This window comes from Microtus pennsylvanicus, chromosome 18, assembly GCF_037038515.1.
Source record: "Microtus pennsylvanicus isolate mMicPen1 chromosome 18, mMicPen1.hap1, whole genome shotgun sequence".
In the NCBI taxonomy this organism is placed as follows: domain Eukaryota; kingdom Metazoa; phylum Chordata; class Mammalia; order Rodentia; family Cricetidae; genus Microtus; species Microtus pennsylvanicus.
The window spans coordinates 28,999,478-29,141,615 of NC_134596.1; the positions used below are offsets into that span (position 1 = coordinate 28,999,478).

The 142,138-nt window shown below is 46.5% G+C and overlaps 4 protein-coding genes and 2 long non-coding RNA genes across 10 annotated transcripts; 1 reads left to right on the forward strand and 5 right to left on the reverse strand.

Moving 5' to 3' along the window:
- Window positions 1-1,532: 1,532 nt before the first annotated feature.
- Window positions 1,533-28,344, reverse strand: LOC142837751 (uncharacterized). Its single transcript, XR_012908336.1, has 3 exons — window positions 28,054-28,344; window positions 25,856-26,054; window positions 1,533-1,617 (listed from the first exon to the last, which is right to left on the reverse strand). It is a non-coding gene; the product is annotated as an uncharacterized LOC142837751 (long non-coding RNA).
- A 147-nt stretch (window positions 28,345-28,491) lies between these two features.
- Window positions 28,492-48,030, forward strand: Zscan2 (zinc finger and SCAN domain containing 2). Of its 2 annotated transcripts, none has more exons than XM_075952480.1 (3): window positions 28,492-28,631; window positions 30,097-30,599; window positions 43,445-47,249. In XM_075952480.1, exons 2-3 carry the CDS (start codon window positions 30,194-30,196, stop codon window positions 44,884-44,886), a joined length of 1,848 nt encoding a protein of 615 aa, XP_075808595.1. In that variant the 5' UTR covers window positions 28,492-28,631; window positions 30,097-30,193; the 3' UTR covers window positions 44,887-47,249. The 2 variants fall into 2 exon arrangements, with proteins under 2 accessions (XP_075808595.1, XP_075808594.1); XM_075952479.1 differs by having other exon boundaries at window positions 28,495-28,631; window positions 30,094-30,599; window positions 43,445-48,030.
- A 914-nt stretch (window positions 48,031-48,944) lies between these two features.
- On the reverse strand, window positions 48,945-52,449 carry LOC142837419 (uncharacterized). Its single transcript, XR_012908275.1, has 3 exons — window positions 52,035-52,449; window positions 51,614-51,772; window positions 48,945-50,114 (listed from the first exon to the last, which is right to left on the reverse strand). It is a non-coding gene; the product is annotated as an uncharacterized LOC142837419 (long non-coding RNA).
- An 8,927-nt stretch (window positions 52,450-61,376) lies between these two features.
- Wdr73 (WD repeat domain 73) lies at window positions 61,377-69,834 on the reverse strand. 2 transcript variants are annotated; one of them, XM_075952760.1, is made up of 8 exons: window positions 69,737-69,834; window positions 69,198-69,265; window positions 68,924-69,012; window positions 67,566-67,654; window positions 67,050-67,114; window positions 64,309-64,468; window positions 63,675-63,970; window positions 61,377-61,998 (listed from the first exon to the last, which is right to left on the reverse strand). In XM_075952760.1, exons 1-8 carry the CDS (start codon window positions 69,775-69,777, stop codon window positions 61,763-61,765), a joined length of 1,044 nt encoding a protein of 347 aa, XP_075808875.1. In that variant the 5' UTR covers window positions 69,778-69,834; the 3' UTR covers window positions 61,377-61,762. The 2 variants fall into 2 exon arrangements, with proteins under 2 accessions (XP_075808875.1, XP_075808874.1); XM_075952759.1 differs by having other exon boundaries at window positions 61,378-61,998; window positions 63,675-64,040; window positions 64,304-64,468; window positions 69,737-69,832.
- Window positions 69,835-70,828: 994 nt separating this feature from the next.
- Nmb (neuromedin B) lies at window positions 70,829-83,441 on the reverse strand. 2 transcript variants are annotated; one of them, XM_075953146.1, is made up of 3 exons: window positions 73,326-83,441; window positions 72,634-72,806; window positions 70,829-71,091 (listed from the first exon to the last, which is right to left on the reverse strand). In XM_075953146.1, the coding sequence occupies exons 1-3, from the start codon at window positions 73,480-73,482 to the stop codon at window positions 70,933-70,935; spliced, it is 489 nt and encodes a 162-aa protein (XP_075809261.1). In that variant the 5' UTR covers window positions 73,483-83,441; the 3' UTR covers window positions 70,829-70,932. The 2 variants fall into 2 exon arrangements, with proteins under 2 accessions (XP_075809261.1, XP_075809262.1); XM_075953147.1 differs by having other exon boundaries at window positions 70,829-71,096.
- A 74-nt stretch (window positions 83,442-83,515) lies between these two features.
- Window positions 83,516-118,360, reverse strand: Sec11a (SEC11 homolog A, signal peptidase complex subunit). Of its 2 annotated transcripts, XM_075953144.1 has the most exons (7): window positions 117,919-118,360; window positions 104,544-104,653; window positions 95,053-95,202; window positions 91,520-91,639; window positions 90,877-90,914; window positions 84,305-84,362; window positions 83,516-84,020 (listed from the first exon to the last, which is right to left on the reverse strand). In XM_075953144.1, the coding sequence occupies exons 1-6, from the start codon at window positions 117,967-117,969 to the stop codon at window positions 84,337-84,339; spliced, it is 495 nt and encodes a 164-aa protein (XP_075809259.1). In that variant the 5' UTR covers window positions 117,970-118,360; the 3' UTR covers window positions 83,516-84,020; window positions 84,305-84,336. The 2 variants fall into 2 exon arrangements, with proteins under 2 accessions (XP_075809259.1, XP_075809258.1); XM_075953143.1 differs by lacking the exon at window positions 90,877-90,914 and having other exon boundaries at window positions 117,919-118,351.
- Between the last annotated feature and the right edge of the window lie 23,778 nt (window positions 118,361-142,138).

Consider the following 142,138-nt stretch of genomic DNA (forward strand, 5'->3'; position numbering starts at 1 on the left):
TGTCGCATTTCTTTTTGTAATAGAACAGCGATTCTCAACCTGAGGGTTGGTTGCATGACCCCTTGCGGGGGTCAAACGATCTTTTCACAGTGGTTGCCTAAGGTTATTGGAAAACACATATATTTACATTACGATTCATAACAGTAGCCAAATTACAGTTACGAAGTAGCAACGAAAATAATTTTATGATTGCGGGGTCACTGCACCATGAGGAACTGGATTAAAGGGTCATGGATGGCATTAGGAAGGTTGAGAACCTCTGCAATAGAAGAGGTTGTACAGAGAGCAAAGCAGAGTGGAGTAAGCCTGGAATCCCAGCTCTTGGGAAATAGAGGCCGAAGGGTCAGGAGTTCAAGGTCATCGTCTGCTGGACAGAACTTTGGGGGCCCTTCTGGGCTGCAGGAGACACCACTACCACCATGCCATCGCAAAACCAAGAAACAAAGAGAAAGCTTGGGTCTCAGGAGTCGGTGCTCAGGAGTTGGCGCCGCCATTGGCAACGAGCTTACCTTGCTGAGTGTGATGCCACAGAACCCACTTGGAGATGCAGGGCACCAGGGGCTGGCTTTTAGTCACCCCACCCCCATGCCCAGAGTTCATTGATGAGCTCCCGGCCAGCAAAGAGCCTCTCACGGGGACAGACCACTTCCTGAGGATGACAGCTGAGGTTGTCCTTGGCCCGCCACAAACTTGCATGTGTATAGTCTTGTGGGTTTTTGTTCGTTTTGAGACAGGGTGTAGCCCATGCTGGCCTGGTACTCACAATCCTCCTGCCTCAGTTTTGAGTGCTGGGATAACAGGTGTGCGCCTCTAAGGGATTTCTAAGTTTCGTTTGCGTTCTGAGCTGTTTAAAGGGGCAGAGGAGAGCAGCAGGGGTATTGTCTCTGCAGAGGGCGGCCTGGGTTCTCTTCACGGGGTGGCTTTTTTTTTTTTTTTTTTTGGTTTTTAGAGACAGGGTTTCTCTGTGGTTTTGGAGCCTGTCCTGGAACTAGCTCTTGTAGACCAGGCCTCCCAAGTGCTGGGATTAAAGGCGTGCGCCACCACCGCCCGGCTCACCGGGTGGCTTTCACGTGCTCCAAAGTCTTGAGTGATCTGGTTTACAGACACCACAAGAACAAGCAGGATCCACATCTCTCTTCTGCCGAGGCCTTCCCCATGCCAAGATGTGAACCTCTGTAATCCCAGCACTTGGGAGGCAGAGGCAGGCGGTCTACAAGAGCTAGCTCCAGGACAGGGTCCAAAACCACAGAGAAACCCTGTCTTGAAAAACCAAAAAAAAAGATGTGAACCTCTGACTTGGAACTGAAGAAGGTAAAAGCTGATGAGTTCCTATGACATGACCACATGGTGTCAGGTGCCTGTGAGCAGCTCTCCTTCAAAGCCCCTGAGTCCACCCACCTGTGTTTGTGCCAACAAGTACATCGTGAAGAGTTGTGGGAAAAATGGCTTTCACATTCCAATGCGGACGTTCCCTTTTCTCTTTCTACATCAGCAAGATGTCCTGTGTGGGGCTGACAGGCTCCAGCCTGGCCTTCAGAGTGGACAGCCTTTGGGAAGCCCCTGAGCACAGTGGCCAGGGTTTGTATTGGCCAAGTCATCATGTCCATCCTTACCAAGCTGCAGAATAAGGAACATGTGACTGAGACCCTGCCAAGTTCAGGTTCCCCAGCCACAAGATGATCCACATCTTAAAGAAGCGAGGCTTCACCGCGTTTAATGATGATGAATTTGAAGATAACGGCAGGTGAGAGGTGGCTCATTCCTGATGGCTAGAAGTCATTAAATATAAATATTCCCAATCACCCCCGTCATAAATATAAATATTCCCAATCACCCCCGGAGAAATGGTGGGTGTGGCAGTGTGCTGGGTTCTATACCACACCAAATTGTATTCAATTATAAATTTCACATTCGGTTTGGGGGGAAGAAAAAGCAGGGGAGTCAAGAGGGAAGTTTTGGTAGCTGGAAGGCCTGGGAAGCAGAGAGAGGTCCAATATCAGAATAGTCCGCTGTCTGGCCGCTTCCTTCTGCCATCCCACTGACAGCAAAGAACAGAGGCTGGAGTAGCTCTGGCAGGTGACACCATACAAGCCAGAACCTGAGGAAGAGCATTCCTTTTGTACCCAGTCACATGTGGTGGCACTGCCAGGGGGACCACGCCCTGGAGGAGGACTAGGAGGAGGAAGTGGCTGGAGATGGGGGATGGGACGTGGGGGATGTGGTTCTTGCTTAGAGAAATGTGACAGGGCTGGGGATTCCCAGAAGGGGAGAGTTTTTCCCTGTGAGGGAAGGGAAGAAAGACCCTGCAGTCATAGCCAAGGATGTGGTGTTTCTCAAATTTAATGTTACACAAGTGACCAGGTGAGTTTCCTTACAAGCAACAACACAGATAAACCTCACGTTATTCATCCTCCCCTCCCTCAAATATTCGGGACCAAACCCAGGTTTCTTGTGCTTGGCCAAGTGCTGTATTACCGCCAGTCTTGGCTGGACACTTTCACTTTCAGTAATTTCTCTCTCTGTCTCTCTCTCGTCTCTCTCTTTCTTTCTGTCTCTCTGTCTCTCTCTCTCTCGGTTTTGGTTGTCCTGGAACTCGATCTGTAGATGAGGCTGGCCTCGAACTCACAGAGATCCGTCTGGCTCTGCCTCCCAAATCCTGGGATTTAAAGGTGTGGGCTCTTCTCTTTCTTTCTTTTCATGTTTACATTTGTGTGGAAGCACTGTCTGGCCGTGAAGGGCCGCCTTACATCTCGTACCCTCCTCAGTCACTCTGTTAAGGCAGGGTCTCCAGTTGAACCTGGTCTCTCCAGCCAATCCCAGCTGCTCTACCTAGAAAGTTTACCCTCTGCCTCCCAAGGGCTGGGATTACAGGAGGCCGGCAAGCCTGTGCACGGTTTATATGGGTTGCACAGGTTGAAACTTCACCCACACCTTTGCATGTCAAGTGCCTCTCCAGCGAGATATCTTCCCAGTCTGCCTGTCTGGTTTTGGTTTTGTGTGTGTGGATACACATTCATTAGGAGAGCATGAGCAGGAACTGACAGTGGGGGGCTCTAAGGAAGGAATATCCTAGTTCTTGCTATTGTTTGAGAGAGAGTCTCACTCTGTAGCCCCGCTAGCCTGCCTGGTATGTGGACCAGGCTGCCCTTGAACTCACAGAGCTCCTCTTGCCTTCCTCTGCCTCCAGAGTACTGGGATTAAAGATGGGTGCCACCATGCCTGGTCAACAGCAGTATATTTACAAAGAACCTTTTACATTACAGTCATAGGGAATGATTCAAAATAAATTCCCCGGACTTTTGAGTGGGGGAACTGAGAACAATAAAAACCAGATGATATAACCTGGGTGGGGGACTGAGGCCCTTAAATCTCCATTTTGGAGCTTGGAAATTTAAGATATCAAAGTAGACACAAAGCTATAGCATTGGATTAAATATACACATTTGAAAATGAGAGTAACTAGGGAGGCAGAGGCAGGCGGATCTCTGTGAGTTCGAGACCAGCCTGGTCTACAAGAGCTAGTTCCAGGACAGGCTCCAAAGCCACAGAGAAACCCTGTCTTGAAAAACCAAAAAAAAAAAAAATTGAAAATGAGAGTAGACTCATGCTATGAATATTACTTAGTAATTCGCTTCAACAACTTATTTAGGAACATAATGACGGATCCCGACCAGTCTAGACTGGAGCAGCCCGGCTCCTGTGCACAGGCTCTGGGCTCCATCTCTTTTGTCAGGCCCATGTGCTGTTAATCTTTAGCCTTCAGTTCTGCCTTCTCTAAGCCATTAGTCATCGTGAGTACGTGAAAGAACTTTTGTTTCATAGCCCAGACTTGACCTTAGCACACATTTAAAGCAGCAATTCCCGGAAGAAACAATACACTGTCCTGTTAGTTGTAAGAAGTTGCTATAATCAAAATGGGAATTGGATTCTCTGGTTTTTCCTTGTTATGGATCTCCGCCCCCTTCTTATATTTTATTGTTGTTTGTGTGTGCGTGCATGTACTCATATGTGAGTAAATGCCTTCTATGTGCATTCGTGTTTTGCCGGCAGATATGTGTGCATGAGGGTGTTGAATCCTCTGGAGTGGGAGTTAGCTGCCATGTGGTTGCTGGGAATTGAACCTGGGTCCTTTGGAAAAGCAGCAAGTGCTCTTAACTGCTGAGCCACCTCTCCAGCTCCATGAATGCATTTTAACTGAGCATGCCAAAAAATAATTTTAGCACATAAAAGAATTTAAAAAGAACTGAGGGGCTGGAGAGATGGCTCAGTGGTTAAGAGCATTGTCTGCTCTTCCAAAGGTCCTGAGTTCAATTCCCAGCAACCACATGGTGGCTCACAACCATCTGTAATGGGGTCTGGTGCCCTCTTCTGGCCTGCAGACATACACACAGACAGAATATTGTATACATAATAAATAAATATTTAAAAAAATAAAAAGAACTGAAATGGCAATAACGTGTTAAAATCTTTGACATAAACAGCTTATGAAAACAATTCTCTCTAAACAGCTGATGGTGGTGTGGGGAGGGGCTGGTTTTTGTTTTGTTTTGAGAGACACAAACGTTCTTTCCTTCCATCATGTGGGTCTAGGGTTGGTGGCATGTGCCCATACCTGCAGAGCAATCTTGACAGCACTACCTTGTCTTTTTCTCTTTGTGCATGTGCACATTCATGTTCAGGCATGTCTGTACACACATGTTCAGGTGTGTCTGCACATACATGGGTTGATGTCAGGAGTCTTCCTGCATCTCTTCTTCCCTTATTTTTTGAAGCAGGGTTTCTCAATCAGACCCCAAGCTCACTGCTGCCTCTCAGACCCTGGAACAGATGATTGAGGGGCCTATCTATCATATCAAAGCAGACCTGGCTGCCGGGTTCTCCCAGCATCCTTCAGTCCCTATCTGTTACAGGGTCTGACTGGCATACCCCACCAGGAGCTTAGAACGGACGAGTCTAGGTATTAATTTCTGCCACCTCAGCAGCCTGCCTCTGCCGCCAGAGCGTTTATGTCATCGCCTGTCACCTGGTGCCTTTCAACCGTCAGCTACGGGACATGTGTACACCCCTTAAAAGGGCTCGCCAGGCACAGCTCGCTCCTTTTCTCCTCTTCTTCCCTCTCTTGCCTCTATTCCTTTCATCTCTCTGCCTGCCTCTCTCACATCCGCACTCCAACACCACCTATCACGTGGATCACACGTGGTGCATGGCGCTTCTGGGGAACGTCTTTGTAAAACCCGATGCCCTCAATCCTGTACAGTCCAGCAGATAAGATTCTAAAGAGACTCCCGGGTCTCTCCATCTGGCTGACAGGCTGTGGGTGCGCCCTAAGGATAATGGAGTCCCCAGGAATCTCCTCCTGGGAAAAGGAAAGGAGGCCAGCCACAGAGGAAACTTGTCTTTCTGAAAGAGATTTCAGATAGCTGTAGGGACCTCTCAAACCCACCTCACAGGATGAGCCTAAAACCCAGATGATGACGCTGGTGGTATAACTGTCTCTCGACCAGGACTTCTTGGGTGTGCATTCCCTTGACCCTCTATTTAACTTTTCTTACCTCAGGACCCTCAGGTGGACTACAGGGGATTGCTGGACCTTTGTCCCCACTTTCTAGTGTGAACAAACACATTGAATAAATCTTTTTTCCTGCTTTTTACTTTGAATTTGGATTTTGTTTTGTTTTTAATTTTGGCTTGTGTGGAAAGATGTCCAGACCTGACTTGGCACAAGTTGTGACCTCCAAATTACCTGCTAGAATGCAGTCTGGGATACAATTAAAACCAAATCCAACCAAAAAAAAAATCTCTCTTCCCTCAGTTATTGAGAGAGAGATTATTAAAAGAGGGGGAATTAATTACCTTCAGTCTGTGGGACAAACTTCCCCTTTTGATCTCTTGTGTTACTAAATCTTATTCACAGCTTAAAGAAATAGCGATAAGGGAATGGAGAGATGGCATAGAGGTTAAGAGCACTGGCTGCTCTTCCAGAGGCTCTGGTTCAATTCCCAGCAACCACATGATGGCTCACAACCATCTGTAATGAGATCTGGCGCCCTCTTCTGGCCTAAAACATACATGCAGACAGAACACCGTATACATAATAAATAAATAAATCTTAAAAAAAAAATTTAAATCTGATTTTAAGTAGAGTGTGTTGGCACACCCCTTTAATCCCAGCACCTGGGAGGCAGAGGATCTCTGTGAGTTCGAGGTCAGCTTAGTCTACAAACTGAGTCCTTGGGACAGCTAGGACTGTTACACCAGAGAAACTGTATCTCAAAAAGCAACAACAACAAAAAAAGGAAGGAAGGAAGGAGAAAAAGATGATCACTCACTCATCTCTACTGCAAGATATGTTTCTCCTTCTAGACAAATGTCCTCCCTTGAGATACTAAACTCTTTATTCCAAAGAGTAAGAGCATAACTTATGTCTGCGCTCTGAGATACGTCTTGTGTATATATGGGTGTATAGATAAATACAAACATTTTAAATATAGTTTGACCACTACTGCTCTAAAAACAAAAATAAACAAGCAGATTTTTTTCAAGCTCCTTGCTCTAACTAGGACTACATGAGTGAAAATCCTAAGTATTTTCTGGGTTTGCTTGTTTGTTTGTTTTCTGAGACAGAGTTTCTCTGTGTATCCTTGGCTGTCCTGGAACTTGCTCTGTAGACCAGACTGGCCTCAAACTCACAGAAATCTGCTTGCCTCTGAGCGCTGGGGTTAAAAGGCGTGTGCCGTCACTGCCAGGCTACTTTTTATTAGTGTTTTTGAGGCATCAAGGTAGGCTAAAGTGTCTGGAGCAGGATAAAGTTTGGCATTTAAGGCTTTAGTATCATTATAGCTAAAAATAGGGATGAACATTCTTAAAAATATACAATATAGCCGGGCGGTGGTGGCACACGCCTTTAATTCCAGCACTCGGGAGGCAGAGGCAGGCGGATCTCTGTGAATTCGAGGCCAGCCGTCTACAAGAGCTAGTTCTGGGACCAGCACCAAAGCTACAAAGAAACCCTGTCTCGAAAAACCAAAACAAAAAAAACAAAAACAAACAAACAAATAAAAAAACTTAGGGCCTGCCAGGCAGTGTTGGTGCCGCATCCTCCCTGCTCCTACTGATATGGTCCGTTACACAGCGCGTAAAGAATTCCACTGCTTTCCTAACCTGAACTCCCAAGTCCAAATTCCTCCAAACAACAGCATGGTCAGGCCTTTTGCAGCAACACCCCACTTCTGGTACCAACTTCTGACTCAGTTAGGGTTTCTATTGCTGGGCAAAGACACCATGACTCAATTCTTATAAAGGAAAAGCATGTCATTGTGGCGGCTTACATTTTCAGAGGCTTTTGGCCGGGCGGTGGTGGCCTACGCCTTTAATCCCAGTACTTGGGAGGCAGAGGCAGGCGGATCTCTGTGAGTTCGAGACCCACCTGGTTTACAAGAGCTAGTTCCAGGACAGGCTCCAAAACCACAGAGAAACCCTGTCTCAAAAAAAAAAAAAAAACATTTTCAGAGGCTTTGTCCTTGATCATCATGGGTCAACACGGTGGCAGCCTCATCTCTATCAGATCCGAGGAAAGGCTTCCAGCTATGAGGGACCTAAAATATTTAATAAATAATATGCGTTCCCTCATATATACAAAATGTGGATGAAAACTCCCCAAAAAGCTGGGCGGTAGTGGCACACGTCTTTAATCCCTGCACTCAGGAGGCAGAGGCAGGCGGATCTCTGTGAGTTCAAGGCCAGCCTGGTCTACAAGAGCTAGTTCCAGGACAAGCTCCAAAGCTACACAGAGAAACCCTGTCTCAAGAAATAAACAAACAAAATAATAGTTTCTTATTTTTTAAAAAATAAAGAAAAAGAAAGAAAAGAAAAAAGAAAGGAAAAAAGAAAACTCCCAAAGAGAAGCTGCGAAGACTGACTGATAGAACTTCAGTACTGTGGGGAGATTGGGATGTTAATCACCTTAACTTGAGCGAGCTTTAGCCTCAGAACAGCTGTCCCTTGCCCTTACAACACCTGGGGACACCCTGCGCTTGCCACAGTCTTCCGTGTTCTCTTTTCCCTTCACTTCACCGCTGAACTTCAAAGTTTGTTCTTCAGCTTTGCTCCTGCCAGTCGGCCAGATTTCCCTGTTTCCCCTTCTAAGCCACCAGTTTCGTTCTCCAACCAGGGGATTCCCCACCCTCTACTTCTGCAGTTTTCAGGCTGGTTGACAAGCTCTGTGTGCTCAGCCAGAGAGCTGTGACCAGCATAGACAGCTCCATCTAGTTCCTGTCTCTTTCCTCCCCGCTGACTGGCCTGGGGAGTGAGGAGGAGACTTACAGGGGAAGGACGTGCAGGGACCAGTGCCTTAGGATATCCAACCCAAGGCAGATTCTTTTCCTGCCTCTTCCTCCTGGAGACGTGTCCAATGTCCTAATATGTGCATAAGAGTGTCTATGTCACTGGGATATTACTTCCACAGACATCCCGGTTGTTGGTTTGGAACTTAGTGCCTGAACACAGGGAATCTTCCAACTGCACCCTGGCTGCTCAAAAGAGGCTAGGGGAAAGGTGTGTAGGGGGAACAGAATAGAAACTAGAATTCGTGGAAATAGAAAGGCCGCACCTTGTCTAGTTGGAAACTTGGAATGTGTATGACTTTCTTTGTTTTGTGTATCCAGATACTCATGCTTGTGCATGTGCGCATGCACGCACGCACGCACGCTTGCACAGAGGTCAAACGTAAATGTCAGGTGTCTATTGCTCTCCATCTAACTCTTTTTCTTTTCTTTCCTTTTTTTTTTTTCTTCGAGGCAGCGTTTCTCTGTGTAGCTTTTGTAGCTTTGGTGCCTGTCCTGGAACTAGCTCTCTTGTAGACCCAGCTGGCTTCAAACTCACAGAGATTCATTTGCCTCTGTCTCCCAAGTGCTGGGTTAAAGGCACGTGCCACCACCACCCTATCTTTTGAGACAGGGTTTCTCACTGAACCCAGACCTCAAAACTGGTGAGACAGACTGACCAGCAGGTCCCAGGGGTCTGCTTGTCTAGGCTGCATGCCGGGACTGCAGGTGTATCACTATAGCTAGCTTTTAACACAGGTGCTGGATCCCAACTCAGATCCTCGTGCTTGACGGTAAAAATCCAGCCCCTTCTTTCCCAAGGCAATTTTAGCTGTTTGTTTTATTCTGCTGTGAGACAGTGTCTCACAATGTACCTGAGGCTGGCCTGAAACCCAGACTCCTCCTGACTCAGCTTCTGATGGTGTTTATGCCAGAGAAGAAACCGAATTATACATATATGCTTATATGTATAAAGCCAAAAACAGCCCTGCGCTCTGAGTTGTGAGCCTTAGCCTTTAGCGACTGAGGTTTTTCTCTAGCCCAGCGCTAGGGAGGCAGAGGCAGGTGGACCTCTGGTTTGAGTCCAGTCTAGTCTACTTATTGAATGCCAGCCCAGCTAGAACTACATAATGAAACCCTGTCTAAAAAGCAACAACAACAACAAAGGTGACTCCTGGAAGCAAACCAAACAAAACCAAAGTAAATCAGGTCTGTGGAATCATTGGTCTGGTTTGTGCCAAATTCCAAAGCAACCTTCCGGCACAGGCTACTTGGTCCAGAACCTGTTTGATGCTGTACCCCACACGGATTTAAACTAGCAGAAAGTAAATATGTAAACGTAGATGGGGGACCTAAATAAATGAATACATTAGCTGGGTACTGCAGAACTCGCCTCTAATTTAACCACTGAGTAGCGGAGGCAAGAGTATTGATTACGGGCATGAGGTTAGCCTGAATTACAGAGGGTTTAAGGCTAACCTGGGCTACCCGGTGAGACTTTCCTTCTGCCTCAGGCACTGGGATTCTGGCTGTTCCCCCACTGCAGGAAGGTAAGCACCATCCTATAAGCTGTTTGTCTACAACCCTGCAAGCTCTCTAGTGTCGTGCAGCATGCAGAAAAGGACTTACAGGTGGTTTTGACTCAATAATTCCAATACTACTTCTTCCATAGGAAATATTCAGGAAATATGAAGATATGAATAACCTGTAAGAGTCAGGTGTGGAGATATGGGTCTTATTAATCCAATCACTTAGGAGGCTGAGGCAGGAGGATTGAAAGTTTGAAGCCAGTTTGGGCTTCATAATGAGTTTAAGTCCAGCTTGAAGTACAGAATGACATCTTATCTCAAAAACAAAGCCAAACCAAACAAAAGATCAATCTGGCGAGGTAATAGAAATTGATAAAGTAGGACTGGTGTGATGGTTCAGCCGGTAAAGGTTCCTGCTGCCAAGTCCAGTAACCTGAGTTCCATCCCTAGGACCCACGTTGTGGAAGTAAAGAACTCACTTCTGAAAATTGTCCTCTAACTTCTACACACTCTCCATTGCATGTGCGCGCACACACACAGACACATAAACACACAAACACACATGTACACACATACACAAGTACACACATAAGCACACACATACACAGAAACACACATGTACACACACTGACACATACATAAACATAAACACACGCGCACACACAAACACACATGTACACACATACACTTACACACAAACATACACGTACACACAAACACACATGTACACACATACACAAGTACACACATAAGCACACACATACACAGAAACACACATGTACACACACTGACACATATATAAACATAAACACACGCACACACACAAACACACATGTACACACATGTACACACATACACTTACACACAAACATACACATACACACAAACACACATGTACACACATAAGCACACACATACACATAAACACACAAACACACACACACATGTGCACATACAGAATCAGGAGTTGAGTGTTGCTCAGTGGTTAAGTGTATGTCTGGCATTTACAACAACCTAGTCTCAATTGCCTGAACTTTAAAAACAGAAACGAATAAATCAAATCATGATATGGACTTTTGTATGTGATATTTATAGCCATATAAAAATGTATGTTCCCCTTAGCTATTTATAGCTGAAGACATAAACTTTGTGGGTTGTATTTCTACTATTCTACTAGAGCGCCAAAAAAAATAATAAATAATAATAATCTCCTGAGACTGACTCCCACAGGGTCCCAGTCCTCTGGGAAATAAACAGAATTAGCTGTTTGGGGGGGGAGGGGGGCTGTTTCCTTTGTTGGCTGTCAAGTTTATTGTCAGGGAAAGTGGGGACCAGTAACCAATATTTTGTATGGGGGACAAATAAGACAGGGATGCCAACATGGTACTAGAAATCGCGTTTGGACTGAGTGTCGGGCTTGGTGGACAAGAGGATCATTACAAACTGGAAACTAGCCTGGGCTTACAGAGTAAGACTGTCCAAACTCAAAAATAAAATAAGAAATCACGGTGGGGCTTACAGGCTTGGTGACCCACCTACAATCCTCGTTCGCGGGAAGATCAAAACGAAGGTCATCCTCGGGTACATACCCAGGTTCCAGACCATCCTGGGGCACAAGAGACCGTGTCTCAGAAACGGACCAGTCAACCCTTGAGGGTCGTCGAGCTTTGTATTTTGTATCTCTTTGGTCCGGAAGAAAAGCCAAATCGATAAAATTCTATTTGTGGATGGAAAACCTCTGGAAATGAAAGTTGTTCGATGTCTGGACCACGAAAGGGACCCTGGTAGCTGGTAGAAAGTGGGATCTTCTGGGGAGAATTTGCAGGGCCATCAGAGAGTGACACCTAGTGGTGGTCAAAAGTAATGACAGAAACAGTCTGCCGCTTGGAGAGCGGGTTTTCTTTCCTTCAGCAGGTGTGACAGACCCAAGGTCTCTCTGGGGAATTACTTGGGTCCGCGGCTCTAGAAAAACCTGGAGCAGGGACAGCTTTAATAAAGTTAATTGACTAATCCAGTCCTTGAAGGATAAAGTTAGTTTTTCGTTTCACTTATTTTGGATTGGGTGGAGGAGACGGCTCAATTGGCAAAAACCCTTGCCTCCAAGCCTGATGATTGGGAGAAGAAAACCAATTTCTGAAAGACATCCTCTGACCTCCACACGTGTGGTATTGCATGTATCCTCTCACATAGATACATGCTAATAATAATAAATTCAAGGCTACAAGAATGGCCGGATAGAATTCTGGGGTACAAAGTCCAGCTGTATCTTGTAAATACATCTCCATCTAAACCCTTAGACTATTTCAATTCGTTGTTGTTGCGGGTGCTGCTGTGATAAACATTCCCATGCCTGTCTGCATTTTTATGATTCTGAATGTAAGACAGACTCCTAGCAAGAGAAGGGCTAGATCATCTTCTGAGGATTACTGCCGCCACCAACAGGGTGTGGGGGAGTTAGTTCCCACCAATCCTACTAGAAATTATTGTACTTTTTTCTTTTTTGTTTTTTACTTCTGAGCATGGTGGTATGTGTGTAATTAGGATTCTAGCACTTGGGAGATAGAGGCAGTAGGGTCAGCACTCAGGTCCAGCCTGAGCTACATTAGGCCCCTGTTGAGAAAAATAAAGAAGTGGGACTGGCCAGGGGGGAGGGGCACGCCTTTAATCCCTGCACTCAGGAGGCAGAAACTGGTGGATCTCTGCGAGTTCAAGGCCAGCCTGGTCTACAGAGCGAGTGCCAGGACAGCTAGGGCTACACAGAAAAACCCTGTCTCAAAAAACAAACAAAAAAAAAAAGAAGTGGACTGGAGAGATAGTTTAGTGATTATGAGTGGTTTACCACTCTTACAGAGAACTGGGTTCAGCTTTTAGCATCCACGAACTACCAGTAACTCCAATTTCGAAGGCTCTGCTGCCCTCTTCTGGCCTTCTTGGGCTCCTACACACATGTGGTACACATACAAAAGCAAATGAACATACACAGTAAATAAGGGGTTTTGTTTGTTTGTTTGGTTGGTTGGTTGACTTTTGGTTTTTCGAGACAGGGTTTTGCTGTGTAGCCCTGGCTGTCCTGGAACTACCTTTTTAGACCAGGTTGGTCTCAAACTCACAGAAATTCATCTGCCTCTGCCTCCTCAGTGCTGGGATTAAAGACCTGTGCCACCAACACCGATTAGTCCCAATTTCTGAATGTATTACTTTCATTTTTATTAATTTATTTATTTATAGAATCTCATTATGTAACCCCAGGCTGCTGGTCTCCAACTCATAAAGATCTGCCTGCCTTTGCCTTTCAGGTGCTGGATTAAAGAGGTGTGCCACTATGGCTGCCTGCTTTTTTTTTTTTCAAGAAAAATTTCAAGGTGTGTGTGTGTGTGTGTGTGTGTGTGTGTGTATGTGTGTGTGTGTGTGTGTGTAATCAAATACGTAATAGTATAATAGTGAAGTCCATTAAAAGTAATCTTTGGCACCAGACAATTAATTCCCTGAGGCAGTCTCAATTTTCCAAGCTGTTTGACTCAGTAAATTTCCTAGCTAGCTGTGGGACTTGTGATAAGAATGGCTTATGGTTAAGGATCTCACTTGGAAATTGCTTTTGTTTGTGACAAGTTCATTATTTTTGCTGAAGGTTACAAGACTTTCTTTTTCTTTTCAATAGCCAGCCCGCTAGTTTAGAGACACCTTTTTTCTCATAAATTAGACAGCCTCTTTGCCTCTGTGTGTGTTACATTTTTTCTGCTGGGAGCCATGTTGACATAAAACCAGGGCATTACAACTGACATTTGAGATGTCAACCCACCAGAAAATAATTTCTGATGGAGAGAAACTTGTTTTCCAAAGTCTACGAGATACAGTCTCCAGGATACCTGCTGCTTCTGCCTGTGATTTCACACATGCGCCAGACTGAATTCTTCCCCTGGTGGCTCTGGGGAATTTCCCACAGTCTGTATATGTTGTGTGTGTCTTTTATGAATTCATTCCCGATCTACTGGGCATTTTTATCTGTGGATTGTCAAGAAGATGGCCCTTCCTTAGTTTTATTGTCTAACTGATAATAATAATGTTCGCCTAGGCAGAGTTTTCATGCATAAGATAAATACAAAGAGACGCTGCCCATGTTGGAGTCTCCACTAAGAGCTGTCTTCGAGCAGAGTTTAAGTAAACAGCTATAATTTCTCCAGCTGCCAAGATTGCCATATGCTATCAACTGATAGGAAATTTCAAAATAGCCTTAGATCTGTCTAGGGGTCCTACTCATTGATTTCAAGATAAACTACTCACAGAAAAAGACAATATTATTTACAAGGACATGTAGCCAGCTGTGTGGTTTGTTGAGCCAAGGCAAAGAGTGTGAAGAACCTAACTGGGGTGCCAATAATTAACTCTTTGCACAAATTCTAACCTCAGTTTTTTTGTTTGTTTTGGGTTTTTTTTGTTTTGCATTTTTTGTTTGTTTGTTTTTTTGAGACAGAATTTCTTTGTAGCTTTGGAGCTTGACCTGGAACTAGCTCTTGTAGACCAGGCTGGCCTCGAACTCACAGAGATCAGCCTGTCTCTGCCTCCAGAGGGCTAGGATTATAGGCATGTGCCACCACTGCCTGGCTAACCTCAGTTTTAGGCCTTTGTTCAGACACCAAGGGATAAGATTCCTTGGCTGGCCAGGACTAGCTATAAATAAATAAATAAATAAATAAATAAATAAATAAATAAATCACTTCATAGCCCCAAGAAAGAGTCACAAATTCCCCTTTCTATGGTTAAGGGTTACACGCAGGACGGAAAAATATGTTTGTTTTTTTTTTTTTTGGTTTTTTGAGACAGGGTTTCTCTGTGGTTTTGGCGGAAAAATATGTTTTAAGATTGAAAACGCTTTTAATGTCACTGTGCATGGGAGAGTGGGCTGGTCCCTCCTTGTGCTCCGCCCCTGCCTTGCAGCTAGCAAGGCCGGTAGAGGCAGGGGCTCAGCGCAGCTCAGAGCTGCAATCTCTGCTTCGCAAACGAAGTCTTCAGTTCAAGAAAGCCTGACCTTTACGATCACTAACCACAAAATGTTTAAGATGTTTTATACCCTTAAAAGTATAGGATATAGCACACAATTTCCTTATTTCTTTTGGTCTCCTTAACAGTTTAGTTTTTTAAGACTACCTCCGCAGATTAGATAACAGAAGGACTCCCTTTGCAGCTGCGGTTTGCAGCCGTTAATTAGGGCGTTAACGGAAAGAAAGTGGTCCTTTTTGCTATGTGACACTTAACCTGGATTTATTGCTTAGAACTGTCCAGAGGACTCTTTATCATTTACTTAAGAAACGGTATGTAACCTCCAGTAGCAATGGGTGCAAGACTTTGTGGGTTTTTATAAGCTGTGAAGAACATCCTGAGAGAATGAAGAGCGCTACCATCAACAAAAGCATGTGCTTGTCCTTCCCTGTAAATCCCTCAGATGAAGTCCTAAGCTTGCTACTCTGTGGAGTGTTTTTCTCTGAAAGTCCAGAAACAACAGGTTCTTTTTGTTTTGTTTTGTTTTGTTTTTTTGTTTTTTGAGACAGGGTTTCTCTGTAGCTTTGGAGCCTGTCCCGGAACTGCCCATCTGAAATAGGTTCTTTTGGGTTGTAGTATTTTTCCTTCTTTTTATTGCAATTCTATCTTTATAATTAGTGATGCCGGGCGGTGGTGGCGCAGGCCTTTAATCCCAGCACTCAGGAGGCAGAGGCAGGCGGATCTCTGTGAGTTCGAGGCCAGCCTGGTCTAGAAGAGCTAGTTCCAGGACAGGAACTAAAAGCTACGGAGAAACCCTGTCTCGAAAATCAAAAAAAAATTAGTTTGTGATTCCTTAGGGAACATCATAGATTATGGAGATGAATCCCTTCTGAGACACACCCTGCCTAAACTCTCTCTGGTACCACTCAAGTCCCTATGTCTTGGCAAGGACCACCCCACAATGAGGCTGCCTCTGAGTCATTTTGTTCAGTCTAGAGCACTCTCATGGCTTCCCACAAATATCTTTGAATAGAGAAATTCAGAATAGGGCATGGGAACCAGCCAAAGGTTGCAAATCCATTCTCCTCCCCCCTCTTGGCAGGAAAGGACTGGAACAGAGCCTAGACCCCAGTCCCAGAGAAGCCCTGGCCAACTAAGCACAGGACAGCTAAGAGAAAAGCCAGCTTCCCCTGAGGAATAACACAAGGTCCTCAGCGCCCAAACCGCATCACTGTCACACTCAATGCAAAACATAATTAAAAAGCAAGTAAGCATATGACCATAGGGGACAGAAAAGTCCATTTTTGAAAGACCCCCCCAAAATCCTTACAAGTGTTGTAAGGGAGGTGGGTCCCTTTGAGTCCATACGGGACACACCCAGACACTAAATTCTTAGCACAAAGGAGACTTATTACCCCAGAGGGGCAAGGGAGTGGGGGGAGGCTGCAAAGACAGCAGCAACAACAGTAAGTACTAGCAAGCAAGAGAGTAAGAGAGGGTGTCTCCGCAGGAGGGGGTTTTAAGGGGAGGAGGAGCTGTGTCAGGGTGAGTTGGCAAACCCTGATTGGACATATTAGCCAAACAGTGAGTTCTGGTTGCTGGGACTTGGTGTTTTGTCAGTGACTGAAAAGGGACTGGACCTCATGGAGCAGCTTTAGGAATGTAATGGTTTTAGCAAGGGAGAAGAAGGGACAAAACCTGTCTGCAGTGTTTGCCATGTTGGGCCTGCTAGACCGCTTCACGTGTAGACCTGATGTCTGGGAGCAGAGGCAGGAGGCTTGTCACAAGCCGCGAGCCATCCTGGTTTACAAAGTGAGCTCCAGGTAAAGCCAGGCTAGGAAGACCCTGGCTCAAAAACAAACAAACAAAAAACCAAATTGCCTGCTCTAGTTTTCCCTCCATATGTCACGTGATACTAATTTCACAGCTGTGCACTGACACTTCCTTGTTGGGAGGGCCTCACCATAGCCTACCATAGCTTAGCAGCTCCCCCTGGGCTGGGCACAATATGGTGGACTCCCTCTTCTTCCCCCTAATGGGGGCTTCCTGCTCCCTACTTGGCTTTACCTGGAAATGTCTCTAGTCCCAGATGCCTGACTTATCTCAAGGATGACCCTTGACACAGTTCCCCACAGATGCTCTTCCCCTGCTGCCCACATGGGCATAGGCATGAGCTGCCACTCCTCCAGCTCTATGATAGGAGCCTGCCAGCTGCTGCAAATTTGGGTTTGTCCCAGCTACCACCCTGATACTGTATATCTATCCCCTGTACACTGGGATAAAGTTGAGCTGTCTCACTGAAGCTGTCTCCTGGAAGGCTGTTCCCGCCGTGTTCACAAGCTGTCTAAAGTTCTCCGCCCTTTTGTCTTCCTGTACAGGAGGCCAATGGACCTTGGACTAAATCTCACTCTTCCTTTCTTGAGATTAGTATTTCCCCATCCTATCTTCCGGTCCCTTTCTAAGTGTTTTGTTTGGTTTTCTTTCTCCGTGGGCTGGTCTTACTACTTCCTGTACAGTGTGCGTTTAAATGGTCTCTTACTGTTGTGTGATGTTCTACTCTTTTGGCTTTTTGAGGGGCCCACCACCTAGCTCCCAAACAAATCACACAGAAAGACTTATTCTTAGTTATGAATGCCTGGTCTTGGCTTGGCTTGTTTCTTACCAGATTTTCTTAACTTAAATTTCCTGACTACCTTATGTCTCTGGACTTTTATCTTTCTCAATTTCTGTATACCTTTCTTTACTTCTTTCTCTGTGGCTTGCTGTGTAGCTGGATGGTTAGCCCCCAATGTCTTTCTCTCCTTGGTGTCTTGCTCCTTCTCCTTGTTTTCCTTCTATTTATCCTCTCTGTCTGCCAGCCCTATCTGTCTTTGCTCCTGCCTCGCTATTGGCCATTCTATAGACCATCAGGTGTTTTAGACAGGCAACGTAACGCGAGTGCTGGGATTAAAGGCGTGTGCCACCACCGCCCGGCCTCCAGTCTCAGTTCTGTAAGGGTTTTAATCAATTCTTGGTGGAGAAGAGACAGCAAGGCCTTGTCAACAGAAGCAAATATGAAGACACAGCTGTCCTCTGGTGTCGACAATAGCCTGACTTTTTAGCAACCTGGACTCAAGTTAAAACCGGATCCTTCGCTTTGATGCAGAAAATAATTTCAGGATAAGCCAATATGAAGCGGAGTGGCGGTTTATTTGGAGCTGTTTGGGGTCTAACAAAAGTTCCAACTTCCAGCGTTCCTGCCCGCTCCTCTGCAGAAATCTTCACTGGCTTAATCCCTCTATTTACAGATGCTGCCTCTTGCAGGATAAAATCTTACTGTGTCCTATCCTTGCTGTTTTCCTGTTCGGTGTTTTATTTATTGGGATAGCTCTCACTGTGCAGCACGGCTAGTTGTAGAACTAAGTCACCCAGGCTGACCTCGAACTCACAGAGACCTGTCTCGGCCTCTGAATGCTTAGACTGAAAGTGCACACCACCGTGCCTGGCCTTTTCTTTTTCATGTTAAGGTGTGCATTTGTCTGTCTGTCTGTATGTATGTATGTATGTATGCGAACTACCACATGTGTGCCTGGTGCCTTTGGAGCCCAGAGGAGGGTGCCAGGTCCCCTGAAACTAGATGCTTGTGAGCCCCTTGATGAGAGCTGGTAACTGAACCTAGGTTCTCTGCAAGAGTATCAAGTACCCTTAACCACTGAACCATCTCTCCAGTCCTCTCTCTATGTATATGTATGTATTTTATTTGTTTCGTTTTTAGACAGGATCTGTGGTAGTGTGAATGTAACTGGCCCTCCTAAATTCATAGGGAGGTGTGGTTTTGTTGGAAAAGGTGTGGTTTTGTTGGAAGCAGTGTGTCACTGTGGGGGTGGGCTTTGAGGTATCCTTTGCTCAAGCTACACTCAGATCACTTCCTGTCGGCTATAGGATCAAGATGGAGCTCGTTCTCCACTCTCCACTCCTTCTCCAGCACTGTGTCTGCCTGCACACTGCCATGTCCCACCATTATGATAATGGATGAAACCTCTGAATCTGTAAGCCACCCAAACTAAATGTTTTCCTTTATAAGCGTTGCTGTGGACAGCCGGACAATGGCGGTGCAAGTCTTTAATCACAGTTCTTGGGAGGTATAGTCAGGCAGATCTCTGTGAGCTGGAGTACAGCCTGGTCTACAGAAAAACCCTGTCTCCAAAAATCAAAACCAATCCCCCCCCCAAAAAAAATTATTGCTGTGGTCATGTGTCTCTTCATAGCAACAGAAACCCCAACTAAAACAGGATCTCACTGTGTGTAACTCTGGCTGGCCTGGAACTCACCATGTAGATCAGATTGGCCTTAAACTCACAGAGACCCACCTGCCTCTGCCTCCAAGTGCGGAGATTAGAGGCGTGCATCACTGTGCCCATCTCCCTCTATGTTTTTGGTAAGTAATTTATAGGATGGATCTAGAAGTGTCTTGGATGGGATTAGAATCTGATAAGGTTAAACTAGGGCTGCACAAAGGGTTTAGGACATCTCTTCTTCTGCAAAAGGGGTTTCTTGTCTGATGTCTAGAAAATTGGGCACCATTGATTTGGATGTCTCATCCAACAAAGGCGCCTATTGCCAAGCCTAATGTCCTGAGTCTCATCCCTGCGACCTGCCTGGCAGGAGAGAGCCGACTCCTGCAAGTTGTCATCTGACTTCTGCATTTGCACAGTGGCTTACATGAATGTGCAAGCACACATGAACAAGCATGCGCACATGCAAACACACGCACAAGCATGCACACATGCATACACAGAAGATAAACGAACAAAAATGCAATTAAGAAAATACTTCCAGAAAAGTACAGGTATGTGGCTAGGTGAGAAGAAGCCTTAAGCAAATGCAATTGTGTCGGAATTCTTGATTTTCAGCTGGTGAGAGGCTTGAACCAAACTTCTGGGTGAAAGATTCTTTTTCCTTCCCACATACCCATAATTCCCCTGACTATCTCTCCTGCCTCAACCTTTCTGTCCCATGGCGCTCTCAGAGGCTCGCTTAGGCAGCAGGCCCCTTCTCAACAGCATCATTAGGCCAGGAGTTGGCCTCACATGTGGCTTCTTCATTTCACCTGGGAGGGTTGATGTAGGCCAAGACCAGCTTCCCGGAGCCTGAGTCACAGGATTGCCATGATTGGCTATAGGAAATCTCTGACAAACCAGCTCCAGTCTTCTGGTCAGCAGAAGGTTTGGGATGGGAACAAATATAAACAGATTCTCGGGCTTCTGGAAAGTTCCAGCTGTGCACAGTGACTCATGAAATCTTTCCGCTGTGGGAATTTCCACTGGTGGTGAGGATGGACAGACAAAGAGACCAATCTTTGTTGACATAAGGCCATTCCCTGACGCCGTCACTGGCAGTGTTCTTTTTGCTCTCCTCTCCAGTCACACTGGCAGCACCGCAGGAAGAGTGGCGGCTGGCAATCGCATCCAGGAATTTAGTGTAGACTTCTCAGGCTGGCCTGGAGGTGGTGGTGTTTGCACGTGTTCAGTTTAGGGTTACTACGTTAAGATGCTATCAGGGAGGAGCTTTTGGTAATGAGACTCAGCCTCACACCTACTAACAGATCTGAATGGTACTTGGGCATCTTTTTGTTGTTGGGTTTTTTTTATTCTATTATTTTATTTTATTTCGGTTTTTTGAGACAGGATTTCTCTGTAGCTTTGAAGCCTGTCCTGGAACTAGCTCTTGTAGACCAGGCTGGCCTTGAATTCAAAGAGATCCGCCTGCCTCTCGCGCCACCACCTGTTCCCTAATGAGGTCCCTGGGTCCCCTGGACTGGAGTTACAGACAGAGCTCTTAACCGCTGAGTTTGCTCTCCAAACCATCTTTTGTGTTTGGATTGATGAAGTTAGTTAGGGGAAAATGGTGAATTCAAATGATCTTTGGAGTGGTGTGGAGGTCTTTCTAACAAAAAACTCAGAATCTATGAAAAGACAGGATGAGTGAAATTGACTGGATAAAAATTCAGATTTTGGAGGAGCGAGAGGGGGATAGAAGAGTGGTGGAAATGTAAAATGAAACAAAAAATTATTTAAAAAAATAACCAGAAAAATATCAGAATTAAAGAAAGAAAAAAAGACCTGCAGCCAGGCAGAGTGGCACAAGACTTTAATCCCAGCACTGGGGAGGTAGAAGCAGATGGATCTCTTGAGTTCAAGGCCAGCCTGAGTTCTCAGAACGACGCTGTTCAGGTAAAAAGAAATCTCAGACAGATGTGGCAGCTCTCACACCGTAACACAAGGCAGCGTGAGGCAGAACATTGTTGACAGATAGATGGAGGCCATTCTGGGCAAAACAATGAGTGCCAAGCTAACCTTTGGTGGGTGGTGAAATCCCATCTCAAAAAGTTCAAATGCCAGACAAATAGAAGCAAAATTAACAGCTCAGTATTTCTGTACTTGGGTCAACAGATGAATTATTTATTTGTTTATATTTTTCAAGGAACAGATTCTCAGCTGGGCGGTGGTGGTGCACGCCTTTAGTCCCGGCACTCAGGAGGCAGAGGCAAGCGGATCTCTGTGAGTTTGAAGCAAGCATGGTCTACAAGAGCTCGTTCTAGGACAGGCTCCAAAGCTACAGAAAAGCGCTGTCTCGGGGGGGGGGGGAAGGAAAGAAAAAAAAGAAGAAAGGAAGGAAGAAAAAAGAAAGAGACAGATTCTCTGTGTAGCCCCTGTTGTCCTAGAACTCACTCTATAGACCAGGCTAGCCTTGAACTCAGGGATCTGCCTGCTTCTGCCTCTGAAGGGACGGGATTGAAGGTGTGTACCACTTCTGCCTGGCTTTAATGAATACGTTAATCATAGTTATAGTCTAAGTTTTTTCCTGTGCTTATATCTGATCCTACACCATCTAACTCCCAAAGATGTAAGAAGATTAGACTCAGGTGTAGAATCAAATTACTGACTTCATCTGGGAGGGTGTGATTACAAAGGGGCGGGGTCAGTGGAAAGGGCTATAAAGAGAACAGCCAGAGAAGCCCTCAGAGTCTCAGTGGAGCCAAGTTTCCCTGCCTGGATTTGGAGGCCTCTCACCAGTGTCCAAATCAGGATCATTATTCCTGAAAACCAGTCACAATGGGAAGCCAAACCCCACCAACACTCAAGCAGCTAGCGATAGAGAGCCTACTGATGAAGGAGGAGGCCTTGGCCATGTTTGCTGCTGTGGAAGGCCTGCCCCGGTCGCTGATCCCAGAAATGTTTGAGGTGGCCTTCAGGAACAATCAGACCAACATTCTGCGGACCATGGTACCTGCCTGGCCATTCACATGGCTTCCTGTAGGAGCCCTGATGAAGACCCCACACCTGGAGACTTTGAAGGCTCTGCTTGATGGACTGGATGTGCTGATGTCAGAGGAGGCTTGCCCCAGAAGGGGGGAAATCAGAGTGCTGGATTTGACAGATGTGGACTCTGATTTCTGGAGCATATGGGCTGGGACGTATAAAAAGGACTGCTGTCATCACGACATGAGACAGAAGAAGAAGCCAGCGGAGACGTGTCCTTACTCAGGGCTGAAGAACTATTTGAACATAGTAACTGACCTCAAAGTTGTGAACAGCCAGCTCGACGAGAGTGCCATGTACTTGTTGCAATGGGCCCAGCAGAGAAAAGGTTCTGTTCATTTATGCTGTCGAAAGCTTGAGATTTTGGAACCATGTTTGTCCAATGCCATCGACATCTTGCGGTCAGTAGATCTCCACTGTATACGTGAGCTGAACGTAAGAGATTTATGTTTAGAAGACATGGCTCTTTTTGGACCATACCTGGGACAGATGAGAAACCTTCACACACTCATACTGGAAAGCATCGTGAATACTTTTGGGATCGGTGAGGCTGAAGAGCTGGAAGACGAGTTGATGAACTCATTGTTCTCACAGTTCTCCAAATTGCACTGCCTCCAGCATCTCTATGTAGATGATATTTATGTTCTAGTTGGCAGCCTGGAAGAGTGGCTCGGTTGCCTGAAGAAGCCCTTGGAGACCCTGTCTATCACTTTCTGTCACCTCATACAGAGAGACCTGGATTACCTGCCCCAGTGCCCAAACCTTTCTGGGCTCAGGCATCTCACCCTTAGTCACACAATTCTTGGAGAATGGTATGGACCACTTGGAAAGCTCCTCGAGAGAGTCAAAGACACCTTGCAAACTCTGGATTTGGAGAAATGTTGGCTGGAGGATTCTGCATTTAGTGCTTTTATGCCTGCCCTGAGCCAATGCTCCCAGCTCCTCAGGATCAATTTTTCCAATAATAAACTGTCTCTGCCCCTCCTGAAGCAACTCCTTTACCACACAGCCAAACTGAACAAGCTAACGGAGGAGCTATACCCTGTCCCTCTGGAGTGCTATGACAATAGAGGTCTTCAAGAGAGATTTGACGAAATATTTCCTGAGCTTCTGGATATACTCAGGTCTGAAAGACAGCCCAAGGCAGTCAGTTTTAAGTCCGCCATCTGCCCCATATGTTCTCAGTCCTGTGTCTATGCCCTGGAAAACAGACATTGCCTTTGCTGGCAATAAACTGGGGAAGGTTGCTGCTTGGTACCAAGAATCAGATTTTGGACTGGAGAGATGGCTTCGTGTTTACAAAGCAGGCTTGTTCTTGCAGAGGATCCAGGTTTGATTCCCAGCACCCACGTGGGGCCCTTCATATTCTGTGATTCCAGTTCCAGAGGATCCAGTGCCTCTGGCCTCTGTGGGCACCCAAACTCATACACACCCACACAGAGACAAATAATTAAAAATAAAGTAAACCTTTTAAAAAGCCAAATATTTTTCAATCATGATGGAGGAAGGTCATTGGTTAATTATAATAAAGAAACTGCTTGGCCCTCATAGGTTAAAACATAGGTGGGAGGAGTAAACAGAACAGAATGCTGGGAGGAAGAGGAAGTGAGCTCAGAGGCCATGCTCCCCTCTCCAGGGCAGACGCATAGCTCTGCTCTCTGAAGCAGACGCTCGCAATGAAGCAAGCTGCCAGGTCAGACATGCTGAATCTTTCCTGGTAAGACGGGTGCTACACAGTTTATTAGAAATAGGTTGATCGGGATATCAGAATTAGCCGGTAAGGGCTAGAGCTAATGGGCCAAGCAGTGTTTAAAAGAATACAGTTTCCGTGTAATTATTTCGGGTAAAGCTAGCCGTGCGGGCGGCCGGGGTGCTGGGTAAGCAGCCCTGCTGCTATTACAACAGAGTGGTTTGCGACTTACACCTTCACAATCAGAAGCTTTTTTTTTCTTTTCTTTTTTTTGGGCGGGGGGACAGGGTTTCTCTGTGATTTTGGAGCCTGTCCTGGAACTAGCTCTTGTAGACCAGGCTGGTCTCGAACTCACAAAGATCTGCCTGCCTCTGCCTCCCAAGTGCTGGGATTAAAGACGTGCGCCACCACCACCCACCAGCTTTTTTTTTTTAAGCAGTTGATTATAAGTGATTAATGGTCAGAGTCAATTTCTAAAAAAGATGAATACTTTGTATTCAGTATAAATTTTGGTTTATGTAAGGTCAGTTTTGTTATATGTATATTTCTACTTTTGTTTAAGGTATTATGCTTATACAGCTCATTTAAAATGTAATGTATAATATAAAATGACAGGTTAATAGATATAATCTATAATAGTCAAACTGTAGTCAGTTTAGTTAGGTTTTCTAGATATACAGAGATATATTTCAGTTGGATAATCTTCAACACTTCAAAGACCTATGGCATATGACATTTAAAATGTTTTAAGAACTTAGATGTTTCTCAGCAGTGGCTAGTGGGAAAGAGAAAGACTTACTACAAATGAGCCCCATGTTGGATGCTATTTGTAGTGAGTCTTTCTCTTTCCCACCTGCCAACTCCCAAACAATGATATGGAGACTTCTTGTTAATTATGAAAGCTCGACTGATAGCTTAGGCTTGTTTTTCAACTAGCTCTTATAACTTACATTAACCCATTTATATTAATCTACACTCTATCATGTGGGCATTACCTCTGCATCTTGCACCTCCTGTTCCCTTTCCAGGTCTCCTGGCCTCTCCCGTGCATCTAAATTCGCCTCCTCTTCCTTTCTCTCCCTGAAAATCCCACCTATACCCCCTGCCTAGCTTTTCGCCATTCAGCTTTTTATTACACCAGTCACAGCAAATACATCTTCACACAATGTACAAAAACCCTACAACACGGAGGTGCTGCTGTGAACCAAGGGAAACACGGAAAGCTACATCTAATGAGGACACGAGCAAGCCTGTGATATCGTAAGTACCACAATGGAAACTTTATACAGCTGTTAGGGGTAGGGACGATCTAGGCAGGTCATGGTAGTGTGATGGAGAACTCCACGTTTTCCTCTGCTCTCTACACCACCAACAGTCTTGTCTTGTGGTTCCAAAAGAGAAAAATTCAGACATAGGTGTAAAGGACACAGGAGTAAAACAATCAAGAGTTATATTTTTGCACATATTAGTATTTTGCTTGCATGCATGTAATGTAATGTAATGTATGTATGTATGTATGTGTGTATGCTGGGATGGTCAGAAGAGGGCTTTTAGACCCCCTGGAACCAGACCTACACATGTTGTGAACTGCAATGTGGGTGTTGGAGACGGAACTCGGGTCCTCTTTAAGGGCATCAAGTTGTCTTAACTTCTGTGCCATCTTTCCAGCCCTGCAGTAAAGAGTTTTAACTAGAGCAAGGAAGGAAGTGAAAGTAAGCTCTCTGGGAAAAGCAACTGGAGCAGAGAGTAGGAACGGCTGCTTCCTGGCAGACGTGGGGTTTAGATTTGTCCTTTATCTGTTTTCCTCTCCCTGCCCCCCCCAAAGAGGGTGCTTAAAAAAAGTGGCATGTGCCAGGCAAGGTGGCGCTGCTTTAATCCCAGCACTCGGGAGGCAGAGGCAGGTGGATCTCTGTGAATTTAAGGCCAGCCTGGTCTACAGAACTAGTTCCAGGATATTCAGAGCTGTTACACAGGGAAACTTCATGGCATCCGCAAGGTTATGTAGTAAATTAGCTGACATTTAGAAGACCTACTTACCAGAGATTGACACATCTGATGGAGGATAAACTCACATAGGCATGACCCCTGAAAAATACTGCCTTTTGAATGGCCAGCTGTCTCTAACTGCAGATTCTCTTGTGTGATGGCATGCTCCCTGGCAGGGTCTTCCTCTTACGTCGGGCAAAGTTTTCCTGTGTTCTGTTAGGAGGATGACTTTCTCGCCAAACTGTGTATTCTGGCAAATAAAATAAGACAGTCAAACCTTTTGTTCCACACTGCAATAAAAAAACAAAACAATGGGCTGGAGAGATGGCTCAGAGGTTAAGAGCACTGACTGCTCTTCCAGAGGTCCTGAGTTCAATTCCCAGCAACCACATAGTAATCACAGCCATCTGTAACGAGATCTGGTGCCCTCTTCTGGACAGCAAGCATACAGACAGACAGAACACTGTATACATAATAAATAAATAAATAAATAAATAAATAAATAAATAAATAAATCTTTAAAAAAAAACAAAACAACAACAAACTTAGAAGCCTGCTCTCTGTAATGAACTCCCCAACAGGATGGTTTGGCCATATAGAAGTCCTTGCTGGGTGATCACAGGAGGAGCTTTCACAGAACAAACTGCAGGTGTCTGGCTTTGCTAATCTAAGTCCCTCAAAGATTTATGACGAATTAGGGCGGTATTGCAGGTGTCTGTCCTTGTTAGAGCCTAGTCTCTTCAAGAGATCAATAGCACCTGACTAACCATGTCCAGATATTACTAATCACTCTTAAGAAATGTAAAATAGTAGACGTATTCTTCACCTCAGACTAGTTTCTTCCCGTTGTAACCCCTTTAAGAGATGGCCAGGACCTCCTCACTGCAGTGGCTGTGGTTGGCTACAAACTAGCTGGTAAGTGTTGCTAGAGTTCTTCAAAGAATGCCTGTGGCCCTGAGAATTTTCCTTGCAATTTTTTTTTCTTACTAACAAGTCGCTATTATATATTATATATATATGGGAAATATATATATGTATATATATAGGAATTTGTAACAACAGAAGAAATTACTGAAAGAGTGAAGAATGCAGAGGGATAAAGAACGTAGGAAAATAGAAACAGAAGGAGAAGAATGAACATAGAGTAATTAGAACAAGAATGAATTGGAACAGAGATTTGTTACAGAGAATTGGAATTGAGACAGAATTAGAGCTAAGAAATTATAGACAAGCCGGGCGGTGGTGGCGCACGCCTTTAATCCCAGCACTTGGGAGGCAGAGGCAGGCGGATCTCTGTGAGTTCGAGACCAGCCTGGTCTACAAGAGCTAGTTCCAGGACAGGCTCCAAAACCACAGAGAAACTCTGTCTCGAAAAACAAAAACAAACAAACAAAAAAAAAAAAGAAATTATAGACAATTAGGACAAGCAAATCAGAATTAGTGCAGAGCCATAAGGAGGCATGACTGGAACTGAAGCACGTGAGCTCGTTCCATTCCCTCTCAGACGAGAGGAAGTCAGCGGGCTTTGGATAGAAACCCTGTCTTGAACCCCCTCCCCCCAAAAAAAGTGGCTAAGCTCGTTTTTACTCATTCTAAAAATAAACACTTAAGCTATAAGAATATGACTAGAGGTTTGGCCAGGCGGTGGTGGCGCACACCTTTAATCCCAGCACTCGGGAGGTGAATCCCTGTGAGTTCAAGGCCTGCCTGGTCTACAAGAGCTAGTTCCAGGACAGCTAGGACTGTTACACAGGGAAACCCTATCTCTGAAACACCAACAACAACAACAAAAAAAGAATATGTTTAGAGGTTTAAGGACCCTTAACGTTGCAAAGTTCCTAGAGGAAGAGGTAGCAGAACTCTAGGCATGATCCCTTATCCAGAAAGCCCCTGAGGCCAGTTTAAGCTGGGCTAACTAGTAGACCACCACTATCTATTGTTCTTTACATCCTCTTGGGGGGCCCTGGGCTGCCTCTGAAGAGACCACTATCCCCTATTGTTCTTTAGGTCCTGCTTTAGTGAGGTTGGGGGTCATTCCCTCCCCAGAGTTGACCTCCTCCCTTACACTAAGGCAGGCTCCAAGGAGGCGGCTGTGGAAGAGCAGAGCGCCAAAGCAGAGCGAGCAGGGCGGGGCTTTCACGCAGACGCAGGAATATCACGTGTGAAAACAAAGGGGTGTGCTACACCCGTGCCTGTGTGTAGCTGCAAACCGCGGGGAGAACTGCGGGCTTGGGCCTGAGGAACTGTACCTGCGCAGATTTCTTCCCTGCTCAGAGTCGGCCTTTGACAGTCGGAGGCTCAACAATATCATTTGCCACACAATTTTCCGCCGAAAAAGACTTGATAAATCCACCCAGCTTCCATTTTCTTTTATTGACAAACGCACGCAGGCTTTAGAGAATTGAAACTATTTGTCTCAGATAAAAAGCCTTGGGCGACACTAGAAAGCTGACTCTAGTCCGCGGATTTTTCTCTGCCTCCCATCCTGAGGCTTTGCCTACCGCTATCAAACCCTCTGTGAGCTCTGGTACTGTTCGACTTGTATCAGAGAGGACTACGTTTCCCATAATGCCTCGGGCCCAGATTCCCGCCCACTGCCCAGCTGGACGCTGCCTCCACCAGTAGCGGAGCAGAGTTTCCAGGGTCTGTCCTGAGCAGCCAATGGGTGAGGGGGTGGGCGGGCCTCTCCCGTCCATTGTTCTCCGTACCCCTTGGGCTTGAGCTGAGGTGACTCCAGAGGGGCCGGGCAGGACCGAGGGGCGCTTTTGTGCGCGGAGCGACTGAGGGAACAGAATCTGGTCCCTGAAGAGGCCGGCGTGAGAGGCAGGTCTGGAGCCGCGCGCCCCTCGGGGAACAGTCGGAGAGACGCGCGAGTAACGGGCCTGGAGCCAGCTGAGGGCAGCTTGGGGGAGGGGCGTGGGTGTCCTCTCCCGGCGGTTCGGGGCTCAGCTCTGCACCTCGGTTCCTCCAGGCCTGCGGAGTTCTGCTCTCACCGGAGCCCCGCGCACACGCAGCCCAGGAACGCAGCTTTGCACTGGGAAAGGATGCTCGACCACATCCCGCCGAGCCTCCTCCTTGTCCGGATGGGGAAACTGAGGTTCCGAGGGGGCGTGTCGGCTCCCGCTTTAGCGAATGGGCTGTCTAGGGTTCAGTGTGCCGGTGCTGCCAGGGAAGAATTCCGATGTATTTGTTTCTCATGTAGTCGTTTGGACAAATTGACACTAGAAGCACCAGTTTGTTGTTCTTTTATTGCTGTTCGGTTTTTACTTTTGTTATTTTCATGAGGGTGGGAAGGCATGTTATCTGAATCTATGGTGTATAATTTTTCTTTTTTATTCTTTTTTTTTTGGTTTTTTTTTTTTTTTGGTTTTTCGAGGCAGGGTTTCTCTGTGTAACAACCCTAGCTGTCCTGGAACTTGCTCTATAGACCAGGCTGGCCTGGAACTCACAGATCGGCCTAATGTCTGCCTCCTGAGTGCCGGTATTAAAGGCGTGCACCACCACCGCCAGGCTGGTATAATGATTTTTAAAAAAATAAATATCATTGCTTTCATACTATTTAAATAGTTTTTAATTTGGTAACTCCTAGGTGATGGGGCAGTACTCAGGAGGCAGGGCAGGAAAATCAGGAGTTCAAGGCCATCTGGCTGTGTTGTGAGACCTTGCTTCAGAAACAAAAACAATGTCTGAACTGAACCTGTAGGGACTTTTTCTTGTTATTATTCCCGAGCTGTACAGTGTAACAACTGTTTACGTAGTATTTACGCTTGTATATGTTGTCTAGAGATTACTGAAAGTATATAATACACCATTTTCTATAGGGGCTTGAGCATTAACAGATTCCGGAATCCCTGAGATTCCTGGAACCTATTCCCTGACCACTTCCTTTGAAATATAGCAGGAATGCCTTTTGCTCGGGAAGTGGGGAACACATTGACATATGCTCTATTGCTAATCAGTAAGATGTCCCGTGTGATAAGGATGAGTGTTATGACTGACCTCTGTTGACTTCGTCTGAACTGACTTAGGGCCGGATATACCAGTTCTGTTTCCCTCACCCGGAACGTTGCTTTCCTACCTCTCATTCTTTGGCCTTCCGTAAAGAACAGTGCTGTGTTATTATCTGTGTGTATATGTGTATGCGGTATTTCTTTTGCAGCGAGAGTCTCAGTTTTCAGGAGTAAGGTAGCAAGCCTCTGTTGGTTTTGAATGTAAGGCTGCTGCTGTGAGTTAGGGAGGTCGTAGGATAGCGTCCTTTAGTGATTCTGGTTCTCTGTCTTGTTTCTCAGCAGTGTTTTTGGTTGAACGTGGAAAAGGAGTTGCCTTCTCTGAGAGCCTGCCTGGAGACAGGTGTAAGGCTTGAAGCTTGGTCATCCAGGAAGCTGGACAATGGCAGCTGAAGAGCCAGCAGTGACCGCTCCCCTCAGCCCTTTGGTTCAGGTACCTCAAGAAGAGGAAGATGAGCAGGCAGAGGTCACCACCATGATTCTGGAGGATGATTCCTGGGTGCAGGAAGCCGTGCTGCAGGAGGATGGCCCTGAATCTGAGCCCTTTCCCCAGAGTGCTGGAAAGGGCAGCCCTCCGGAGGAGGGTGCATCCGGAGGACCTCAGGGTGCGCTTGTCCGATTTCGGGAGCTCTGTCGGCGCTGGCTGAGGCCAGAGGTACACACTAAGGAGCAGATGCTAACCGTGCTGCCGAGGGAAATTCAGGCCTGGCTGCAGGAGCATCGGCCTGAGAGCAGCGAGGAGGCTGTGGCCCTGGTGGAAGACTTGACCCAGACTTTTCGGAACAGGGGTAAGACGCAGAACCTCATAGGGAGGGGGCGGGAGCCTCCCGAGGTGGAGCGGTGTAATGTTTGAGCGGGCGCAACTGGTCTTCACACAAAGTAGGGGATGGCGCTTGTCTCTCCCTGCTGTCTGTGGCATTCAGCAAGATCTTAGCTTTTTTAAAACCCTCACTGTGTGCAGTGGTAGCTCCAGAATTCAGTATGAGGGGCTTGGAGGGCTGTTCTTGGAGCTTCATTTGCATACTGTCTGTGGCATTCAGCAAGATCTTAGCTTTTTTAAAACCCTCACTGTGTGCAGTGGTAGCTCCAGAATTCAGTATGAGGGGCTTGGAGGGCTGTTCTTGGAGCTTCATTTGCATACTAAGCAGAACTTTGACTTCTTTATGTGGGAGGTTGGGAAGCTGATTGAGATCTTGGGGTGGTCTGGAATAAAGTTCAGTGGTAAACAAAATGCTTGCCTAGAGTGACAGAGGTTATCTGGAAGCTAGTTTTGTGCTTGTGATTTTTAATTTCCCTTGTATAGAGAGAAAGTGGTGGATATTTTTTTTTTGGTTTTTTTTTTTGCTTGTTGTTGTTTTATTTTTAAGATAGGGTCTCATTGTGTATCCCCGTCTGGCCTGAACTCCCTGGGTAGACCAGGCTGGCTTCAGATTTACAGAGATCTGGCCTGCCTATGCCTCAAGAATAAGACATTCTTCCCTTAAGAAGACTAGAAAGTTTCTGTTGGTTTGCAGGTAAGCACAAAAGTGACGTCTGTGATCCACCCCTTGGTCCTTTCAGTTGTCTGTAAGCATTCACATAGTTCCAACAATTAGAAAAAAAATGCAATTTTTTCCAAAGTGGTCATTGAATGAAACCATGATAAACAACAAGTAAACTGTCTGGACTTTCTGTTGTATGATGTTATCGTTAGACCCTTAAAAGTTAGTTTTTGGTCAGGCATGGAGGGGCCCACCTGTTATCCTAGTACTCAGAATTGAGGCAGGAGGATTGCAAGCTAGGTCTCTGTATATAGAATAGATATCATCTGGAGAAAGAAAGAAAGAACAAAAGGTAATTCCAGACAAGGTCTTTACAGGGGTTTCTATATTTGTCTGCTGTGTTAGTAATAAATTCTGGATCCTTCTTCCATTTAGCTATTGTGTTTGCATTTGGCTCTGGGCTGTAAACTGTGCTCATTTGGCTACCCAGTATTTACTTCACTTCTGCCTTTCCCCTAGGACCATGTCAGCACCCGTAGGGTGTGGCTGCTTTGTGCTCGTGAAGTACTTGACTTTAGAAAGGAGTAGGTAGAGGACAGGCCAGATCAGAAGCCATGGACCATGCGTAGGAGGTTGCAGAACAGAGTAGAATTTGGAAAGTCACAGGGCGAGGAGGAAGCTATGACAGCGGAGAGGAGCTGTGTTCAGCCAAGGCTCTGAAGTGGGAGAGCCGAGGAAGGTTTCTTCAGGTGACAGGGAGGCAGGCTTGCTGATTGGAAAGTGTGTTTTTAGGAAGTGGTGGGAGTTTGGGGGAAGGGAAGACAGACGGAGTTTGAATTAAACGTCATTGGCCTTCGCAGGTTCTTGAACCAGGGCCTATGGAACATGAGAGGAAGCTGAGTTTGGCAACAGGATGTAGGTTTGATTAGATTGGGGTGGGCTAGAGAGCAGCCAGGAAGCAGCCTGTTCATGGGATGTGCAAAGATGGAGTGAGGAGGAGGGGGAGAGTGTGGGGTGTGCAGTGATGGGGTCCAGAGGAGGGGGAGAGTGTGGGGTGTACAGTGATGGGGTCCAGAGGAGGGGGAGACTCTGGGGTGTGCCGTGATGGGGTCCAGAGGAGGGGGAGACTGTGGGATGTGCAGTGATGGAGTCAGGAGGAGGGGGAGAGACTGTGGGATGTGCAGTGATGGGGTCAGGAGGAGGAGACTGTGGGGTGTGCAGTGATGGAGTCAGGAGGAGGGGGAGACTGTGGGATGTGCAGTGATGGGGTCAGGAGGAGGGGGAGACTGTGGGATGTGCAGTGATGGGGTCCAGAGGAAGAGACTGTGGGATGTGCAGTGATGGGGTCCAGAGGAGGAGACTGTGGGATATGCAGTGATGGGGTCAGGAGGAGGGGGAGACTGTGGGATATGCAGTGATGGGGTCCAGAGGAGGGGGAGAGTGTGGGGTGTGCAGTGATGGGGTCCAGAGGAAGGGGAGAGTGTGGGGTGTGCAGTGATGGGGTCAGGAGGAGGAGGAGACTGTGGGATATGCAGTGATGGGGTCAGGAGGAGGGGACTGCGGGATATGCAGTGATGGGGTCATGAGGAGGGGGAGACTGTGGGATGTGCAGTGATGGAGTCAGGAGGAGGAGGGGGAGACTGTGGGATGTGCAGTGATGGGGTCAGGAGGAGGGGGAGAGACTGCGGGATATGCAGTGATGGGGTCAGGAGGAGGAGGAGAGACTGCGGGATGTGCAGTGATGGGGTCAGGAGGAGGGGGAGAGACTGCGGGATGTGCAGTGATGGGGTCAGGAGGAGGAGGAGAGACTGCGGGATGTGCAGTGATGGGGTCAGGAGGAGGAGGAGAGACTGCGGGATGTGCAGTGATGGAGTCAGGAGGAAGAGACTATGGGTTGTGCAAGTTTGGGCTGAGGAGGAGGGAGAGACTGTGGGATGTGCAGTGATGGAGTCAGGAGGAGGGGGAGAGACTGTGGGATGTGCAGTGATGGAGTCAGGAGGAGGGGGAGACTGTGGGATGTGCAGTGATGGAGTCAGGAGGAGGGGGAGAGACTGCGGGATATGCAGTGATGGGGTCAGGAGGAGGAGGAGACTGTGGGATGTGCAGTGATGGAGTCAGGAGGAGGGGGAGAGACTGTGGGATATGCAGTGATGGGGTCAGGAGGAGGAGGAGAGACTGCGGGATGTGCAGTGATGGGGTCAGGAGGAGGAGGAGAGACTGCGGGATGTGCAGTGATGGGGTCAGGAGGAGGAGGAGAGACTGCGGGATGTGCAGTGATGGAGTCAGGAGGAGGAGGAGAGACTGCGGGATGTGCAGTGATGGGGTCCAGAGGAAGAGACTGTGGGTTGTGGAACTTTGGGCTGAGAAGGGGTGTGTCTGGGGGTTATTTACCTGGGGACATCACAATTGGTGCCATTTCTCGGCCTGTATCTGACGTGATCGCAGCACTTGCCGTCGACTTCATGGTGTCTTCACTTTTCACTGCTCATCTAGGATGGGGGTTCCCCTTGAGGAAGCAGGGTGTCACCCCTGACTTCTGCCTTAAGATTATCTCTGTTGTGCTCGCCTTTGATCCCAGCACTCCCGAGGCAGAGGCAGGCAGATCTCTATAAATTTGAGGGCAGCCCAGGTTACACAGAGAAACCGTGTCTTGGAAAAAAAAAAGATTGTCTCTGTTGGTCTTCATTTGAGAACATGGAGAACATGTGTGCCCTTCTTCCTCATAGTTGCTCACAGGAATCTTTACACTTTCCTTCATTCCTTCTCGAACATTTGCCCTACCCTGGACCCTGTACCAGCCGGCCTCTATTCTGTTTGTTAAGATGAAGGTCTTAGGGTGTATTTACCCAGGAAAGGGCATTTCAAGGCCTGGTTAGTCATTGTTTAATATTTGACTAAGAGGCACCTCTGGGTGTTCACGGCTAAAGTGTCCTGTAATTCCAGTTAAAGCCATACCTCTAGTAATAGTTTACATGTAAAGCTCGTCTCTGCTTGTCCGTGTCTCCTGTGGGTGTTTTAATCCTGTTCCACTCCTAAATCAGACTTTTGGATTTCTTGGCTGATTTTTTGCAGTCCTCGCCTCTAGACTAAACCTCCTTCTAGCCTCTTACCCCTCACCCAAGCTCCTCCACGTGTCCCAGAGCCGTCTGCTTGAAACTCCCCAGGCTTCCGTCCTCGCCCGCCTAACCAAGTGACCTCCTCCTTCTTCAGGACATTTGCAGTCTCTTTGAATTTTTGTTATTTGCTGGCTTTCTGTTTTGAGATGAGGCCTTGCTGTATCTTGTGTCTAACCAGGGCTGACCTTGAACTCATCATTCTCCTGCCTCAGTCTTGACTTTTTACCAATCTTTTTATTGTTATTATTTATATGCTCTTCTTATTTCTTTTAGGAACTTAACAAAATTCCCAAAGGCCAGTGACCTTGTCCTCTCTTCTTCTTCCTCTTCCTGGTTCCCTCTCACTGTAAGAACTCAGTCAGTATTGTTGGAATGAATATAGGAAACTATTTTTTTTTCCAAGACTGGGTTTCGCCAGGTGGTGGTGGCGCACGCCTTTAATCCCAGCACTCGGGAGGCAGAGGCAGGCGGATCTCTGGGAGTTCAAGGCCAGCCTGGTCTACAAGAGCTAGTTCCAGGACAGGCACCAAAGCTACAGAGAAACCCTGTCTCGAAAAACCAAAAAAAAAAAAAAAAAAAAAAAGACTGGGTTTCTTGGGGGCTGGAGAGATGGCTCAGTGGTTAAGAGCATTGCCTGCTCTTCCAAAAGTTCAATTCCCAGCAACCACATGGTGGCTCACAATCATCTATAATGGGGTCTGGTGCCCTCTTCTGGCCTGCAAGCATACATACAGACAGAATGCGTAATAAATAAATAAATATTAAAAAAAAAAAGACTGGGTTTCTCTTTGTAACCCTGGCTGTCCTGGAATTCACTCTGTAGACCAGGCTGGCCTCAAACTCAGAGATCCACCTGCCTCTGCCTCCTGAGTGCTGGGATTAAAGGTATGCACCACCACCACCTGGTTAAGCTTTGATTATAAAGATGTGTTTTTATTTTCACTTATATATGCAAGTGTTTGTACAGAGGTGTGATAGATGAGAGCAGTTGCCCATGGAGTTACTCTAGAGGAGTTATAGGTGGTTGTGAGCCTCCTGACATGGGTGCTGGGAATCCAATTCAAGTCTACTGTGAGAGCTATCTGAGCTCTTAACCACTGAGCTACCTTTCCAACCCCTAAGCTTCGATTCTGTAAAACAAAATTGGGTCAAGTTCAAGTCTGGCAAAGCATAGCCAGGGATACTTCGGACTCTTCAAAAGAAGATTGGTAGGACATCTGTTAGGGAAATGCTCAGGCCAATGGGCAAGCCAGGCAGCTTAGCTTCATGAAGGAGCTCCCTTAGCCTACAGTGTTTTCATTCCCAGAAGCCCCCTCATTCAGGCTCAGCAAACCCAGTGAGTATGTAACATGTATCAATAAAGATATTTTAAAGCAGCATCTTTATGAGTTTTGGAGTGTTTTTCCCACTTCTCAAATCAGAGAGACTCAAGGACATGGTCCCTATGTGGCCTAAGTATCATTTGTTGGGTCACCCTTTCATCTGGTGCCCTCTAGACCAGACGCAGGTGTGAGACGACATTTCCTTGAGCAGACAAGGTTGGAGTTGGAGAGTTATGGAGAATCCACATTGGTTGGGGAGGACAGTGAAAACCTCTCAAACTGAAGAGCTGGCTGTTGTGGGTTACGGTGTCCCTTGATGGAAAACAAGGCTGAATGATCAAATCTCAGAGTACAAGGCTGAGAAGACTCCCGGCAGTTAAGAGCACTTACTGCTCCTGCAGAGGACCGAGTTTAGTTGCCAACACCCAGATGACAGTTTACGAACATCCATAACTCCAGTTCCCGGGGCTCTGGTACCCTCCTGTCCTCTCTGGGACACAGGTATGCACATGGCGCACATATGCACATGCAGGCAAATGCTCATAACATAAAGGTCACAGGCTGATCATTGCTCCTGGGGGAGACTATCTCTCAAGTGACTTGGGGCTTGCTGAGTGACCACACTGTCCTTGTTTGATGCATGTCTCAGTCTACTGAGGACCTATCCAAAGACCACTTATACAAAGCAGAAGTTAACTTCTCTAACTGGTTACAGATTTTTTTTTAATATTTATTTATTTATTATGTATACAATATTCTGTCTGTATGCCTGAAGGCCGGAAGAGGGCGCCAGACCTCTTTATAGATGGTTGTGAGCCACCATGTGGTTTCTGGGAATTGAACTCAGGACCTTTGGAAGAGCAGGCAATGCTCTTAACCACTGAGCCATCTCTCCAGCCCCTGGTTACAGATTATTGATGTAAAAAACAGAATGTGTTTTGGGGGGGGGTGCTTTTGAGACAGGGTTTCTCTGTGTAGCCCCTGGCTGTCCTGGAACTCTCTGTAGACCAGAGTGGCCTTGAATGTAGTCACCCCAGTGCTGGGATTAAGGCCTGTGCCACCACTGCCTCTGTGTGTTTGTGTTTCCTCCTTCAAAGGCTTTGGTGAATGAGACTCGGGTTTTCCATAAAAAAAAAAAAAAAAAAAAAAACCTGCTTTTAAGATATTTGTCTTAGGGGCTGAAGAGATGGCTCAGTGGTTAAGAGCATTGCCTGCTTTTCCAACGGTCCTGAGTTCAATTCCCAGCAACCACATGGTGGCTCACAACCATCTGTAATGAGGTCTGGTGCCCTCTTCTGGCCTGCAGACATACACACAGACAGAATATTGTATACATAATAAATAAATAAATAGATATTTTTAAAATATTTGTCTTAGCCGGGCACACGCCTTTAATCCCAGCACTTGGGAGGCAGAGGCAGGCGGATCTCTGTGGGTTCGAGACCAGCCTGGTCTACAAGAGCTAGTTCCAGGACAGGCTCCAAAACCACAGAGAAACCCTGTCTCGAAAAAGCAAATAAATAAATAAATAAAATAAAATATTTGTCTTTTGGGGGCTGGAGAGATGGCTCAGTGGTTACGAACACTGACTGCTCTTCCAGAGGACCTGGATTCAGTTCCTAGCACTGGATGGTAGTTCACAACTGTCTATAACTCCAGTTCCAGGGGATATTACATCCTCACACATACATGCAAGCAAAACACTAATGCATGTGAAATAAAAATAAATTAAAAGAAAATAAAAGATCTGTCTTTTGGTTGAAAAGATGTCTCAGTGGTTAAAAGCACTATTGCCCTTGCTAAAGACCTAAGTTTGGTTCCCAGCACCCACATCAGATGGCTCACACCCCTTTGTAACTCCAGTTCTAGGGAGCTAGATTTGGTGGCACACTTCTGAAACCTTAGCATTCAGGCAGAGCAAGGTTTAAGGTTAGAGGTCAGTTTGAACTACATAGGAACTTGGGGTTCTTTGTGGGACCTAGTGTTGGGCCCTAAAGCCCCACCAAGGAGGAGGTCGCCCCAAGAGACATTCACAACTCGGTTGATGCAAAAGCAAGAGGAATTTTTATTCTGCTGCGGCAGAGGTCCCCCAGCCTCAAGAGAAGGATGACTGCTTTGTCTATTACAAGCTCTTTTAAAGGAAAAAACCACAAAATCAGGGAGGGGTAGTACAAAATCAAAGGGAAAGCCCAAAAATCATTTGTCTACTATTTTGACTAGTTCATTTAACGGTCAGCTAACTCTACTTAATCAATGTTGTAACAGTTACAAGAAGGAGCCTTGATCAATGTCATGGTTACAAGGAGGAGCCTTGATCAATGTCATGGTTACAAGGAGGAACCTTGATCAATGTTATGACGGTTACAGGGTCGTCTCACCCCAGTTCCAGGGTCCGGGTCTATAGAAAAAAAGACTACAATGGAGATGGAAAGTACTCAAAGCTCTCGTGCACGCGTGGTTGGTTACTAGGGCTCTGGTTCCCAGGAAGGGGGGTGCAGTAGTGCTAGGGTGCCTTCTAATGCTAAAGGCCTGGTTCCCAGGAAGAGGGGGTGTAGTAGTGCTAAGGTGCCTCTAAGTCTTTCACTAGCACCTAGTCCCCTCCCAAAATTGGCCAAACATTTCACATTCCAATAGTTGGCAGTTAAACTATTCCATGTGGTTTATACCTGAGGTTAGAAGTCATTTATCAAATCTATGGCCCAGTTTTTGGTTCTAATCATTCTTGGTATAAATTGGGAACAGTTTGTCTTTTAACTGCTCTAACTGCTGTCCCAGAATTCACCCATCTTTCTGTGAGATGATGAGACAGAGAAAGACCTGTAGGATCGAGGAGACCAGTGAACTCATGCCATGACTGCATTCCCCACCCAACTCTGGGCCAATGTAGTTGTCTCATCAGATTGGAAGGGGAGATAATCCTCTCTCTCTCTCTCTCTCTCTCTCTCTCTCTCTATTTTTATTTCATGTGCATTCATGCATTCATATTTTGTGTGCATGTATGTCTGTGTGAAGGTGTTGAATCCCTCGAGACTGGAGTTACAGGCAGTTAGAAGCTGCCATATGGGTGCTGGGAATTGAACTTGGGTCCTCTGGAAGAGCACCCAGTGCTCTTGACTGCTGAGCCATCTCTCCAGCCTGAGATAATGCTCTTTTGACAGATGAATTGGCCTCATGGTATCCCATCATCCTAAATCATGCTGATAGATATCACGGGGAAGGAAATGCAAATTATTAGTCTCGAGATTGATACATTCTTGATATTGGTCACACCTGGCAGCACACACCTATAATCCCCACACTGGGGAGGCTGAGATGGGAGGATCACAAATTCAAGGGCAGAGTGGGCTACATACTGAGTTCCAGGCAAGGTCTTCAGACCATCAGTGCCGTGTTTGTCCCCTGGTCCAGCAGTGCCAAACCCGTTAAAAATGTAAATCCCACTCCACAACCAATAAATGAGAAACTTTAAGGGTGGGACTAGCCCTTTGGGGGTCTTACACGCCCTGTGGATGATCCTGACTTTGGCAGATGTTGGAGCCACCTGGGGACATGGAGTCCATGCCAAGGGTACTGGAGATTGGACTCAGAGACTTCCACATGCTAAGCATGTCCTCTACTGCTGAGAGCAGCTGAGTTCCCAGGCAGAGGTTTTGGAGGCTCCATTGGTGTTTCTGTAATGTGCAGTGTAGCTTTTTTACTCAAAGGATAGTTCTTGAATAATGGTGTTAATATCATCAGGGAGCTTGGAAGAAATGCACACAGCCATTCTCACTCCAGCCCCGATGAAGCAAAATATATATTAACCATATCTCTGGTGGCTCCTCTGCACCTTGAAGAAGAAGCAGCCTATCCTGCATTAGTGAGGAACAGGGATTATTGCATTTACTTGTTCCTGTCCAATAGATGAGCCAAAGAATCAGAGCTTAGCTCTCCAGCCATTCTTAGCATCGTCTGATGTTCAGTGGCAACAGCCAAGACATTATCTACTCAAAGTTTGCTGTGTGGCTGTTTCCTCAATGACTATAAGCACATACTTACACATTGCTTCATGTCTGCATGTGTGTGCGCACATATGATGCGCATGTGGAAAGCTTTCAGGAGCTGTTTCTCTCCTACCACATGGGTGGGTTCTGGGCAACAAACTTAGGTCATCAGGCTTGGCAGCAACCCGCGGAGCCATCTTGCTTCCTTCCTTCCTCTTTTAAAGACGGTCTCGCTGCGTCTGTGGCCAAGGATGACCTTGGACTCCTGATCCTTTGACTCCCTCTTGAGTGCTGGCTCAGGTGTGAGCCACCCTGCCAGGATTATAGGAGCGGGAGCTCAGATTCAGGCTTTGTGCCTGCTGGGTAAGAACTCTTCCAAACCTCAGCCAGCTCGTATTCCTCTTTGTTACCTTGGAAGGTACTGAGCACTGCTCCAAGAGCTGGACTGTTACAGCTCAGCTCTTAGGGTTGAAGAGATGGGTTAGCAGTCACAAGGGCATACGGCTCTGCTCCAGAGGACCAGTTTGGGTCAGCACCAGGTATCAAAAACCTGCAACTCTAATTCCAAGAGAATCCCATGCCTCTAGCTAGCTTCCTGGACTCCTGTTCTCACATGTATATCCCCACACAATGCACAAAATTAAAAATATAAAAATCTCAACAAAACAAAATGATTTTGAGTTCACTTGAGTCTTTGAAATATATACCATATGAAACTCTTAAGCAGATCTAACCCTACACGGTGAAATGCATGGTGGTCATTTAAACAGATAACTGAATTCATTGCTGTTTTCAGGCAGCTAGGTTGAGGCAGAACATAGCCAGATGTGGTGGCACATGCCTTTAATCCCAGCACTTGGGAGGCAGAGGCAGGCGGATCTCTGAGTTCGAGGCCAGCCTATCTACATGATAAGTTCCAGGACAGCTAAGGGCTCTGTAGAAAGATCCTACCTCAAAAACCTAAAAAAAGAAAAAAAAAGAAGAAAGAAAGAAAGAAAGAAAGAAAGAAAGAAAGAAAGAAAGAAAGAAAGAAGGAAGAAAAAGTTATTTAGAATTCATGACTTCTCTCCTTGTGACTCCACTCCTCTTTTCCTTCTCTTAGAGGCTCCTGCTGGAGTTGAGTCCAAGGTCTCTTAGCACTAAGTGCTCATTCTCCCACCTCCTATAGACCCTCTGTCTCTTCCCACACTCTCCTTTCTCTTCCTTCCCTGAGCCAGTGCCTTCATTTACTGTTTTTATTGGTAAATGCCACTTTTCTCAGTCTTAAGGCCCTGCTCTGTGTGTGAATGAAAGACTTCTCTGCTTTACAGAAGCGGCTTCATGCTCTGTGTGAACAATTTCCTGCATGATTGTTTTAGCCACACACACACACATGCACACACACATGTATGCACACACATGCATGCACACACATGCATGCACACACATGCATGCACACACATGCACACACACATGTATGCACACACATGTACGCACACATGTATGCACACACATGTATGCACACATGTGCACACACACGGCTTCTCTGCACCAAAGAAGCCAGCCCTGCTTACCCCAGTTCCCAAACACTGCGGCACTGAAGTGAGTCTGAACATTGAGGAGGTGACTTTCTGCCCGAGCTTCCGTAAGTCCCTGTCACCTGCTTCCTTTTAGTCCTGTTCTCACTTCCTCAGGGTGCCCAGTCTCGCAGGTTTTACCCTCACATCTGTTTCCATTGCAATATATGTGGTCACTGTAGTTTTCACCGTGGGTCTTTTTCCTTACTACCCACAAAGAGCTGGCTCCTACCTCAGTATGATCTCCTTAGTGCTAGGGCTTAAGCCTAGAGTTGTGTGTATTAAGCTAATGCCCTATCTCTGAGTTGTGCCCAAGCCACTAACTATTGTCTTTCTAAAAAATACTATAATAGCTGAGCAGTGGTGGCTTACCCCTTTGATCCTGGCACTCTGGAGACGGAGGCAGGTAGATCTCTGTGGGTTTGAGGCCAGCCTGGTCTACAGAGCAAGTTCCAGGACAGCCAAAGCTACATTGAGAAATCCTGTCTTGAAAAACCTAAATAAATCGCTGAACATAGGGAACAATGAGGACTACTGAGAACTCAAGAACAATGGCAGTGGGTTTTTTTTTTTGGTGTTTTTTTTTTTTTTTTTTTGGTTTTTTGAGACAGGGTTTCTCTGTGGTTTTGGAGCCTGTCCTGAAACTAGCTCTGTAGACCAGGCTGGTCTCGAACTCACAGAGATCCGCCTGCCTCTGCCTCCTGAGTGCTGGGATTAAAGGCGTGCGCCACCACCGCCCGGCTGGCAGTGAGTTTTTGATCCTACTGCACGTACTGGCTTTGTGGGAGCCTAGGCAGTTTGGATGCTCACCTTACTAGACCTGGATGGAGGTGGGTGGTCCTTGGACTTCCCACTGGGCAGGGAACCCTGATAGCTCTATGGGCTGACAAGGGAGGGGAACTTGATTGGGGGAGGGGGAGGGAAATGGGAGGAGGTGATGGGGAAGAGACAGAAATCTTTAATAAATAAATAAACGGGGGGAAAAAAGAAAAACCTAAATAAATAAATAAATTAGGGGGCTGAGCTTGGTGCAGGCCTTTAATCCTAGCACTTGGGAGGCAGAGGATCTCTGTGAGTTCAAGGCCAGCCTGGTCTACAGAGGGCATTCAGGAGAGCAAGGGCTACAGAGAAACCCTGTCTCTAAAAACAAGACAAAACAGAAAAGAAAGAAAGAAGTGGCACTGGAGAGATGACTCAGTGATTAAGAGCATTTGCTGCTTTTGTAGAGACTGGGGTTCAATTTCCGCCCCCACATGGCGTGGCTCACAACTCCCTGTAACTCTAGTTTTAGAGGATCTGATACCCTCTTCTGGGCTCCACAGGCACCTCAGTGTACATAGTATGCATAAACTTGTCAGGCACGCACTACATTTACAATTTTTTATTATTTATTTTTATTATTTGTGTATGTTATAACATGTGTGAAGGTCAGAGGACAACTTTGCAGAGTAGACTCTCCCCTCCCTTTACATGGGTACATCTAGACAGACAGACAGACAGATAGATAGGTATAGATTTAGATATAATGCAGGAGGCCCTGGGATTCTATCCCTGGCACTATACAAACCACCAGGCAGATCTATAATCTCCAGCACGTCCGAAGAGGTGGAAGCAGGGAGGTCAGAGTTCAAAGTCATCCTCTGCCTTAGCCCTATCTTGGCCACTTATGGACTTTGTCATCTCAAAAGAACAATAAGAACAACAGAGTAAAATCTTTGCTCTTTCTTCCAGCTTTCTTGGAAAGTGAAATAAAAGCAGGGCTGGAACCCAGATGCCACCTAACAGAGGCATGCCTGAGTGTGGGAATTTGCACATATAGGCTCTCAGGGTTGGTCACCTCACCTTAAGTAGCTGTTTATTAGTCTGAATAATAGAAATGTGGCTAGACCTCACATGGCCATTTTACTACTAACTAAGCCATCTCCCAGTCCTCTTTACTTTCATTTAAAAGGGCGCATGTGTGTTATCTTATGTGTGGAGGCTGGAGGACAACTTACTGGAGTTGGTCCTCCTTCCACGGTGTGGGTCCCAGATATCAAAACTCAGCTCATCAGACGTGGCGGCCAGCACCGTTGAGCCAGTCTGCTGCCCCTGCCCTTTAACTTTCTTCTTTGGCTTCTTTTTCTCATCATCATGGAAAATTGACCGGACATTGTGTGTTTTCCTTTATTTCAGACTTTGAGATACAGAGTGAGAACGGAGAAAACTCAAGTCAAGACATGTTTGAAGATGTGGAATCACAGGGGATGTTCTTGAAAATACCCAGAGGGGAAGGTGGTCAGCAATCCGATGGGGAGAGCGACTTTGAGAGGGACTATGGTTCTGGGGGCGCCCAGGGAAATGCCCCCAGCGAGGACCACAGGAACGTACCTTCCCGAGGAAGGGAAGTTGGCCAGCTCATAGGCCTCCAGGGCACCTACCTGGGTGAGAAGCCTTATGAATGCCCTCAGTGCGGGAAAACTTTCAGCCGGAAATCCCACCTCATCACCCATGAGCGGACCCACACAGGGGAGAAATACTATAAGTGTGAAGAATGCGGAAAGAGCTTCAGCGATGGTTCAAACTTCAGCAGGCACCAAACTACACACACCGGAGAGAAGCCTTACAAATGCAGGGACTGCGGGAAGAGCTTTAGCCGGAGTGCAAACCTGATCACCCACCAGAGGATCCACACGGGCGAGAAGCCTTTCCAGTGTGCCGAGTGTGGCAAGAGCTTCAGCCGGAGCCCCAACCTCATCGCACACCAGCGCACGCACACGGGCGAAAAGCCATACTCGTGCCCCGAGTGTGGGAAGAGCTTTGGCAACCGGTCCAGCCTTAATACTCACCAGGGAATCCACACCGGAGAGAAACCCTATGCGTGTAAGGAGTGCGGTGAAAGCTTCAGTTACAACTCCAACCTGATCCGACACCAGAGAATCCACACCGGAGAGAAACCGTACAAATGCACCGACTGCGGACAGAGGTTCAGCCAGAGCTCCGCGCTCATCACCCACCGGAGAACGCACACAGGAGAAAAACCCTATCGGTGCAGCGAGTGCGGCAAAAGCTTCAGCCGCAGCTCCAACCTGGCCACGCACCGGCGAACGCACATGGTGGAGAAGCCCTACAAGTGCGGGGTGTGTGCGAAGAGCTTCAGCCAGAGCTCCAGCCTGATCGCGCACCAGGGCGTGCACACGGGCGAGAAGCCCTACGAGTGCCTTACGTGCGGGGAGAGCTTCAGCTGGAGTTCCAACCTCATCAAGCACCAGCGCATCCACACCGGGGAGAAGCCCTACAAATGCGGCGACTGCGGGAAGGGCTTCAGCCAGCGCTCGCAGCTGGTGGTGCACCAGCGGACGCACACGGGTGAGAAGCCCTATACGTGCCCCATGTGCGGCAAGCGCTTCAGCCGGGGCTCCATTCTGGTGATGCACCAAAGAGCCCACTTGGGAGATAAGCCGTACAGGTGTCCTGAGTGCGGGAAAGGCTTCAGCTGGAATTCCGTGCTCATTATACACCAGCGAATTCACACCGGAGAGAAGCCCTACAAATGCCCCGACTGTGGCAAGGGCTTCAGCAATAGCTCCAACTTCATTACACACCAGAGGACTCACCTGAAAGAGAAGATTTACTAAAGTGCAGGAAAGTGGAGGAAGATGCTGGAGCTGACTCTGAGCTTTCCCCAGTGCCCCCAATGTTGTCCCTTTAAAAAGCCGCTTTTCCTAAATGCCCGGTGGGAGATCTTGCCAGAACCTTACCGTTTGTCCTCATTTCTAGGTATTTGTTATGTTAGAGTCCTGTGCAGTTCCAGAATGGAGTATGGGGGCGGAAGGTTGTATGTGGGGTCTTTATATTTCATGATTCGATTGCCCCCCTTTACTTTCCTCTGTGCTTCTGTTCCCTTGAAATGGGGAGCTAGTTCTCCATATGGGATGACAGTTTGTCTGCATCCAAGCTGAGCCATGCAGGAAATACTGGACCCTATTGTGTGCTTCTGATTGTTGGCTATCACCTTGTCCGTGTAGGTGCCTTTACCCTAAGCTGCCAGCATTGCAGGCTCCCCTCCCGTGTCAGGCTCCCCTCCTACAGGCTTTGTGTCAGGTCAGGACGATGGCTGTCCAATTCAGAATCCTCTGTGTGCGGGCGTAGTTTCAGAAAGTGTCCTGAACACAGTTTGGGCAAGTATGGCCTGGAACTGATGTTCCAGCGGGTAAGAGGGACAGTGACTGCCAGGAAATGTGTCCACTTAGATTCGTGTGCCTGCTTTTGTGTCTGCACAGTCCTGTCAAGTTGGCTGTGGGCGCACACTCGGACGCTTGGAGTTTGTGTTTGGAGCTTGACACCTGACCTCCGGCTATCTGATAGATGAGCCGGTGCTGTGTGCTGTGACCCACGTAAGCATCTCTGAGTCATTCTGTGTACTTGTCTGCTCCCTGGCCATAGTTTACATACACATACACAAGTTTTTGGAGACAGGGTCCCATTTAGCTCAGGCTGACCTTGAAATTAAGATGTATTTGAGGATGACCTTGATCCTCCTGCTGCCACCTCCTGAGTGCTGGAATTACCAGTGTGTGCCTCCGTGTTCAGTTTATGCATACCAGACCATCACTACTGAGTTACACGCTCAGCCCCTTACAGCTTTCATTGTGTGTGTATGTTGATGTGTGTGCAGGTCCTTGTGAAGACCAGTGGCTAGCCTCCAGTGTCATCCCTAAGAAGCTGTCCACCTTGTTTTTTTTAAGACAGTCTCTCACTAGGATCTGGGACACTGCAGATCCTAGGGCAGGACAACCCCAGGAACTGCCTCCCAGTGCCAGGGTTACAGGCGTGTGAACCACACATGGCTTTCAGCATGTGTGCCGGGATTGAACTGTGGTCCTCATGCTTTCACAACATGTGAAAGCTTTACCACCTGAGCAGTCTCTCCTGCTCCAACATACTTCTGGCTTCATGTATGTGGACTAGAATACGGCCCTGTAGGCTTTGTGTACCAAGGGCATTCTTTTTAAGGAACTGTGTGTTTTGAGGGTATCAGAAATATGGTGGGGCCGACAAGATGTCTCAGTGGTTAAGATCTCCTGCTGCTCTTCCAGAGGACCCTGGTTCAATTCCAGCACCTGCCCAGTGACCCACAACCACGTGACACTCCAGTTCTGGGGGATCTGATGCATCTTCTGACTCCCCATGGACACTGTATGTTCACGGTGCACATACATACGTGCAGGCAAACATCCATACACATAAAAATAAGTCCTTCAAAAAGAGAGAACCCCTGGTGAGGATTGATTATGAATCAGGAGTTTGCCCTGCAATTCACAGTTAGTTCACACTTAAAGCTGCTACCACAGGACTTTATTCTTAGGATCCCAACCTGTGAAAAGTGAGGACAGGGGTGTTAACTGGAGAAGGGAGTTGTGATGAGGAAACAGAGACTGGGTACAGCATTTCTGAGAGATGTGAAGCCAGCACCTCTCTGAGGCATCAAGGGCATTTTTTAAAAGATGGATGTTGATCCAGGCGGTAATGGTGCGGCACTCAGGAGGCAGAGGCAGGCATATCTCTGTGAGTTCAAGGCCAGCCTGGTCTACAAGAGCTAGTTCCAGGACAGGCTCGAAAGCTCCAGAGAAACCCTGTCTCAAAAAAAAAAAAATGCATGTTGCATATTGCCAAGTGGAGTCCCATTCTTTCCCCGACTCCGCCTTTTTTTATTCCTTTAAATAGAGCTGAATTATCTAGTTCAGTCTGACCTAGAACTTGTAAGCCTCCTGCAGTGTCCTCTTGAGTGCTGGGATTACATGCCTGGATTACTATGCCCAGCTCTTGAGTCTTATCTTTTAATGTGTGTTAAAAGCTTGAACTTGACCAGGCATAGTGGTGCAAGCCTTTAGTACCAGCACTCAGGAGGCAGAGGCAGGCAGATCTCTGAGTTCAAGACCAGCCTGATCTACGTAATGAGTTCTAGGACAGCCAGAATTACATAGTGAGACCCAGTTTCAGAAAAAAAGAAAAAGAACTTGACCTCCACTGTTTGCAAACTTGTACCTCACTTCCATATCACACCTATCTCCTGCCCCAGGCTGAAAGTGGCCCGAGACTTTGAGGAAGAAAGAGCTAGCGGTCTCAAAGAACCTACCATTGGATTAGATACCCACCACGGCTATGTGTGAGCCAGACATCATGTTTGTCACCCAAGCCAGGCGCGGTGACTTGATCTTATAAACCCAGCACTTGGAAGGCAGAGGTAGAAAGATCACAAGTTTGAAGCCAGTCTGAGCTATACAGATCCAGGCCAGCCAACTACCTGTCACTCAAGATTTGACCTGCACACTGGGCAGTGAGATGGTCTTGAGACCATCTATTAGGAATCAGACAATGAGGACGTTCTCAGCAGTGATGGTGGTAGACTGAAACCAAGTAGGTTGTAGGAGCCATCAGTGATTCTGTCCCTTTGCCTGTTTGGTAAGCAATCATTGAATGCTATTTACCATCACTGTGCTAGATAGTAGGGGAAACTATAAATTCCTATGAGGTGTCAAATAACAGATACTTGAATCTGTCCAGGGAGGTGCAAGAGCTGCCTGCCAGGAAGGGAGCATTCCCACGTAGCCCATGCTGGTCTTAAACTCCAGGTGTAACCAAGGATGATCTTGAACTTCTGAGCCTCGTGGCTTAATTTCCCAAGTGCTGGCTTACAAGCTTGCACCAACGTAGCCAACCTCAGAGTTTCATTATCAAAGGAATCTGTGACGGTTTTTTTTTCTGTCTTGTTTGTTTTTGTTTTTTTGGGTTTTTTTTTGTTTGGTTGGTTGGTTGGTTTGTTTGTTTTTCTGTTTTTCGAGACAGGGTTTCTCTGTGGCTTTGGAGCCTGTCCTGGAACTAGCTCTGTAGACCAGGCTGGTCTCGAACTCATAGAGATCCGCCTGCCTCTGCCTCCCGAGTGCTGGGATTAAAGGCGTGCGCCACCATCGCCCGGCCTGTCTTGTTTGTTTTTTAGTGTTCATACCTGTCCTAGGATTACAAACTCTTTTCAGGACCCAGCTCAGCGTGCGATACCAACTCTATAACCACTTGGCTCTCTTCATAGAGATATTTGCAAATTCAAGAGGCAGATGGAGCCCCAAATTTAGAAAATGGATTGGGTTCCTTAGATTGTCCTTTGATAAGATGATGACCATGTCAGAGCCGGTCAGTACTTACCTGTATAAATCACACAGCTGACAATATCTGTAGAAATCAACAAACATCCCCGTGAAGTAGCTCATATATTTGAAATGTCACATATAGTCAAAAGTCAGTTGGAAACCAGGTATCTCTTATTTTAAAGGTTTCTTTCTTTTACATTATTTAGTTGTATTTTATGTGTATAAATATTCCCCCTGCATGTACGTCTGTGCACCGTGTTTGTGCAGTGCCCTTAAGAGGCCAGCAGAGAGTTCAGATCTCCTGGACCTGTAGTTATGGACACTTGTGAGCCATCCATATGGCTCACAAACCCAGACCTTCTGAAAGAACAGCAAGGGCTGAGCCATCTCTAGAGCCTCTTTAAGGGTGTGTGTGTGTGTGTGTACCACATATGTGCAGGTGTCTGAGGAGGCCAGAAGAGGGTGTCAGATCCCCTGGAGCTGGAGGTGTTAACAGGTAGTGGTGAGCTGCCCCCGTGCGCATGTTGACAACCAAACTTGGGTCCTCTGGAAGAGAGCAAGCACTCTGCTGCCCACCATCATCTTTATTGAAGCTGATTCTGTAGTTTGAAATCTGGATCCCCCCCCCCTGCTGTCACACTCCTGTTTGGATAAAAAGTGAAACTTAAGAGATTATATATTACTTTCATGCTTATTTTTGGTTTTTTAAAATTTGAGACAGAGGGGTTCTCTAGAGTATCCAGAACTTACCGAGTAAAGCGCTCGATATAAAGGAGATTTATTAGAATGACTTTGAGGCTGTGGTCCGACTAACCCAACAATGCGGCCTATGAGTGGAACGTCCAAGAATCCAGTAGTTGTTCAGTCCAATAGGCTGCATGTCTCAGGTGGTCTTCGGAATGTGCTGGAATCCTGAAGAAGTGGGCTCTAAGGCCAGTGCGGGAATGGACTTGCTGGCAAGGGTGAGAGCGAGCAGGCAAAGAGAGAAGCCGCCTTCCGTGTCTTTTATAGGCTTCCAGCAGAAGCGGTAGTTCCAGTTAGAGCGTCTTCCCACCTCAAAGATCTGGATTAAAAGTACATCTTCCCACCTCAAAGATCCAGGCTAGAAATGGATCTTCCTACATCGTATGATTTAAGCAAAAATCCCTCACAGGTATGCCCAGCCATTTTTGGGTTTTTTAGTTAATTCCAGATATAGTCAAGTCGATAACCAAGAACAGCCCTCACAGAAGGGTCTTGCTGTGCAGCTATGTCTGGCCTCATACTTAACAGTGATCCTCCTGCCTCTGCATCCCAAGTACTGAGACTACAGTTTTTTGTGCCACCGTGCCAAGCCACTCTCACACATTAAGCCAGAATATAATTATATCCTGAGACAGTTCCCTTATTTTGAAGATATTACTGAAATATGGCAGATGAGTACATTAAAGCATATAGCTCATTCCAGTTTCACAAGCTGCACACACCTCTATAGGTGGCACCCACTTATTCCAGTTTCACAAGCTGCACACACCTCTATAGGTGGCACCCACTTATTCCAGTTTCACAAGCTGCACACACCTCTGTAGGTGGCACCCACTTATTCAGTTTCACAAGCTGCACACACCTCTATAGGTGGCACCCACTTATTCCAGTTTCACAGGCTGCACACACCTCTGTACCTGGCACCCAGATCCGGACACAGCGCAGCTGCAGCTCTCCGACGTACCACTCTGCACCTGTGGGTAGAGCGTGGGAAGCTCATCAGACCTGGCTCTAGACAGAGGTTGTATTGCACACTTCTGATTTTACTATTTTACAGTCGAGTCAGTCTGTAATGATGGTTTGAGACATACTATAATATCTTAGCATGAACAAAGGGTGCAGGGCAGTGACAGACTGAGTGTCTGTGTAAGCTCCTACTGATCTCTCGTTCCCTGACAACTTTCTGAGGTAAGTACCTCACTCCAGGACAGTGAAGACTTGGGGTGCCTGGTAAGTCCGTTACTAGCACCTGCTAATCACACCCCTGGGGTAACTTAGCTACCTTGTAATAGTTTCTTGTAAACGTTCATTTTCATTTCTGTTTATATGAGGCAGGGCCTGGGAGAATAGCCCAGGCTAGCCTCAGTTTTGTAGATCTGCCTCATCTTTTCTGGTGCTGGATTACATGCATGGGCAGCCACACTGGGCATTCACATTTATTATGAAGGCCATAAGGAAGGGAATGGTGACTCAAAGCCATGACCTCAGCATTAGGAGATGAAGACCACCCTAGCCACATGCCAACTTTTAGGTTAATCTGTGCTACATGACAGAAATGTCACAGGCAGGGAACGGCTCAGTGGGTAAAGGAGATGGCCACCAAGCCTGACGACCTCACTTCAGCCCCTGAGTCCTACAGAAAAAGGAGAGCGCTGGCTCCCAGAAGCTGTCCTGACTTCTGTTCTGCATCCTTGCACTCATTCCCTGCCCCCCCACAGAATTTTTTTAAGTCTCAAACAAAACAAAGCACAAGACGCACTAAGAATAACGAAGGGATGAAAGAACAGATATCTAATAAAAACACGTTACTTAGCTTTTCCTCTTTCCCCTAGTCAGTAGCAGGGCTGTCGCAATCATAACTGGTTAGTCCTTCCAAGTAGCAAATCATTTGTCCTGGCCCTTTACCCCGTTTGGGGCAGAGGTCTCTACCTCATAACCAGGAAGCTCCCCAGGAACTGCTGCCTTGTTCCACCCTCTGTCTCTCAGATGGCCATGGGAATGTCTACATGGAGGGTTCTATTAAAAAGTTTGTTTTTCATTTTTTCACTCCAGACAAAATCACCCAAAGCCACGGAGGAAATGGATATAAAACTTTGTGAGGGACGGGTGGAGAGACAGAAATCAGTTCCCTTTGGTTTTCCACATTTCATACCCCAGGCAGTGGCCCCAGGGCCCACTTGTCCTTGGAGTCCTAAGCTCTGGGTGTGTAACGCGCGTAACACCTGCTCGAAGCAGCACTGGGAGAAACGCTACTGGGTGAAAGGTCTCACTCCAGTAGACAATTTGCCCAGTCCTTCAGTTTGGTGATGTAAAACCTGTCTAAGGAGACGTGGGCAGTCCAACTGTTTCCTGGCCTAGGCCTTTGTTAAACAGTTCCGGTCCCTAAGGCAACTCTGGAGCTCCTGGACTGGTCCAGGGGATAGTTTGGAAGCTAGCTGTGTGCTGGCCTGGGTTCCTACCTGTCTGTTCTCACCTGTCCACAGCTGACCTTCCCATGCTGAGTCACAGCTTAGCCACCTGGAGTTTTAGAATTTTCACCTGGTAAATAGTGCAAGGGACCAGGAATAAAGCCCAGCGTCAGGGCATGTGATTAACATCGGTCAGGCACTGGGTTTGGTCCTTAACATCAAAACTGAAAAACACAACAATAATTTTTTTATTTTAGAAGCAGGGGCTTACTGGGTAGCCCAGACTGACCAAAAGTCTCCATTCTCCTGCCTCCCCCTGAGTGCTGGGATTACAGATAAGGTACCCATGGCAGCCTCAAAAACCCAAGATAAAAAAATTAAGTGCTAAACGCCTTCCTGCCCCATTTCCTTGAGGCGCCCCACCTTTTCCCTTCTGGGCTCTCGCAGCCTCTCGGTAGTACTCCCACACATTGACTTTGAGCACACCTGCATCGGCACGAGGCTCGCTGCTCTGCGGGGCCTGGGTCGTTCAGAGCAGCATTTTCCACCAGTGCTCGCCCCAGGTAGATTCCCCACAGCTGGCTACTGATGAGTTAGTGTCGAGGATGCTCTTTGAACCAGCCAGGCCTGGGCATGCAGGAAAGAAGGAAGTGGGCCGTGCGATGCAGCTTCGCCTGACAGGAACCAAGTCTGTGGCCGACCACACGTTACGTGGTCGAAAGTGTCACCTGGACTTAGAGCTCCATACTGGTTATTCACTGGTACACTGGACGAGGATAAACACCTCTGCCCCTGGCGTGAGTGACAACTTTGCAAAGGCCCAGGGTGCTCAGCGCCCCGATTTGGCGAGACCCCCTCCCGCCTAAAGGCGGTTTGGCAAGATCCTCCTCCCGCTATAACCGCTCCTCCCTTCGGCACCTTCCCGCCTCAAGGCTGTAGGAAGGTCCCGCCTGTCGCCAATGATTCGCCTCAAGCAAATAGGCGTTGAGGCGTCCTCATACTTTATTGGTCAATGCTGCTGTCAGTCTGGGTGTGGACGCCTTTGGGAAATGTAGTACTTGATGAGTCCTGGGGCTCGTGGCTCGGCTTGCCAGGTTTTCTGGCATTGGTCTGTGCGGTCGAGCTTCCGAGCTCCGCGGGGTTGAGGGTCACGTGAGGATGTACTGTGGTCCCGGAGGAAGAGGCTCCGGGCTGGCCCCGCTCCGCCGGGTGGGCGTGGCCAGGCCGAGTGTCAGGGTCCCGCTGCTCCTGCCCACTCGGCTGGGTGCGTTCTTGGTGATGGAGGCAGGTCTTGTTGTTCACTGGGCCTGGAGAAGATATCCCTGATAGAGTAGCTCCCAACACACTCGGGTCTGCAGGGCCTGCGTTTGCCACCAAAACGTTCCAGAACGCATGGTGTGTGGAGCAGAGTAATCTTCCTCTTCCTGGTCATGAGCCAACCAAGTAACCTGGGGCAAGTCCCCGGGGGTACCTCTGTCATGACCGTCCCTCATGACGCTTCAGTTCCCACAAAGTTGTAATCAGAGTATCCGGCAACTTCCATTACTAACTTTGGTCCTGCGGGTTTTTGTTTTTTTTTTTTTTTTCCGAGACAGGGTTTCTCTGTGGCTTTGGAGCCTGGAACTCGCGCTGTAGACCAGGCTGGTCTCGAACTCACAGAGATCCGCCTGCCTCTGCCTCCCGAGTGCTGGGATTAAAGGCGTGCGCCACCATCGCCCGGTCTGGTCCTGCGTTTTTACTATCTGTTCTTACAGCTTGCAGTCTTAAGAAGTAAAGATCCCCTGTGTGGGTGAGAGTTATTACGTTAGGGCTAAGAATTTATGAACAAGGTTGAGAGTCTATTAGCTTAGCCATGGGAGCACTTAAATCTCAGCTTTGGGTCCCCTTCCACCCAGGTGCTGCTGCTTTTACAATAAAGTCAACTCTGGAACGGACTGACCCACGGACAGGGAAAACAGAACTGGAAAACAGGAGGTGGCCTGGCAGTGGCACACGACTTTAATCCCAGCACTCGGGAGGCAGAGGCAGTTGGATCTCTATGAGTTTGAGGCCAGCCTCGTCTACATAATGGGTTCCGGGCCTATTAAGGCTACACAGTGAGACTCTGTCTCAAGAAACAAAACAAAACGAAAGGAAAGAAAAATAGTAGTTGGTGGTGGTCTCCAGCTGAGTCAGCTCAAACTGGCCTCAGGAAATTGCTTACTGGAGAAGCGAGCATAACAACCTTTTCAACTTTTCAACCCCAATATGTATCCTTAAATTTAGAAAAAAAAGTATTAGCTATTCTTTTTTTAAGACGTTTCCTTTTTTTACATGCTTAATGTTTAAAACCTGCTTGTTTGTATATGCACCACATGCTTGCAGTTACCCTAAAGGCCAGAAGAGGGTGCTAGAATCTCAAATCTCCTGGAACTGGAGTTACAGGCAAGGTTGTGAGCCACTTGTAAGTGTTGGTAACTGACTCTAGTCCTCTGCAAGAGCAGCAAGTGCTGTTATCCACTCTGAGCCATCTCTCCAGCCCCCTTGTACATCTTCTTACACTAAATTCTGGACAAAATAGGCTTCCAAGAAGAATGTAGCCCGGGTGCTGGAGAAATGGCTCTGTGGTTGGGAACACTGGCTGTGCCCTTAGAAGGCCTGGGTTCAATTCTTATCACCCACATGGTGGCTCACAGCTATCTGTAACTCCATTTCCAGATGTTCCACAGCACCAGGCATGCATGTGGTACTAAGATATTTGCATGTAGACAAAATACCCATAGTCATAAAATAAACAGTATTTTTAAAAAATGCACCTTACCTGGAAGTTCTCACCTAGAGGAAGGCATAGGAAAAAGAATTACAGAGGAAAGAGAAATTTAAGCCCTGTGCCTGCCAAGATTGAGGCCTTTGCTGCTTGACTCTTGTTCTTGCATGCTTGCTAAACTTCAATTCTTATATACGTGGCTTATATTTGTGGCTTGCTATATTGCTGTATCCAGTTTGAATTCTCTTTGGGGAGCCCAAGAACAGTGGCCTGCTGGGATGGTGGGGCGCTGGGGGAAACTGAAGAACCTCTCCAAATACAGCTGTCCATAGGACCTCCGATTCATGCTGGGCTTTATTTAAAAATCCCCTGCAGTTATTTGGAACACTAGGGAGCGTGGTCAGGTTCACATATATGAGCTCCACATTGTCCCATATGGATAACTTGGGCTTTCTCAGCTCGGAGTGAATTGCAATGCAAACACAGCTCCAAGCTCCACTTAGCAGTCTTCTGGGGCTGCTGAGAGAGAGAGAGAGAGAGAGAGAGAGAGAGAGAGAGAGAGAGAGAGAGAGAGAGAGAGAACCACACTGCACCAGCCCTGGAGCAGTTAGCGGGGGCAACAGCAGGGTTCTCTTCCCCATTCTGCTGATCGAATGCTTGTGATTTTCACCCATGAGTCCATTATCTAAAGGCATCAGGATGCTTGGGGCCCTGGTGCTCCTGCAGAAGCTGTGTTGCTAGTGGCTAAAACCAAAGCATTTAAAAGAGCAGACCCTAGAGTTGTTTATCTCAGGACAGTTTCCAACCATCCTTCCCTGGGAGATCTAGAACCAGGCAGAGAGCAGCATCCAGAGAGTGGAGAGGCTGGGGCTTTGGAGAGAGGGGCTTGCTGAGGCCTGAAAGACAAAGCCTGCCCCCTGAAGTATGAGGTGCAACTTTGCTTCCCCACGCAGGCTGATTGGAGAAGGGCCAGCTTTGGCTGTCTGAGGTTTGGTCTGCTGCTGGAGTGGACACCAGGGGGCACCGGCGACCTCCCCATAAAATACTGTCGTGCCCATAGCAAAACAGTTGGACTGTTAGGTTTCCTGGTGAAGGGCTCCCCACTGCCACACTCTGCTTTGCCATTGCAGGCTTGCATCGGGTCGCCTTTCTCCTTTGCTTCTGTGTGTCTGAGAGTTTTAACTTCTAGCATCCACCACCTTCAGTCCTTAGAGTCAGGCTATGCAGTCAGAGAAGTGTCCCTCAGAACCAGTACTGAGTTCCCTAAACATCCATTTGCAGCAGAATCAGCGTGTCTGTTCTGGGCAATGATGGAGAGCTGTCAGCTAGATCCAGAGGAGCATTTGAGTAGAGTTCTCATCCCTCCACAGGAACGGTGGGCAGCAGTTTGCGGGAAGAATGGGGTGGGGGGGCGTGTTCTGTTGGGAGGGTATGGGTTGGCCTTCTGAGGAACGTGAGGGAGGGGTTTTCCGCTCCTTCTATCTGAAAGATGCAGCAAGAGAACTGAGGCTGACTTCCTAAGTCTATGACAGCCCAGCTCCTCACTGCGGAGGGGAAAGAGGAGGAGAGGCTGCTGCACTGTAGTGGGCATGTCCTATTTTTTTGTTTGTTTGTTTTTCAAGATGGCATTTCTCTGAGTAGCCCTGGCTGTCCTGGAGCTCACTCTGTAGACTAGGCTGGCCTCAAACTCACAGAGATCCACCTGCCTCTGCCTCCCGAGTGCTGGCATTAAAGAATTGCACTACCACTGCCCGGCCTGGCATGTTCTTAAAATAGCACAAGAAAATTAGCCATATTTCTGGTCCCATATGTTATGATTGGGACAGATTTTAGGCCTGGTTGGTGGGAAGGTATAAGGTAGGGTTAAAGCCAAGAGTAGTAATCTTTAAAACAGCCAAGACCCCCAAACCAACTCAGATGACTCATGTATGTTCTTTCTCCTCCTCCTCCTTCTTGTTTTTTTAAGACAGGGTTTTTCTGTGTCGCAGCCCTGACACAGAAAAGAGAGATCCGCCTGCCTCAGCCTCGTGAGTGCTGGGGATTAAGGGCATGCGCCACCACACCCAGGAAGGCAGCTAGCTATCCTAGACAGCTGCTTTAAATAACATTTGTGGGAACTTCTAAATAGGGCTCTGATGCAGCGAGCAAAGCTGTGGCTGAGGAGCTACGCAGCCGGCTTTCGGCAGTCACGTGACATGATTGTTACGTGCCCAGCTTTTATTTCATGTTTTGAGTGTTTGGTACCCGAAGAGGCTAGAAATGATCTTGGTTCCCCTAGAACTGGAGTTGCAGACAGTGTGAGCCACCGTGAGAGAGCTGGGACCTAAACCCTGGTCTGCAAAGAAAGCACCGAGTGCTTAATCTCTGGGCCAGCCTTCTGGCCCCACACATGCGAACTTTGATTTGACTACAGTCACGTTCTTCCTCAAAACCATTGAGGCTGCAGAAACAGCTCAGCAGAATGGTGTTTGTCCAGTGTGTGCCAGGCCCAGAGTTTGACTGTCAAGGACAAAAATAAATATTTCATTTATTTTAGTTTTTTGAGACAGGGTCTCTCTGTGTAGCCCTGGCTGCCCTGGAACTTGCTAAGGAGACCAGGCCGGCCTTGGTCCCAGTACTCCAGAGAGATTTCCCTACCTCTGCCTCTGGAGTACTGGGATTAAAGGTGTGCACCACCACACCCACCTTAAGAAAATATTTTTAAAATTACATTTTGTTGGGAGCTACAGATCACTGGCCCCTTGGCTTTCTTTGCCTACAGCTGCTCTGAGCACGAGACCTTGGGGCTGAGGAGACCTACAGCTGAGAGATCCTGAGAGCTGGGCGTGGCTAAGGATCCCTACAGAAGCTTCCCTGAGCATAATAAACTGGGCATTGACATTCTCTGTCTGTCTGTCTGTTTTAAGTTTCCAGCTTAGTTCCCGGCTCGTCTTGTCGTGGCACGGGCGCTAAAGGACAGGAACAGGACCTTTGGCTTTTACAACATTTATTTGTGAGATCTCACAAGATGAAAATGATAATGGTGATAATGGTAAATCCAAATAAAACCTTTCTTCTAAGAGAAAGACAGAGAGAGAGAAAGACAGAAAGAGAGACAATGAGACAGAGACAGAGAGAGGGAGAGAAAGGGAGAGACAGAGATAAAGGAGAGAGACAGAGAGATAGAGAGAGGGAGAGAAAGGGAGAGACAGAGATAAAGGAGAGAGACAGAGAGATAGAGAGAGGGAGAGACAGCAGAGAGAGGGAATAGATGAGATTAATTTATTTAACAAATTGCAGCTAGGTGATGGTGGTACAAACCTTTAATCCCAGCACTCCGGAGAGGCAGGTGGATCTCTGTGAGTTCAAGGCCAGCCTGGTCCGCAAAGCAAATTCCATGACAACCAGAGCTCTACAGAGAAACCCTGTCTCAAAAAACAAACTAAAGGACCAAGTTGCTATAAACGCCGGGTGGGTGACAGGCACAAGCCTTCAGGCCCAGGGCTTGGCGGTGAAGGCAGGAGGACGTAGTACAGAGTTACAGAGCTTTCCTTGGCTGCACAGGGATTGCAGTTTGAGGCCAGCCTGTGGCACAGACGTTGTCTCAGGGAAAGAAATGTTAATAATAAATAAAAAGTACACGGATCCAGGACTGGGATGTGGCTCATTGATAGAACACTTGCCTAGCGTTTGTAAGGTTTGATCCGTGTCACTGCCAAAATAAAGAAACCTGCTCTCAGTTAACATGCTCGGGGCCAGGCTTTGTGCTAGGCTCTCTGCTCCGTGGCCTTAGATAACCACTAGCCGCCCAGGAGACTGGACTATGATCATGCCACTTTAGAGAGGAAACTGAGTGCAGGATAAGGACTCGTCCCCTGACCCATGGGACGCCAAGTCTTTCTGAGGCAGGGTCTCACCATGTAGCCCTGGCTGGCTCAGAGCTCACTGTGTAGTCCAGGCTGGCCTTGAATTCATAGAGATCTGTCTGCTTCCATCTCCTGCAGCTGGGATTAAAGTTATATGCACCATCACGCCCGGCCAAGTCTCGGGTCTTTTTTTTTTTTTTTTTTTTTTGGTTTGCGAGACAGGGTTTCTCTGTGGTTTTGGAGCCTGTCCTGGAACTAGCTCTTGTAGACCAGGCTGGTCTCGAACTCACAGAGATCCGCCTGCCTCTGCCTCCCGAGTGACCGCCCGGCCAAATCTTGGGTCTCAACCAATGTTTTCCTTCGCCTCCTAATGTCAGGCTGCTGGAGTTACAGCTCGCGGGAGTGGGGCTCTCCCATCAGGAAACAAGGGTGAGAAGTTAGAGGTTAGCCTGTGAGGGGCAGGTCTTCCTCAGGAGATGCAGAGCCCAGGGATGTGTCCCTGGGAAGAAGCTGGCTGGTCATATAATGGCTATGTCCGTCCTTCCTTTGCTAGACCACATGCACTGTCCCAGGTTCCCATCTGCAAAACAAGGAGGTTCTTGAGCTAAGAGGCCTTGTGCTCCAACCAGATCCCTACCACTCAGAACAGCTCTCCTGGGACTGGAAGAACACCTGCCTACACAGCCTGGCTAAGACTGTGGGCTCGATCCCAGCACCACGAAGAGGGCGAGGACCAAACAACCAAACTCACTTAATCCAGAGACCTGGACGAAGTACACATGGAAAGTCACACACACAGATATGTCCAAGTATTAACAAACTAATACTCGTGAGCCAGACAGGGACTCACTATGTAGAACAGGCTGGCCTCACCCAGAACTGCCTGTCTGTCTCTGCGTCCTGAGTGCTGGGATTAAAGTGTATCCTCTAAGTAGCGCGTGCCAGTATTTCGTTCCTGTTACACGGCTTTGCCACATTTAGTTCATCCACTCCCGGTTGATGGACAATGCTCTTGCAGGCCAAGGTATGGATATACTCATGCTGTACAAGCAAACAAAAAAACCAAACCAGGGGCTGCAGAGATGGCTCAGCGGTTGGGAGAACTGGCTGTTTGCCTAGAGGACCCGAGTTCAATTCCCAGCACCCACATGGCAGCTCACAACTGTTTGTAACTCCAAGATCTGACGCCCTCACATAGACATACATCCACACCAATACACATAAAATAAAAATAAATAAATATTTTAGCCGGGCAGTAGTGGTGCATGCCTTTAATCCTAGTACTTGGGAGGCAAAGGCAGGATCACTGTGAGTTCGAGTACAGCCTGGTCTACAGATCTAGTTCCAGGACAGGCTCCAAAATTAAAGAAACCTCGTCACGAAAAACCAAAAAAACAAAACAAAAACAATCCCAAAACCAACCAACTAAACAAACAAAAAAACGAAACCAAAAAACAAAAAACGAGAAAGACATCTCTGAGAGCCAGGAACAACACCCCCCCCCACCTCCCACCCCCGAGTTACCTACAGACAGCATCCTAACGCTAACGTCCCAGGACTTGGAAGGGAGGTTCTTGCTCCCTTTCAGGCCCCATTATGTCTGCCCTAGGGTCCTGGCTAGCTCTTTCTGCTAATGCTCCCTCCCCACCCCCACCGCCGCCTGTGTTGTGAGGCTGCCATTCCTGACACGGCTCAGCTAAAGGGAAATTTGTATATCTCCATGAACCTTTCTTTTCACTCCGGCCCAGTCTCCTGTCCCTGTACTCTCTGTAGCAGTCGGCCATCTTCTCTGTGGATCTAGAGCCCGGGGCTGCCTCTGCTCACCTAGGCTCTGGCCACACACTGCAACTCCTACCGGGAGGCCTACCGCCTCTACACGCTGCAGTTGTTTGCCTTCCTTGTTTCCTGCGCCATTCAATTCAATTACCCGGGGTGGGTTTGGTCTTCCTGGCCAGCCCCTGCCGGATGCATCTGAGCAAAGCACCTTCTAGATCACACACCGCTCCCCGGTTTTCTAAATTACTCGCGTTGCTTTCACTCGGTGAAATACTATAGCCTAGCTGGTGGCTGCTGGTAACCCTGATCTCTGGGGGGAAACAAGAGCCTTGCTTTGTAACATTTGCCAGTTTCTGAGATGTAAATACTCCCACCACGGCCAATTTCAAGCCATCAATCTGACACCGCTGAGCAGAGTGGAGAGGAGAGCTAGGAAATGCGCTCCGGGAGGGGGCGGGAGTGACTGAGAAAGCTTCAGAAACCGAGTGTGAACATCCTGCCAGGAAGCTGCAGTTCTCAGGGCTCCCCAAACCAATCTCTATCAACATCACTGTAAAAAGAGCCACACGGTTCATCTCCACGCTGGTCCTAGTGTCGTATGTCTGCATCCCAATGCGGCATCCCAGCTACTCGGGACGCTGAGGTAGGAGGGAAGGGCAGAGAACCCACATCTGCTGGGAATGGTCTCTGGGACTGAGGAAGGAGGCCTGCATGTTCAAGGTCAACCTGAGCTTTTACACAATGAGCCCAGGTCTCAAAACAACAAATAAAAATAAAACTTTATATTTATTTTTAGGTTTTTCTTATTCTCAAATATTTCTTAGGTGCTACAGAAGGAGGTGTGTGCCCTTTACCCATTCATATACTGAAGCTGCAACCCCCAGCGTGATATCTGGAGTTGGGGTGTAGGAAGTGCGGTTGAATAAGGTCATAAGGATGGGACCTGTGGTGGTTTCCATTAAAATGGCCTCCACAGACTCTTAGGAAGCGGCATTATTAGGGGTGTAACCCTGTTAGAGGAAGTGTGTCACAGGGGTGGGGCTTTGGGGTCTCAGAAGCTTAAGCCTGCTGCCTGTGGATCCAGATGTAGAACTCTCAGCTACCCCTCCAGCACCATGTAGGCCTGGGTGCCACCATGCTCCCCACCATGACGATAATGGACTATATCTCTGAAACTGTAAGCCAGCCCCAGTTAAATGTTTTCCTTTATAAGAGTTGCCATGGTCATGGAGTCTCTTCACAGCTATGCCCTGACTAAGTCAGGCCCCCAGCCAACAGGGAGGAAGGCGTGCTCACTCCAGTCTGCCAGCATGCACAGAGCTCCTGGCGCACAGACAGCAGGACTCAAAGAGGACTCAGAATGAACCCACCTTGCCAGCGTTTCCTAGTGCCCACACTCACATCAGGAAAAACTCGAAAAATAGGCCCTGTATCAATCCCCTGCCCAACAACTAAATAACAAACGAGTAGCTATTTGTTTGTTACTGTTTTTCTTCAATGTTTATTGGCCCTTAGACATTGTTTCCTTCTGTGAAGAGTTCAGCTCATATCCACACTCTCCTGTTCTCACCATGACACTGTGAAGGAGACAGGAGAACAGCAGGCCACTTCACACTAGGAGGAGGGGCTCCTGGAGCCACACACCCTACCAACTGTTCTCGGGTACCTGTGGCCTTCCTGGGTGGCAGCCACCACCACCTTCATTTTACAGATGAAAAAGGGACAAGGAAAGGCTAACCTGCCTGAAGCCAACAGCTGTGACAGCCCTGAGCTCACTCAGCGTCCTGCGGCAACTCCAGCAACTCCCCCTCTTCTCAGAGGGAGGCCCAGGAGGGAAGCGGCTGCTGTCAACTGGACGCCTGGAGGTCCACCCAGTCCCACACGTGCAGAGAGGCATCGCTTGCCGCTGACAACAAAGTTCTGGGTTTGCAAGGGTGCCAGGTGTGGGTGGTGACCAGAAGAGCAGCGTCCACCTCATTTCCCTCCAGGAAGATGTGGCCTTTGTGAGTGAAGAGAGGCTCCACATGGCTTTCCTTTCCATCCCATGATGTGACGTCATAGATCTGCACTGTCCCATCAAAGCCTGGAGGACACAAAGGAGAGGAGTGACCCTACATCCCTCTCTTTCCTGGGCAACTTCCTCTGCCATGAGACACTCGGAGGCCACCCACGGAGAAAGCTACACCTGCAACAGTGGGGGTGTCCCCATGAGCAGCTGTGAATACCTGTCACCCACCCACAGAGTATTGGTCACATAGCTAGGCCTGAGGTGGATACACGGGTGTGTGTGTACGCATGTGTGACTGGCTGTAGGTCAGAGAGGCGAACTTTAAGCATCATTTTTCAGACAGTCCACCTTGTTTTTGTCATAGGTCTTTCCATTGGCCTGGAAACTCACCAGTTTGGCTGGGCCGGCCGGCCAATGAGCCCTAGAGCTGCCTGCCTGTCTCCCTGGTGTTGGAACTAGAAGAACATCCTTGTTGGGACTGCAGACCGCAGCCCCTTGACTTTCTTTGCCTGCCTCAGACCCTTTGCCTGCTGGAGTGAACTGGGCAAAACAACCTGTTTTCCTGTGCCTGCCACTGCTCTGGGCACGAGACCCTCATGAGTTCCTGATGGCAGGGGAGTGGGTTCTGGTGGGTTTACAGCTGAAAATCCCAGGAGCTAGGGCATGGCTATCAGTTAAGAATCCCTATATAAGCTTCCCTGGAGCACAATAAAGTTGGCATTCTTGTTTCAAGGATGACCCATGTCCCCGTGTCTCTGTGTGTCTTTATGTGTTTAAATCTCCAGCCCCTTTTCCAGCTCGCACACCATCCCATAGCGCGGGCACTATACATACTATCACATCCAGCTTTTCCTCCTTCACTCCCCCATCCCCCTATCTCTGTGAGACAGAGACTATGTAGCCCTGGCTCACTAGGAGCACTCTATATAGACAAGGCTAGCTTCAAACGCACAGAGAACCACCTCCTCTGTCTTCCCAGTGCTGGGATTAAAGGTACAGGTGACCACGGTCGACAGTATCCAGGATTACATGGATTCTGGGGATCAAGCTTAGAACCTCAAGCTCGCATGGCAGGCTTTACTGAGTTATGCCCAATGCCAACATGTATTATCTTTAATCTTCATAACAGCATCTCCACAGGACATGGAGACAGAAGAAACTTTCAATCCTTTTCAATGCACTCCAAATTCCAACCCCTCCACCTCTGAGTCCTAGCAGACAGCCTTGTCTCTAGTGTTGGGCCTCTTGTCCATCCGCTGAGGTCCAGCTGCCCCATCCCACACTGCTCTTTCCTGTTCTCTCTGGCACAGTTTCTTCTGGATCCTGAACTTCCCTTTGTGCCCTCAACAGTCCTTTCTCACTGGCTTCTAGATGGCCCCAAGGAACACACCCTTGCAATGACAACACCAGGCTCCAGTGTGGCTTCAGTTAAGAACACAAGCAGACCAGCAGCTCATGGAGACGCTGCCACCTCTTTTGGGTGCAGCCTTGAGCTGTTCCGGGTCTTACTGTCTACAAGTCTCTCAACACACCTGGACCTCTGCTAGGCTGGTAATGGCCACTGCTGGTTGGTGCAAGTTCAGTGGCCAGGGCGGGGAGCGACCTGCCTTTGAGGAGCCAGCCCAGAGACCAAAGTGGTGCTCGGGGTAGGCAACCTGAACTTCTGCAGCCAGGTTAGGTACGGGGGTACAGATTCCAAGCTACCAGCCCTGGGAAGAGCAGTGGTGTAACAGGCACCTTCTCAACAGTACCTGAAATAGCCAAGCAGTTGTCCAGGCCTGGAGCCCAAGTCACTCGCAGCAGCTCGGGGTCAGGGCTGGGTTTGGACACGGGGCACTGGGCTGAGCTCACAGGGTGACAGAGGTTCCGGAAGTCAAGGAGACGGAGCTGCCCATCTGAGCCAAGGCTGGCGATGCAAGGCCCCGGGCCTTGCCCCTGGTTTCTAACGTCTGCACACCATCTCTCTCCACTAGAGCCAGGGCTGGGCCTGAGAGTCTCCAACGGTGCCCACTTCTGGCGGGTGTCCACAAGCCCCAGGCGACCTGAGGTGCCACAGAAAGCAAAGGTGTCCGCATCTAGAACCTGAAGGCTGCTCAACAACTCGCTGTCACTGGTACCTAGAAGACGGGGCAAAGAAAGAATGCTGGGGTCCGGCGGGCCTGACAATGTGGGCTGCGCCAGGCCCGGTCAGAGCAAGTCATGTTTACACCTCTGCTTTATCTTGCCAGTCTGCTCTACTGGGTGGGTGCTGAGCCCCGGAGGCCAGGGTTAGTACCGCACGCCCCAGCCCCAGGTTCCCCCGGCAGCTGGCAGAGGCCCTAGCCATGTCTCGGGGCTGAGCTGGCTGAAGGAGCCGGCAGGGGGCGCACTGCGACAGTACCCGAGCTGTATGTGATCTTCTGGGATTCTATGTCCACAGTCCTCAGGCCACTGAGCCGAGTCCCGTGGAGGATTCCAGGTGCTGCAGAGGAGAAGACAGACACCCGAGGCCAGAGACTCTCCTCTCTGTCCTGCACATCAATGGTGCGGACGGCTTCGATGACATCTGAAGGAAAGGGGAAGAGGCCAAAGCGAAGAGAATCAGTGGGGGCTGGCCAGAAACCCCTGACATTGAGAAGGGCAAGGCAGATGGGAGCTGAGACGGTGCTGAGATAAAAACACTCGGGGTTTTGTTCACATTCTTGAACCTGCCAGCAGCACTTTCACGTCTTCATGATCTGCCTTACAAACTATTTTTGCAAACGGGAGACAATGAGTCATTGTGGCCACCTTGAAAGCAAGCAGTTCTGACTTGTTTGGCAGAGAAAAGACGAAGGAAGGGAAGGAGCACTTGACTGATGTCAGTCACATCTCCAGAGAAAAGGAACAAGTTGAGTTCACAAACCAGCACCACTTCTTCCCGAACACGCTCTGGGAGCTCACGGCTGCAGGTGTTGCTGATGAAAATGAGAAGACAGGAGGGCCTGCCTCTAATACAGATTTGAAAAAGATGTACTCAGGTAGAATAAAATTTTAGTTTGGTTTTCGTCTTTGCACATGAATTACTTTAGTATTGTATCTGTGCACAGGTGTGGGTCAGAGAAGAACTTGCAGGCATCACCTCTTTCTCTCCACCGAGAGGGAGAGAAGAACTTGCAGGCATCACCTCTTTCTCTCCACCGAGAGGGAGAGAAGAACTTGCAGGCATCACCTCTTTCTCTCCACCGAGAGGGTCCTGGGATTGAACTTAGACTGCCAGATGGTCAGGCTGGGCAGCAGGTGCCTTTACCTGCTGAACCCATCTTACTGGACCTTTTTTTAAGAGACAGTGGCAAATGTTGGTCAGGCCATGGAAAATGGGAACTTTTGCACATTGCTAATGGGAACATCCATGAAACCATTTTGTAAAACTTATGGATGGGTCTATACGTACATGTTCCTGCATGAGTTATATGCACCGTGTGTGTGCAGGTGCCCATGGAGGTCAGAGGGTGTCTGACCCCTGTGAACTGGAGCTACCTGACAAACAAATGTGCTGGTACCCAAACCCGGGTCCCCTGCAGGAGCAGGGAGAGATCTTAACCCTGAGCCGTTTCGCCAGTCTCAACCTTTCTTCCCTCCCTCCCTCTTCCTTTCCTTTCCTTTTCTTTCCTTGGTTTTTCGAGACAGGGTTTCTCTGTGTAGCTCTGGCTGTCCTGGAAATAGTTCTGTAGACTAGGTTGGCAACTTTTAATTTTTTTTTAAATTTTTTATTATGTATACAATATTATGTCTGTGTTTATGCCTGCTGGCCAGAAGAGGGCACCAGACCCCATTACAGATGGTTGTGAGCCACCATGTGGTTGCTGGGAATTGAACTCAGGACCTTTGGAAGAGCAGGCAATGCTCTTAACCTCTGAGCCATCTCTCTAGCCCCCAACTTTTAATTTCTTAAAAAATAAAACAAAACCTCATAAATTTACCACATAATCCAGCAATATATGTCCATATCAATCAAGATTTGTACATTAGGGCTGGAATAGACAGACAAAATGTGTCATACCATCCAAGGGAACAGTATCAGCAATAAAAAAGGACTAAATTACTGACGAATGCTATAACAAGGGTAATCTTAAAGAGCATACGCTAAGGGACAGAGGCCGGGCACAAGAGAATCCACGAAAGGTTCCCCCGATAAGACTTTCTTTAGAATAGGCAAATCTACTACAGAAGAAATATATTGATTGTCTGGGACAGGGTGTAGGAGTGAGATTAATAGTTAATGGCATAACAGATCGTATTGGGAGTGATAAAAATGTCCTAAAACTGATTTATAGCAATGGCTGTAAAACTTGGCAAATTTTCTTTAAAAATTATTGACCTATACACTCAATATGGATGAGTCTCATGTAGGTAAAATACACCTCAATAAAATCATTAAACAGCAGCAACACCAAAGGCCGCCACACGCATAGGGAAGCAACACAAGGAACTGGGAAGACAAGCGACCAGGAGGTGCACAGGGGTGAGCCCAACAGCACCCCTCACGGGAGCAGTAGTGAGGCCTGAGAGAAGGGACAGACATAGTGTTGCCTGTGGGAAGCTCTGCCACAGTGTGGGGAGGCCCACTTCCTGCTGTGAGTGCCTCTTACTGGGGGGCAGAATGAATGGCTGGGTCAGTGAAAGGTGCTCTGGTGCCTGCTGGACAAGGACCTGCAGTACCATGGCTATTCTCCACAAGGAGACTTCCTGCTCCTCTCCAAGTGCTGTGTCTTCCAAGTAGACTGCCAGTGAACCTTTGCTCACTTGCTATTTTCCTCCCCGAGAACAAGCAGACTTTAAAAAGAGGGACCTCATCAATGCCTCCTCCTCCTCCTCGAGCTGAGTGCCCGTAGTGGCCCTGCCCAGCTGAGAGGCCCTGGCTCTCTAGCGGCTCTGCCAGCAGCTGGGTTGTAAACTCCAGTCCTGATGGAAGCTCAAGGAAGCTGGAGCGTTTGACCTGTCTGTCACACTGTGGACACTAACGCATCTGTGTGGTACAAAAACCGACAGAAACTGTGCTGTCCCGTCCTTTCCCTCAGGTGCTTCTTACTGGCTCAGCTTAAGGACCAGGGCTGTGTGAGTCGTTTTCCTAAAACCCCAGTGTCCCCCAAGTGAACGTCACTCACCATTGTCCTCTCCAGTCTGCCACACCTGCAAGTAATGCCCGGGAAGGCCACTGGTCACCAGCAACCTGTTCCAGAGACAGAACACCTCAGTCCAGACAGAGGGACGCTCACCTTCACCCTGGCAGCCTTTCCCCTCCAGCCCACTCAGGATCCCTCATTCAACAGCCCAGCAGGCTCACCCTGCCTTAGGGACAGGCTCACACCTCAGAGAGAGCCACAGACCACGCCCAGGCTTTCACAGGTCATGAGGGTCACCTGGGGAGGACACATTGGGGAGCCTGAACACACAGCCTTGACAGCACTTTCCACTCTGTATCTGGTCCTGGAGCAACCCTTAGGGACCTGGTGCCTCCATTACTCAAAACGGCTGCTGAGCTCCTGGTTTCTTCGTAGGCTAAGCCTGTGTGCCCTGGCCCAATGTGCACCCGCCTATGCTGCAGACTGAGAAACGGGCACTGCTGAGCATTTCCCGTCATCCCCAAAGAATGGAAGGTCTGGGACACAGACTGGCCGTACCTGGTATCTGGCACGTGCTTTAGGTCAAAGACAGATCTGTCTGAAAATCCTCCATGGCACACTTTAAAATCTCTCTCCGGGAATAAACCCTAAAACACAAAGGGGTGGGGGCAATCAGACAGTACTTGAATTTTTCTTTTCTTTCTTTCTTCTTGTTTTTTGTTTTGTTCTGCTTTTTTGAGGCAGGGTTTCTCTGTATAGCCCTGGCTGTCCTGTAACTAACTCTGTAACCAGGCTGGTCTCAAACTCACAGAGATCCACCTGCCTCTGCCTCTCGAGTGCTGGGACTAAAGGTGTGTGCCACCACCACCCGGTTAGCTCACAATTTTCTATAACTCTTGTCCCGGGACATCCAGCATCCTCTTCTGACCTCCAAGGATACCAGGTGTGCACGTGGTATTCAGACAGGTGTGTTGGCAAAACACTCATACACATAAGCTAAATATTTTTTTAAAATTAGATATAGGGGCTTGAGAAGTTGCCCAGTGGTATAGCTTTCCCACAACACGAGCAAGGCCTCATAGCATCGTACACACCCAAAATAGATTAGGGGGCCATTAGAGTATATAAGTCGGTGGAAACCATATGGATGAAGGTGTGGGATCTGAGGATTAAGAGAAGACGGCAGGGACAGAACCTTAGAGAATGTATTTACATGATGCAGAGAAAGAGTCTTTGGAGCTGGAGGAAGAGGATGCGTGAGTGGCAGCTATATAAGTTCAAGGCCAGCCTGGTCTACAAGAGCTAGTTCCAAGACAGTCCAGGACAGGCTCTAAAGCTACAGAGAAACCGTCTTGAAAATCAAAAAAAGGTCCGGGCGGTGGTGGGGCACGCCTTTAATTCCAGTACTCGGGAGGCAGAGGCAGGCGGATCTCTGTGAGTTCGAGATCAGCATGGTCTACAAGAGCGAGTTCCAGGACAGGCTCTAAAACCACAGAGAAACCCTGTCTCGAAAAACCAAAAAAAAAATAAATAAATAAATAAAATAAATAAATAAATAAAAAATAAAAAAAAAGAAAGAAAAAAGAAAATAAAATTGTGAGCTGTGCTGTAGCTGCTGCTGGGAATCAAACAGGTTGTCTGGAAGAGCAGCAGGTGCTCTCAGCCCGAGCCATCTCTCCAGCTCCGGAAATCCACTTCTGATATAGTAAGATTACCCTTTATCTGTAGCCTGCTCTTTTGGGAAGCACGTAACTTTCATCAGCATCCACCCCTATATGCAAGAGCTTCCTCCTGCTGGATTTTATGGGCAGACTCAGTGCTTGCCGGGATGGACGGTACCTGGTGGGCAACAGGCACTCCGGGAATGCACAGGAAGTACTAGCTGATCATAGTGTCAGCGTCTCTGTTTAAGTTACCTGGTTCTCCTTTACAGAGAGTCTGAGCGGCAGTATCAAATGAAGGATCTCATTTTTTTTCGAACTTTCAAAACCAGCAACAAAGACTCCTGAAACAAAGCAGTAACTATGAAAAACAGAAACACTGTGGATCATGGCTAGATTTATAAATTCTCCCAAAGAATAAATTTCTTCCCTGTCCAAAAGTGGGCAGTCTTGTGTCAGGTGATGGAAGTTGAGACTCAGCCCAGGGGGCAGAGATTCATCCCCTTTAGTGGCAGGCTAGGTATATTACCTTTTTCACCGATCCACTCAAGGACTCGAGTGGCCCCTGAGAGGTCAAACGCGTGGAAATCTTGGTACCTGCAGGATAGGGTTACAAAAGTCATACGGTGCACGGCACTGTTAGCTGACCAAGAACTCTGCTATCGCTGCAGGATTAGCGGTCCAGGCTCTGAAGTCAGCTAGATATGGGGCTGAGTCTTTTTTCGCATTTTACTCCCTGTGTGTATCAGACCAGGCACCGACCCCATTCTTATCTGTGGAACTACCAGGGTTCCGCAGAGCTGATTTTCCCAAGTTGAGATGATCACTGGAAAACCTGTGTTCAAGTTAACCTAGAGGCCAGCGCAACATAACCAGTCTTCACGAATGAGCGAGCATCTGGCCTCATCACTTGCTTACAAAAAGACCGAGTGTCCCAGAGCGAGAGGCCGGGAATCAGGACCCTCCCCGCCCGGCCGTGTCTGGGCACCGCCCGCGAGCCCACCCCCGGGTCCCTGCTGCACGCGCCCTCTCCCACTGCCCACCAGACCCGCCCACGGCCCGATTTACAAGCGCAAGGACTCCACCAGCCAGTCCTCCGCGAGCTCCATAGCAACTGTCGCTTCCGCCACTCCACTTCCGCCAGTCTGACTTCCTGGGCAGGCGCGCGTTCTCGCGAGGAGAGGGCGTGGTTTTCCGCCTAGCAGTGTCGGGAGCGCTCAGTGCGGCGCGCAGCCCTGCTGATCCGGGGGAAAGAAACGGTGCAGAAACAGAGATTCTTCGAAGTCAGCTCCAAGCAGGACCGGAGACATCAAATATGTCCTTGTTTTAGGATCAAGTATGTGCAGCCGAAGAGCTGTGTCCCAAAGCCAGGTACAATACAGACTCTATTGGAACTTAAGGTGAACAGTTAATTTAAAAGTTTGCGTGAATATGCTCGTGAAGGATACTTTAGGATTTTTTTTTTTAAGTAATCTTGTTGGGCTAGAGATGTAGCTCAGCTGGTGGAGTGCTTGCTTGGCATGCACGAAGTTCGCTTTCCAGTACCGCGTAACTCCCACCCCACCACACACACACACACACACACACACACACACACACACACCCGGCATGGTGGCGCACGCCTGTAATTTCAGTGCTCAGGAGATAGAGGCAGGAGAATGAGAAGTTTTAGGTCATCACCCGCTACATAGGGAGTTCGAGGCCAGTCTATGTTACACAACACACTGTCAATAAAGTATCTGACACTCGTTTATATTCGATAACTGACACCCTGTACGGAGGTCCCTAGCACCAGAGAAGACTAAGAGCACAGCAGAGCTGAATTCCGGCGTGGTTCTCTCCTGTGCGTACCAGGTCCCGCACTAAAGCTTGGGATGAAAGATGGGGTGAGTGTAGCATAGCGCAGCAACGTGTAGGCAGCCCACCGTCGCAGGCAGAGACACTTTAGGTCGTAGAAACGGCAGTGAGCCAGAGCAGCCAACCCAGTATCTAACTGCCGAGAGTTGGCAATCATTCATTGCCCGGTTGGCGCCATTGTGAGGGGTGATGGGGCTTTCCTGAGACCACCCCATTGACAAACACACCACCCTCCAGAGTCCTTTCCCCTTTCTTCAAATGGGGTGGGGGTGGGGGTGGAAGGAGAGGCCCAGACAGTCTGTGTAAAGAGCAGTGTTTTTATTTGCAACTTCACCAGGGAAGCAAGAAATGCAGCAGGAGAGCCTAGCTGTCTGCACCGTCAACATTCCTGGTGACCCAACCAGAAATCACAGTAAGGGAGTAACACATTTGAGCTTAGGATCTACATCTGATGGGGCCACTGCTGGGGTTCTGTTCAGCAGCTGCCCTGGATGGACACATTCTAAGCCGTGTTGTGTTCCTCCCGTTATTGGCATCACTTCTTCAGTACTGGCTCCAGTGACCCCCTGTACTGAAGGCAAAAAGAGAAGACTTGACCGTGGAGTCCACAGACCATAGGGATGTGCTGGGTGTGCACAGAAGTGGGCAGGAGTGGGCTCTCGCCTGGGTCTCTGAGTTGCCCAGAATACAGCACCAATTTCACAGGGTCGTCATGACAACTAAAGGGCATCACGGACATCAAGTCCGAGGCACACGTGTCAGTGCCACTCCTCTGCCACCCCAAGCTCCGCCCCAGACCTCTCTGATGCTCCCTCCCACTGGCCTTGGCAGTATTGCTTCCTCAGGGAGTCTCTGGTTGGTCTTGATATTTCAGGCCTTCAAAATAATGCCCTATAGAGGTGATGCTATCTCTCACTGGACCCTGCCAACACAAGCTTCTTGCTCTTGCATCTGAGGTTCCTAGGATGTTTGCTGGGACTCTGCAGGTAGACTTTCTCTAAGGACTGTCTCTCCTTGCAGCACATGCACACTGCTAGGCACAGGGTGGGGGAAATAAACGGGGTCAGCAGCAGGAACTGCCAGGGGCTCACAGACAGGTGGTGGAGCTCCTGCTTACCAAGAGCTGGCTGTGTGCCCAGCACCATACTGTGCATGGGACATAAACGGGCCCGTTGTCTCCATTTGATGAAGAACATGAGGCTTAGAGTGACATTTCTAAGGCCACCCAACTACTAAGCAGCTAAGTGTGACCCTGGCATACATTTCCACCCCATCACACTGCCTTCTGCACACAGCAGTAGGTACCAAGGAGAGTGATGTGCCCTGGGGCCAGCACCAGAAGCAAAGAGTGGAGGAGCTGCCACCCAGCCAGGCAGGACCCTAAGGCTTGAGCACCACAGGTTAATGCATTCCAGCCAGTGGTGCTTTGATCGCACTTCTCCCCAGGGGACATCAGCTTGATGTCTAAGGACTCCTCGTAAACCATCTTCCTGCCTCAACCTCTGAAGTATCAGGGACTGCAGGCAAATGCCCCATTCTTGACCGGGAGGGGACTTTGATTCTAACAGCTGGATAAGGAGAGGGACTGTTACTGACATCTGGTAGGTGGAAACCAGGGATGTGTTAAGCATCCTAAAGACACAGGACAGCCCCACAGAGCCTATACTGTTGAGAGCACTGGCATATGATAAAGCCTGCCGTTGGCAAGTGGACAGGAGATGGAAAGCAGGCTAGTCCTGAGTTCTGTCTCCACTCCAGGACTCAGAGGTCACAGCTTGGACCACAGCACAGCCTGGAACAGCAAGGTGGCCTTGGCTAGTGCAGTGGGTGACAACTGGGATGGACAAGGGTGTGTGGGACAGAGTAGGAAGGTCTGCTTAAAAGCTTGGACAATCCTAGTCTGTGACTTCAGGCTGGGGATGGGCAAAGAGGGACTTCTTCCCCATGCAATCTGCTGCGTCATTTTCTGGTCTTTGGGTATTTGCTCTTTGAGCCCTGGGACCCTGGCTTTCTGGAATCCCTACTCATTACACCCTGTCTCGGCAGTCCCACCCTGAACCCAAGCTGGGTGGCCCTTCTTCCATGTAGGTGCTAGGGTAGGGGCTCACCTGAATTGGGGAAGCTGGGCCACTGGGGTTCGTGCCTAAAGCTTTCTTTAGCAGAAGGATTCTGAGCAGATCGTGACTCAGCTGCAGCCTCTGGTCCCTCTGGATGTTGGGAGGTGCTGTCCCCACCAGCGACAGGCTTGGGGGCTCCAGGCTTTTCTTGCCCATGAAGTGACCTAAAAAAGAGGTGCCAGGGTACATGGAAGCCAGGAAGTGAGGACCCTGTGACCACAAGCAAGTTCTGGTCTATTCCACCTTTCAGCTCTCGCAGAGGGAAGACAAACGTTCCTGCTCAGCAAGAAGCCACAGACGTCTTGGGTGGAGGCAAAGCTGACAGCCTCAGTTTTTCCCGACCCGCTAGAAGAAGGGTAGAGAGCCCAGGACCAGGGAGAGATGCCAGGGAAGGAAGTGGAGAAGGTGCCTTGGAGACAGATGGGCAGAGAAGACATGAGTGAAAAAAACCTAGCAGTCTGCCTAAGGTAAGGGGGACCGACTGACTGACAACCAGAGCTAAGATGCTGGCCAGGCTCAGTCTTCAACTTGCCAAGTCCGTGGCTGCTGGATTTGACCTGTTAATTCCCACTTGTTAAACTTGAGCCCCCAGGAGTTCTGTCACTACGAGCCTCCAGAGAGTTGAAAGGAAACTGGGGACCGAGGAGAATGAGGCACGCTAGTTGACGTCCCCAGAGACTTACCGGTTGCCCAGAGGTTGCCCCGGGGGTGCACTCGGATCTTGCTGGCTCGGCTGCGGGGCTCCGGGAGATCCCAATTGAAGGGAGCGACGCCGGCAGTGAACAACACGAAGAGGAGGAGACTGCGAAGCAGCCGAGAGCCCCTTGTCCGCCCGGTCATGGCTGTGCCAAGCGGGTTCTTCTTTGGCACTCGGATATTAGTTAGCGAAGCCCGCCTTCCAGCCTTTTAAACTACTGTCTGAGCAGCGGAGCCCGCTGGAGGCGCTGAGTTCGCCCCGCCCCGGAGCGCCGCCCTTCTCAGGCTCCGCCCCCAAAGCCACAGGGGGTGGTCACTGCCTCACTGGAGTTTCGGCAGAAGCCCACCGCAGTTTTAGTGCAACCTGGCGTGTGGCACTGCCCCACGGCAAAAGTGGTTCCCAAGACCCTCCTTCGCCAGATTTCTGCTATCTTGTCGTTTTTACAGCAGCCCTCAAAGCTTCTCCTCGAGGCTAAAGTGAAGCGAAAAGTCCCCCTCCTGGTAGTGTGGGTGTTTAGCATCACCTAACAGAGGAACTCCATAAAGGAATTCTGTCACCTCCTCCGTCTCAAGACATCTGACCCTTGCTGGCACCTCTCTGCTTTCTCACAGTTAGCACACGCTGGTTAGGTAACCTGGAAAAGTTCTGTGCCCAGAATGGGGATAGGATGATAGGGAAGGGAGCAAGGAGCTGTCCCCAGCAGTGGTACCACTTGGAGATCCTGGTCTATCATAACGGCAGGTGGCAGACCTGCCCCGCGCGTCAGAGCAGTGGAAGGAGCACTGGGCCAGGGACGCTACTGTAAAATGGAAATAACCATACTGCTTATACCTTTAAGAGTTTCACATCTTTCAGTACAACCATTAAGGAGCAGCCCTGTCTTCTTGTGGAGTTGTCGTGACTGGTCTTGGAAAGGATCTCCAGTCATCACTGTCCTCACTTAGTGAGCAGGGCAGATATGTGCTCCAACCCCCGTATTGTTGAACTGTTCACTGCACACCAACATCTGGAGCACTGTGGGAGGGCCAGGAGGGGACACCATCTCCCCGCTACCAAGAGTTCATCTTCTCATTGGAAACTAGGTCAAGGTATGACTGATGGATGGGGTGTGAGGTCTCGGAGCCTTTCCTGGAACGCTCGTGGGGCATGACAGAACCTCCTAACCTGGCCCAATAATGGTACTTGCTAGCATGATCCTTTTGAGACAAGGTCTTGCTGTGTAGCTCTGGCTGGCCTGGAACTCACTATATAGACCAGGCTGAGTTGAATTTATAGCAGTCCCTCTGCCTCAGCTTCCCAAGTGCTGGGATTACAGGTGTGAGCCACCATACTTGGTTTGCTGTCCTAGCTCCTACACAGACAGCTGGCTGAGCAAGGCCCGGCTGTCCATCACAGAAGGGGGTCTGTGATGTTCCAGTGGGTATCAGAGGTTAACACATTAGGCATTTTCCTCAGCTGTGCTCTGCCTTTGTGTGGTGTGCATGTGCACACACCCCCCCCCCCCCCCCCCCGCACACACACACATGTGGAGGCCAGAGGATAACCTTCAGGGTTCAATTCCTACCTTCCATCTTGTTTGAGGCAGGACTGTCTTGTTTCTGCTGCTTTGCCAAGTCATCCAGTTCAGAAGACTGTGAGCTTCTGGATTATTCTCCCACCCCTCCACAGGAACATTGATTACATGTATGTGATAGTACATACAGTTTTTCATGTGGGTTCTAAGAATCTGGACTGAAGTCATGCTTGCTGCAGCAAATGCTTTTCCTGCTGAGTCACCTCCCCAGCCCCCACCTTAGTTTCTGAGGTAGGGTCTCCTGCTGAAGCTGGTACTTACTAAGACCGGCTGGCCAGTAAGCCTCTTGTCCCCACCTCCCCAGCACTGGGATTTCAGGTTTTGGCCAACAACCCTAACTTTTTATACAAGTGCTGGAAATCTGAACTTGGGTCCTTGTGCTTGGAAGGCAAGCACTTTACTGAGCCACCACCTGGTCCCAGGGAGCCTTTCTGCGATGCTGAGGTTCTGGAGTGTGGCACAGGGGACAGCGACAGTCCCTTTCTGGCCCCGGCTTTTCCTTGCAGTCTTGTTGCTTCTCACCCCCAGCCTGACATTTACACCTCTCTGTTCCTTCACAGCTTAGCCACGGTGTTCAGATATAGCTCTCCTCACCTTCCTGCATGCATCATTCCCTCTGCAACCCCTCCCTCTCTCCCGCATCCAGCATACTCCCAGCCTCTCTGCGGATGCAGAAACTAAGGGAAACTGTTGAGTGAGCGCTGCTTTCCTTAACCGCTTGAAGGAATTTACTCGACAAGCCTGTCCCTTATGTTATTGGCAAGGGTCACCCCAGAGGTTGTTACTCGTGCGGACATTTCACCAGAGCCAGGCTTCAGGTCTGTCATGGCACTTTTGGGGCACTACCTCATGCTCCCAAAGCTGTGAGAACAGCCACGGTTCTCCCTAACACACACTCCTGTTTTCCCATGCATCGCTTCAGTGCCAATTGAGTTTTGAGTTCTCAGGAAACAGAGCTAGTGGGCACTACCTCTCCAGTCTCATTGCTCTCCTATGGGTGACCCTAAGGCCGTGTTCTGATCTCACAAGTTCACTTATACAGAAGACCAGCTCCGGGTAACTAACACATACTCGGTTCACGGCTTAGAAGAGAAAGCCAGGAAGCTGCTACTGAGCTGAGCAGGCGAGAGCCAGGGATGCTATAAAGCCCTGCAGCAAGAGCCCAGGCAGCATTCTTAACTACTGCATATAATGTTCATGCATTTAGGGGGACAGTTACATAACCAAAGTGATATGCTCAACCCCAAAGAGGCCTCCAAAAAGGTTAGATTCACTGCGGAGCCAAAGGCTGGTCTTGAACTCAAAATGCTCTTGCTTCAACCTCGCTAGTACTGGGATGTGTGCCAACATCACTCATTATCTAAGGAGGTTTAGAGACTTGGGAATCTGGTAGAGAATCTTATATTTCTAAGAGACCTGATAATCTGAGCCACCTCGAGGAGGGGCTTTGAAAGTGGAGGTTTGCTGCAAAAGCCCATTTGACTTCCAAAGGTAGGAAAGGACATGGCACCCAGGGCAATAACAGTGACACAGACCTCCGCTGTGCAGACCGACCTCTGCCTCTCTCCTCGGTAAACCAGGTTACTCTGAGGCTTGTTAAATAGGAAACAACAGCTCTTCCCTTTGCAGTCATTGCTGAAACGGCTGCCACCAAAATAAAGCTCAGTCCCTTGGTGACTTCTGACTGAAGCAAGCAAGCAGCGTTTCAGTGTTCTCTCTCGGCTTAGGAAGATGAGGTCGGCCCCTCTTTCCGATGAGCTGGCACACAAGTGTAATGGCCCTTTGACCTCTGCACATTTGAAAAGATGATGACGCTCAGGCTGTGTGAGGACACTACAGAGACAGCGGAGTGGCGAGGCCGTCTGGTCACCTGCACTGAAAAGGTGCAGAGAGAAAAGGCTAATGGCACAGCTGTCCACATGGGCGTCCACCCCAGCAGGGTGGTCATCACCAGGCTAACGCTGGGCAAGGCCGCAGAAAAGATCCTGGAAGGGCAAGCCCGGTCCTGTCCAGTGGGAAGGAAGGAGGGCAAACACAAGAGAGGAACGACTGAGAAGATGCAGGGGGAGAAGAACCTCATGCACAACGTTCATTAAAGACGGCTTATGTGGAAGAAAACCGGGAAGGAAGGATCGCTATAAACTGTAAAGCACTTTTGGCCGAGCACCTGCTATGATTCTAGGAAATCAGGGTGTGCACGCACCAGAGCATGGCCCTGCAACATGCCCGGGACACTACTTTGGTTCCCAAAGCAAAATGCCAGCGCACCTACATCAATTCTTTCCTTTTTTTTTTTTTTAAGAGGTCCACCTGCCTCTGCCTCCCAGGTGCTGGGATTAAAAGTGTGGCCACCACACTTGGCTCTACACCTCGATTCATGAGCAGTTCTGAGAAAAGGTCCTTCTTTCTGTGTGTTATTGGTTAATGAATAAAAACTGCTTTGAGCCTATGGCAGGGAAGAACAGAACTAGGCAGAGAAAGCTAGGCTGGATGCTGGGAGAAAGAAGGGTGGAGTCAGAGCTCCCATGGAGCTGCTGGAGACAGATGCCGGTTGGAATTTTACCAGTAAGCCACAGCCACGTGACAATACACAGATTAATAGAAATGGGTTAAATTAATATGTAAGAGTTAGCCAATAAGAAGTTAGAGCTAATGGACCAAGCAGCGATTTAAATAATACAGTTTCTGTGTGATTATTTCAGGTCTAAGCTAGCCGGCCACAGGAACAACAAGCAGCCTTCCTTCTCCAACAAAGAACTCTCCAGCATTCTGTTTGGGGCTTAGTAAGTTGTCTGTCTAAAAGCTCTGATCAAAACTGGGTGCCAGCTAATTTATTTACTTGTCTGACATTGAGTTCCGAATATAAATTTGTCTAGCTAGACTCCTGTATTAACGCTGGGGCCTGGTTTACCAATCCAAATAGATGGGAAATTAAAGTGACGGTCCTAGGGAAGTGGCTCTAAATTGAGAGTGGGTAGAAGCATGCCAGACACGTCTCAGACAGGACAGACGGCTTGAAAGTCAGATTCAATAGCGAGCTTTACCTGTCGATGAGAAAAGGGCGCTGTTTTTATCATACAAGCTTAAGGAAAATCAAGGCAGCAAGCTAAAATATTGTTGACTCAGGAGAATAAGAGACTGAGAGCCAGGGGCGTCAGAATAACCACGATACCAGATTTCTAGTTCTAAAGAGGCTGTGGGTTTTAGAAGCTTACAGAAGGTTATCATAGGAAGATGAGGTGATTTTTCTGGTTTGTGTTTTGAGACTGGGTCTCTAGTAGCTCAAGTTGGCCTTGAAGTCTCTGTTGTAGCTAAGGCTGGGCCTTTAATTCCTGACACAGCTGCCTCCACCTCCCCTGTGCCAGGACGATACTAGCTACACTGAGAAACCTCTGGAAGCAGCCTCAGGACAGCTGCTGGGCGACTCTGGACAGGGATGCTATGTGACACACAGGGCAGCCCGAGGGTCTCAGTCCTGGGAACTACTGTAACCTTTCTTTTCCTTCCCTTCATGTCCAATCTGTCCAGCACAGCAAGGGCAGCTTCCTGCTCTGTACTACGGACTATGAAACCAGGAGTTGAAAGAAACGGAGTCCCTCCAGCAGACAAGAGAATCTTTCGCTACCTTAGGTTTTATGTAAGGCAACCGATTTCACATCTGGTTTTATCGTCTCCTCTCCATCAATTACTACAACTCTAACTTCTGTGGCTTCTATTTTATAACACAGCACTAGATTTATCTATACACAACAAGGCAAGTACATAAATCAATTTAAAAAGAAGCACAGTACTGTAACAGGCACTGGGGATACCCAAGGAATCCCAAACCACACCTGTCTCAGTGTCTAAAGGAATCAGCTCTCACTCTAGTGGGGAGAGGAACACAGAGAAAGCCAGCGGCACGGCAACAGTGTAGAGCGGGACATGGACAGGGCACTGGCGGTCTGAGCAGGAAGCACTGGGCACTCCCGGCGCCTTCCTGAGATGGCTGTAGGTCCTATGTGGGAAGTGGGTCAGTACATGTCCTGCCCACTAAGGTCAGTTCCAAAAGGGCCTTGCTTGCTTTGTAGCCAGGACCTAGCTAAAAATCTGGCACCGCAGAGGTTAATAAGCATCTGCTGAATAGTGAGAGAATTCTTAGCTGTACCCCACATGGTAACCAGCAGAAGCGAAGGTGGCATGTCTCCCTGGAAAGTCCTACGTGGACACAGACTGGCGTCTGGGGAGGGCTTACAATGACTCCTAGAAGGAGTGTCTTCGCAATGTATGGTAAGCCTCAGTGCACACCGCTTGTCTGCGCTCTATGCGCTACTGTACAGTTCGCGAGCTTCGGGCAAGGGGCTGGAGGTTAAAACACACAGAGACAGACAGACAGAGACCTCTAGTCACTGGTAAGAAGCCCTTTATTCAATAGCACCACGGAGGCTTACATACCCAACACAGTCAGGTGGGCCAACAGGTGAAAACCTCATCCTCTGATCCTCAAGGCAAGGCAACACGTGCTCATGAAGCAGAGCTGGTAAACAACTTTGACACAGCTTTCAGTAACTCAAATCAGAAGGAAAGTAAAGATCTCTAGCAGGGAAGAGCAGCTGGAGGCCAGGACTCCAAATGGTCCCAACAGTAAGTCCTGCTCTTTTCAGTCCCAATCTCATTCCTGGATTAAACAATGTTCTTTCTGTATCCAAATTTACTCTGGTGGAAAGGGGTCATATCTGTTATTTAGCTCCTCACAGCCACCGGTGTTGTTCTAGCGACAGAGAACAGTGATGAAGGCACGGGTGGAAGCCGAGACTCAGGGAGGGAGTCATGTCACCAGCTAGTGCGCTGGATCATCATCTCAAGCTCAACAGTGCCAGCACTGTCGTAAGGAGGGTGACTGCAGATTCTGGAACAGTGTCGGCTCGGCCCCACCCCGCCACATTATGAGCAGCTAGTTGGACTTAATAAAACACTGAAGCAAGTACCAAAGCACTGTGCTAGACAGCCTCTGTGTAACTCCCTAGGAAAGTACACAAGCCATCAAGAAAGCCAAGGCTCTCGGAAGCCTATGACTCCCCAGGTAAAATGACAAATGCCAACAGTCCCACCAATAAAGAGGACACAGGAAGAGTAGACAGGCATAAAGAAACAAGAAAGCAGAATTAACATTAAAAAAAAATAATCTGGAAAGGGTACGTGCTGCTTAAATGGAACCATGGCGAGAGGAAGTTTTCAGATTCAAATTTGGCAAGGCCAAGAGAGAACGTACTTAGTAAATAACAGGAAAGTACAAAGCACTTAATGATTCATGCGCTCTGCTCAACAACACTGATCTAAGATCCTATGCTCTGCTTCCAGAGCATCATTATACTCAACATTTAATACACGCTGCTTCATGCTACTGGGGAAGCAGAAGGCAGGGTCTATAAAATGAGGCCCCTGCACAAGACGAGCTCACAGCCCGCCAGGCATCCTGAGGCTATACCCCAAATCCAAAGCCCCGTGAAGCTGCCCAGAGGGACAATTATGTCTAAAGATGGTAAGACTCAGACACGCACAGATGAGAGAAGGAGGCAGTGTAGTGAAAACGCCAGGGAGGACGGCATGGGGAGGCTCCCTCAGTCTCAGCTGCATTCAAAGCCCGAGCCTCGCAGGCAGTAAGGACAGAGGTAGGCTGAAAACAATAGGCACACCAAAGTCAGTAGCCACTGTGCGCACAGACTGGGTCAGTGAGGCAGGGGAACACAGGCAGAGGACAGGAACAGGCATGGACACCATGACTGGTGCTCAAGCAACAGGAAGCGGTAAATGCTAATGCAAGTGAATCACGACACGGAGATATGGGGCTTGGCATTGAGATGCACAGGAAAATACAACACCTAGCTCCTCCCTGAACATGCCAGAATTGGCTGAGCAGTTTGATGGACTCCCTAAGGAGCTTGGGTTCAGAGATGGACAGATCAAGTCAGGGTTGTAGGGCTGGAGCTGAGGAAATGACGCAAGGTTCATTAACGGCAGTTGTGAGAGCCAAAAGATCATCCTAGTATCAAATTCCAACTTAAACTTTTACTGGTTCTCACCCCTTCTCCAATTCCTTCTAGGGGCTGAGTTTTCCACACTTCCCCTTAATCCTGCCAAATGCCAAAGAACTGAGAAGTTCCATTCAATTTGCAGTTAATAGTGAAGTCTCTTGTATTTGCTTTGGTGAGTTGGAGCTCACTATGATGCCCAGGTGGTTTCCAATCATGGGCTCAAATGGTCCTCCTGCCTCAGCCTCTGTGTGATTTGGTGTGTGCAGACATGCCTGGCTCATTTCTTAGTTTCCTTTTTTAAAGATTTTTTTTTACTTGTGTATATGCACATGAGTGCAGGTAGTCAAGGAGGCCAGAAGGTGTGTGATCCTCTGGAGTTGAAGTTACAGGAAGTTGTAGGTGCCACGTGGGTGCTAAAAACCCAGGTCCTCTATAAAAGCAGCAAGTACTCATTACCCCAATGAGCAGACTGTATCCAACCCCCTTTTAAAGAATTTTTTAATTTCTTATATTTACAAAGAGCTCAAAATACATGTACATATTTTTAGTTTTAAAGAGTTATTTTTTGGAAGATGTATTTATATATGTATGTATGTATGTATGTGGATGCTTGTGGAATACAGAAGGCAGTACTGGAACCCCTGAAACTGACTTACAGGTGGCTGTGAGCTGCCTCATGTGGGTGCTAGGAACTGAACTCACGTCCTCTACAGGAGCAGTGTGTGCTCTTAACCAACGAACCATTTTTCCAACCTTTGTTTTTTTGTGTATTTTATCTGAATATATGGATGAATATCATATGCCTGCAGTGTTCACAGAGGCCAGAAGAGGGCATCAGATTTCCCTGCAGCCCAAGATATAGTGGTTGTGAGCAGCCATGAGAAAGCTGAGAACAGAACCAGGTCCTCTGTAAGAGCAGCCAGTGCTCCTAACTGCTGAGCCCTTTTTCTCTACCCCCACCCCAAAACTCTTAGTTTTAAGTCTTATGTTCTATCTTTCAACAATATAAAAATTGGCTAATAGGGGCTGGAGAGATGGCTCAGAGGTTAAGAGTACTGGCTGCTCTTCCAGAGGTTCTGAGTTCAATTCCCAGCCACCACATGGTGGCTCACAACCATCTGTACTGAGATCTGGCGCCCTGCTCTGGCGTGCGGGCATACATCGAGGCAGAATGTTGTATACATAATAAATAAATAAATAAACAAACAAATAAACAAATAAATAAATAAATATTTTTAAAAATTGGCTAATAGAGTGATTCGAATGTTTTTTTAAATGGTCTGGCCACTTTTTTTAAATTTTTTTTAAGATTTATTTATTTATTATATATACAACATTCCTTCCCTGTATGCTTGCATGCCAGAAGAGGGCACCATATCTCATTATAGATGGCTGTGAGCCACCATGTGGTTGCTGGGAATTGAACTCAGGACCTCTGGAAGAGCAGTCAGTGTTCTTAATCTCTGAGCCATCTCTCCAGCCCGGTCTGGCCACTTTTAAAGAGAAATTTAGTCTCTGTTAATAACAAGAACATCTGTAAAGGAGGCAAAGGAAGCAGGGCACTGAGCAGGAGGACCACAGACAACAAGCGAGGAAGAAATTAAGTGATATTCTGCCAGGCTGGAGAGGCAGCTGGAGCTCTGAGCATGAGCACCCTCAGGGATCAGGAGGAAACGGCTTCCAGCAGGTTGAAAAAGCTATCTGTTAAGAGTTAAGCATTAAGCATCCATATGCAAAGTCTGAAGGGTAGGCCTAGTTAATGGGTTTCGGATGGCAGCATTCTCCGTGGGGAAGGCTCTGGAAGCCTGTCTACTCCATTAGCAATACAGCACAGGCTGTCACCTCAGCTGAGTAAACAGAGCCTGACCACGTGCCCAACCGAAAACTTGCTTGCTCTGAGATTCCACGTTAAACAAGACAGACAGAATTAGAAGATTTGGGACTAGTGCATATTGGCTTACCCTACACTCTGTTTCCCGAGTGGCTTCAAAATGAAAAGAAAACACAGTTGGGTTTTAGTCACAACTTCAAACTATCTCCTTAAGCCTGCAGAGAGAGAATGCAGAGCCAGTCACTTAAAAGAATGGGTTTAGGAAATCAGGATTGCAGCGGCTACAATGCTGGCCTCCTGTGCCGCCAGGGCCTCCAGGTGTTTCCACAGTCAGGTGAGGCTCTCAATCACAGCACCTGGGACTGTACACCTCTGAGTCACACCCCAGTGAAGAATCAATTGTATGACTAAGAGATTTCCTATGAACGTCAATGGCTACACTGGCTTCACAGAAACAAAAACAAACCTAAACAAAAGCTCATTTGCTAGTATTTGGCCAACCTTAGCTGAAGGACAGTTCATACGAGAGCCTTGTCTCCTTTCTAGCTTGAGACAGATCTCAATAGCCTGGGTTGCCTTGAACTCACAATGGAATTGGGGATAACCTAGAGTTGATCTTGCAGTTTCTGGTGCTGAGATAGTCCAGGGTCTGGGATAACAAGCATGTAATCTCCATGCTCAGCCACATCCAAGCCTGTGTAAACATAGGAAGGCACATTTCAGAAGCTTTCCCAACAAACACAATTCCGGGAAAGGGGTTCAATGTGCAAAGTCTTTTATTTAAAATTTTGAAAAGTGAAGACTTCTGACCACCTCAGTATGTGCCCTCCTGCTCCAAGGAAGGACGACTGTGAGCTCGCGCAGAGCTGTGTTTTCATCCACAGAATTCTGTAGGCACTTTGAAGTGAAGCTTGGCTTCAGAATACAAACACTGGGGGCTTTGGCTCAACCTTTAATATAAAAATTCACTGGTGTACAAAAGTGTGAAGAGTGAAATCCTGTGATTGAAAGTCCCCTCGCGTGCACTCCACGGTGCACGTGCGCCCGCCCACACATCCTCGGGTGTGGAAACAGAAACTAATGCAAACCAGTGCTACCAAGAAGCGCCAACATGTGCGTCCTCCGAATACCCGCCAATCACAGACCAGGATCTACTCCAAACATCCAGTAACAAAAAGCACAGCATCTTCCAGGAACAGCGCGGCCGACTTCTTACTCACGATGGACCAGCACAAATAAACCCAGCAGAAACAGTACTGCATACTAGAAAATGAAACAGGAGCAGGGTCAGGGGCACTTCAACAGCTCTTAAGTCTTCAGTGTTAATTAACTCTTCTGTGACCAGAGGCAATGACTCAACTATCTAATCATGCCTGCATGCTTTAACTGTAATCCTTTTAACAGTTTCCAATATTAAATGAAAGCTACTGTCGGGGAGGGAACTGAATTTGGGGCCTCCTCACCCATGCTCAGGACGTGTGCTGCTGAGCTGTACCCGAGACCCAAGACCACTGCATTTTAAATCACACATGGTAGGGCAATCTCACCTTAAATTTAGGATAGTCATTCATGAGGATTGTCACAATTCCAATATAAGGAACAAATCTAGAACAAACAAGCAAACAAACAACTTATCATCACATAAAAATGCCCTAACAAAGCAGCTGCTGACCTGTACTGGCTACTGATTACCAGCACCTCCACAGAGTGCTAATTTTCAGTACAAAGTCCACTTGCATATATTATATTTGCTCCTTCCATCAGCCTGTTACAGGAAGTTAGGATTATTACCATTTTATAGATGAGGAAACATGATCACGCACCCAAGCTGTATGGTTTGTGTGTGGCACAGTTGGTACCTCTAATGACTAGGGGCTGGGTGTGGCCTCTGAGCCTTTGGGGAGCTGTCAGTCATGATGGAGAGATAAGGCAGAGCCCGACAGGGTATTTCAAGCAGAGCAGTCAGCGCACAGAGGAGCCTTTTTAGGAGTTCAGGGCTTCACCACCGGCCTGTGTAACTGCAGTCTGGTTTTGCCCTCTCAATCCTGATTGTATTTTTCAGACAGGATCTTGAAATGTAGCCCAGGCTGGACTTGAGCTTACTTCCACCTGCCTGAGTCTCCTAAAATGCTAGGACGAGGCCATGTACCACTCTGTCTAGCTCTGAAACATCTACAGAGCCATGTCTGTCAGCACACACAGCAGACTGCTCTTAGCCTCCGTCTTCCTGTGCACCTCTGTAGCATTTTATTTTGATGACCACAAACTTGCTCTTGAAACGCTTCCTCTCTGGTCTCGATCACCCACAAGCCTGTTTCTACACCCACCTCTAGACTGCTGTACCTGTTCTTTCATTTCTTTCCCAAACGGAATCATAGACCAAGCTCTGGGGATCTGAGCCATCTCCCCAGCCCTGTGTCTTCACTAGCCTTCTTTTTCTTCATCCCCTCAAACTAGACAAAACCACCTGGTGAAGATAGTTTAGCACTTGATACACTGCCATTGAGGTTTTTCCTCACAATTTTAACTAATTTGTTGTATCCCAATTATATGGTACCCGCCTCCCCTTCAGACTCTATGAGAGCAGCAATCTTGATCCCCCGCAACTGCAAGGCCAACATAGAGCCATACTGCCTTGTACATCCAACCCTTCCAGTAAACATGTACAAGTTCGCACAAGGACACACACGCTCATATGCACACGTGCACAGTTTCACCATGCTGGAGATCAAGCCCAGGGCTTCAGCTAGGCCAGACACTCACTATTGCTGAACCAAGTCTTTGGGCCAATACTGCCTGATGAAATGTTTGAATATCTGAGGTTTTTCTTTTCATTTTCTTGAGAAATTTCATTTTCTCCAGAGTTTTCTCTCTATGCAAGGCAATTTAACATTTTAAGAATACAAAACAGGGGCTGGGCATAGTGTACATGTATTTAATCCCAGCTCTTGGGAGGCAGAGGCAGGTGGATCTCAAGTTCAAGAATAGCCTGGTCTACATATTAAGTTTCAAGTTAATCAGGGCTACCTAGCGACATTCTATCTTAAAAACAAAATAAAACAACTCAATAATAATAATGATGATGATGATGATGATGACGATGATGATAATAATTCAGGACAGAACAAGAAAATGACCCGGTATCACTGATATGAGAGAAAAGATGGTGTTTCTATTTAGAAACATTCAACTTCTTCCATTTTTTCCTCCCCTGACGGGTCCAGAGTAGACTGGACACACTGTGTGTGGCAAACCAGCATTTATCACAGCTTCACCACAGTCCACTTTCACTTTGTAAAGTGAACCTTCCTGCCATGCCAAAGGCCACAGAAACAGAAATCACCTCTCGCTCAACACCTCCACCATCAAGGTCACAGGCAAACCTCAACACTGTCTTTATAGCGTCCTTCACTTCCTATCCAGAACTCTCCTCACTTCCTATCTTATCCTGTTCTCTTAAAAACTAAACCGTTCTCCTCCCTGCCTGCCCCCCTTCCCAGACTCCCTTTCCATATACTGGTTTTTCACAGCTGAACCTTCCTTGTTAGAATCACTTTGGGCTGCAGCTGAGCAGGGCCTAGCACGCAGGCATGAAACCCTGAAAGCAGGGGTGCTCGTGCTCACCTGTAATCCCAGTGTCAGAGAGGGAGAGAGCTCATACAGCAGAGCTTAAGGCCAGCCTGGGCTACATGAAACCTGGCGTCAAGCACACAGGATCACCACATACGCTCTCGCATGGTCCCAGACTTGCTGAGTCTTCAAATGATGCTCTAGCACACTCAAGAGCAAGGTGTTTAGACTGATATACGGTGCATGACACAGGGACATGGTGACAAGCATGAGGACCACAGAGGATCCATGTCAACATGTGGGTTCCCCAAGAGCTGAAAAGAGACACCTACAAAATACTGCTAAGCTCTGGGAAGGACTTCATTAGTTGTTTTAAATCGAAATCTACAGTACTTCCCCCCACCCCACTCAGATGTTAAAACAGAGCTGCTAGTAAGCAGAATGGGATTGTAGACGAGTAAACAGATGCCACACCACCTCAACCCCAGCTCATGCCAAGTTATTATCTGGACGGTAGAGCATGGTCTACGGTTCACATGACCAAGAGTGCTGTTCAGGCAGCTGTGGCACCATGCCAGCAACCTCAGCTCTGTGGGAGGCTGAGGCTGCACTGGCTGTACCTGCATGTGGATTTTATTTTTTGTTTACATTTAAGACTTGAACACTGGGGCTGGAGAGATGGCTCAGCGGTTAAGAGCATTGCCTGCTCTTCCAAAGGTCTTGAGTTCAATTCCCAGCAACCACATGGTGGCCCACAACCATCTGTAATGAGGTCTGGTACCCTCTTCCGGCCTGCAGGCATACATGGGGCTGAACACTGTGTACATAATAAATAAATAAATCTTTAAAAACAAAAAAAGATATGAGTTTGATGTGAGCTTTCTCTTGACTAAAACCAACAATTACAATTTGTATATTCTTTGTGAATATACATTTTTAAATGCACTTTTTGTCAGCTAGGCTTCACAGTTGTATGCATGTCTTTTTTTTTAATATTTATTTATTTATTATGTATACAATATTCTGTTTGCGTGTATGTCTCCAGGCCAGAAGAGGGCACCAGACCTCATTACAGATGGTTGTGAGCCACCATGTGGTTGCTGGGAATTGAACACAAACCTTTGGAAGGGTAGTCAGTGCTCTTAACCTCTGAGCCATCTCTCCAGCCCTCAAACTCATTTCTTATATTTTTAATTTTTTATTTAAATAACTTTTTAGACTTGTTTTTATTAGTTTATTATTTTATGTATGAGTGTTTTGCATGCATGTGCAAGTGTGCCTGGTGCCCAAGGAGGTGGTGAGCCTCCATGTGGGTGTTGGGAACTGAAGCTGGGTCCTTTGAAACAATAACCAGTGTTCTTAACCACCGAGTCAACTATTCCGCCCTGTATTTTTAATTTTCAGAACAGGGCTTCACTGTGCTGCTGTAAACACCTTCCACCTCTAGAGGACCCTGTCCCAGCTCCCAGGTAGCTAGGATTATACATGTGACATATGTGCCACTGGACCTAGACACAAGCTTTATTTTTTCTTTACATGTCATTTACATGCATTTTATGGGATACCACTTAATATATTGTAATACATGTATACAGTGTGCACTACGCCAGTCAGGGTAATCAGCATCTCCGTTCTACCATCAAAGGCTGTGGCAAATTTCAAGAGCAGACATTTTGTCTGGGCACTTTACTTCCTCTTCTGTTGGGACGGCCTTGTCTGGATGCTGACCTTCACTAGGCTAGTTTCCCTTTCCTTGGTTTCATTCCTTCCTCACCATCACATCTCTATTCTGCCGTCTCTCTTCTTTTCCTCCCATTGCTCTCTTCCGGGGACTAACTGGTCCTCTTAGATTGTTTTTAACTTTCTGGTTCTCAGAGTCATCTCTATTAAATATTTAGTTGGTACAATAGTATTTTCATTTCTGAAGTTTTTATTCTAGAAGATGAACTAACCTTGAAAATTAGGAGAGGTGAAAGAAGCCAAACACAGAAGACTACAACTATGATTCTGTTTACGAGAGAGACCCATAACAGCCCAACCCCTAGACAGTGGGTTAGCGACTGTCAGCAGCGGCAGGAGGAAGGGGATGAGGCACGAATGCTGGTGAGCATGGAGGGTTACCTGAGGTGGAGAGAAATGTTCTGGGATGAGGTAGTAGTGATGGTGATGGCTGCACAAACTTGGTAGAAATCATATTCATAAAGTACCAAGCTGGAATTTGTGAATTATGCCCCTTAAAATAGAGAACCTTATCTCTCCAGATATGTGAATTCTGTTTCAGTAACATTGTTAAAAACCATTTTGGTTCAGAACCTTAGCTGTTTCTAAAGATATCTGTAGCATAGTCACAGGCTTGCCTGCAGAAATGCTCTGCCCCCAAGAATAAGGTCCAGCCACACTCTGAAATTCCAGCTTCATGCTTTATAAATACAATTTCTACCAAGGAGAGCTACTCACGTCAACACGTGTCAAGCTGAGGGGTGGGTAATCGATGGAAAGTGAGTTTGTACAGTGAAGCCTGTCTGCCAGCTGTTCATGTCCCAGGTGTTTCATAGTTCATAGAAACGTTACCTAATTCAGATTATTAATTTTTTATTAAACCATTGAAGGGCTTATATTGTTAAACTTAAGATTTTATTTTAAACTTTATATAGTTTGGAATTTAAAAAATTCTTCAGAAAGACACGTTATTGAGAGAAGGAAAACCTAACTACTCTAACCTAGACAATGAGACATCCTTAGCCAATGAAGGGACAGAAGAGGCAGACACAGTTGTGACAGTAAGAACCAAACACACATAAAGGGACATTCTTTTTTTTTTCTTCTTTCCCTGAAACAGGGTTTTTCTGTATAGCTCTGGCTGTGCTGGAACTCACTGTGCAGACCAGGCTGGCCTTGAACCTGGAGATCAGCCTGCCTCTGCCTCTCAAATGCTGGGATTATAGGAATGCGCCACCACCTCCCAGCTAAAGAGACATTCTTCTTTATCTTTTTTTTTTCTTTTTTTTTTTTTAAGATTTATTTATTATGTATACAACATTCTGCCTTGATGTATGCCCGCACGCCAGAGGAGGGCGCCAGATCTCAGTACAGATGGTTGTGAGCCACCATGTGGTTGCTGGGAATTGAACTCAGGACCTCTGGAAGAGCAGCCAGTGCTCTTAACCTCTGAGCCATCTCTCCAGCCCCCTAAAGAGACATTCTTAAATGGAAGAAGCATACATAAAACAGTTCAGCAAAATTTGTCAAAAAGCTTTAAAGTGTGCATATGCTTTATCCAGTAGCTCAGTTTTATTAGTGGGAAGACTGGGTAGAACCACTGGATATATCTAACAGCAAGATGCTCGCTCTGACAGTGTCCACAAAACAAATGAACATCAAGCCACGCTGGGCGGACATAAGCCTCTCGGGAGGCAGAGGCAGGCGGATCTCTGTGAGTTCAAGGCCAGCCTGGTCTACAAGAGCTAATTCCAGGACAGGAACCAAAAACTATGGAGAAACCCTGTCTCAAAACAATCCAAAAAAAGCCGGGCGGTGGTGGCGCACGCCTTTAATCTCAGCACTCGGGAGGCAGAGGCAGGCAGATCTCTGTGAGTTCGAGGCCAGCCTGGTCTACAGAGGGAGTTCTAGGATAGTCTCCAAAGCTACAGAGAAACCCTGTCTCGAAAAATCAAAAAGAGAGAGAGAGAGAGAGAGAGAGAGAGAGAGAGAGAAAGAGAGAGAGAGACATATGCCAGGGGCCAATTCTAAGGAGGACACCCAGTAGCTGTATGAGCTACCCCAAGAATGAGGTGCTAACTCTGAAAATGATGGCAAATTTGTAAACACACTAATGAGCAGTTAGGAGCACTGGCTGGGCCGGGAGGCGGTGGTGGTGCACGCCTTTAATCCCAGCACTCGGGAGGCAGAGGCAGGCGGATCTCTGTAAATTCGAGGCCAGCCTGGTCTAAGAAGCAAGTTACAGGACAGATAGTAATGTTATACAAAGAAACCCAGTCTCATTAAAAAAAAAAAAAAAAGTTCTCCTGAGGTTGATATTCACGCATGCAAGCACGCACGCCCACATGCACGCCCACACATGCAGACAAAACACAACACAACGGTACTTTTCTGATCTGGATTCCTTCATATCTCTCATCCACCCAGCACCACTCCTGCACAGCTGTGTCACAGGGAGGTGCTGCTGCACAGCTGACTTATTTTAGTGAGGACAACGCTCCGACAACAGTAAGAATGCTTTGAAGCACCTAGAAAGAACCATTTGAGGGACACCGTACCAGCAATTCTGCTGTGAGGGCTCAGAGTGGGCTCTGGAGCCTCCACCGCTTAATCCCACCACCAGCAGCGTGATCTTAGACACGTAACTGACTATGAGTTTCCTCTGCAGAATGGAGTGTTAGGGTCGTCTGGAGGTTAAAATGAAGCAATACTCATAAGGCACATACAATGAGTGTCTGCTATATAGCAAGCTCTAATGAAGGTGAGTTATCGTTAATACTATTAATATATTAAAATAGTAATTCCATACTTCTTTATACCCGTAACTTACAAGTCCTGTCCTCCACTGATCTGTTCTCCTGATAATATCTGAAATAAACAGGCTTAACATAATTTAAAAATTTCATTTGACCTCATCAACTTCAAGACTAGAAATAAAATAGTATATAATAAATTAACACAATAAAATTAATTTAGATGAACAATTTAAACTGTCCCAATAAATCTCTATTAACTTAAGTTAATGCTTAAAGCAGCATTAATAATACTGGACCCATAACCTGGTCAACTACTGACATCAATATTCCTGGGATGAACTGAATAGCTGATTCGCTTTTAGAGACACAGTCTCATGTAGCCCATGTTGGCCTCCAAGTTTTTTAGTGAGTCTAGTCTTGAACTCTTAATCCTCTTGCCTCTACTTCCCAGGAGCTGGGATTACAGATGTGTACCACCACCCCTGGCTAACATCTGTAATTGTGATGTCCAGCTTACAATCTCATCCCTAGCATTCTACCCTCTTATCCGTACCCATTCCCCCGCTCAGGAATAAGTACAACGCAAGGCTTAGGTGCAGTTTAAGATGTGTATTTTTTAAAGGACAAAAGGTGACTTGGTGGAAGCAGGGCCAACTGCTATGCGTTCAGTTGTGCACAGTAAGACCACATTTAAAGACGTTTCCCCTGGGTACTCACCCCCTCGCTCTTCCTACAACGTCTTTCTTCTCTAGCCAGTGTTGTCCTTGTTTATAGAGACCTCGGTCGTCAACGGCATTATTATCTCCTTTGGTTAGAAACTTGATATGCCCGTTTTGCCTTCAGAGTAAGGGAAACACAAGTCACCAAAAACCATCACGGCCTTAATGCAGAGAATCTGTTCTTCCCAACGAGCACCGGGTAATCACCATGCCTAACAGCGAGTCGCTAACTGGCCGAGGAGTGCTTACGGCTGGACTGCTTAGCTAGAGAAAGATTAAGTGAGAAGTCTAACATTAAGGAGCTGAAATACTTAGGCGAGCATTATAAACACGGCTGTAGAAAAACATGAAATGATACTAGATCATACAAATTTTACTACTTGAACAGATAAACTAGCATATATAATAAACTTCATCTTATATTAAAATATGCTATGCACAACCAATTTTCTACAAACATAAAAACATACTAAATTATCCCTCAGGCTATAACTGTCTAACAAACAGCAGAATTCCTTTAACTAACATGGACATTTATTTTCACATGGAACAAAGGCTCTAGGTGAAGGAAGCTCTAGGTGGAGCAGAGTCTATACGGCGCAGCCAGTTTGACGACTCAGCAGATACGGCATTTGCCACCAAGCTGACAACATAAGTCTGGTCCCCAGAAACCACAGAACAAGGAAAGAAACAACTTCCCCAAGCTGTCCTCTCGCCTCCATATGTACCTGGTAGTGCCCTCCAAATAAATAAATGTAATTAAAAAACAATAAAATTAATTAAAAAAACATCCCAAGTTAAAGCCACATCAACCAACTGCGGCCGAGAACCTTAATTGATCTAAGTTCAATCAAATGGTTTTATAAAAGTCATAATGACAGCCGGGAGGTGGTGGTGCACACCTTTGATCCCAGCACTTCAGAGGCAGAGGCAGGCAGATCTGTGTGAGTTTGAGACCAGTCTGGGTCTACAGAGCTAGTTCCAGACTGACAGCCAGGGCTGCACAGAGAACCCAGTTCAAAACATAAGACCAAAACCAAAAGAAAAAAAAGTGCAAAATCCCTCACTATCTTGCCTAATCAAAAAATGGTTACCTTGGGACTGGTGACGTAGCTTGGTGAGTGCTGGCCTAGCATATACTAGGCCTTGATTTCGATCCCCGCACCAAATAAATGGAGCATGGCAGCATATGCCTGTAATCCCAATGCTCGGGAGGCAAAGGCAGGGAAACGAAAGAAGACAGCCTGGGCTACATGAAGCCCTATCTCAAAAAACCAAAACAGGAAGAAAGGGGAGGGGGAGAGATGGGGGGAGGTCTAGGAATTTAATACTACTAAAGAATGTTAAGACTTCCTGTAATTTTTTTTTAAGATTTATTTATTTATTATGTATACAACATTCTGCCTCTATGTATGCCCGCATGCCAGAGGAGGACGCCAGATCTCATTACAGATGGTTGTGAGCCACCATGTGGTTGCTGGGAATTAAACTCAGGACCTCTGGAAGAGCAGCCAGTGCTCTTAACCACTGAGCCATCTCTACAGCCCTCCTGTAATTTTTTTAAAAATTGCTTTTAAATTTATTTTCTATGTATTAGTGTTTGACTGCACACATGCACACCATGGATGCGCCTGGCGCCTGAAGAGGAAAGAAGACAGTATTGGATTCCCTTGGACCTAGGGTTACAGGCCTTGTGAGCTGCCTGCCGTGTGGGTGGTGGAATGCAACTGGGTCCTCTGCAGGAGCGACAAGTGCTGTTCATCGCTGAGCCATCTCTCTGGCCCAACTTCTAGTTATTTTTTTTTTTTTTTTTGGTTTTTCAAGACAGGGTTTCTCTGTGGCTTTGGAGTCTGTCCTGGAACTAGCTCTGTAGACCAGGCTGGCCTCAAACTCACAGAGATCCGCCTGCCTCTGCCTCCTGAGTGCTGGGATTAAAGGCGTGCGCCACCATCGCCCGGCTTTGTAATTTTCATAATGTTTACAGTTACGAAAGACCTGACTAAAACTAATACAAGTGTCTTTAACAATCACAGTCTATAGAAAAGAGACTTAGCTTCAGGTTTCTGCTGACTAATATCCACTCAGGAACTGACTCCCAAGATGCTAAGACCACAGGTGAAAACCGGGAGGTGTTGCAAACACCCAGGACAGTCAAGTGCAAATGCCACACTCAAAATGAGGTTCCAGCCAGAAACAATGCGAACACATACAGAGAAAATTAACCATAGCTGACAATTTGGTAAGTGAAAGAATGTCGGAGATACCACAGGGGATTAAAGAGGACAGTCAAGAGCACGGGGAGGAAGAGTCAGTTAAGACAGAAAAGCACCAGGAGGGAGGAACGCTGGGCTATTCCCAAGGACCTGCTTGTCAGGAAACAACACACAGGCTTTCTCCTGCCGGCCTGGGATCAGCTCACTACTGTTTCTTGAAAAAGCACATAACCCATCATCTACTTAGTGGCAGAACAAATGCCCTGGTAACTACCCCTCAACACACCTATTAAGATTTAATGTATGTTCCAGCCAGGCGGTGGCACACGCCTTCAACCCCAGCACTAGGGGAGGCAGAGGCAGGTGGTTCTCTTTGAATTCAAGATCAGCCTGCTCTGCACAGCAAGTTCTAGGGCAGCCAGGGCTACACAGAGAAACCCTGTCTCAAAAAACTTAAAAAACAAACAAAGAAACCGATATGCTCCAGCCAGATGTGGTGGAGCCTGCATGGAATTAAAAAAGAACGTGAAAAACCCCTGGAAAAATCTTCAGAGAAACAGATGAATTAATAACTATTCAGTTTTCCAAATGTAAGCCAAACTTTCAGATATTCATAAAATTGGATGGAAAGTAAAGGTTAAAGGGTTCCCTACTCTCTATAATGTTTTATTATTAGCCCAGGCTAGCCTTCACCTTGCCATGCAAGCCAACAATGACCCTGAACTTGTCTGTCCCTGCCTCCCAAGTGCTGGGATTACAGACATGCATGCCAAGGCCTGGGTTTTGTAGTGCAGCACTGGGGAGCTAATCCAGGGCTTTAGTCTAGCAACAGAGTTACATGTAACATCTCCAGCCCTATTTATTAACTAAAAAAAAAAAAAGTTTTATTAGCTGGGTAGCGGTGATGCACGCTTTTAATCCCAGCACTCAGGAGGCAGAGGCAGACAGATCTCTATGAGTTCAAAGCTAGCCTGGTCTACAAAGCAAGTTCCAGGACAGAGAAACCCTGTCTCAAAAACAAACAAAAAAAGTTTTTCATAGATGAGTGTATTGCCTACATAAATGTGCACAAAAAACATGCCTGGTGCTTCTAGAGGTCAGAAGAAGGCATCAGATTACCTAAAACTGAAGTTACAGATGGCTATGAGCTACCATGTGGTTGCTGAGAACCAACCCGGGTCCTCTGTGAGGACAAGTGCTCTTAAGTGCTGAGCCATCTTTCTAGCCCCACTCTGCAGTAATTTTTACGTTTCAAAATTAAACACTTCAACTCTAAAACAAAACTTTTCAAAAATACAAATGAAAAGCAGCCATATACTTTTCATGGATCTTCAAGACTCGATGCACTATAGGAATCTCTCTTCCTTCTATCCTGAAGACGACGATTTCTCCCACTCGTATGGGATCTTCGACACGGTTCGTTAGGAAAAGGAGGTCCCCTCTGTGAAACGCGGGCTCCATGCTGCCACTGGGAGGAGATACAGAAAGACAGATACATTTCAGAATTGGATATTCAACAGAGCAACGGATACCAGATGCCCCGTGATGGACTCAGCATTTGAACAACCATGGTACCAAAGATGACACTGTCCTCAAAATAGGTTGCCTTCAACCATGTGATTTCATTTCTTCATTTTGGGGGCATAGTTACAGTCTCACAGTGTAGATCAGGCTGCCCTCAAACTTGTGGCAATTTTTTGACCTCAGCCTCCTTAGTCCTGAGATTACATGTTACATCATCATACCCAGCTTGGTTCCTCTCAAGTAGTAAAAGAATTTTTTAGTTATTAGTCTTTACTAACTAGTTCCATTTTAAGCAATACGACTCAAAGGTGCTTAAGTCTTGAAAAGGGCAGTGTTACTAATTCTTTAACCTTTTGGAATTTCAAGTGACAAACAATATAAAAGACTGAACTTTAAAAACACTGCCCTTCTTTTGGCTTCCTCTGAAAATACTAAACATATTCAAATATTCAAATGAGAACTGGATCATCTCTTGCCATTTATAAGGTACAGACCATGATGACCTTATGAGTTCAACTGATTAGGGAGGAAAACAGCTCATCAAGTCAGAAACAGAACAAAGAGGGCACTGGCGCTCCAGTCATTTCTTTGTCTATAAAGAGAGAGCTCAAAGACTACTTGGATTTCTGTCTAAGAAATTCGGAAACTAGGAAGAAGGGGGAGGAGCCCGGAAGAGCATCTCCTTCTCCCCTGCCTGTCCTGCCTCACACCTGGCTCTGAGAAGGGCCTAGGAGATTTGCATTTACATCTTCAGGAACTCACACTCCAGTTTTCAATTAGAAAAACATTATAAAAAGTAAAAATATCAGCTGGATGGTGGTGCTGCACACACCTGTAATGCCAGCACTTGGGAGACAGAGGCAGGCAGATCTCAGTGAGTTTGAGGCCAGCCTGGACTATAAAGCCAGCTCCAAGGAGCCAGGACGGTTACACAGAGAAATCCTATCTGGAAAAACAACAACAACAACAACAACAAAAAGTTAAAAGTATCAGCAGGAAATAAAACTCGAGACAGAACACCCAAGCCCAGACACTGTTGTTTGAAGACTACATATAGGAACAGCTGCGGTTCCTAAACTCTCTTGTAACTGGATAACCTGAGCAATTTAAATAAAATCTTCATGCTCAGGTCACAAATAAACCCATTAATATCAGAATGTCTGGGAATGGGGGGCAGGCATCACCAAATCCTCAGAAATTTCACTGTAGGGCTGGAGAGATGGCTCAGTGGTTAAGAGCCCTGGCAGCTCTTCCAGAAGTTCCGAGTTCAACTCCCAGCAACCACATGGTGGCTCACAACCATCTGTAATGAGGTCTGGTGCCCTCTTCTGCCCTGCAGGCATGTATGGAGGCTGAACACTGTGTACATAATAAAGCAAAATTGGGGAACTATGAGAAATGTGTTTATTTTTGTGATTATTATATCGAAGGCTAAACTGAACTAGGTAGCACATGCTACCTAATCTTCTTGCCTCCCAAGTGATGGGATTACAGGTATGTTTGTCTGTTTGCTTATTATACTGTTGAACTCGAATTACAGTAATCTTCCTGCTGGGATTGCAGTCTTGCACCACCATGCTAGGCTAGTACATGTTTATTCTTTCCCCACCTTTCAGACCGGTTTCTCTGTGTACTCAGAGACCCGCCTGCCTCTGCCTCCTCAGTGCTAGGACTAAAGGCATTTGCTACCACCACCTGGTATATGTATTTATTCTTAAAGCTTCTGTAATAGGTAGGTAGATCTCTGAGTGTGAGGCCATCCTGGTCTATACAGCAAGTTCTAGGACAGCCAAGGCTACGTACATAGTGAGATCCTGGCTCAAAATTAAATAAATTAAATTATTATTTAAAATTTGCAGGCTGAGGCTGTAGCTCAGTGGTAGAGAACTTGTCAGGAATGAACAAGACCCTGCGTTAACTCTCTAGCTGGATCTGCCAAAAGTTGAAAAAAAAAGAAAAAAAGAACTACATACAAGGCTATACACACACACACGCACGCGCGAGAAAAAAAAAAGGGTGCACATACAAATTATCCCCATTACATGTAAAAACCATACATGAAAAGAGACAAGGAAGAAAAAAAAGGAAAAAAAAAAAAGAAAAGAGACAACGATGTTAGCAGTGATTTCTATCTCAGAATTGCAAAGACAGGTTCATTTAGAGTTTCCAACTTTTCACATTATGGGAATATATTAACTTTTTCTTATTAGAGAAAGCATTTCTCCTTAAAGGTCACTATGACAGTCAGGCAGGAAATGACAAGGGCCTGAAATAGAACAGCAAAGAGAACAGCTATAAAGGAGTGGAGGGGAAAACATCAGTGGCCGATTAGACACATGAGAAAAAAAGGATGAGCCATAGGTTTATGGCACTGGGAACTGAGCAGATGCAGTGACAGTCACAGAAACAGGAGGGGAAAGATCAAAATGAAAAAAAGATTTTATTTTATCATGCAGAGAATCAAGAGTCTGGTCAGTAGTCAGGTGAAGCTGTCCCGTGGAATGAAATAAGAAACAAAAGGTTTTGGAATTCACATGTAAGTAGCCAGAGTGGTGGAGATGCTTGTGATACCAGCACCTGGGAGGTGCTCAATGCCAGCCTGCACCACATGCCAAGACTGTGCCCCCAAACCAAAATAAATAACTAAATAAGACATATCAAGTATGTGTAGAGGGTAAAAAGGCACAGAGTGAATGTGCTTGTACACCTTATATAAAAATGTCCCTGTGCCAAAGAGGCCAGCACTTTGGAGCAGCTCTTCCAGAAGACCTGAGTTCAATTCCCAGCACCCACATGACAGCTCACAACCTCTCTAACTCTAGTTCCAGAGGGTTTGATGCCCTCTTCTGACCTTCACAGGCACCAAGCATACAAGTGGTGCACATACATTCATGAAAGCAATATACACATAAAACAATAAAATTTAAAAATAATAAAGAAAACCAGGGCTACACAGAGAAACCCTGTCTTGGGAGTAGGGGGAAGTACATACTGAGATCATTTAAACATGTTGTTAATTTAAACAGTAAATCATTAAGTGAATTATGAGTAACTCTGATATCTGATTAAATTACACCTTTCTAGTTTGCTTGTTTGTTTTGCTTTGTTTAGTTTATCAAGACAGGGTTTCTCTGTGTAGCCCTGGCTGTCCTGGAACTCACTCTGCAGACCTGGATGGCTTCAAACTCACAGAGATCCACCTGCCTCTGCCTCCTGAATGCTAGGATCAAAAACATGCATCACTACTGCCCGGCTAAATTACACTTTCAATATGTCAAACATGTTTCCCTCTCTCCTTTTAAAATGAAGCAGGATTTTATGTTTCCATGGTTGGCCTTGAACTGGATGTGTAGCAGAGGATGACCTTGAACATCTGACCTTTCTGCCTCTGCCTTCTGAGTCCTAGATCAAAGGTAAGCACTGCCACACATTAAAAAAACAAATGAACAAAAAATGTATGGGTGTTTTATACACAAGCATGCACGTATGAGTACCATGTGTATACCTGGTGCCTTCAGAGGCCAGAAGAGACATGGTAACAACTATATGGCTGGAATTACGTAGCCTGGGTTGGCATCAGATTCACAGTGATACTCTTGCTTCCACATCCCAGATGCTTGAATGTGAGGAATGAACTACCACATTCAACTACATTTTTAGTTTTTTAACTGATACATTAAAAAATGAATATATTGGTACTTGAGAAATGGCTCGTGTTGCCAAGTCTGATGATCTGAGTGCAATCCCTGGTACTCACACGATGCAAAGAATCGATGCCCACAAGTTATCCTCTGACATCTACATGTGCATCTACACACATACACAAATAAAATGTAAGTTATCCTGACATCTACATGTGCATCTACACACATACACAAATAAAATGTAAGTTATCCTGACATCTACATGTGCATCTACACACATATACAAATAAGATGTAAGTTATCCTGAAATCTACATGTGCATCTACACACATACACAAATAAGATGTAAGTTATCCTGACATCTACATGTGCATCTACACACATACACAAATAAATAAGATGTAAGTTATCCTGACATCTACATGTGCATCTACACACATACACAAATAAATAAGATGTAAGTTATCCTGACATCTACAGTGCATCTACACACATACACAAATAAGATGTAAGTTATCCTGACATCTACATGTGCATCTACACACATACACAAATAAAATGTAAGTTATCCTGACATCTACATGTGCATATACACACATACACAAATAAATAAGATGTAAGTTATCCTGACATCTACATGTGCATCTACACACATACACAAATAAATAAGATGTAAGTTATCCTGACATCTACAGTGCATCTACACACATACACAAATAAGATGTAAGTTATCCTGACATCTACATGTGCATCTACACACATACACAAATAAGATGTAAGTTATCCTGACATCTACATATGCATCTACACACATACACAAATAAATAAGATGTAAGTTATCCTGACATCTACATATGCATCTACACACATACACAAATAAATAAGATGTAAGTTATCCTGACATCTACATGTGCATCTACACACATACACAAATAAATAAGATGTAAGTTATCCTGACATCTACATATGCATCTACACACATACACAAATAAATAAGATGTAAGTTATCCTGACATCTACAGTGCATCTACACACATACACAAATAAATAAGATGTAAGTTATCCTGACATCTACATGTGCATCTACACACATACACAAATAAATAAGATGTAAGTTATCCTGACATGTACATGTGCATCTACACACATACACAAATAAATAAGATGTAAGTTATCCTGACATCTACAGTGCATCTACACACATACACAAATAAGATGTAAGTTATCCTGACATCTACATGTGCATCTACACACATACACAAATAAATAAGATGTAAGTTATCCTGACATCTACATGTGCATATACACACATACACAAATAAGATGTAAGTTATCCTGACATCTACAGTGCATCTACACACATACACAAATAAGATGTAAGTTATCCTGACATCTACATGTGCATCTACACACATACACAAATAAATAAGATGTAAGTTATCCTGACATCTACAGTGCATCTACACACATACACAAATAAGATGTAAGTTATCCTGACATCTACATGTGCATCTACACACATACACAAATAAGATGTAAGTTATCCTGACATCTACATGTGCATCTACACACATACACAAATAAGATGTAAGTTATCCTGACATCTACAGTGCATCTACACACATACACAAATAAATAAGATGTAAGTTATCCTGACATCTACAGTGCATCTACACACATACACAAATAAATAAGATGTAAGTTATCCTGACATCTACAGTGCATCTACACACATATACAAATAAGATGTAAGTTATCCTGAAATCTACATGTGCATCTACACACATACACAAATAAATAAGATGTAAGTTATCCTGACATCTACATGTGCATCTACACACATACACAAATAAATAAGATGTAAGTTATCCTGACATCTACATGTGCATCTACACACATACACAAATAAATAAGATGTAAGTTATCCTGACATCTACATGTGCATCTACACACATACACAAATAAGATGTAAGTTATCCTGACATCTACAGTGCATCTACACACATACATAAATAAATAAAATGTAATAAAATATTTATATATTGGGGTCTGGGACTCAGACTTATTGAAAAGGGTGCCTGCCTAGCAAGCAAAAGTCCCGAGTTCAATTCCCAGCTGCTGCGGGATGATGTTCTTGTACCCTGTAAAGATTTCACTTGTACTGATTTAATAAAACGCTGATTGGGCCTGGCAGTGGTGGCACATGCCTTTAATCCCAGCACTTGAGAGGCAGAGGCAGGCAGATCTCTGTGAGTTTGGGGCCAACCTGGGCTACAAGAACTAGTTCCAGGACAGGCTCCAAAGCCAGAGAAACACTGTCTCAAAAAACAAAACAAAACAAAAAACCCAAAACAAACAAAAACAAACAAACAAAAAAAAACGCTGATTGGTCAGTAGCCAGGTAGGAAGTATAGGCGGGGTGACCAAATTAGGAGAATTCTGAAAAGAGAAAAGGAGGAGACAGCTCTCAGACTCAGTCTCATTCTGAGATTCCAGGAGGCAGGCTCTCCATTTCAGACTGAGGTAGAGGGAAGAATCAATGGTAAGAGTCAAAACCCTGTCTTGAAAAAAGACAAAACTGCCCCCACCCAAAAAGAAAGAAAGAAAATAGCAATGGGAGCAGAGAAGCTATGAGTTTGTGCCTAGCCTGAGCTATGCAGCAAGACCTGGCCCAAAACAAACAAAAAAACAAAACAGGGGCTGGAGAGATGGCTCAGTGGTTAAGAGCACTGCCTGCTCTTCCAAAGGTCCTGAGTTCAATTCCCAGCAACCACATGGTGGCTCACAACCATCTGTAATGAGGTCTGGTGTCCTCTTCTGGCCTGCAGACATACACACAGACAGAATATTGTATACATAATAAATAAATAAATACATACATACATACATACATACATACTAAAAAAAAACTAAACAGTCTGAAAGGAGGAGAGCTTCAGAAAAAAACAATCCAACACCGAGGGGATTCTCGTCACAGCTAGAAGAGAGCTGCTTCTGGGTCACTTTCGGTGTCATTCTCATCAGTGGAGGTACTGGACTTCAAGGACTTTAATGTCTACCTGTGATCAGATATGCCTAGGAGGACTCAGGTCAACTGACAGTTTACCTTTAGGGCTTTGGTGAAGTTGGTGGATTCTGGGAATAAAAATAAATACTCTTACATGATTTATTATATTAACTGAGATTTCAGGTTATAGGCAAACTTTTTTTCCCCTGAGACAGGGCTTGGCACTAAATGTATAGAAAGACCTGACCTGCTTTAAACCTGCAAAGATCCTCTACCTCCTGAGTATGAATTACATGCATGCCCTGCACATCCAGCTCCAAGCTAATTTATTCTGCCTTTATAGAGCTGTTAAAAACAAACAACTTAGCCAGGGACAATGTCCACAGGCAGGAAGATCAAAGATCACTCCAAGTTTAAGGTCAGCCTGGTTTACATAGTGAGTTCCAGGCTAGACAGGGCTACAGAGCAAGACCCTGCCTCAAATAGTGTGAGACATTATCTCAAAAACCCAAACCAAAAAGTACTGCCTTAATTTTGCTGGAGACCACTCAGGGGTAGAACATCCGCCTAGTACACAGGGAGGTCCCTAGGCTTTTCCCTAACACTGAAAACATCTGTCCAGAGTATTATACACACACTGAAAACATCTGTCCAGAGTATTACACACACACACACACACACACACACACACACACACACACACACACACACCCATCTCACATTCCAACCTTGAAATAGAGAGCTTCAGTTGGTGCTGCTGTCTAGCACTAAGGAAGGACACCACACTATTGACAGGAAGCACAGGGCTTGGGTCATGTAAATTCTTTTGGGAGACTCTTTCTGGGGCTATTCCCAATTTAGTTCTCCTTAGCAGAGGTGTTAAGGGACAGTCATCAGAAGCTGACTAAGGCCACTGGAATAAATGGAGAATTGGACTAGGGAACTTGGTTTAAAAAAAAAATTAAACAAAAATGATGGTAGCTTGATGTTAGATTCCCCTCTGTATGCTGTGAATATGTTTTACTATCATTGGTTAATAAAAGAAGCTGCTTTGGCCTATAGCGGGGCAGAATATAGTCAGGCTGGAAGAGATATAAAAAGAAAGTAGGCAGAGTTAAGGAGACGCCATGTAGCTGGCAAAGGAGAAAGCCACCAGCTGCCAGCCAGAACTTTACCAGTAGGCCACAACCTCGTGGCAATACACAGATTAATAGAAATGGGTTAATTTAAGATGTAAGAGTTAGTTAATAAGAAGCCTGAGCGAACAGGCCAAACAGTGGTGTGATTAATATAGTTTCTGTGTGATTATTTAGTTCTGGATGGCCAGGAAATGAACGCGCAATCTCTGCCAACAGTAGCTGATATGGTTGAGATGCACCTATAATCTCAGCATTTGGGAAGTCTTAGGCAGGAGAATAATGAATTCAATGCCAGCATGGGCAAAACTGTTTAAAAAGAAAGAGAGAAAAAGAATAAAAGCAAAAATTCTAACATTCTAACCATAAAGAGAGAGGAGAGAGAAGAGAGAGAAAGAGAGAGAGACAATGGAGAGCCTTCTGAAAACGCCAGGCACACTTTTGGTAGTGATGGTGGTGGACTTGAAGACATATATCAATGTCATCAAGCTCTGTACTGTACTGCTTGCTGTGCACTGGTCAGACCTCACTAAAGCACTAAGAACAACTCTGGATACTAGGCATGGCTCCATTCTCTTTGTACTCTATCAGCTCCAGAAAGGACTTAGGTAACAAACCAAGTACCCAAATGAGACAGAACTATAATGATTCAATTAAATAACCACATAGTAATTTCAGAAAAAAGAAAAAAAAACAGTGACTAAATTAGGTTTTAAAATCAGTAAGATTTATTTATGAGTGCAAAGACAAGAAAGGAAATGAGGTGAAAAACAATTCAGTACACTCGTCTGAAGAGATGATATTATTACCTTCAAAATTCCTGGAGTCTAGCTTAGGAATGATACTTAAAGGTCAACAAAAAATATGGAAGTGATTAGTGCTGCTGCTAGCACTTGAATACATGACGCAGGAAAACTCTTTAGTGGAGACACTGTACACCTAACAAACTAAGTTCCAGGCCTGATACACCAAACTAAGGAATGCAAAAAGACAGAAGGATAAAGTACACTTTCCTAAGGGATGAACCAAAAATAAGGTTCACATAGCAACCTTGCTCAGAACCTCCAAGGGCAATCGGAGTCACATGCGAACTCCTCCCCTATACATACATACAATTAAGGATATGGGTCCTTTGGGGTTCAGAATGGAAATACCTCCCATGGTATTTCTCACTACTGAGTAGAAACTGACTTCCTTCTGGGCTCTCTCCTAGGTAACAGTTTCTAAGGAACTGGTATACAACTATTGACTTAATACCTCTATTTTTCTCCCAAGTAACCCCATGCACTTCATGTCTTGAAAAGGAGCAGTTAGCCGGGCGGTGGTGGCGCACGCCTTTAATCCCAGCACTCGGGAGGCAGAGGCAGGCGGATCTCTGTGAGTTCGAGACCAGCCTGGTCTACAAGAGCTAGTTCCAGGACAGGCTCCAAAACCACAGAGAAACCCTGTCTCGAAAGACAAAAAACAAAAAACAAAAAAAAAGAAAAGGAGCAGTTACCTGAGCACCACTACAATTGGACTTTCACTTCCGGTTATCACCATTAGCCCCTTCCAGATCATTAGTGCCGAGGAGACAATCATTCCAAAATTTAGGACTTGGTAGTATAGCTGTAGGAACAAAGAGAAGAAATCAGATCCACTATTATTCTTACTCAGGCAAGTAAATGATAGTAGCTATTAATTAAAAAGTTTCAAACAGTCCAAATGGGTGCATAGCTCAGTTGGTAGAATGCCTGTCTAACATGTGCAAAGCCAGGATGCAATCCCAGCACTGCATGAAACGAGGCAAGGCGACTCAGGCTTATAATCCTAGCACGCAGGAGGTAGAGTGGGGGAGGGTAAACGTCTATCGTCAGCAGGCTATTTACTGAGTTGGAGGTCTACCTTGGTTGGGAGACCGCCCCATAAGCAAACAAACAAACAAATCTAAGGAAGAAAAAAAAAGTTCCATACCATTAAACTATCGAATAAATGTGAGGGAAAACTTTCTTAAAACTTTCAAGTAACCAGCACGGTGTCCCGGGCTACAATTCCAGCACTTGGGTAGTACGACATGAATGAGACCAGCCTGGGCTACATGGTAAGTTCTAGGACCACCTGACTTACAGTGTGAGACCTTGTCCAAAAACAAAAACAAAAAATAAAACAAACAAAAACCCCAAAAGTTTCAAAGTAGCAGTACCACTGTGACTGCTGAAGTCCTGAGACATTTTTCTTAAAATGTAGCCCAAGGTGGCCTCAGACTAAGTAGCTGAAGTTAGCCTTGAACTTCACATCTTCCCCCCCTTCCACCTCCCAAGTGTTGCCACCTTAGTATTTTTTTTTTTTGGTTTTTTTTTTTCGAGACAGGGTTTCTCTGTAGCTTTGGTGCTCGTCCTGGAACTAGCTCTTGTAGACCAGGCTAGCCTCGAACTCCCTGAGATCCGCCTGCCTCTGCCTCCTGAGTGCTGGGATTAAAGGCGTGCGCCACCAGCCACCTTAGGTATTTGCCACCAAATATGACCTTTTATTTAGTAAAGCTTAAATAGACACCCGAGAAGAGTCCTGAATCCCATTCCAGCATTCCAGAGGCTGGGGCAGGTAGAGCTCTGTGATGTTGAGGCTATCCTGGTCTACATTGTGAGTTCCAGGACAGCTAAGGCTGTACAGAGAGATCATGTCTCAAAAAACAAAACGAGTAAAAACAACTCCAGAGTCAAGAACTATTTAGGTCACACTTCTTTACTAAACTTGCCCTACTCCACAAATTCTAACATTTCCTGTCTTGACCTGATGCACTAGATCTAAACTCATTTTTCTGAATGAGAAAAATAGGGGCTAAAAAGATGGCTCAGAGCCTTGGTCTGATAGGGTAGAACTTAGGTAGGCAGAGAAAACTAAACTGAATGCTGGGAGAAAAGAAGTAGAGGCAGAGAGAAGCCATAGAGCTGCTGCCAGAGACAGACGTGCTGAATGAGACTTTAGCTGGTAAGCCACAGCCATGTGGCGATACACAGATTAATGTAGATGGGTTAAATTAAGATGTAAGAGTTAGCCAATAAGAAGATACAGCTAATGGGCCAAGCAGTGAGTTAATAAAGTTTCTGTGTGATTATTTCAGGGCTGAGCAGCCGGGAACCAACAAGCGGCCACTCTTTTTTTTTGTTGTTGTTGTTGTTGTTTTTTAAATATTTGTTTATTATATATACAATATTCTGTGTGTATGCCTGAAGGCCAGAAGAGGGCGCCAGACCTCTTTACAGATGGTTGTGAGCCACCATGTGGTTGCTGGGAATTGAACTCAGGACCTCTGGAAGAGCAGCCAGTGCTCTTAACCTCTGAGCCATCTCCAGACCATATTTACAACTTCTTATCGTATGTGGGGCAGGAGTCTAGCTATATTGCCCAGGCTGACCTTGAACTCCTGGTCCTCCAGCCTTGGCCTCAAGAGCAGCTAAGAACTACTGGGGTGCATCATTCCACCTGGCTTAATAACTGTTTTTGAACATTTTTTTACTAACTCACTTGCAATGCTAGTGATCAAACCCAGGGCTTTATGTGTGCCTAGCAAGCACTACTGAACTACATGACTCAAACCTACAACTGCTGTTTAAAGAAATGATTAGTAACAAAAAAAGTTGAAGGTTTGAGGCTGGAGAGATGGCTCAGTGGTTGAGAGCACTGCCTGCTCTTCCAGAGGAGCAGGGTTGAGTTCCCAGCATCCATATGGTGGTTCACAACTGTCTATAACTCCAGTTCCTGGATATCAGATGCTTTCTTCTGACCTCTGTGGGCACCACACACAACACTGTACATGTACATTCACACACACAAAATAAAGCTCTGAAAGGAGAAAAAAAAACATTTTAAAGAATAAAGATGTTGGGCTGGAGATGCTCTTCCAAAGGTCCTGAGTTCAATTCCCAGCAACCACATGGTGGCTCACAACCATCTATAATGAGGTCTGGTGCCGTTTTCTGGCCTGCAGGCATACACACAGACAGAATATTGTATACATAATGAATAAATAAATAAATATTAAAAAAAGAATAAAGATGTCTCTATAAGAAGTGCTTGATGTGGGGATTCCTGCCTGAATGCTGTAAATATGTTTTATTGCCACTGGTTAATAAAGAAGCTGCTTTAGCCTATAGCAGGGAAAAATATACATAGGTGGGAAAACTAAACTGAATGCAAGGAGAAAGAAGACGGAGTCAGGCAGACACCATGTAGCTGCCAAAGGAGAAAGACACCAGAACCATACCGGTATAAATCACGGCCTCGTGATAATACACAGATTAAAAAAAAATGGGTTAATTTAAGATATAAGAGCTGGCTAGGAATATGCCTGAGCTATTGGTCAAACAGTGTTGTAGTTAATATAGTTTTCATGTGATTATTTGGGTCTGGGTGGCCGGAAAATAAAAAAGGAGTCTTTGTTTACAGTTACTTTCCCACTTACATTAGTCTCCCCCTTTCATTAGACACAAGGCACCACACTGGCGAATGTATCTTTACTCTGAGATTCAGCTAATCAAGATCATCACTGGTGTAGGAGGTTCTTCTGTTCATGTACTGCTTTCATTGGTTAATGAATAAAGAAACTGCTTTGGGCCTGATAGGGCAGAACTTAGGTAGGTGGAGAAGACAGAACTGAGTGCTGGGAAGAAGGGCAGAGAGGCAGACGCCATGGATCTGCCTGAGACGGACGCTGGTTAGAATCTTGCCAGTAAGCCACAGTCACATGGAGATACACAGATTAATAGAAATGTGTTAAATTAAGATCTAAGAATTAGCCAAGGGCTGGAGAGATGGCTCAGAGGTTAAGAGCATTGCCTGTTCTTCCAAAGGTCCTGAGTTCAATTCCCAGCAACCACATGGTGGCTCACAACCATCTGTAATGGGGGCTGGTGCCCTCTTCTGGCCTGCAGGTATACATACACATAGACAGAATATTGTATACATAATAAATAAATAAACATTTAAAAAAAAAAAAAGAATTAGCCAATAAGAAACTAGAGCTAATGGGCCAAGCAGTGTTTTAATGAATACAGTTTCTGTGTGGTTATTTCAGGTGTAAGCTAGCCGGGCAGCTGGAACAAACAAGGGACCCACTCCATGTAACACATCACCTTTATTTTTAGTAGAATATTTTAGTTCCTTTTTTGAATTCTGTGATAAAATAATGACAAAAGCACAAAAGTAGAAAAGGTTTATTAGTGCTCACAATCCAAAGGGACAGTCCATAACTGAGGGGAGTCAAGACCAGGAGCTTGAAGGAGCCTGATCATATTCCAGCCACAGCCAGGAAGCAACCAGAGAGAAAAAAATGCTTGCTAATATTCAGCTGGCTTTCTCCTTTTTATGTAGACTATGATCCTCTGGCTAGGGCTGGTCCCACCCATAATTAAAACGGGTTTTTCCACATCAATGAATGCAATCAAGGTAACCCCACAGGCATACCCTCAGGTAATTCTAGACTCTATCAAGCTGACAGATAAGACTAGTCAGCACACAGAGAGGTCAGTTCCCCCCCTCGTGTGTGTGTGTGTGTGTGTGTGTGTGTGTGTGTGTGTGTGTGTGTGTGTGTGTGTGTGTGTAGTTCCTTAAAAAAAGATTAGTAAGTCAGTCCTGGGAGAACTAGAAAGAAACACACCATGCTAAAGCAATGTCCTATCTGAGCAACGTGTCAGATGCTCTTATTTCTTGTCTTCCTTCTCTTCCTGCCAAGAGACTTTACTTAAAGTCACATGTACAGCTTCTACTTACAGCTTCTTTACACCTACATGTTAATACTTATGGGCATAAATTATTAACTAAAAAGTGTTTTTATCTGTCTGATACTGGCAGTATAAGTTACCCAACCTCATTCCATTTGGCCACATCAAGCTATTGGTAAGAAACTGTGACATGTGCACAATGACAACCACAGAACTGAATCACCCTTTCTAAGAAGTGACCAGAACAGTACGTTCCTCATTGTTCAAGGTCAAACTATAAATGAGCATTATTAACCCAATGAAAACACACCTGTCACCCTTGCAGTGAGCAGCCAAGGGGGGTGGCGACTGCCAGTTGCAGGGCTGCCTGAAACCATCTCAAACTTAAAAAAAAAGAAAAGAAAAGAAAAAATTTTAACCTTTTTTTAGTCTAGGCAAGGTGGAGCATGTCTGTAACCTTAGCATTTGGGAGGCTAAAGCAGAAAGAATGCTGACTCCAGGCCAGCATGGATATATAGTGAGACCCTATCTCAAAAATTACCTAAGGCTGGGCTCAGTTGGTAGAGTACTTACTTGCCTAGCCTGCCCCTAGGTTAGATCCACAGCTACACATAAAGTGGGTATGATAATGCCCTAGCATTGGGGAGGTGGAAGCAGGAGGATCACAAGTTCAAACTTATCCCCAACTACAAGAATCTTTCTCAACTGCTCTTCCACCTTATTCTTTGAGGCAGTATCTCCCAATCAAACACAGAGCTCACTGACATGGCTACTCTAGCTAGCCGGTTGCTCAGGCAATGTCCTTGGGTCTCCACCTTCCTAGACTGGAACTACAAACCCACTGCTCCATTTACCCAGCATTCAGCATTGCTGTGCACGAGGAATCCTCCTGTTTGCCTAGCATGCACGTTAGCTATTCAGTCATTTCACCAGCACGCCCTCCCCCCACAAGAGAAAGCATTTAAAACTGAATGAAAATAAAAATACAACAACAAAATGTATAGGATGTACCTACAAAAAGCAATATAAGAGGCAATTTTTTTTTTTTTGGTTTTTCGAGACAGGGTTTCTCTGTGGTTTTGGAGCCTGTCCTGGAACTAGCTCTTGTTCTCACAGAGATCCGCCTGCCTCTGCTTCCCAAGTGCTGAGATTAAAGGCGTGCGCCACCACCGCCCGGCAAAGAGGCAATTTTTGTAGCTGTAAAGGTTTATGTTGTCAAGAAGTCATCATTGTCTTCAGTACTTGGGAAGTGAGACACCAGCTATATGGCACTCAGTATGGTGGAGTCGGAGTAATGTTCAATATCCTCCAGGGAGTTACATGTACTGAAACAGCAACCAACACATTCTGTAGCTAGAATTCACTAGTCCAGTGGCCAATAAGATGTCTCAACATGGAAAGGCATTTGCTTCCAATCCTGATGACCTGAGTTCAACCCCAGGAACCCAAATGGTAGGTGAGTACTGACCTCCAAGTGTGTACCATGATGCAACACAGACAGAGAGAACGGGGCGGGGGGGGCATAAATAAATGTAATTAAAATTTTTAAAAAGATACTTATGATATAACTTGACAGTGATTCCTATGCTTAAAACTCTCTAACATCGGGGCTGGAGAGATGGCTCAGTGGTTAAGAGCACTGCCTGTTCTTCCAAAGGTTCTGAGTTCAATCCCCAGCAACCACATGGTGGCTCACAACCATTTGTAATGAGGTCTCGTGACCTCTTCTGGCCTGCAGACATATACACAGACAGAATATTGTATATATAATAAATAAATAAATATTTAAAAAAAACTCTCTAACACCTGCTAACTTAAAGGCTTTAATCCCCAAAAGAGACAGGTAGAATTGATGTAGGTGGGTCTTCTTTCTATCTAAGAGAGTACAACTCGAACTTCAACTAGAAGCTAAGAAAGCTGTGTACTATGGGCTCCTCATGCCACTGAATCAATATGCAAGGAACTGAGTTGCTACTGATTGGTGACTGATCCTGAGAACTCTCAGGTTCCCATCAGCAGGACTATATGACACTAACCTAGTCCTTCAGTAGTAAAGGTTTGAGGCACCCCATCAGGAAAGGGACTATGGCCAGTTTAGATTCTTCTTAGATTCACGGCTACGAGCACGTGATCAATACAGAAACAAAGGTTACATCTATTAGAACCGTAACAGCTTTCACCTTCCTGTGAGAGCTATGACCAGATGCCAAGGTGACAAAGGGCAGGCTACAGCAGCTTTGTACTCTGTTAGTGTGGGTAAATCAACACAGTCCCCCTACGTCCCCTTTGCTGCATGGTTCTGAGTTAATCTGCCCAATGAGGGCAGTAGGCCAACATTATGGAAGGTGAAGGGAAGCTGTGATCACGTCTGAAGGTCGCAGCGGTCACAGCGAGTGAGGACACTGCCAGAATCCAGTCTGCCCTTGCTTTCTGCAGCTCTAGGTCTACTTCTGGCTAGCAGGTTACAAAAGCAATAGCCTTCCATGGGTCTCACCTGCTCTCCTCTGGGGCCCTACTCCAGCAGCCACATGCAGACTCAGGTCCATGGGAAGTGTGGACTTTCCCATCAACACATACTAGAGAGGTTCAGAGGAGCTGGGTGGTGACAACTCTCTCCTGAGAGAGTCTCATTATGAAGCCCAGGTAGGCCTTGAACATGGTAATCCTCCTGCTGCAGAGTAATGAGATTACAGGTGTGGCCACCGAGCCCAGTAATGACAATTCTATTCTCTAACTTCTGTTAGACTCTCATGTATGTAGCTTCTTCCACAATATGAAAGGTATCTTTATAATAAATCTTTCATGTAATGTTTGTTATTAATAACTTTTCACCAACCACACTGTGCTGGCTAACATATGTGTGATGGTTAGCTTTACTTGTCAACTTTCCACACCCGAAGTCACCCAAAAAGGGAGTCTCAACTGAAGGGCTATCTAGACCAAACTGCCATGTGGGAGTGTCTGTGGGGACTGTCTTGATTGTTAGTTGGCGGAAACCACCGAGGGCAGCACCATTCCCTGGGCAGGGGGGGCTGGCTCAGAGTGAGCAAGCAGGCAGCATGGGTACATTTGATTCTCTCTGCTCTTGACTGTGGGTGTGGTGTGATTAGCTGCTTCCGTTCTTGTCTTGACTTCCCCTCTATGAGGAGCAGTAACCTGGAACTATAAGGCAAATAAAGGCTTTCCTCTCATGCAAGGCCTTTCAGTCAGGGCATTCGATCACAGCCACAGGAATGAAACCTGTTGAAGACTGTTTCCAGGAGGCTTCTGTCTCTGTAAATCCCTGTGTTTGGACTCTGTTCTCCCTGAAGTAAGAACACAACCCTACTGAGGAAGACCCACACTGCTCTTCCTCCATAGTCATGTCTGCTTATGGGAATGAATGATTTCCAGTCCACAGAGAGAATGGTAGAAAGTTGTAAAATATTGAAGAACAGTAGCAAAAGAAGCCTGTAAGCTTCATAAGTGCTATACTCTAGATTTCCCAGTTTCAAATGACAGACAGTGACTTCTGGATGCTTAAGAATCCCAGTTGTGGCCAGGCGGTGATGGCGCACACCTTTAATCCCTGCACTCGGAAGGCAGAGGCAGGGGGATCTCTGAGTTTGAGGCCAGCTTGTTCTACAGAATGAGTTCCTGGAGAGCCAGGGCTATACAGACAAAACAAAACAAAACCCAGAAACAAACAAAAAAAAACAAAAAAACAAACCAAAAACCAGAAGAATAACAACAAAAAGAGTTTACACTGCACACAATAAAAGATTCTGATGAAGTCTTAAGGCCCTGTCAGTCATGGTGGCACTCTCCTTCAATAGCAGTGTTCACGAGGCGGATCTCTGTGAGTTCAAGGCCAGCCAAGGCCAAGGAGAGACATCCTATCTTAGGTAGAAACAGACAGATAGTTTCTATCTTAGGTAGAAACAGACAACCCAAAGAAGAGTAGCCTCAGAGAAAATGGAGTGAGCAGCACTTGGGAGATGGAGGCAGGAGGATCAGGAACCTAAGGCCAGCCTCAGCTACACAGAGTTTGTAACCAGTCTGGGCCCCAAGAGAGCCTATCTTTAAAACAAAACAAAACAAACAAAATATAATTTCAAGGGATCCAAAAGATAACCACGCAAAGCTCATATACTCATTCAGGCAAAACACTCACACACATAACTCAAAATTAATTTTTAAGAAGTCCCAAGAGAGAAGATTGCCTTACGGGGAGTTAAGCAACTCTGATGAGTCAGACTGATGCTATCAGGGCTCAGACATGATCAAGTCACATCCTGGCCAACGTCCCTGAGTCACTAAGAAATCTCAAACAAGGCCAAGCATGGGGTTCATGTCTATAAGCCTAGCCTTTGGGAAATGGAGGCAGGAGAGTCACAAGAATCACCAAGGCTGTTCTACATAGGGAATTCCAAGCCAGTCTGAGCTACAAGGTGAGACCCTGTCTCAGAGAGACACATGGAGAACTCTCAGATTTATGAACATTCTTTAAAAACCCCATCAAGTTTGTTGAATAATCAACGTTCTCAAACAGCCCAAGTGATGGTGCTGCACGCCTTTAATCCCAGCACTTGGAAGGCAGAGACATGCGGATCGCCTAACACACACTCTTACTTGTATGTATAACAAGCCAAGAAAAGGGGGCCATGAATTTGAAAGACGCAAAGAGAGGTGCATGAGAGGGTTTAACAAAGTTTAATACTTTGTCTTAACTTTGTTCTATGCTGCAGAAGTGCGATTCTGTGTGGTGTATGCAGGTGTGCAGACAGTCACCCACATGGGCATGTGAGGAGGACAGAGGTCAACATCGGGAATCTTCTTCAATTGCTCTCGGTCTTAATTTTTGAGCATCTCTCACCAAACTTAGAGTTTGTCATTTCAGCTCGACTATCTGGCCAGCATGTCTATGGGGTCCACCCGTATCCGCCCCCATCACTGCGGTCACAGGCAGCATGTCTATGGGGTCCACCCGTGTCCACCCCATCACTGCAGTCACAGGCACATGTTGGCACCCTGCTGTTTACATAGGTGTTAGGGATCCAAACTTAGGTGCTTATGCTTGCACAGCAAGCAATTTACTACTGAGCATCTCCCCAGGCTCCAGCTTAATTTATATTATTTATTATAAATTATATGTTTATATAATTTATATCTCTCTGTGTAGCCTTGGCTGTCCTAGAATCCCTTTGTAGACCAGGCTGTCCTTGAACTCATATATTCACCTGCCTCTGTCTCTTGAATTCAGGGACTAAAGGTACATGCCACCACCGTCCCCAGCTTTTAAGTTTAATATTTATAAAATGTTTAAATTTGGGTTCGGTCCTTGGTTGGGGGCAGGAATGACAAAACAAAATAACAAAAATGTTTAAATCTTCTGGGTGTGATGGCTCATGCTTACAATGGTACATGAGACACTAAAATGGGACACTGTGGGGCTAGCCTGCACTACATAAGGAGCCTGCATTGTAAAGAATGAAAAGTGCAAGCCACGTGTGATGGCCTCACTTGGTGCTCCCAGTCTTTGTGAGTTTCTGACAGAGAAATAACTTGAATGTGAGGTCAGCCTGGGCTACATAGTGAGTTGTAGACTAACCCAGGCTACAGAGTGAGCCTATGTCTCAAAATAAATAAAAAACAAAAACCCAACAACAATAACAACAAAACTCAGAGGGACTAAGGAGATGACTCAGTGGGGAAAGTAAGATCTGAGTGCTATGCTGAGACTCCCAACAACTACAGGAAAGGTAGACACAGCAGTGCTTGCCTGTGACCCCAGGACCGGGGAAGCAGAGACAAATGGATCCTGGGGACTCACCGACCTGCCTTTCTAGATAAAAGTGCAAATCCCACATTCAGTGAAAAGACCTGTTTCAAAGAGTAAGGTGGTTCTGTGCTCTAGCCAAAAGCATAGCTACCACCTTTCTTCAAAGAAGCACAGAAAACCGCAACTGGGCACAGCGTAGAGCTCAGCAGATATTGGGAAGCCCAGCCGCAACGGATGCATCTGCATCACAGCTCCTGTATCTGCGGCTCAGAGAACGTCACAGAAAAAGGGACGGAAAGACTGTAGGAGCCAGAATATTGGGAAGTCTGCTGTGAAACACTCTCCTAGAAATAGCTCCATGACCAAGACCAGAATGATGGCCATGCTTAGGTGGGAGGAAGAAAGTTCAGAGGTTCCACCCTTAGACAAAGAGCTGCTGGGTGTAGGAGAACTGCCCTCTCCCAGGGATCAGCCCTCTTACTTCAGCCACACTGAACCTTACAGAAGAGAAAGTGGGAAGTACACTTGAACGCATTGGCACAGGGAACCACTTCCTAAATAGAACCCCAGCAGCACAGACACTGAGAGAAACAATTAATAAATGGGACCTCCTGAAACTGAAAAGCTTCTGTAAAGCAAAAGACACAGTCAACAAGACAAAATGGCAGCCTACAGAATGGGAAAAGATCTTCACTAACCCCACATCAGACAGAGGTCTGATCTCCAAAATATACAAAGAACTCAAGAAATTGGACACCAAAAGACCACATAATCCAAATAAATAAATAAAAATGGAGTGCAGACCTAAACAGAGAACTCTCAACAGAGGAATCTAAAATGGCTGAAAGACACTAAAGGAAATGTTCAACATCCTTAGCCATCAGAGAAATGCAAATCACAACAACTCTGAGATTCCATCTTACACGTATAAGAATGGCCAAGATCAAAAACACTGATGACAACTTATGCTGAAGAGGTTGTGGGGAAAGGGGAACACTTCTGCATTGCTGGTGGGAATGCAAGCTGGTACAACCCCTTTAGATGTCAGTGTGGCAATTTCTCAGAAAATTAGGTAACAATTTTCCTCAAGACCCAATAATACCACTTTTAGGTATACATCCAAAGGATGCTCAATCGTGCCACAAGGACATGTGCTCAACTATGTTCACAGCAGCTTTGTTTGTCATAGCCAGAACCTGGAAACAACCTAAATGCCCCTCGATTGAAGAGTGGATTAAAAAAAAAGTGGTAAGCCGGGCGATGGTGGCGCACGCCTTTAATCCCAGCACTCGGGAGGCAGAGGCAGGCGGATCTCTGTGAGTTCGAGACCAGCCTGGTCTACAGAGCTAGTTCCAGGACAGGCTCCAAAGCCACAGAGAAACCCTGTCTCGAAAAACCAAAAAAAAAAAAAAAAAAAAAAAAAAAAGAAAAGAAAAGAAAAAAATAAAAAAAAGTGGTACATTTACACAATGGAGTACTACACAGCAGAAAAAAATAACGACACCTTGAATTTTTCAGGAAAATGGATGGAACTAGAAAACATTATTTTGAATGAGGTAACCCAGACACAGAAAGATAATTATCACATGTACTCACTCACAGGTGGTTTTTAAACATAAAGCAAAGAAAGCCAGCCTACAAACCACAATCCCAAAGAACTTAGACAACAATGCGGACACTAAGAGAGACTTATATAGATCTAATCTACATGGGAAGTAGAAAGTATAAAAAGACAAGATCTCCTGAGTAAATTGGGAGCATAGGGACCTTGGGGGAAGATTGAAGAGGGGAGGGGAGAGCCAGAGAGGGGAGCAGAGAAAAATGTAGAGCTCAATAAATATCATGGAAAAAAATAAGTAAAAAGTTAAAAAAAAAATGAGAAGGAAGGATGAATGGAAAGGAAAAGGAACCTGAAAGGTCCTGGGTATGCCACCCAGCAACACACAGACACTAAATTATTCTTCTGGAAATGGAATAAGGTGGATCACCCAGTCAGGCATGGTGGCATATGCCTTCAATCCCAGCACTTGGGAGGCAGAGGCAGATGGATCTCTGGATTGCAAGACAGCTTGGTCTGCACAGTGAGACCCTATCTCGCTGAAAAAAAAAAATTCCAGATGGAGCTATAGCTCAATAATAGATTGATTTCCTAGACATCATTTGCATGACTCTCAGGACTATATTTGAAGGGGGAAAAAAGGTATTTGGACTGACACTCAAGATGCAAAGGCAGGATTCCAAATTCAAGGCCAGCCGAGGCTACAGAGAGAGTTCCAGGCAACAAGAGCTACATATAGAGAGAGACTTTGTTACAATAGACAGATAGGTAGACAGTCACTCTAGTCAGTAAGGCCATGTGGTGACACACAACTAGCCTGAGCTCCATATCAAGACTGTGTCTCAAAATAAAGTAATACAAATAAGATCTTTCAAGACTGTGGGAGCCCGTGATGGACATGCGCAAGGCCCTGGGGTCGCCCCCCAGCACTAAATAGGAGCTCCTGCAAAATGCAGCTAAGTGACAGCTGTTCCCTGAAGCGGTTCCAGTGACCTGATCTCACAGCTGTGTAGGTATGTCTAAGGAGAGATGCACCTACTTTCCTATGTGGTAATTATAAACAGTGCAAAACAAATGCCCCAGTCCGAAAGGCAAATCTTTAATAGTCACGCCGAGACAATTCCTAACACCAAGAGCTAAATAAAGAGAGGTGGGGGAAATGGCCAATGGCTAACAAAAGCAATCCCCTGACACACCTGGGTCAGAAGACAAAAGGACGAAAACTTTTGAAACGATCGTGTTCTCAGTGCCTTTTAGCACATGCGCTAGAAGATCAAGATAGAGTAAGGTTTAATGATAAAACCAGGAGACCTTAGTTTCAAGATTTCTGTGCCACTGTCGTTGTCATCAAAGATTCAGAGGGCTGTCACCTTCCTGCTAAGGGAACTGGCACACGAGTGGTAGAATTGCTTCAACTCCGAGCTCAGAGAGACCCAAGTTAAAGTGGATGGAGTCCACCGAGGTCTAGCTGGACTGGAAGGGTGACTATGAACTTAGAGCAACAGACGGCTTTTGTGGGACCTGCAATGGCCCTCCCCAGAGCTCCACCAAGAACGGTTAAGTCTGTCGCCTTACAGTGTCCCAAACAATAAGCAACCCCAAATCCCATGGACATTTTCCACTTACTCCCCTGCCTTCTGGGGAGGAATGGCGAAGGCGCACTTTCCCTCTCAGACGTCTGAATCTGGTGCTATAAATGGGGTCAAAGAGGTCTTAGCTACAGACTGCACAGAAAGGAATGATCCATACACGCGACCGACCCACGCAGGCCCTCAAACCCGGCCCAGAGGTCCGCAGAGCCCCCGTAACGGCAAAAGACCAGAGGAACCCGAGCAAAGACAGCGGCCAGTCTCACCTGTCTCTTGTTCATCCGCCGCACATCATCTAGGAAATCTAGAGACAGCATGGTGATATGGAGAACGCGACAACCGGCAGCCAAGAGGAAGCGGCAGAATCAGCGGGAGGAACCGCTGCCACACGGGCCGGACTCACAGTGGACAGGACTCCCCCCAGACGCCTGCACTTCCGCTTCCGGGGCGGGAGCAAACGAGGCCCCGCCCCCTGACAGCAAAGACCCGGCAAAGAAAGACTCGCAAATCCTGAGAACGGCCCGGGGGCCTGGCCTTGCCACAGGAGGATCTCCCAAGCTGACCTTCTGTAGCCGAGAACCCGCTGAAGCCCGCTTTCCGTGCTCAGCCCGAGGCTGCTCGTGAAGGCGATGACCCTGGGTTAGATAGGCCCGCAGCCGGCGGAAGGAGGGCCGTTGCGTACGCCTGGCCAATCGGAAGCCGCGGCTGCTCCACCGCCAGGCCAGCCGTCTTCCTGCGTTCTGCCGGGTCCTGGGTGTGGCCCGGGACGTGTTGCCTGGCTGTTTGTTCTGGGGGTGAGCGTGCTGGGGTACGCTGCCGGAAGCTGTGCGATCTTTAAAGCCTCGGATGCACACACACAGACACACACACTCGAGGGACACGAGAGAAAGAATGAATCTTCCGTAATGTCAGGAGGGCACAACCGGTGCAGGTGGCCAGAAAGAACCTCCTCAATCTTGACCCCTCCATACAGTAATTTGCTTTGTCTCCTGACACCTGGATGGGAACTGTTTATTTGACCCGCAAGTTTTCACGGGGGTGGACATAAGAAGTGACATCATTGCCGTGGTGTTTCTTTTGATGGGTGACAGCTGTAGGACTCTGTGGATACGATCTAAAACCATCAAATTGCACGCATTTGGTGAACTGCACAGTATTTGAATTACATCACAACATAGCAGGCGTGAGAATGAAAAAGAACTCATTGGTGTCTTGTTCATGCTAAATTCCCAGGGGTGGCTGTGCACCTATCAGTACTTGAATTTAAAGAGAGAGAGAATATCTCCAACTACTGTTTGAAACCTCATATTTACTGAGATGAAAAGTCAACGTTTTGGTATCTCCAAGTTAGGAAGGTCTATGAAAGAAAATACAGGCCAGGTGGTGGTGGTGCATACCTTTAATCCCAGCACTTGGGAGGCAGAGGCAGGAGGATCTCTGTGAGTTCGAGGCCAGCCTGGTCTCCAAAGCTACCCTGAGAATAAAAACCCAGTCTCGAAAAAACAAAAAAGAAAATACATAGAAACCCCACTAGAGCAGGTACTCCAACTTCTATAACAGTGTGTGTACTAGAATGACTTACCCATTAATAAATGTTAGTTATGGTCTCAATCTAAATTCTGGCTCATAGAATTGAACATTGATGAGCTCATAAGCTTATCAATGTTCAATTCAACCTAAAATCAAATTAAGTGGGTATGAGCTTTTGTCCATTTCTTTTTTAAAAAAAATGTATACAGTGTTCTGTCTGAGGGTACGCCTTCTGGCCAGAAGAGGGCGCCAGAATATCATCATGGATGGTTGTGAGCCACAATGTGGTTGCTGGGAATTGAACCCAAGACCTCTGGAAGAGCAGCCAGTGCTCTTAACTGCTGAGCCATCTCTCTAGTCTTCATTGTTCATTTCTTATGTACCTCGAAGACCCTCAAGATGAGCTCAAAATCCTTTGGATCCAAAAAAGGTAAGTAAGCTATTTAGTTGGGAAGCTTTAAAAACGAATGGGGGTGGGGGTGGTGGCGCTGGAGAGATGGCTCAGCGGTTAAGAGCACTGACTACTCTTCCAGAGGACCCAGGTTCAATTCCCAGCACCCACATGGCAGCTCACAACTGTCTGAAAATGCAGTTCCACAAGATCTGACACCTTCACACCAATGCACATAAAATAAAGTTAAATAAATCATTAAAAATTAAAAAAAAATGTGGGGGTGGGGCAGGGGCAGGTGCATCTCTGTGAGTTTGAGGTCATCCTGGTCTACAGAGTGAGTTCCAGGACAGCTAGGGCTTCATAATAGAAAGATTGCTATCGGAAAAAAAAAAAAGGCCTGGTGCTCACTGGCCAATCACTGTAGCCTGCTTGACAAGTTCCAAGTCAGTAGGAGTGACCTTAATCTCAAGAAGGGGAGGGGGACTGGAAAGATAGCTCAGTGCTTAGGAACACTGACTGCTCTTCCACAGGACCTGCATTCAGTTCTTAGCACCCACGTCAAATAGCTCACTATCAGCTGTCAGCTTTAACTCCAGCTCCCAAGGCTCTGACATCCTCTTCTGGACTCTGTGGGTGTCTGCACTCACACGCACAGACACATACACAGATGCACATAACATACAGAGATAAACAGGAATTTAAAATAGTTAAACCTCTCGTTCTTTAAATAAGCACCTGAGGCTGTCCTCTGGCCTCCACAGGCATGCAAACACACACACACACACACACATGCCTGCACACACAAGAACACACATGTACACATGAACCGCTTAGGTTGTTGCCAGGCCTCTTTTGTTTTGTTTTGTTTTGTTTTTGCAGCCCTGGCTGTCTAGGAATGTATTCTGTAGGCCAGTCTGGCCTCAAATTCACAGGAAGCCTCCGACTTCAGCTTCCTGAGTGCTGGGATCTCAGGCCACCGCAACCGGCCAAAATATTTCTCCTTCCTTCAGATTATATTCGTGCTCTATCATATCAGTAAATATCCAATAAAGAGAATGTAGTTGATGTTTGGGGCTGTTGCCAAGGCTCACAACCTGAATTCAATACCCAGGATCCACACGGTGGAGGAAGAGAACTGACTGCTCAGAGCTGCCCTTTGACCTCCACACATGTGCCAAGCCTCACATGCACTCACACAGAGTCAATGCAGTAAATTTTAAACAATGTGGTTAAACTATATGATATATAGTTTCATATATATTAGATGGTAAACTTGCAATTTCATTGTTACATTGTATTATCAACTGACAAAAATGGGTAAGGAGCTTAAACAAGTTACAGGATATTGAGTCCCGTATTTTTAATTTTTCTGATTGTTTTGTGTTATTCTTTTGAGACTGGTCTCATTGTTTCTCTGGCTAACCTGGAACTCTCTATATATAGATCAGACTGACCTTGAACTCATAGATTATCTACCTATCACCTCTCTCCAGACAGGGTTTCGCTGTAGTTTTAGAGCCTGTCCTGGAACTAGCTCACATTCACTAGGCTGGCCTTGAACTCTTAGAGATCCCCTTGCCTCTGCCTCCCAAGTGCTGGGATTAAAGGTGCGCACCACCACCCTGCCTGAAAGACCCTACAGACCCCCTCTCAGTACCTGCAGCTAGCATATTCTCATGAGAACATCCCGTTTGCTTAGGAAAACAGGATACCTGTAGTCAGCACATGTGCCAAACTTAGAATATTAGCAGTTTACAAAAGGAACAGTTGCCCCTATGAAAGACCCCAGCTTAGTTACTGTAACGCCATTCTGCAAAACAGGATATCTGTAAAATAGGATATCTGTGAAGCAGGATATCTGTAAAATAGGACATCTACAAAACAGGATATCTGTAAAATAGAAACAGGATATCTGTTGCCATACATCTGTGCTGGGAGAGGAAAAACCATTCATGCCCCTTGCCTCATTCCAACCGACCAATGAGATCCCTGTAACCACGCTTCTGCTTCTCTAAACCGCTTTTGCCACCCTCTTTCCTATAAAAAGACCTTCTCCCAGTCTGCGGGCGCGCAAGTCCTCCAAAGAGACTTGCTGTCCGCAGGTACCTGTGTATACTCAATAAACCTCTTGCTGATTGCAGCCAGTGGTCTCAAACTGTTCCTGGGGGTCCCGGGGTCTTCTCCTGAGGGAAGGTCCTCTCCGAGGGTCTTTCACTGCCTACAAAATTTTTTTAAAGTAAGGTTTGTTTGGGTTCATGAATGGGAGAGATACAGTGTTGGGGTGTAGCACGGAACAGCTGAAGAAAGAAGCACTCCAAGATGACATTTTAAGGCTTATGTGGTGGCAAGAAGGTCCAGCCTTTGTGATGGACTCAACCCCGAACAGCCACATTGAAAGTTACACAGGCTAGAGTGATAGCTCAGAGGTTAAGAGCACTGCCTGCTCTTCCAGAGGTCCTGAGTTCAACCCAGCAACCACATGGTGGCTCACAACCATCTGAAATGAGATCTGGGGCCCTCTTTTGTGTGAGTGTGTGTGTGTGTGTATAATAAAATAATGAAATTAAAAAAAAAGCCGTGCAGTGGTGGCACACACCTTTAATCCCAGCACTCAGGAGGCAGAGGCAGGCGGATCTCTGTGAGTTCGAAGCCAGCCTGATCTACAAGAGCTAGTTCCAGGACAGGCTCCAAAACCACAGAGAAACCCTGTCTCGAAAAACCAGAAAAAAAAAGAAAGAAAGAAAAGGAAAGTTACACAAAGTATTTCCTCATGCCCAAGGTCCCTAATCTAATTTACATGTCCTATTAAAAAAGAGCATCACACGCCCCATGACTCTAGTCCTTTATTATGTAACGTTTGCAATACACAATAATGCAAGAGCCTCAGGTGTGCCTGAAGTGTCTTGTGACCAGTCATGGGATGGCTACAAGTCCCTTCAGCAAAACAATTCTACAGATCACAGGAAACAGTCACTGTTTCCCACGGGATTCTTCAAGGTCAAAGTACTTGTAAAAAATAGCTATTCATTCTAGTACACACACACACACACACACACCGTATATGGTGACTCTGCTAAATTCACACAGCAATATAATCTGTCACAGCAGATGCTTCAGATGGTCAGGATTCATCCACAGCTAGAAAGCAGAGAGAAAGAGAGGAATCCTGGGACTCAGCTGGGTTCCCTCCTTTGTTCTGTGCAGGACCCTAACCCACAGGCTGGTGCTGCCCACATTCACAGCGGGGAGTTAGCCTCTCTAGAAGCCTCTTGTCTACATGTCTATGTTCATGGTGGGGGTGGGGGGTTGGGTGCTAGTAGAGCCTGGAGACCAATATCAGATGTCTTCCTCTATAACTTCTTCAACTTATTTTTCAGGTATCTTTCTCTTGCTGAAGATGGAGCTCACTGATTGGCTAGACCCATGGACCACAGGGACCCTCCTCCCATCTGTGTCTCCCCAGCTCCAGGATAGCAGGTGTGCCTCACCACATCCAACTCTTTGTATGGGCACTGAGTCTGAACTCTGCTCCTCAAGCTTGTGTGGCAAGGATCTGTCTTCCAAGATGACATCCTTAGTTTTTCACACGGGTTCTGGGGAACTGAACCCTGATCTTCATGTTTAAGCAGCAGGTCCTGGGCATCTTTCTAGCCCCTTATAGACTTAAACTTAAATGCTAATGGCTGCTTAGGAAAAGACCAGCACATACCCAGCTGTGGGCATGGGCTTCTAATGAGAGGGCAACACTGAGGTGTCCTAACAGTAAGCACACATATGATTTTGGTGGCTTCTGAAGTTACATTGTTCAAAGGGTTTCTAAAACACACACACACACACACACACACACTTTTTTCTTCTCTCTCTTCCCTGAGATGTATTAGACAGGATTACATCTATAAGGTAAAGCCATAGTTCACAAAGGTGTTAAGAGACATTTTTATTATGTACAGAGTTTACAGGCTTATCGTTAGTAAAATAATAAGGCCCACATGTGAAGGTCACACGTGCTCAAGCAGTTAGCATGGTTCATTGCTATTTTAACATTCTTATTTGAACTATTTCTATCTAAAAGGAATAACGTCTCTCTATAGGCAATCTTCACAGCAAATTCTTTTAATTGTGCTGAAATTTTTTTTCAGGTCTTTAAGCATTGTATGTGTATGTGTGTGTGTGTCTTCATATGATGTGTGGAGAGGCACATGCCAGGCTGAGCATGCGGAATCAGAAGACAGCTTTGCTGAGTCACTTCTCCACCTTCAGTGGGTTTCGGGTTCAAACTCAGCTTGCCAGGCTTGCAGGCCAATCACCTTCACCTGCTGGGCTGGACTTGTTCACTCTCAGCAGGAGAAAGACTTTAGTCAGGGCTGCCTTTGTCCCTCGGTCTGTCCTGCCTCAGAAAGATGAGGCAAGCTGATGGAGGCCTTTTACATTCTGTGACAGATACGGTGTCTCCTATAAAAATCATGTAGATGTTAGGGTGACCCAAGGACAAAAATGTGCAAGGCCCAAAGAAATACATTTCCCAAATGTGGGCTTTAACGTGCTTTTTCCTCACTGACGAGATGCCAGCCTTCCTGGAAACATGGCTTTTGAACCCTGTCAGTCATAGTGGTAAGTTGGTATTTTCTTTTGTAGGTAGCCTACTTGCCTAAAGGTCGAGTCTAACTCTCACTTGGCTTTTAACCACAGATTACCTTGAGCCTTTGGCTATCTTGCCTTTTGGTTTTTTGGTTTTTTTTTTTTTTTTTTGGTTTTTCGAGACAGGGTTTCTCTGTGGCTTTGGAGCCTGTCCTGGAACTAGCTCTGTAGACCTGGCTGGTCTCGAACTCACAGAGATCCGCCTGCCTCTGCCTCCAGAGTGCTGGGATTAAAGGCGTGCGCCACCATCGCCCGGCCCTATATCTTGCCTTTTTTAAAAGTATATTTTTATTTTTTTTTAAATTTTCATACATATGTACAATGTATTTTGATCATATCCACCTGCACTGCCTCCATCCAATTCCTCCTGAATTCCACCCCAGCCCTAGCCCATTTATCTCTTTTTTTATTGCCCATTTTCTAGTGTGCAAAGTGAGAATAAAAAGCAAAAACAAAGAAAAAAAACCTCATGGAGCCAGGTGGTGGTAGTACACACCTTTAATCCCAACACAGAGGGAGGCAGAGGCAGGAGAATTTCTGAGTTCACAAGGCCAAGCTGGTCTGCAGAGTGACGGGGGAGGGGGAACTCATGGTGGGGGCTTGGTGGCTCAACTCCATCATTCCAACACTTGGGAAGGCCTAATATCAAGGTCAGCACACGGAGAGTACCAAGCCAGCCAAGGTTATAAACAGAGACCTGGTCTCTGAGAAAACAAAACAATAAAAATTCCTACCTGTACTAAAATCGCTATATGCCCGAGTGCATGAGCAGTTCAGTGCCAGAGCACTGCTGGACACGCTTGGGGCCCGGATCCCATCCCAGGAACAAACAGGCAATAGACAGACAAGCCAGCGATGCAGAAATGTGGGGCTGGAAGGTTGGCTCAGCAGTAAGTACATTGCTGCTCTCTCCCAAGGAATGGAGTTCAGATCCCGGCACCAACATCAGACAACTCAAAAAGCCCTGTGACTCCAGCTCCAATGAACTCAGCCCTCTCCTCTGGCTTCCTTGGGTATCTACATGTGCACGACAGTGTGCAAACACACACCTGCTCTCTCCCTCTCTCTCTCACACACACTCACACATACATAGAAACAAAATAACTCTTGAAAAAAAATATAAGGCCAGCCTGGTCCACAGAGTGAGTTTCAGGATAGCCAGGGCTACACAGAGAAACCCTGACTCAGAAAAAAGTAAAAATAAAAAACAACAAATGAACAAACAAAAACCTTTAAAAAGTAAAACAAAAAGATAAACCAATGGTTAGGGATGTGGCTCAGTGGTAGAACACTTACCTAGCATTCCCGAGAACAGAAGTTGTGGCGTATCTGTAAAACATCATCCTTAGCAATCAAAGAACTATTGACATGTACAACATTGGTGAATTTTAAAGTAACCATGCTGAATGAAAGAAGCCACATGCCAAATATGTTCTTATTCTACAATTCCAATACATAATATTCTAAATTAAAAAAAAGATTTCTAAAAAAAATACAAACATACATATGCACACAACTGTAATCTCGAAGTACCTCCTTGACCGTCTCAGTGAAGGAAGAAAGGCTAGGTTCCTCTACAGTTCAGGAAAGGAAGAAGCCGTGGCATTTCACAACACAATGACAAAGACCAGGCCAGAAATGCCTGTGCTCCAGGACTGTCTCCTAAAGGGATCTCCGGGATTTTCTGAAGACAGTCAACCTCCTCAGGGCTAAGCCAGGGGTCTCCAGAGACAGAGCTTTTTGCTTACTGACTCAGGGGCCGTGAAACCAGAGACAAGAAAGGCAAGCTCTTAGAGCATGGGGTGTCAGCAAGATAGTTCCTTCCCACAAATCAAAGGCACTTTCTATGCAGAGGGATTACTGGAGTCGCTCAAATCTCTGGAAGACTTTTCTCTAAAAAATCCTGGACAGCTGCATAGGCAGCTGGGAGAAGGAAGCAAGGCTTTCTAGACTGGCATGTGTGTATACGTGGTGATGGACGGACAGGTCAGGGATATAAAAGCTTCCTGCTTGGCCATGCTGCCTGCCTGTTGAAGAAAGGAATGTAAGTTCTCAGAGGGAGAGCCTCATTGTGAAGGAGGAAGCCCCGTGGGTAGAGTAGGGGCCAAGAATAAGGAACACTTCAGCCTTTCTGCTCCATTTAGCTGGGGCTTGGGCCTCCTCTGATAAGCTTCCCCCCTCCCCCATTTCTTTTCTACAATCCCAACTCTCCTTTTGAGCCCTGGATCTGGCAGCAGAGGGCTGGCTCCCGATGTTTCTCTACATAGCTTTAGAGATCTTATGGGAATTAGTTGGTTTTTTTTTTTGGTTTGTTTGTTTGTTTGTTTGTTTTTTTGAGTCACCACTGAAAATATGCCTGGTAAGTCTGACTGTGAATCTCTTAATGCAACCACATTCAAGGATATGGACATTAGCAATCAGACACAGACACACGAACACACACACACACCCACCCCAAAAGACTACCATGCACCTGTCTTCAAAGCGCTGAAGCTAAAACTGTCTTTGGCCCCTGCCTTGTTGATGATTTGACCTCTGACATTCCTTGGAGATATTTACCCTATAATCCAGGCATATCCAACGACCTGCAGTCCCAGGATATGGCAAAGGGGTTAATGAATCTAGTTCCGGGGCCAAGCTGCTCTACCCTTAGAGATGTGGAACCCTGGACAAGTTATCTTATATCCAGGTACCCCTGTGCCATGCTCCATTTCCTCATCTATAAGCAGAGGTGATGGTTTCGAGGGTTCCCTCCTACTTTGTGAAGGCAGGTGTACTAGAACTTGAATTCAGGGCCTGTGTCTACTAAACAAGCCCTCTACCATTGTGCTACACTCCCACCCCGGTAGTTTCATTTTCTGTAAGTGAAGATTAAGTGTGCTCATGAGCGAGGTCCACTAGAATATGCTTGGCATTCCATAAATGACAGTAGCAGAAGGGTATCCCACTTCGGATGACCAACTCCTGCTTCTTCAGTGGCTCCCATTCAAGAGTCATATCCGTTTAAAGCTTGCCAGGTCCTCCCCTGAGCAGATCACCCTTTCAACTGGCTCCATGTTAATAATTTAGTGGGGTTTTATTTTATATTTTTGCTTTTTGGTTTTTCGAGACAGGGTTTCTATGTGTAGCTTTGGAGCCTGTCCTGGAACTCACTCTGTAGACGAGGCAGGACTCTGCCTCCCAAGTGCTGGGATTAAAGGGCTGCTCCACCACAACCCAATTTCAGAAGAGATCAGGCGCTTTCAGAGTGGTATGGCCGTAGATCACCACCCAATTTCAAAGTCATTTTTACTACACATGGCCTGGGTTACATGGGGCCCTATCTGAAGGGAACAGAAAAAAAACAATAAGAAAAAAAAAAGATAGGGATTCAGTTGATAGATAAAATGTTGCATTCGAAGCATGAAGACCAAAGTTCAACCCCCAGAACCCATGTCAAAAAGCCAAATATTGTTGTACAGAATTGTAATCCCAGCATTGGGGAGGCAGAGAAAGATGGGTCCAGGCCAGAGTCTCTCTCTCTCTCTCTCTCTCTCTCTCAACAGGGTTTCTCTATAGCTTTGGAGCCTATCCTAGAATTAACTCTTATAGACCAGGCTGGCCTCAAACTCACAAAGATCTGCCTGCCTCTGCCTCTTGAGTGCTGGGATTAAAGGTGTGCACCACCACCACCTGGCTGAGAGTCCCTGTCTAAAAATTACCTGGAACAGAGTTACAGGTGGTTGTGAGCTCTCTGATGTGGTGCTGGGAATTGAACTCGGGTCCTTTGTAAGTACTCTTAACTTTTGAGCCATCTTTCCAGGCCCTGTCTGTAATTTTAAATGAGGCGACTTGTTGTATTCCTTCTTTCTTTCTTTCTTTCTTTCTTTCTTTCTTTCTTTCTTTCTTTCTTTCTCTTTCTTTCTTTCTTTCTTTCTTTCTTTTTTGACTAGTTGTATTCTTGTTTTGTTTTTTAAGATAGGGTTTCTCTGTATAGCCCTGGCCATCCTGGAACTCACTCTATAGACTAGGATGACCTCAAACTCACAGAGATCTGCCTGCTTCTGACTCCCAAGTGCTGGGATCAAAGGCATGCACCACCACACCTGAACCTAATTGTACTTTTAAATGGAGCTACTAACCGATTGTTTTTATTAACATTTTATTGCATTTATTTGTTTGTTTGTTTATAGTATACACACACACACACACACACATACACACTACACGTTCTTTGAGTGGAGGTCAAAGGACAGTTTGTGGTGGTTACTTCTCCCTTTCCACTGTGTGTGTCTCAGGAATGGAACTCAGGCTTGGTGGCAAGTGCCTTAACCTGCTCAGCCATCTCTCTCTCACTGGCAAACTACTAGAAAATTATAAATTGCAGCCTAAGCCAGGTGTGGTAGCTCACAGCTGTAATCCCAGAAGGCAAGGCAGGTTTGGGATTTAGCAAGGGCTGCATCGTTGACCCCGCTCCATCTACCTTTCTACCCCCAACCTTCCAAAGAGGGAGGGATTTCAAATCATATAGGTGGCTCATTTCATAAGCCTACACAGTAAACAGCATGTATTGTGACAAATGGGATTTTCCTGAGGAGTGGATAGGCTGGGTGTGTAGGGATTAGCCTCAAACTGGGTCAGGTGGTCGTTTCCTTTTGGTTTAGCTATGCTTTTTCAGGCCTTTTGTGGTCTACTGGATGCCTTTGTGTCCAGACACTGTCTCAACTATCTGTTCTGACCTTGGGGGTTTGAATGTAGGCATGGCAACCACCCCACACCTGGTCCTGTATTCTGGACCTTAAATCCTATTTGCCCAATTCGTTCACCATAGTTCCAAGTTTTCCTGTCTCTCTGGCCCCAGCCTATGACCTGACCATGACGTTGCGGTTTTCTTTGTCCTATGTTGTTTAGTTTGGGTTTTCTCTGAGAGTGTGGTAAAATAGATGAGGTCTGTTCTGTAGGTGGCTGTTTTGGAGGCAACAGAAAATAGTAGGTGAGGAATATATCTCAAAGCCTTGTGTGATAACACACCTCCTTAACTCCAGTACTGGGAAGTATTCTGGTGGAAGCTCCACCCCAAGCCCCCTCCCCCATCTTTCTCCAAACCCTCCAGCATCTCAGAAAGCCAGCCAAAGGATGACCTCTTCCCCACAGAAGCTCAAGACCACGCCCTCAGGGCGTTTAAAGGGCCTCCAAGGAAACAGACCTGTGGTTTTATCCCCCCTCCAGTCTCTCTTTCCTGTCTCCTTTCTTGGGGGCTGAAAAATCACCCAGGAGCACTTTATCCATTAAACCTGGGCTTTTTCTATTTCGGTTTGATTTGGTCTGATTTGGATTGCTGTGTCGATGGAGAGGCTTATGGGGTGCAGAAACTTTTCAGGGAGGTGGAGGTAGTAGGATCAGAAGTTCAAGGTTATCCTCGGCTACAGGAAAAGTAGAAGACAACCTGGGCTTGAAGAAACCCTGAGAAAGAAAATAAGAAAGGAAGAAGGTTCTAATATTCTCATAATTATCATAAGCTTGCCAGCGCACAATAACTTCTCCCTTCCACTCTCCTGGGTTGAAGGGGGAGTAATTGTTCATGATGTAAACACTTGGGAATCTGGGCCCACAAAGTTGTTCAGAATCTGTTCCTGGAACTTCCTTGACCAGGTCCAGTTCATTGTCTGACTTTTGAAGGGTCAGCCCGGATCTGCCACCTGAGGACTCTTCTGGGTAAAGTGAGGCCTTTTCAGCTACACAGCCTTTGCCAGTCTGTGTGTGAAAGGGAGGGAGACTAAACAATACAGCCAGATCGTCAGAACAGGAGTATCTTCCAACCCCCCCAGTGCCGGGAGAAGTTCCTTTCGCTCACCCCGTATTGCTGCTCTGGAGCAAGGGGGGTAAGCAAGCAACCCTGGGCCTCTGTAGTCACATAACCAACCTGGTTCAGCCCTGGGCTTTGCCATTGATTGACAGTACGCTCCTGAGCAATTGATTTAATTCCTCTGTGCCCCAGTTTCTTCCTCTGAGGATAACATACCCTTATGGAATCCTGGCCCAAAGGAGCTATCCACGACTCTATCATGCCCTTCCTAACTTTTCTAGAGCCTTTTCTACTGGCCAGCATCTACAAATCCTGCTGTAAAGACGTGCTCGCGCGCGCGCGCGCACACACACACACACACACACACACACACACACACACACACACACGCCTCACTTGACTTTGGAATTCTCCCTGGTTAATGTCTTACTTCCCCTTTTCATTTGGCAGGCAGCGTTGTTACATAGCCTTGGGTCTACTGATCGCCTTTCTTTCTCTTTCTTCTCTGTCATACTTCGCCCACTCTGACACTGTAGTGACCCCTCGGGCTACTACCTTAGTCTCATAAGTCTTCAGAGCCAGTCAGCTGGCAAATTAAGGGATCCCCCAAGCACCTTCCTTCCTCCTGCCTTTGTGCCGTGATGGTCTATAAATCTGCCCCTTTGGGGTGTGCTTTTCTCTTCTGTGGCTCCTAGAACCACCAGAAAAATGTGCCCAGTCTGTCACATTGTAGTCCCACTCAGCCCCCTGGTCCTGAAATGTCCCACACTCTTATCCTCTCCTCAAATGTTGTCACAGATCTTCCTTCTTCCTTCCCCCCTTGGTGACATTCCTTCTCACTGGTCTGCGGCTACTTTAGACTCCATCTCTCATCTACTCCTCCAGTGGTTCACAAGGGACGACATTTTATTTTACTTTTTTATTTTATTTTATTTCGTCAGGGTTTCTCTGTGTAACAGTTCTGGCTGTCCTGGGACTCACTATGTACACCATGCTGGCCTCAAACTCAGAGAGTTTGTTTTTTTAAAACAGGCTTTCCAGGCGGTGGTGGCATGTACTTTAATCCCAGCACTCGGGAGGCAGAGGCAAGCAGCTCTCTGTGAGTTTGAGGCCAGCCTTGTCTACAGAGCTAATGTCAGGACAGGCTCCAAAGCTACACAAAGAAACCCTGTCTCAAAAAAAAAAAAAAAAACCAAGCCGGGCGGTGGTGGCGCACGCCTTTAATCCCAGCACTTGGGAGGCAGAGGCAGGCGGATCTCTGTGAGTTCGAGACCAGCCTGGTCTACATAGCTAGTTCCAGGACAGGCTCCAAAGCCACAGCGAAACTCTGTCTCGAAAAACCAAAAAAAAAAAACAAACCAAACAAACAAACAAAACAAGACAAGAAAACAAAAACAAAACCAGGCCAAGTGTCTCATACATCCCAGTCTTTGGAAGTAGAGGCAGGAGGATCAGGAACTGAAGGCCAGCCTGAGCTACATGAGACTCTGCCTTAAAACACACCAACCCGGGCAGCACTCTGTAGGTGTGTTCTTTCCAGTTGATATGCCTACTTTGGAAGCTCCCAGAGAGGCTGAGAAGACTTAAGTACCAAGGCAAAGGTGTGTCTGCAAGATGACAGTTGAAGATTGCTACCAGCCCGGAACTCTGAAAGACCAAGAAAGACGAACAGGCCTTAAAGAGAAGAAATATGAGTCGGTTTCTCAAGCCAGCCACACTCTGGAAGACATAATCAAAGACGTGAATAGCTCAGATCCAATCCTGTGGCCATCGGGCTGCCGGGAAAATGGTATCTCAGGAAAGGAATCCTTCTCTAAAATTGATTATTGTGCAGTGTTCATCCCCAAGCTTTCGCCAACATTGCCTTGGGAGTTTCAGAGCAGACCTGAGCTGTTGTGAAGGTGCCCTCCAGCCCTCAGCTGAACTCCTGTCTTCACATCTCCATGAGCCCTTGGTAATAGAGCTGGTGATAGCCCAGAATTCAGAGAGAGTCATTTCCAACAACTGTTGTGGGACATTTGTACCCTGTGTGAAAATGTATTCTGTGATTAGTGTAATAAAAAGCTGAGTGGCCAATAGCTAGGCAGGAGGTATAGGCGGGACTTCTGGCACAGAGAGAGGAAGTAGGAGGAGATAATCAAGGTGCAGAGAGAAACCAACAAGACATGGAGGGAGTCAGACAGACATACAGAATGAAAGAAAGGTAAAATGCACTAGGCAAAATGCAGATTAATATAAATGGGTTAACTTAAGTCGTAAGAGCTAGTGGGACAAGCCTAAGCTAAGGCCAAGCTTTCATAAATAATAAGTCTCTGTGTGGCTATTTGGGAGCTGGCGGAATAGAGAAAGACTTGCTACAAACAATGCCCTCCTGTGCCTGCTCAACCTTATTTCGACAAACATACCAATCACATTTCTCAGGAACATCACATGGGCTTCGTCCAATCTAAGCTGAAACAGAATCTGTACCCTTGGGAGGAAGTACTCTCAGCTCCTGTGACATCTTGATAATGAGACCCTCTCAGACACCTGCTGGGCCACATCCTACCTCACAGAGGTCTTCCATGAGTGCCTCTATCATGTGGTGGCCGCTGGGGTCCTGCTCAGGGTGGTAGACCTGTGACCAGATTGGAACTCAATGTCTTGGCCCCTTTTTTTTCGCATGTGGGCAATGTTGTCACAGAGACAGACCAACAGACCCAGAAGACCATAGATGCTGGCATGTTTAAGGTACTGGGCCAGCTCCCGAAGCACCAAAGTCAAGAAGGAGGCTGCCTGGGCCATGAGTAACGTGGCCATTGGGTCCAAACACTACATCTACAGCTGACTGTGTGTAACCTGCGGCCTCCATAGGTAGCCCTACTAAAGAATGCAGAATTCAGAAAGAAGCTGTGTGGACCGTAGCTAACTTTGCAACAGAGGCCTCTCAGGGCCAGTTGACCACGCTTGTCTACTCAGAGTCTTGGGGCTGCTGCTGAATCTGCTCACGGCCCCAGACAAGAAGGTAATCAGCATCATCCTTGACACTGTTTCTTACTCCTTCAGGAGCCAGAGGAGCTGCAGCAGAAGGAAAGACTGTTCTACTGGTAGAGGAAGTTGGTGGTCTTGGAACGAATCCAGTCCTTACAGTTCTACCAGAACAGTTCTATTAGCCAGAGAGACCTGAATATTGAGAAACACTTGGGTGAGGAAGAAGATGATGGCAGTTTCCCCAGTCCCAGGCTGAGAGTGTGAAGACGTGAAGCTGGGTGTGGTGAGCTGGATGATGTGGATCACGCCTTTCATCCCAGCACTCGGGAGGCAGAGGCGGGCGGATTCTCTATGACCAGGCCAACCTGGTCTACAAAGAGAGTTCTAGGACAGTCAGGGCCATTACACAGAGAAACCCTGTCTCAAAAACCCCAAAAACCAAACAAAACACACACAGAGACACGTTTATATATAGAAATCTCACATCTTCACAATACCTAAGCAACAAAGGGTTAAAACAACAACAACAAACAGATAAACCAAAACACTTTCCCAAAATCAAGACCAAAACAAGAATTCTTCGTTGCTCTCCCTTCCCTTCTGCTTCTCTCTCTCTTCTCTCACTTTAGCCCACATTGTAGAAATTCAGCTCCAGCTTTCTTTGCTCTTCTTGTATTTTTACTCAGATTTTCTGTCTCAAGACACTGCTGGGGTTCCCTAGCAGGCCCTGAGCTTTCCGTGCCTTTTGGGGGGATGGAGGACTCACTGAATCCTCTCAGCAACACAAGAGGGCGGAGTTAGTACACAACCATAGAACACCAGTAGGGTACAGATGGCATGAGTAAGTTAGCCTGGCAGGAGCTGGAAGCCAGAGGGGTCGGTTGAATCTGCCTTTGACCAAAGTAGCACTCTGCACCTTAGCCCCACGGTGAATGGTATCCTGTTCCCAGCATTCAGCCTGGGCCTTGCTTGGAGGAGGCCCCTAAGCATCTTGAATGAATGAATGAATGAATACAGACTGCAAGCTCATTAGTACACCCCTAAGTAGCTCGCTAACCAGCTCTTCTTGAAAAGCACATGTCTTATTGATTCAGTCTCCAGTTTCACTGTCCTGCTTCTCCTCCCTTAGCATCCTGCACAAAGCCATTAGGTGACCAGGCTGTCAATGCCTCTGTCTCTGTCTCTGTAAAAAAAGAATGTAAAAACAAGTAACTTCTTCCACTTAGAAGTCTTGAGTGCCTTCCCCTCACCTCCAAGATAGGAGTCAAATGCTTCGGGTTTCTGGATATAGCTCGGTGGTTGAGAACTTGACCCACTCACAAAATCCTGGGTTCGAACACTAGTGTGGCAAAAACAAAGACAAAACAAAACGAAAACCCTTCCGAGCAACGGCCAAGGCTTCGGTGTGCCTTCCCACCCTTCCCCAGCTTGAACCATTGGCTCTGTGCCCACTGCAGTCTTCTGACGAGCCCTGGGGCTCTCGTGCACCTTCCAGCTGACCCATCAACAGCCACAGTCCTGCACAGCACGCGTGGTTACCATGACTAAGGCTGAAATATGGAGGTAAGTACAATATAGTTCTTACTCTGAAAAATATGGCCTTCAAAAATGAGAGAGAGAGAGAGAGAGAGAGAGAGAGAGAGAGTAGGAGAGAGAGAGAAGGGAGAGGGGAGAGAGAGAGATCACACTACGGTCACTGAGATCTCTCAGGGAGCAAGGGAGCCCGAGAGGACTGAGTCTGATACCTGGTAAGGACAGAACTGGCTTCGGAGAGTTGTCTTCGAATCCCACACAGTTGTCATGGCATGCTTCCCACTTTAAAATATGTGGAAGGAAGCCGGGCGATGGTGGCGCACGCCTTTAATCCCAGCACTCGGGAGGCAGAGGCAGGCGGATCTCTGTGAGTTCGAGACCAGCCTGGTCTACAGAGCTAGTTCCAGGACAGGCTCCAAAACCACAGAGAAACCCTGTCTCGAAAAACCAAAAAAAAAAAAAGAAAAGGAAAATATGTGGAAGGAGATAGGCATGGTGGTGTATGCCTGTAGTCACAGTGTTTGGAAAGCTGAGGCAAAGAATTAAGAATTTGTGGCTAGCTTGGGTTACTAATGACTTTGAGATTTGAGGCCTGCCTTGGCGGCTACATAGAATGATCTCTCTCTCTCTCTCTCTCTCTCTCTCTCTCTCTCTCCCAAGACAGGGCTTTTCTATGTAACAGCCTTAACTGTCCTGGAACTAGCTCTTATAGATCAGGCTTGCCTTGAACTCACAGAGATCCGCCTGCTTCTGCCTCTGGAGTGCTGGGATTAAAGGTGTGTGCCATCACCACCTGGCTAAAAAAAATTTTTTTTAAGGTTTATTTAACTTTTTATTTTATGTGCATTGGTGTGAAGTTGTCAGATCCCCTGCAACTGGACCTTCAGACAGTTGTGAGCTGTCATGTGGGTGCTGGGAATTGATCCCTGGTCCTCTGGAAGAGCAGTCAGTGCTCTTAACCACTGAGCCATCTCTCCAGCCCTAAAAAAATTTTTTTTAAAGAACAAGAAAAATGGCTGGGTGGTGGTGGTGCGTGCCATTAGTCCCAGCACTCAGGAGGCAGAGACAGGTGGATCTCTGTAATCAAGGCCAGCCAGGCCTACACAGAGAAACCATGTCTCCAAAAAACAAAACAAAACAACAACAAAAATAACAAGAAAAATGTTATAAGCCCATACCATTGTTGGGGATTGAACCTGGGGCCTTACACACAGTGAGAAAACTTTTTACCACAGAGCTCCAATCCCAGCAATAAAGAGTGCTAGGTAAAAGGATATGTGTAAGCTGTCAATTCTAGTTTTTAGGTTGGGCTATAAGGAACAAAGGAAGTCTGCTCAGGGAAGTAGCTTGGTACTAAAGGATGTGTGTAGTATGAATGAGATCTGGATTCTGTTCCCAAGCATACTGATTCCAAAGAAAAGAGATCAGTAAATTACTGTCTTGATCTATGTATTATATTTAACAAAATCTTGCCTGACGTTTAAGAAATAAGATTATATAGTATGATAAATGCCTTCACTGGTACCTATAAAATATACAGGAAGGAGCTGGAAGCTTATCTCTGGAAGCTCAGTGGCCACACTGACAGTTGTAGACTTATGAACAGAGATTGTTCAGCTTACTGAGAACAGAGGGTGTGAGGAGACATTAGTGGAAAGAGAACCAGGCCTTGTGGCACAGGCCTGTAATCATAGCTATTTGGGTGTCTGAGGCAGGAGGATTATGAGTTCAAATACTACAAATGCGTTCAAGGCTAGACTGGGAAGCTAAGGGAATCCCAAATAAAAGATCAAGGGTCAAGGGTGGTGGTAGATGGCCAGTTGGTAAAGGTGTCTGCCATTAAGCCTGGCAATCTGGGACTCACAGGGCAGAATGCGAGACCTAGATTCCACTAGGTTGTTTTCTGACCTCCATACGTGGCGCCACGGCACAGGTGCACAACCAACCCCCACCACCCCTATGCACACAAAATAAAATGTAAAAAATTCTTTCAATAAAAAAATTGGTCTGGGGCTCTAACTATCAATAAAGCGCCTGAGTTTAATGCCCAGTGCCCATGTAAATATGCAAGGAATGGTGGCTCATGTTTGTAATCCCAGAATTGGAGAGGCAGAGATAGGAGGATCCCTGGGGTTCACCAGCCAGCCAGCTTCTTACCTTCAGGTCAGTGAGGGACCTCATTCCAAAACACAGGTGAACAGAAACTAAGGAACTACATCCAAGCTTGTTCTCCACCTCCATATGTACACACTCACATGTGTGGATGCTTCCTGAACACATGAAAAACACATATCCACGTTAATAACAAGATGAAAACGGGGCTGAAGAAATGGCTCAGCAGTTAGGAGTACTGGGTGCTCCCTCAGTGGACCGGGGTTCAATTCCCAGCACCTACATTGCAACTCACAATTGTCTGTAACTCCAGTTCCAGGGGATCTATGGCACCAGGTGTACATGTATATGTGCATGCCGGCAAAAATATCCATACACATAAGTAAATAAATCTTTTTTAAAAAGACAAAAACAAAAGGGGTAGTGGAAGAGCCCTTGTCTAGCATGTGCAAAGCCCCAGGTTTAAGCCCAAATAATACAAAAAGAAAAAGAGAGAAATACAGCTCGTGGAATGGGGCAGAAATTAGAGGCGACAGGGCATATGTTCAGTAAACTGCAGGGGGTAGTGGGCTGAAAAGGAGAACGAGGAAGCAGAAACAGAGGATGGAATCAAGAGTTGAGAAAGAGGGTGGTGAGCCAGGCATGGTGGTGTGCACCTTTAATCTCAGCATTTGGGAAGGAGAGGCAGACAGATCTCTGTGAGCTCGAGGCCAGCCTGGTCTACAGGGCTGCTAGTTCCAGGCCAGCCAAGGCTACACAGAGAAACCCTGTCTTGAAAACAAAACAAAACAAATATAAATAAATAAATAGGCGGTGATAAGCAGGTTAGCTGTTACCCAACAAGGTCGACGAGGGAGCATCAGAGAGTTTCAAGCAGGCTACTGAAACAATTTTGTTTCAGGCATCCCCACAGCATAGCTGGAGGGTGCGGGACGCAGGAAGATCAATTAAGAACATTATGATCTGGTCTAAGTGAGAGCCACCAAGGGTTCAGTGTGCCCAGAGGGTTTGGCACATAATGAGCTGTGTGGCTCAGATCAAGAGGTTTATCATAGGTAGGAGAGTAGACAGGATTCTATTCTGCCTTCCTCTAGTTCCTTTATCTCCACTTAAGCATGGTCGGCCCACCCCCACCAGGATGTAAACGCCACAGAGCTAGGAGGCTAATTTTGTTTCCGCTTCAATCCCCAGGGCCTCGCAGTTCCTGGCACAGGGTAGGTACCACATCATTATCTGTGGACTGCATGAAGTTTTGCTAGGAAAGAGAAACCTATGCTGACAGTCCATTTAAACATATATACACCTTAAAATGTTTTCAAAATCTTTTTTTGTGTATGTATGTGTGGGTGGGGGTGAACATGCATGTGGAGGATGAAAGTCACCCGGTAGTGTGCTTCCTCGGATGCCGTCCACCATGTCATTGGAACCTAGTGCTCACTGATTAGGTCAAGCTGCTGGCCAGCGGGCCCCAGGAATCTGCCAATCTAGAACTCCTCAGCACTTTCAATACAAGTGTGGAGCACCATACCCAGCATTTTTGTTTTTCGAGACAGGGTCTCTCTATGTAGCCCTGGCTATCCTGGAACTCACTCTGTAGACTGGGCTGACTTTGAACTCATGGAGATCCACCTGCCTTCTGAGTGATAGGATTAAAAGCCTCCATTATCACACTTGGCCTATACGGAGCCTCTGAGTGCCAGGGGACAAACTCAGGTCCTCCTGCTTGTGTAGCAAGTGCTTGGCCCAAAGTGAGTTATCTCTCCAACCCTTTCATTCACATCTCTAATTGCTATCATTCCTGGCTTAGACTCTGTGCGAATTTATAACAAAACAATGGACCGGCCTCATGTGGGGCCATCACCCTGGCCTCAGCATGAATCAGTCTTTCCTGCTCCTTTTATCTGTCCTATCTGCTTCCTGGCTACCTGTGCTTTCAAACTCTAGATAACTTGCTTCCCCAAGTTCCCTTGAGGTCCTTGGCTGCATGCTTAGGTTTGTTTGGTTTTTTCTGAATCTTTTTTTCTTTCCTCTATGTGGTTGAACCCAGGACCTTGTTCATGCTAGACGAGGGCTCAAGCACTGAGCTCCTCTTGCAATCCCAGTTTGCACATGATTAGATAGTCTGCCTTCGCCCCTTGACCCAGCCCTCACTTTCCTCACTCTGTTCTTCGTGCCTAGAGGCTGACCTTGAAAAACAGTTCACCTGGGCCAATTCAGCTTAGGTGTCCTTTTGGGTTCAACCAGTGTGGAGTACTGTAGTAGAGTTGAAAGCAAGCAAGGAGGGCTGTGTGCTTCTAAGGTCTCGCTGCTCCTGCTTCTTCCTCTCAGAGCTAACAGTCCTAGTAACTGGCTTCATCTCTGGCCCTTCAGGCTGATGATTGATGGTGGCTACCCTACAGACCTAGGGTGGGTCACAACTCCTTGTCAGTTTCCCTATCTTTGTACATTGTTTCTCTTCAGTTACGCATTTTGAGTGGCCCATCTGTTTCCTGCTGCTCTGGGCTGATACAAAAGCAGAAAATACACATTTTATCTTTTAAGAGAAACAACCTTTATAGTTTGTAGTTTAGTAGTTTTTAAGTAGACTCTAGAGAATTTTATCTTTTTATCATTTAATATGTAATCAATTGTTTCCAAGTAACACTCTTGTCTGTGTAGTGTTATACAATGTTTCATACATCAGTTATTTAACCATTTACTGTGTTTACAATTTATCACAATTAAGATTACAGTGTTAGTAAACATTGTTGTGTTTATAGTTTTTTTTTTTTTTTTTTTTTGGTTTTTCCAGACTGGGGTTCTCGGTAGCTTTTTGGTTCCTGTCCTGGAACTAGCTCTTGTAGACCAGGCTGGCCTTGAACTCACAGAGATCCACCTGCCTCTGCCTCCCAAGTGCTGGGATTAAAAGCGTGTGCCACCACCGCTCGGCCTATAGTTGTCTTTTGAGAGAGGACTGTTTCTCAAGAAGTTTCTAGGAGCCCTACTGGTGAGGCAAAAGGGATTCAAATGTCTATTAAGGCTCTTTGGATTGCCTTTAAAAGATTATGCTAATTTACCTTGCAATTTCTTTATCTGAATGTACCAACTGCATCATGAACGAGTCCTGGAAAGTACATCTTTAGAGTATATTTTGCTAATGTACTAGGTAATCATTTGAAATCAGTACATATCAGAATCTGTTTTGTTTTTGTTTTGGTTTTTGTAGACAGGGTTTCTCTGTGTAGCCCTGGCTGTGCTGGAACTTGCTCTATAGACCAGGCTGACCTCAAACTCATCTGCCTGTGTCAGCTGCCAGTGTGCTGACTAGGATCTGTTTTTGTGAGAGGATCTCACAGTGTAGTTCTGGCTGGCCTGGAACTTTCTCAGACGAGATTCTCCTGCTTCCACTTCCCGAGTACTGGGATTACAGGGCTATACAACACCTGGCTTCTTTGATGTCTATGATGGTCATACAAATCCTAAACTATTTAAAGTAAGTTTAGGGTCTTGGGGATCTTGTGTGTATCACCACACTCAGCTTTTTTTTTTTCCTCTCTCCTATCTGGGGTTTCTCTGGCTGTCCTGGAACTCTGTAGACCCAGCTGGCTTTGAACTCACAATGACCCACCTGCTCTTAGATGTGCCTACCATGCTTGAAGCCTTGGAGACTCTAGGTTCAATCAATCACCAGTACTATGGAAAGAAGGAAGGTAGATAAAGGGAAAAGACCAGGAGACTGAGGCAGGAAAATGGAAGTTTAAGGGCAGTTTGAACTGTATCGAGAGAACTGTATCTAGACCTTGTCTCAAAAACAAAAGTCAAGGGGCTGGGAATATAGCTCAGCTAGCACAGAGCTTACCTAGCATCCACGAGGTCTTGAGTTTGATCCCTAACACTGCATAAGTGGGGTGTGGTGGTATATGCCTATAATCCTAGCTTTGGGTGGGAAAGGAAAGAGGATCAGGCTAGGCTACAAAGTTAGGTTCTAAACCAGCCAGGCAGAGAGACCATGTCTCAGAAGTCAGAAGGAGCAGAAAGATGACTCAGTGGAGGGATGGCTCAGTAGTTAAGAGCACTTGCTGCTCTTTCAGAAGAACCAAGTTCAGTTTCCACTTTGGGTCCCAGGATCTATACCAGGCACCTTACAACCACCTCTACCTCTCAGCTTTAGGATGATTTAGTAGGCCACGTGTGTACATACATGTTCTTCTGAGGACACCCACCCATGCATGGCACATATTCACATAACAGAAAATAAAATTAACTTAACAAAAACATTGAACAGTCAACAACCCTAGTTTCTTTTTCCTTTTTTCCCTGATAATTTTCTCTCTACACAAACTCTATTGTCTAACAAAAAATTGTAATTAATAAACAGAGAAACAATGTCCAATTTTTATTGTATAAACAGCTGAAATACACAAATTGTTCTCCCTGCCTCATTGTTCTGAGTCAACCAAACGTCCAGTTATTAGGACCAAAGGGTTAAAGTCTACAACCTCACTGAGTGAGAAATAATGGGGAAATCCACTTCAGATTGTATTGCCAGCACAGTTCAAGCTCCAGTGGTTCGCCCAGGTCTAAGAAGTCTAGAGTTCAGCCTGACTCACTGTGTTTTAATCCTTTCCTGACCTCCCAGACAGGCTCCCCTACTCTGCTACAGGAGTCCCAGGCTCCAACCAAACCGTCCTTTTGCTGGGTATTCTTGATCTCTCTACTTTCTCTTTTCTTTCTCCTCACCTAGTCCATTTTTTTTTTTTTTAGACAGGGTTTCTCTGTGCCTCTGTAGACCAGGCTGGTCTCGAACTCACAGAGATCCGCCGGCCTCTGCCTCCCAAGTGCTGGGATTAAAGGCGTGTGCCACCATCTCCCGGCACCTAGTCCATTTTTGATTGTTAGATTGCTATACACACCTAAAAGATCTCATTCCGATCGCCGTTTCTAAACCCTAATTCTTTGAAGGCTCACAAATACATGCGCACAGAGCTGGTGTGCACGTACAATGTCTGCATGTAGATAACGACAAATTCATCTGTCTACGTTGAGACAGTGTGGTCACGTTTGTACCGTGGCATGCGTGTGGCGGTCAGATGATAACCTCAGCTACTGGTCCTCATCTTCCTTCCTCACTTGAGATGGGATCTCCTGTAGCTTTTCTGTGTTGACCAGGCTAGTTGGCCCCTGAGCTTTCAAGAGTTGTTTTCTCTGGCTCTCACCTACCCACAGGAGTGCTAGGATGACAAACATCCATACTATGTACTGGATCATGTGACTCCGCGGAAGTAGACTCAGGTCCTCGTGCTTGAGCAATAACTATGTCTAGCCATTGAGCCGTCCGTCCATTGGCCCCTCAACATGACTCTCACTCTTTCCTTTTTAAGATTTCTAGAGCCAGGTGGTGGTGGTGAACGCCTGTAATCCCAGCACTCAGGAGGCAGAGGCAGGCAGATCTATGTGAGCTGGAGGTCTACAAGAGCTAGTTTCAGGACAGGCTCCAAAACTACAGAGAAACCGTGTCTTGAAACCCTACCCCCCCCCAAAAGAT

Excerpts from the sequence above, each read along its gene's own strand:
- Zscan2 (XM_075952480.1), top strand. The coding sequence starts at position 30,194 with ATGGCAGCTGAAGAGCCAGCAGTGACCGCTCCCCTCAGCCCTTTGGTT. Across the intron at positions 30,600-43,444 it reads CCAGACTTTTCGGAACAGGG|ACTTTGAGATACAGAGTGAG; the intron begins GTAAGACGCAGA and ends CCTTTATTTCAG.
- Wdr73 (XM_075952759.1), bottom strand. The coding sequence starts at position 69,777 with ATGGAGCTCGCGGAGGACTGGCTGGTGGAGTCCTTGCGCTT. Across the intron at positions 69,266-69,736 it reads CTGGTGGAGTCCTTGCGCTT|GTACCAAGATTTCCACGCGT; the intron begins GTAAATCGGGCC and ends CCTATCCTGCAG. Across the intron at positions 69,013-69,197 it reads TGAGTGGATCGGTGAAAAAG|GAGTCTTTGTTGCTGGTTTT; the intron begins GTAATATACCTA and ends GCTTTGTTTCAG.
- Sec11a (XM_075953143.1), bottom strand. The coding sequence starts at position 117,969 with ATGCTGTCTCTAGATTTCCTAGATGATGTGCGGCGGATGAACAAGAGA. Across the intron at positions 95,203-104,543 it reads CCAATTGTAGTGGTGCTCAG|TGGCAGCATGGAGCCCGCGT; the intron begins GTAACTGCTCCT and ends ATCTCCTCCCAG. Across the intron at positions 84,021-84,304 it reads ATGACTATCCTAAATTTAAG|TATGCAGTACTGTTTCTGCT; the intron begins GTGAGATTGCCC and ends TTCATTTTCTAG.
- Nmb (XM_075953146.1), bottom strand. The coding sequence starts at position 73,482 with ATGACCGGGCGGACAAGGGGCTCTCGGCTGCTTCGCAGTCTCCTCCTC. Across the intron at positions 72,807-73,325 it reads GGGCAACCTCTGGGCAACCG|GTCACTTCATGGGCAAGAAA; the intron begins GTAAGTCTCTGG and ends CCTCTTTTTTAG. Across the intron at positions 71,092-72,633 it reads GCCCAGCTTCCCCAATTCAG|GGGGTCACTGGAGCCAGTAC; the intron begins GTGAGCCCCTAC and ends CCTTCAGTACAG.